At 41.4% G+C, this 144,179-nt stretch overlaps 1 protein-coding gene, 1 long non-coding RNA gene and 1 pseudogene across 6 annotated transcripts; 1 reads left to right on the top strand and 2 right to left on the bottom strand.

Annotated features, from left to right (window-relative positions):
- The first annotated feature begins 55,207 nt into the window (after positions 1-55,207).
- On the top strand, positions 55,208-92,996 carry LOC123281608 (uncharacterized). Of its 5 annotated transcripts, none has more exons than XR_011495086.1 (7): positions 55,222-55,559; positions 57,709-57,791; positions 62,078-62,287; positions 62,501-62,691; positions 65,924-65,976; positions 70,452-70,531; positions 92,222-92,996. It is a non-coding gene; the product is annotated as an uncharacterized lncRNA (long non-coding RNA). The 5 variants fall into 5 exon arrangements; XR_011495083.1 differs by lacking the exon at positions 92,222-92,996 and adding an exon at positions 70,742-71,154 and having other exon boundaries at positions 55,239-55,559; XR_011495084.1 differs by lacking the exons at positions 65,924-65,976; positions 92,222-92,996 and adding an exon at positions 70,742-71,159 and having other exon boundaries at positions 55,208-55,559.
- A 12,894-nt stretch (positions 92,997-105,890) lies between these two features.
- LOC106823593 (putative olfactory receptor 5AK3) lies at positions 105,891-121,672 on the bottom strand (annotated as a pseudogene).
- A 1,120-nt stretch (positions 121,673-122,792) lies between these two features.
- On the bottom strand, positions 122,793-123,668 carry LOC139040851 (putative olfactory receptor 5AK3). Its single transcript, XM_070488580.1, has one exon. It carries the CDS (start codon positions 123,666-123,668, stop codon positions 122,793-122,795), a length of 876 nt encoding a protein of 291 aa, XP_070344681.1.
- Positions 123,669-144,179: the final 20,511 nt, after the last annotated feature.

Genomic DNA, 144,179 nt, shown 5'->3' with positions numbered 1-144,179 from the left:
TCAATTTGAAGCAGATTAAAGACTTGAATGTAAGATTTGAAACCATTAAACTTTTAGAATAAAACATAGCCCACACACTCTTTGACATCTGTCTTCGCAGCACTTTTTCAAATACCATGTCTGATTGGGTAAGGGAAACAATAGAAAAAAATAAACAAATGGGACTACATCAAACTAAAAAGCTTCTGCAAAGCAAAGGAAACCATCAACAAAATGTAAAGACAACGTAGGGGCCAGCCAGGTGGCACAGTGGTTAAGTTTGCACGTTCTGCTTCTCGGAGGCCAGGGGTTCGCTGGTCCTGATCCTGGGTGTGAACATGGCACTGCTTGGCAAAAGCCATGCTGTGGTAGGCGTCCCACATATAAAGTAGAGGAAGATGGGTATGGATGTTAGCTCAGGGCCAGTCTTACTTAGCAAAAAGAGGAGGATTGGCAGTAGTGAGCTTAGGGCTAATCTTCCTAAAAAAGAAAAGAAAATAAAAGACAACCTAACAATCGGGAGAAGACATTTGCAAACCATATATCAGAGAAGGGGTGAATATAAAAAATATACAAAGAATTCACACATCTCAACAACAAAAAAAAATTTAAAAATGGGCAAAGGATCTGAACTGGGATTTCTTCAAAGCAGATATACAGCTGCCAACAGGCACATGAAAAGATGTTCAACGTCATTAGCTATCAGGGAAGTGCAAATCAGAACTACAATGAGATATCACCTCACTCCCATCAGAATGATGATAATTAACAAGACAAGAAACAATAAGTATTGGAGAGTATGTGGAGGGAAGGGAACACTTATACACTGCTGGTGGGAGTGCAAACTGGTGCAGCCACTATGGAAAACAGTGTGGCGATTCCTCAGAAAATTAGTAATATATCCACCATATGATCTAGCTATTCCACTGCTGGGTATTTATCCAAAGAACTTGAAAAGACACATGCATAAAGATACATGCTCCCTTATGTTCATTGCAGCATTATTCACAATAGCCAACAGTTGGAAACAAGATAGGTGCCCAAGAAGGGATGAATGGATAAAGAAGATGTGGTATACATACACAATGGAATACTACTCAGCCATAAAAAGATGAAATCCTGCCATTTGTGACAACGCGTATGGACTTTGAGGGTATTATGCTAAGTGAAAAAAGTCTGAGGGAGAAAGTCAAGTACTGTATGATCTCACTCAGAAGTAGAAGATACAAGACAAACAAACACATAGCAACAGAGATTGTATTGGTGGTTACCAGGGGGGAAGAGGAGAGGGAGGAGGGCAAAGTCAGTGATTAGGCACAAGTGTGGTGATGGATTGTAATCAGTCTTTAGGTTGTCAACATGATGTAAGGTACATGGATTTAAAAATATACTAAGATGTACACCTGAAATTTATTTAAGGCAATAAAAATAATATAGGAAAAAAGTCACTTATGAAGAGGATATTCAAGAGCCACAAGAAGGAGTTTTTACAAACTGTGTAACCTCTTTGAATGAAAGTTATAAATAATCCATCCCAGAGGTAGGGAAAACTTTTAAATGTCTCCTTGGAAGCAGTCTGTTCACAGATATGGGCAGCTGAGTTTAACAACCACCTGTTTTCATGACATGAGCGAGAGAGTCTGACGGAAGGCCATGAAGTGCTATGTATCTAAAGGAACGTAGCAAGACGATCCAAAAGAGCTACAGGCCATAGATATTCTGCAGCATTTACTTTCCTTGACTGTAGGTTATAGATAATCAGTCCAAGCTGTTGTTTCATGTTTGAATGCTCTCCAAGGAAAATGTCACTTCCAGCACCTGGTAGGCTAAGCTCAGCAATAGCCTTCCTTCATCACATATGAGACAGAGCCTGAGTGTGTACTGAACAGCAATTTAATAAGTCACTTATCAAGAAGACCCTGAAGAGGTACAAGAAGGAGGTTTTTTCCACTGTGATCCTTCATTGAATGGATCTTACAGATAATCCATCCCAGCTGAAGTGAAAACTTTTAACACTCTCCTTGGAGGAAATCCTTCACAGTTACAGGCAGCTGAGTTCAACAAGAAACTGCTTTCATGACACGGGAGTGAGAGGCTGAGTGAAGGCCATGAACTGCAATGTGTGTAAAGAAATTACCAAAACTACCCTAAAAAATAAGCCAGAGCTTTTCTGCACAGCGTAATTTCCTTGAATCTGTGTTGTATATATTCTATCCCATATATAGATATTCGTTCTATCTATACAATTATAGTTATAGATATTCATTCTATCTATGTAATGGAATATTTAAAACTCTCCAGGGACAATGTAACTTCTATCTTCTGGCACAGTGAAGCCATCAATAGTTTTCTTTCCTAACAGGGGTGTGAGAGCCCGTGTGTAGGCTGCTTGGCATTGAATTAAAAGTGACTTATGAAGACGATATGAAAGAGCAGGAGATTTTCTAAACCACATACCCCCATCCAACCAAACTTACTAATAATCTGTCCCATCTGTAGTGAAAATTTTTAACTCTCTCCTTTGATGTAGTTAGTCCCTTCACAGCTACAGGTAGCCTATTTCGGCAGGAACACATTTTCCTGACATAGGAGACCCCGAGGGGAGATCATCAACCACAAAGTGTAAGGCACTTACCTAGATGATCTGAAACAGCTAGAAACTAGGGGTTATTTGCAGAGTGTACTCTCACTGAAAGGAGAATATAGATATTCTCCCCGAGCTGTAGTGAAATGTTTAAAAGCTCTCCTAGATAAATGCCTCTTGCAGCTCCTGACAAGCTGAGCTAAGTCATAGTGTTCCTAGAACCGAAGAGAGTTCTTTTCTGATGAGTTAAATCAGATACTACACCAGAAGTAGTTGTCTCACAAAGTAATGTGTATTTGGGGGAAATTGGGGAAAATGAGGAATACTTTCCAGAATCATGGCATCCCCAAACAAAGGGAAGCAGAGACATTCATTTGGTATAGGGAATTAATATTGCAAAGGTAAAGGTGGGTATGCTCTTGTGCAGGCTCCGTTGGAAAACATGCTTCCACATACACTTCAGGTGATGGTAATAAGAGGTAAGCTCCTACTGGAGAGATCTTACCATTAAAAAGAAGACAGAAGTTATAGGAATGGCTCTCATGCAGAGGACTAGTCCAGTGCATGGTGGTTGGTGATGGCATCCTCTTAACATAAAACAAGGAAAGAGAACAATTTGGAAAAAGTTAAAGTATCTAAACCCGCTCTTGAGACCCTCAGGGTATCTGGTAAGTGAGAAAAACCAACTATAGTTTTTATGCTGCTGTTGATTCCTAAAGACACAGTGCGAAGGTCCATCTTCATTAACTGCCTCCTGTTGCACATGGGCAAAGTCAGAGAGACGAGTAGAACTGCAGAATTTCAAGCTAAACTCAAATAGGGTTGGGGCAAAGAATTAAACTAAGGCATAAGCCTGCATTCTTTGTAACAAGGATCTCTAAAATTATAGCCTAAATCCGTTTACAATATGTTTAGGAGATGGGCATATTGTAGCCTCAACACAGATTCGATCAGCTCTTCACACTGGGTTGCCCATCCTTCTCTGATGGGCCTAGTCCTGCTGCCCAGGAACGTACAACCTCCTTGGACACCTGCCGTGCCTAAATGGCACGGGGTTGGCTCAGGTCTAGGTCAGAGCCTCGGGTGCATAGGCAGTCACTACTTATCTGGATAGGGCTGCTGAAACAAGAGGTTCAAATCAGAGAGTGGTTTGCAGGAAAACTTAGAGTCCTCAGTTGTCTGTGACGATCTCTCTGGATGTTCAGGGCTGGGCACCTTGCTTTCCTTTCATTATAACCTTGCATGGTGGATCCAAGAGGTGACTCCTTGTAATTTTAGGGAAGAGTGTGTGGTTAGTGACACCAAGTGAGGCTCTACCCAACTAGGATGTAGCGGATCTTGGGACAAACCGCTTTTCGAAGTTTTAAGACAGCAAAAGCACTCATAAGGAGACACCAGGCTGTTGGTTTGGGGACCCGAATCTTCCCTCGTTGGTTTATCACGCAGCCCTTGACTATTGGGGACCACTGATAACCCTGTGTAGTGGCCTCCCTCACTTCATCTTGGGTAAGTTCACGGAAGGTGTCAGTTCACACAAGGGTAGGATGGGAACAAATGGTAACTGGAGAAGCTCTCTTGATGGAGTGTCCCTTTTGGTAGCTACCGCTGCAGCTGCCAAGTTATTTCTTTTCATGGCTCCTGATTCCCCACTTGGATGGCCTTTACAATGGAGCCCAGCTACTTCCTTGGGGCCCTGTACTACTTCTGGCACTTTAAGGATCTCTGGCCCATGTTTAATGTCCATGGTTCGCTCTGGAGAGCTCTGTGGCCAGCAATCACTGCTGGGCAAGCATGGCTAATAGGCCCATTGGAATCAAGGAGAAGGGTAGCTGGGGTTAAGGTATCACAGGGTTTTAAAGAAATCTGAGGGGAATCTAGCAGCATGGCTTGACATTGTAGTATTCTATTCTGAGATAGCCAGAGATGCCCTTCAGTCTCTAGGAGGTGGGAGACTTGCTCCAGGAGAGGGGTAAGGGGGCTTGGTCCACACCATCTTAGGTTGGCCGGTAGTCCATTTTCCTGCTTTCTTGATTAACAGGCAGGTGGCAGCTACAGGTCTCAAGTATGGTGGCCATCCTTTCACCACTGTGTCTAGCTTACCCCATTCAAAGGGGTCCATTTCTGGCCCCTGTACTTTGTCAAAGAGGTATAGCCATGAATCCAACATTAGGGATCCAAAGATGGCAAAAACCAGTCATCCCCTTTGGACATCTTATGTCCCTTACTGGCTAAGAAGTTGAACATGCTTAACTCAATTCTGACCCTATCTATCTACTTGGGGATAGAATCAGATTGCACAGGATTACCCTTCTCCCCGCCTCCATTTTAGAAGCTAATTGCAAGTCCGGGTTGTCACCTGTGCTCCTGACCAACTGGCTGCAAGATCGCATGTTCCCACAACCCCCTCCTCAAATTTGAGTGCTTTGACAGAGTGGCTCACAGAACTCAGGAAAACCTTTCACTTAACAGCCAGAGGGAAGAGGTGCATAGAGCAAGACATGTGGGCAAGGACCCAGGAGCTCCCAGAGCCTCTCTGGGCATGCCACCCTCCCCGAACCTCCATGTGCTCACCAACGCGGCAGCTGTCTGAACACCATTCTTTTGGGGTTCAATGGAGACGTCATCACCTAGGCATAGTTGATTCGATCATTGGCTGTTGGCAATGGAACACGATCTTCAGCCCCTCTCCCCCATCCCCTTCCCCCTCCCACTCACCCACCAGGGGTGAGGAGGTGGCGGGGATGGGCCTGAAACTTCCAACCCCCAAATCACACAATTGGTTTCCCTGGCGACCAGCCCCCGCCCTTAGGGCCTCTCCAATACTCACCTTGTTAGCACCAATTCAGGTGGCGTTGAGAGGGGCTTGCTAGGAAAGACACAAGACAAACCATTTCACGTTTATTGCTCTGGACTTATTTCAGGAACTGAGGTCTAAAATAATTATTATAACAAAAGATGCCCCATATGGCTGTCATATGGGAAATTACAGGAGTTTTAGGAGCTCTGTGCCAGAAACAAAGTGACGCTATTTACTGTTATATAACTCCAGGAGTGCGCAGCATTGACAGCACTAAGCTCTTGAGCACATCTATATGCCCCTGCTCTGAAAACTTGCTGATTATGGGAAAGATTCCTCTTTATGGCTTCTGGCTTCAAGGGGTATATGTTTTACCTGGGGCCAGGGACCTACCTGTTTCTGTTTTACCTTTCCTGGTGTGGCACCGGCTGCTCACATCACCTGTCTTTTTGCTCATAATTCCGAGTCAGCTCAGCTTAAGATGTCTAGGGGAGTCTCTTCCTTCTCAGGTGCTGCTGTAGCCTGTAAGAGGGACATCAGCTCACCTCCTCCACGTTTTGGCGCTTCGATCTCGATTTTCTCTTGTTCCCAGCCTGTGGAGGACCCTAACTTAGGTAGCATGTCCTCCCCTAGAAATGGAGGGGAACTGGGCATTCTGGTACACACAGTGAGGAATTCTTCAGCAGTTTGGATCCTGTTTCATGGGTCCAGAACTCCAGAAGCCTTTGAGCCTCTCTGTTTCCCGAGACCTCTTTCAGTTCACACTTTCCTTCAGAAAGGTTTCCCTTTGAGACATTCAACACCGAGAACATGGCTCCACTATGGAGCAAAGATTAGACCAGCTCTCCTCCTCCTGCCAAGGTCACCCGGGCCTCCTGGGGCCAGCCGAGGAGCCCCACAGCCCCATCACATCTCATCTGTAGTCAAGGGAAGCTTCCCAGGCTCGGTCTTGTAAGATCCAGGCCCTCTCTGGGGATGGATGGGACAGTTCTGCCATGAATGCCCTTGCTGTTGGCGGTCCGCACACTGATTAGCTCTTGACATTGGTGGTGGCCTCCTGGCCCCCGGTGGGGGTGGGGGTTACTCACCCATGGCATTTTCCTTCTCTCCCTCAGGTTACCTTGAGGAGACTGGTGGGCCGCAGCGAGCAGGGCGGCCTGCCTTTTCATCTTCTTGTCTTCCTTTTCATCCTCAGCTTCAAGCTGGTCATGGAGCACCCTAAATGCAGCCTCTCATACCTGTGCAGGACTGGTATCAGGACTAATAGCCAACTTTTGGAGTTTCCCACTAGTGTCTGGAGCACTTCTGAGATTCAAAATATGGATTAAGGATCACTGTACTGCCCCAGGCCTCCAGGTCCCAATTTGTGTATCACCTGAGGCAGTCCTGAAGACTCTGTAACAAAGTGGGAGGGCTTTCCTCAGGACCGTGTGGACCTCTCTTAATTTAGGTCATTTACTGGGTGGCTGGCTTACTCTTTTCATGGCTTTCAAAAGCAGACCCTGGAAATAGCCTCGCTTTCCTTGATCTTCTGGATCATTGGGATTCCACCCTGGGGCAGTCTCTGGCACAGCCTGTCCACCTGGCCTGCGGATGTCTGATCCTGGGTCGTCTTCCTTACCTGCTTGTTCTCTGGCTTTGAATGGAACCGATGACTTTTCCTCAGGCGTGAGGTGTGTAGTCAGCAGGCTTTGAATATCTGCCCAGGTCAAATCATGAGTGCAGAAGATTCCCTTTGTCGGGTTTATGAACTCCTCTGGGTCAGCGCTCAGTCCTTCCATGTGTGCCCTCGAATTACACAGATCAGAGGTGGAAAGGGGGATGTGCGCATCAATAAGTGTCCCCTCACCATCAGGCACTTGTCTCAGGGGCTGTACCCCAGGTATGTCACTGGTTCCTAATCTGGCTGCCCACTCTGGAAGAGGAGGGGGAAGGGTCTTTGCCTGTGGCAGTGTCCAATTCCCTGTAGGGGGATGGCAGCGGGGAGAACAGCAAGGGGTTTGGCCCTGTTCCAGCCTCTGGCTCAAGCAGGGGTGAGGTAGGGGGATAAGGTGGAGGTCCCCCAGGACTCCCCAGCTGTTTTATCAATTGGCCAATGCTGTTGTGTTTTTTCATGGTGGACTCTGAGATATCTTTTCCTTAATTTCATATTTTGTATTTTGTACCATGAGTTCTGAGTCATCTGAAAAATGTTTATTCTACCCTTATCTTTATTTAAATATCGTGCCACGAACCACTCACCATAAGGGATTTCTTCCTCTTTCTTTGTTCTTTTGCATTTAGATCTAATTGGAGTATTGGTTAATGTTTAGGATCCATTTGTTTGAGATATTTTCCCATGTTTCAGTGAATATTGTGGCCATCTCATGTTATAAAAAGACCATCTGCTCTCTGGCCAGTTGGTGAGAACTTGATCCCCTTCAAGTTTTGAATTATGCAGCACACTCGACTCTTCTCCGGTATTGAGCTTGCTTCCCCTGTCATTCTAGCTTCTTTTCTTATGTTCTGTTTCTAACTTTCCAAGCACAGTTTGTAATTTCTAGTGCAGACTCAGATGTTACAAATCTGTGCCTGGAGTACGTTTAGCCCCCTAATAGCCTGGAATGAGGTCAAGGCTGGGTCATTAATTCCTTACAGGAAAAATAAAACTGTTGGATGCTTGCTTTCACCCAGGGATGTGTGATAAGTGATGACAAGTAACAGAAAAATGAGACCTAGGAGTCCAGAAAAGCTAGGCTGTGGAAAAATAAGATGGATGTCGAGCATCCTCAACAAAAACAAACAACCAAAAAAGACAGACTCAGCAACTCCAGAGGGGGCTTGACCCCATCTCAGGGGACCCCCTTCTCAGGTCACAGGCCCAACACAAAGACAGACTCAGTGACTTCAGTGGTGGTTTAACCCCATCAAAGGTGACCCCTTCTCCAGTCACAGGCCCAATGCAAAGACGGTCTCAGTGACTTCAGTGGCAGTTAAGCCCATCAAAGTGGACCCCTTCTCCAATCAGGCACAACACAAGGCAGACTCAATGTCTTCAGGGGCAGCCTCAAACCCCCACCTTATCCGTCAAGAGCAGACTCTATCCACAAGGGACTCAACCCCTGAGTAGTAAACAGGGGTTGCTCCCATTCACCAGAGTATCTGGGCCATGTCATTCAGAGGATAGTCAATCTCCGAAGGGTACTTGAACCCCTGACTAGTCAACAGGGATTGCTCCCATTTCACCAGAGCCAAATGTCGGCCCTTCCATAGTGGAAAAGTCCTGTGATCCTTCCAACCAGAGGGCACTCTAACTCCCTTCAGCCTGGCAAACCCCGGATGGGGACTCAAACCCCAAATCCAGGCCCCAATAGGCAGGCTTTTGTGAGACAACTTAAGAAAGATCTCTTATAGCCATGTAGTGGGTTTGGCACCCCTCTTCTCCGTTGAGAGAGCCACCAAGCAATGCACTCAGTGTGGCTCTTGGGTCTTCTGCGGGGGCAGTGACATCAAGCTGGTGGTACAGGCACCATGAAGGGGCCAGTCCCCCATTGGGAGCCCACTTGTTACTGAAACTGAAGTGGGTTCCCTCCTGGTGAGTTAAATCAGACTCTACACAAGAAGTAGTTGTCTCAAAAAGTAAAGTGTATTTGCAGCAAATAGGAGACCATGAGGGATCATTTCCATAGTAATGGCGTCCCCGAACAAAGGGAAGCAGGGACATTTATTTGGGATGGGGAATGAATATTGAAAAAGGAGTGGTGTGTATCCTCTTGCACAGTCTCTGTTGGAAAATATGATTCCACACACATTGCAGCTGATGGTAATAAGACCTAAGCTCTTCCAGGAGAGATCTTAGCACTAAAAATAATGCAAAGGTCACAGGCACAGCTTCCGTGGTGAGACCTGTTCTAGTTCATGATGGTTCATGATGGCATCCCTAAACATAACAAAAGGGAGAAGAACAATGTGGGAAAGTTGAAATAACCAAAATTACCATTTAGTTCCTTCCAGTAACTAATCTGTGGCAGTCATTTGCATTCATGACATGAGTATATTTGTGTAGACTGAGCAGCATTGAAATAGCAGTCACTTATGAAGATAATATTGAAGAACCAGAAGCAGAAGATTTTCTAAACCATGTACCAGCATTGCATGAAAGTTACCGATAATCTGTTGCAGTGATAGCGAAAGGTTTTCAATCTCTCCTTGGGAGAAGTTCCTTCACAGCTACGGGCAGTTCAGTTCAACAGAAATGTGCTTTCCTGATATTTGAGAGAGAACTTGAGTGAAGTCTGTGGACTTAAATGTGTGAGGCACTTACCTAGGTGATCTGAAACAAGTAGAAGTCAGGGCTTTTCAGTATAGAGTACTTTCCTTGAACATGTGTTATAGATATTCTTTCCCAGCTGCAGTGAAATTTTTAAAAGCTCTCCTAGGAAAATGTCTCTTGCAACTCCTGGCATGGTGAGGTCACCAATTGTTTTTCTTCATCACGTGTACAGGAGAACCTGTGTGTAGGCTGTTCAGCATTGAATTAATGGTCACTTATGAAGGTGATATTAAAGAGCCACAGGCAGGAATCTTTCTAAACTGCATACCCGCATTGTCTGAAAGTTACATCTGTCTCAGAGATAGTGAAGGGTTTTCAATCTCTTTAGATTGGGCAGCTGAGTTCACCAGGAACATTGTTTCACATCAAGGGAGAAAGAGCCTGACTGAAGACATAAACTGCAATGTGTGTAGTTGTTCTCACTAGCACGATCCTAAACAGCTAAATGCCAGAACTTTTCTCCACAGTGTACTTTGCTTGATTGTGTGTGAGATATATTCTTTCCCAGCTCTAGTGGAATGTTTAAAAACTCTCCTAGGAAAATGTCACTTGAAGCTTCTGGCAAGCTGATCTCAGTAATAATTTTCCTTCCACACCTGCGCTTGAGAGCCTGTGTCTAGACTGCTCGGCATTGAATTAAAACTCACTTATGAAGATGACATTAAAGAGCCACAAGCACTACTTTTTCTAAACATCTTATTATTGTGGTGCCATAAACATATTAGCCTAAGTTAAAAGTTTATTTTATATTATTTTGGCTTTGCCATCATTTTACTATTGCACTGAAGCAAACACATGTGTCTCCCCATCCCTTGTCACATTGGGCCACCTCTGACTTGGCCTACAGCCAAGCTACTGTTTCTGGCTTGCTGGCAGCTTCCCACTTTGAAAATTTCACTTCTTTTTCCTGAAGACAGACTGTCTTGACAGCTTGCTCAGACCATACGTAAGACAGTTTGGTATTGCCTGAGATTCATGTGTCAAGGAGCAGTACTCAACCAGTAAGGGACAGGAACCAATGGATAAATACCGAAGCTTTCCTAGTCTTCTTTCAAACAATTTCTAGAAGTGTAGGAGTGATCTGAAGGATACTCCAAAGCATCTCAAGCTATGGATCTTCAGTTGCTTACAGCAGTAATATATACTTTATTGCATACTTCAGTAAATTTCTTCTCGGTCTCACATTCCATATTTCCTCATATTTGCTTCCTGAAATCACCTACCAGATAAATATTGTATACTCAAATCCTTGCTTCAGGGTCTCCTCTTGGGGAAGTTTCCACTCTCACAATCCTAGTCTCTCATATGCCATTAGTAAAATGAAGCCACACTATCTGTAGCACAAATGACACTCTATGGAGGCATGATAATAAGAGATAGTGATAATATCACAAAACTGGATAACTGGAAGCCCTATCAGAAACCATTAATATCTGAGGCACAGACAGCATCAATATCCCTGACCTGAGCATCAGCATCTTTGCTTAGACAACATTCTAGGTGGAGCTTTCCAAAAATGCTTGTGTCTGGAGCTGATCTGATGGTGTTGCATCAGTTATCCTGTATCTTTTGTCTCCTACCACCACATCTAAAAAGTACTGCACTAGCATACACAGTATGAAAACTGACAGACAGGTTGTATGGTTCCTTGATCAGAAATAAACCCAGGCCACAGCAAGTTAAAACACCAAATCTTAAGCCGTAGACCACCAGGGCTGGCTCTATTTGCAAAAATCCTTACTTACTAAAATTCCCTCTTCTACTGCGATATACCTGATGGAAAATCTAGGGTTGCTTTTTATTTCAGTAAGTATATGTCACTGAAATAAAGATTCTGTTTTCTCCTGTTTCTTCAGAAGCTTGTTTGATTTTGCATTTGTTCCTGATAAGACTTGTTTTAATATTTTACATACAGTTTTTTTACGTTTGTTATGAAAAGAAATATGTTACAGGTCTACCAAAATAAATTCTCAGTAAATTGTAAAAATTACTTAATGTTAATAATTTTATGTTACAATTGTGGATGAGAAATAATATTGTAATTTAATTTGTAAATACCTTCTGAAATGATTTCAAGAGTATGTTCTGGGGCTGGCCTGGTGGCACAGTGGTTAAGTACACATGTTCTGCTTTGGCAGCCCAGGGTTCACTGGTTCAGATCCCAGGTGCAGACATGGCACCACTTGGCATGCCATGCTATGGTAGGTGTCCCACATATAAAGTAGAGGAAGCTGGGCACGGATGTTAGCTCAGGGCCAGTCTTCTTCAGCAAAAAGGGGAGGATTGGCAGCAGTTACCTCAGGGCTAATCTTCTTCTTCTTCCAAAAATGTATGTTCCATTGGTCTCTAACTATAGAATTTGTCTGAAAATTATTTAAACCTATGTTGTATTAGGGACAAACTGCATCTTGATATGCAGTCTCAGTGTCCACCAGCAACATAGAGACTGACTGTTGACACTAGGAATATTTCTATCTTATGATTTGTCACTGTGCAAAATGAAAACTTGTTTTTATTGATACATCATTTAGTAGGTCTTTCTTGGAGACATAGAATCTCATATTTTGAAGACACTTAAGAAGTTTCTTATCTGGTCTAAAACATCCATCAATCCTGCCAATTCAAAGGCAGATAACATTCCTCTTTATACTATGGTGAAATTGATAAAACTTTCAAGGGACTCGGTCTTCTCACCTAGAATTAGTAATAAGTAAATGAGTTGGTCTAACCTAACTACACACAGAGATCTGTTGCAACCCACTTCTGAGGTTGCTGCATGAAGCATGCAAAATAGTTTCAGAAGTGTCTGAAGTCCCTGAAGACCTTCACACTGAAATATGTTTATTTATGGCCCTATTCCCTGAATGAGAACCAGAATTCCCAAATAAAGGTCTCATTCCCCAGGGGAAGAAAGATAAATTGAATGTTCATTAGGCAAGTCTCCACTAGAGTGAAGAAGTGGAGATAGACACGGGACTCTCTTAGGTGATCATTTTGAAGAACAATCACATGCAATGATTCTACTTTTTGTTTGTGCATTTTGAATTGTACCCCTACATTTGCTGGGAAATATTGCTGCTGGCCCTAGGATGGAAGCAAATCTAGCAGTTAGAAAGCACAGGATTCTGGCTCCAACGTTCAATTTTAATGTGAATATTATGAATAATATCGAATGCCAGACCTTCATTCTTCTTTTTAATAATGTAAGATTATTTTCTTTATTCTTTTGTTTTTTTCTTGCTGGGAATTCACCCCAAGCAACAAATGTTGCCAATATTCCTCTTTTTTATTCCTCCCCGAAGCCTCAGCACGTAGTTGTATATTCTAGTTGTAAGTACTTTTAGTTCTTCTATATGAGCTACCAGCACAGAATGGCTACTGACACATGAGTGGTGTTCCATGCCTGGGAACTGAACCCAGGCCACCAAAGTTTAGCATGCTGAATTTGAACTGATAGACCATCAGGGCTGGCTTGCAAAACCTCAAATCTTGTGTCAACAATAAGCCTCCATGTATTTGCCATAAAAATCAGAGAATGTACAACATTAATTCAAAATATGAATAGTTGTAATGATACTGAATATCAATTTTTCACTGAAATTGATAAAGCACCTATCAAACACCTCATCCAATTCCTAGTTTTTAATAAAATTTATTTGGATAGAAAATATATTTTTTCATATAATCCTGTGATCTTTCTTCAGGCAAAAATAAATATTGTAATAAATACTGAAAACATTTTTTATTTTCTTTTTGTCTGGAATTTGCTAGCTTTTTCATTAAAAAGGGTATGTCTAAATAGTTCGCATTGACAGCTTCTAAAATAATATCCAGGAAAGAGTCAATGTTCAAAAGATATTCTTTGGCTGAGTCACTGATGGAGTGAATGATTAATAAGTGAATGAATGAATACACTATACACCTTAGAATTCTGAAATAGAATACGAGGTTTTCACTCCCAGTGCTGGAATTTAGCTTTAATGTGATTTTAACTTTGCTAAAGAAACAGAGACAACTTGCTGTTTAACTGCAACTTATATTTTTCATTGTATAGGTCTTTCACTTCCTTGGTTAAATTTATTTCTAGATACTTTATTCTTTTTGTTGTGATTGTAAATAGGGTTATATTCTTGAGTTCTCTTTCTGTTATTTCGCTATCAGCATATAGAAATGCAATTGATTTTGTATCTTGCAACTTTACTGTATTTGTGGATTATTTCTAATAGGTTTTTGGTGGATTCTTTAGGGTTTTCTATATTTAAAATCATGTCATCTGCAAATAGTGACAGTTTCACTTCTTCCTTTCTAATTTAGATCCCTTTTACTTCTTTTTCTTGACAAATTGCTTTCACCAAAACCTCCACTACTATGTTGGATAAGAAATGGTGAGAGTGGACAGCCTAGTCTTTTTCCTTTTCTCAGAGAGATGGTTTTCTGTTTTTCCCCATTGAGTATGATGTTGGCTGTGGGTGTGCCATATGTGGCCTTTATTATGTTGATGTACTTTCCTTCTATATCCAATTTTATTCAGTGTTTATCAGAAAAGGATACTGTGTCTCATCAAATACTTTCTCTGCATCTATTTTTGTTCTTCATTTTGGTAGTGTAGTGTATCACATTGATTTGTGGATGTTGAATCACCCCTGCACCCGTGGAATAAATCCCACATGAATGTAGTTTATAATGCTTATCATGTACTGTTTTGTTTGATTTGCTAGTATTATGTTGAGGATTTTTGCACTATGTTCATCAGTGATATTGGCCTGTAATATTCCTCGTTTGTGTTGACTTTGTCTGGTTTTGGTGTCAGTGTAATGTTGGCCTCATAAATTGAGTTAGGAAGTGTCGTGTCCTCTTCAATGTTTTGGAAGAGTTTGAGAAGAATAGGTATTAATCTTCTTTGAATACTTGGTAGAATTCAGTAGAGAAACCATCTGCCCCTAAACTTCTGTTTTTTGAGAAGTTTCTGATTACCATTTCAAGCTCTTTACTTGTGATTGGTCTGTTCAGATTCTAGTTGTTCTTAAATCAGTTTTGAGAGGTTCTATGATTCTAAGAATGCATCCATTTCTTGCAGTTTATCCAATTTGTTCGCATATAGCTCTTCATAGTATTCTCATATTCCTTTGTATTTGTGTGGTATCTATTGCAATTTCTCCTCTTTCATTTCTGACTTCTGTTAGTCATCTGTCTTTTTTCTTAGTGAGTTTGGCTAAGGGTTTGTCAAATTTCGTTATCTGCTCAAGGAACCAGCTCTTAGTTTCATTGATCCTTCCTATTATATTTTAGTCTATGTTTCATTTATTTCTGCTCTGGCTATATTTGCTTCCTTCTACTGATGTTGGGCTTTGTTTGTTCTTTGTTGTCTAGTAATTTTAGGTATAGTGTAAGACTGTTTGAGATATTCTTCATTTATGCCTAAAGGAACATTTTGTGTCAGAGTTATCAAACATTACTCTATAGCTGGGACACAAGAGTTATTACATCCAACCATAGAGATAAGAACAGCCAGAAACCATCTTCCTTCAAGGACTTTATGAAGATCTTAAAGAAATCTCTTACCAGAAGACTCTTTCTGGCATAAAGTCAACATTTGATTGACATGCCAGCATGAATGCAATGTCACCCCACGTTTTAACTCACAGCTTAGCATGTTCTGCTTCTTCAAGATTCGAATATCTTTGGTACCACCCAGAAAGAATGCATACATTTACACTGAAGGAACAGAGCAAAGAGCTGGATGCTCGTGCTTCTACACCCTTAAGAACATCTACAAAAAATGCTTTTATGAAAAAACACTCACTGACTTGCAGAGAGAATATCCCTCAACTACAAGAAGGTTCTCCTGGAAGACAGCAAATAAGCAACCCACAGGGAATGTGTCAAAGGTGGGATATTAAAGCAGTGAAGAGCCAAGACAAAATATCTATTGCTTCGTGGCCATGAGATCACAAGGAGGAGAAATACTCTCGGTTGCGGCTCTTTGGAAGGCCTTGAATAACTCAGGCAATAATGAAATGTGCACCCTCAGGACAAATACTCTCCCACAGACAGCAAGGGAATTCTCACAAGGCATTCAGAAAGAACCTATCTGCAAAGCCACATTTTTGTGTCAGATCTTTCATACATTAATCTAAATCTGGGATGCAGTAACTATTACATTCATCCCTCAAGGTAAGAGGAGCAACAAACCATCTTCCTTCCAGGTCTTTAGGAAGGACTTGAAGTGTCTTTACACAGTGCTCTTACAGCATAACAGCAATATCTGATTCACAAGCCAGCATGAACGCAATTTAGCACTAGCTTGGACCTCGAAGCTTAGGAAGTTATCCTTCTGCAAGATTTCAATCATTTTCACACCACCTAGAAATAAAGCATATTTCTTCAGCTCAAGGAATGGAGCAGAGGGAAGGAGGTTAGTGCTTCCACACACTTAGGAAGAGTGAAAGAAAATCCTTTCAACAAACAACACTTGATGACTTGCAGAGAGAAGCTCACTCACAAGGAGAATGCTTCCTCCCAACAGAGCAAATCATCAGCCAGAGGGGAATATTGTCACAGGTGACTTATCAAAGCAGTGTAGAGCCAAGACAGAAGACCACTTTATTGCATTCCATGAGATAACAAGGAGGAGAAACACACTTGCTGCAGGCTCTTGGGAAGGCCTTCAACAACTCCTGCAATATTGCACTTTGCTAGGTTCAGGGAATGGCTCCCTGACAGACAGCACTGGAATTCTCAGAAAGCTGTCATAGAGCACCATTCACAAAAGGCACCTTTGATGACAGGTTTTTCAAACATTACTCTAGAGCTGGAATGGAACACAATAGCTAACACATAAATCCCTCAAGATAAGAGAAGCAACAAACCATATTACTTGCAGGTCTTTAGGAAGCAGTGAAAGAATAGTGATTACACAGTGCTGTTACAGCATAAGAGCAACGTCTCATTCATATGAAAGCATAAAATCAATTTAATCCTAGCTTGGCATATGCACAATAGGAACATCTGCTTCTGCCAGATGTCAATCATTCTGAAACGGCTCAGAAAGAATATGTGTATCTTACCCTGAAGGAATGGAGTCAAAGCAAGGACGTTGGTAGTTTCACATGATTAAAGAGTGAAGCAACATGCTTTTAACAAACAGCCCTTGTGGACTGGCAGAGAGAATCTCATATACCAAGGAGAACACTCCCTCCCATAAGAGTAAGTCAGCAACAAGAGGGAAACCATGTCATAGAAGACCTGCCAAAAGAGACAGATTTTGTCTGGCTTACTCTCCATGAGATCACAAGGAGGAGAAACACTGTTGCTTCTGGCTCTTGGAAAAGCCAGAATGAACTGCTGCAGGATTGAAGTTTGTTTCCTTCAGGGAAGCCTTCCCCACAAAACAGCAACGGAATTCTCCAAAGGCAGTCAGAAAGCACCTATCTCGAAAGGCACATTTTCTGTCAGCCCTGGCATACATTGCTCTAGAGCTGGGATGCACAAAGCATTGCATACCCCCTGAAGATAAGACAAGCCACAAACTATCTTGCTTCCAGTGCTTTAGGAAGCTGAGAAATAACTCCCTATGCACAGTGCTCTTACAGCATACCGGCAACGTGTGATTCAAAAGGCAGCAGAAACGCGATTTCTTTCCATCTTCTAACTTGCGGCTATCGCACTTCTGCTTCTGCCACATTTCCATCATGCCAACCCTGCTCAAAGGAAATGCCTACATCTTCCCCTCAGTGAACGGGGCCCAGGCCACAACGTTGGTGCTGCCACATGCTTAGGAGGAGAGAAGCAATGTGCTTTTAGCAAACAGCCCTTCTGCACTGGCAGAGAGAATCTCCTTCACTTGGAAGAATGTTTCTTGCTAGCAGGGCAAAGCAGCAGCCAGAGGGAAACCGTGTCACAGGCCACCCAACAACACAGTGCAGAGCCAAGACACAATGTGTCTTGCTTGCTCTCCATGAGATCACAAGCAGGAGGAACACTCTTGCTTCTGGCTCTTGGCAAGCCCTAGAAGAACTCCTGTAGGATTGCAGTTTATTTCCTTCAGGGAAGTGCTCCCCAGCAAAATGCAATGGAATTCTCCCAAGGCATCAGAAAGCACCTATCTCGAAAGGCACATTTGCAGTCACCCTGGCCATACTTTGCTCTAGACCTGGCATATTCAAAGCATTGCATCGATCCCTGGAAATAAGACAAGTCACAAAGGGTCTTGCCTCCAGCTCTTTGGGAACCTGAGAAAGAACTCCCTTTCTACAGTGCTATTACAGCATACCGGCAACATTGGATTCAAAAGGTGGCAGGAATGCGGTTTCTTTCCAGCTTCTAATTTGCAGCTATCGTGCTTCTGCTTCAGGCACATTTCAATCTTTCTAAAGCAGCTCAGACACAATGCCTACCTCTTCCCCTCAAGGAACGGGGCCGAGGCCAGAACATGGGTGCTCCCACATGTTTAGGTGGAGTGAAACAGTATGCTTTTAATGAACAGCCCGTGTGCACTGGTAGAGAGAATCTCCATCACCTAGAAGAATGCTTCCTCCCAGCAGGGCAAATCAGCAGCCAGAGGGATACTGTTTCAGAGGTGACCTAAGAAAGCACTGTAGAGCCAAGACACAATGTGTCTTGCTTGCTCTCCATGAGATCACAAGCAGGAGAAACACTCTTGCTTCTGGATCTTGGCAAGGCCTGGACAAACTCCTGGCCCATTGCAGTTGGTTTCCATCAGGAAAGCATCCCCGGCAAAGAGCAATAGAATTGTCCACAGGCAGTCAGAAAGCACCTATCTGGAAAGGAACTTTTGCTGTCAGCTGTGCCAAACATTTGTCTAGAGCTGGGACACACAAAGCATTCTATCCATCCTCGAGATAAGACAAGCCAAAAACCATCTTGCTTTCAGCTCTTTAGGAAGCTAAGAACTCCCTTTCCACAGAGTTCTTACAGTGTACCGGCAACATCAGATTCAAAAGGCAGCAGAAATGTGGTTCCTTTCCAGCTTCTGAGTCACGGCTCTTGCACTGCTGCTTGTGCCACATTTCCATCTTGCTAACCCTGCTCTGAAGAAATGCCTGCATCTTCCCCTTAGGCAACAGGGCTGAAGCCAGAACGTTGGTGCTTCCACACACTTAGGAGGAGTGAGACAATATGCTTTTAACAAACAGCCCTTGTGCACTGGCAGAGAGAATCTCCCTCACCTAGAAGAACGCTTCCTTCCAGCAGGGCAAATCCACAGCCAGAGGGAAACCATGTCACAGGCCACCTAACAAAGCACTGTAGAGCCAAGACACAATGTGTCTTGCTTGCTCTCCATGAGATCACAAGCAGGAGAAACACTCTTGCTTCTGGATTTGGCAAGGCCTGGATGAACTCCTGGGCCCTTGCAGTCGGTTTCCTTAAGGGAAACAACCCCAGCAAAGAGCAACAGAATTGTCCACAGGCAGTCAGAAAGCACCCATCTGGGAAGGCACATTTGCTGTCAGCAGAGCCAAACATTGGTCTAGAGCTGGGATGCACAAAGCATTCCATCCATCCCTCAAGATAAGACAAACCACAGACTGTCTTGCTTCCAGGTCTTTAGGAAGCTGAGAAAGAACTTCCTTTCCACAGTGCTATTACAGTATACTGGCAGGGGTGGATTCAAAAGGCAGCAGAAATGCCGTTTCTTACCAGCTTCTGGCTCATGGCTATTGCGCTTCTGCTTCAGGCACATTTCAATCTTTCTAAACCTGCTCAGACACAATGCCTACCAATTTCCCTCAAGGAACGGGGCCAAGGCTAGAATGTTGGTGATTCCACATGCGTAGCAGGATCAAAATAATATGCTTTCAACAAACAGCCATTATGCACTGGCAAAGAGAACCCCCCCACACCTAGAAGAACACTTCATCCCAGCAGGACAAATCAGCAGCCAGAGTTAAGCCATGTCACAGGCCACTTAACAAAGCAGTGTAGAGCCAAGACACAATGTGTTTTGATGCTCTCCATGAGATCACAAGGAGGAGGAACGTTCTTGCTTCTGGCTCTGGGCAAGGCCTGGATGAACTCCAGGCCCACTGTAGATTGTTTCCTTCAGGGAAGCATCCCCAGCAAAGAGCAACAAACTCATCCACAGGCAGTGAGAAAGCACCAATCTGGAAGGGCACATTTGCTCCTAGCCATGTCAAATATTAGTCTAGAAATGGGAAGCACAAAGCATTCCATCCATCCCTCAAGATAAGACAAGCCACAAACTGAAATCCTTCCAGGTCTCTAGGAAGCTGAGAAATCAGTCCCTTTCCACAGTGCTCTTACAGCCTACCAGCGACCTCTCCTACAACAGGCTGCTGAAAGGCAGTTTCTTCTCAGCTTGCAAGTCCCGGCTTTTCACTCTTCTGCTTCTGCCACATTTCCATCTTGCCAACCCTGCTCAGGCCTAATGCCTACTTCTTCCCTTTAAGCATGAGGGACGAGGCCTAGATTCTTGTGCTGTCTCATGCCTAGGAGGGGAGAGAAAGTAGGCTTTTAAAAACAGCACTTGCGCACAGGCCATGGACAACATTGGTCTAGAACCGAAAGACACAAAGCAGTGCATCCATCCTTCAAGGTGGGACAAGCCACAAACAGTCTCCCTTCCAGCTCTTTAGAAAGCTGACAAAGACATCCACTGCCACAGTGTTCTGGCAGCCTACCGGCAACCCCTCCAACAACAGGCTGCTGAAAGGTGGTTAATTACCAGCGTGGAACTCACGGCTTTTTGCACTTATGCTTCTGCCACATTTCCATCTTGCAAACCCTGCTCGTATCAAAGGCCTGCATCTTCCCCTTAAGTCCCAGGGCCGAGGCCTGGACCCCTGTGCTTTCACAAGCTTAGGAGGAGAGAGAAAGTAGGCATTTAACAAACAGCGCTTGTGGCCTGGTGGAAAGCAAGAGAGAAAGTACCTATGTCGGAAAGGCACATTAGCTGTCTGCCGTGCCCTCCATTGCTCTAGAGCTGCAAGGCACAAAGCATTGCATCCATCCCACGAGATGAGACAAGCCACAAACCGTCTCGCTTCCAGCTCTTTCGGAAGCTGAGAAGGAACTAGCTTTCCATAGTGCTCTTATAGTGTAGTGGCAAACTCTCTTACAAATGAAGCTAGAAGACCGTTTCTTCCCACGCTGGAATTCCCGGCTTTTGGAGCTTCTGCATCTGCCACATTTCCATCTTGCCAACCCTGCTCGGACCAAAGGTCTACATCTTCCCTTTAAGTACCAGGGCCGAGGCCTGGACTCCTGTGCTTTCACAAGCTTAGGAGGACAGAGAAAGTAGGCATTTAACAAACAGCCCTGGTGCACTGGCGGAGAGCAAGACAGAAAGCACCTATGTCAGGAAGGCACATTTGCTCTGAGCCGTGCCCTACATTGCTCTAGAGCTGCAAGGCACAAAGCATTGCATCCGTCCCTAAAGATGGGACAAGCCACAAACAGTCTCGCTTCCAGCTCTTTTGGAAGCTGAGAAGGAACTAGCTTTCCATAGTGCTCTTATAGCGTATGGCCAAACTCTCCTACAAAGTGAAACTGGAAGGCCGTTTCTTCCCAGGTTGGAACTCCCAGCTTTTGGCACTTCTGCTTCTGCCACATTTCCATCATGCCAACACTGATCGGACCAAAGGCCCACATCTGCCCTTTAAGCAACATGGCCGAGGCCTAGATTCTTGTGCTTTCTCATGCTTAGGAGGGGAGAGACAATCGGTTTTACCAAACAGCGCTTGAGCACCGGCTGAGAGCAAGTCAGAAATCACCTATGTCAGAAAGGCACTTTTGCTGTCAGCCATGCCCTACATTGCTCTACAGCTGGAAGGCACAAAGCATTGCATCCGTCCCAGGAGCTGAGACAGGCCAGAAACCATCTTTCTATCAGCTCTTTGGGAATCTGAGAAACAACTAGCTTTCCACAGTGCTCTTACAGCCTACTGGGAACCTCCCATTCAGATGGCTGTGAAACGCAGTGTCTTTCCAGCTCTGATCTAGGTGCAAGAGAAATTCTGCTATCAGCCATGGCGTACATTGCTCTAGAGGTGGGAGACACAAAGCACTGCCTTTGTCCCTCCAGAGGAGACAAGGCACAAACCGTCTTTCTTCCAGCTCTTTGGCAAGCTGAGAAACAACTTGCTCTCCACAGTGCTCTTGCAGCCTACCAGTAAACTCTCACACAAAGGCCTATGAAACGCAGTTTCCTTCCTGCCCTGATCTCACCCCATGAGAACTTCTGCTCTCAGCTGTGTCCTACATTGCTCTAGAGGTGGGAGGCACAGAGCACTGCCTCAAACCTCAAAGAGAGCCAAGCCACAAACCGGCTTGCGTCCAGCTCCTAGGGAAGCTGAGAAACAACTCGATCTCCAAGTGCACTTACAGCCTACTGAGAACCTGCCATACAAATGCCAGTGAAATGAAGTTTCTTAGCAGCCCTGATCTCGCTGCAATAGAACATCTGATTTCAGCCACGTCCTACATTGCTCTAGTGATTGGAGGCACAAAACACTGCCTCTGACCCTCAAGGGGAGACAAGCCACAAAGCGTCTTGCTTCCAGCTCTTTGAAAAGCTGAGAAAAAACTCTCTCTCCACAGTGTTCTTACAGCCTACCGGCAACCTTGCACACAAAGGCATCTGAAACGCAGTTTCTTTCCAGCCCTGATCTCGTCACATTGGAACTTCTGCCATGAGTGGTGTAATACATTGCTCTAGAGGTGGGAGGGACAAAGCGCTGTCTCCGTCTCTGAAGGGGACACAAGCCACAAACCGTCCTGCTTCCACCTCTTTGGGAAGCTGAGAAACAATTTGCTCTCCAGAGTGCTCTTACAACCTACGAGGAACCTCCTACACAAGGCCTGTGAAACGCAGTACCTTTAAACCTCTGATCTCACCACATTGGAAATTCTGCTCCCAGCCGTGGATCAAATGGCTCTACAGGTGGAAGGCACAAAACACAGCCTCGTTTCCTCAAGGGGAGACAAGCCACAAACCTTCATACTTCCAGCTCTTTGGCAAGCTGAGAAAGAACTCGCTTTCCACAGTGCTCTTACAGCCTGCCGCGAACCTCTCATACAAAGGCCTGAAACGCAGTCTGTTTCCAGCCCTGATCTCCCAGCCTTAGAAATTCTGCTCTAAGCCATGTCCCACATTGCTCTAGAGGTGGTAGGCACAATGCACTGTGTCACTCCCTCATAGGGAGACAACCCACAAATGGTCTTCCTTCCAGCTCTTTGGAAAGCTAAGAAACAACTCGCTCTCCACAGTGCCCTAAGGCCTCTCGGGAACATCTCATCAAAGGCTTGGGAAACGCAGTTTCTCTCCAGTCCTGATCTCACTGAATTAGTAATTCTGCTCTGCTGTGTCCTACATTGCCCTAGAAGCAGGAGGCACAAAGCCCTGTCTCGTTTCCCCAAGGGGAGACAAGTCACAAATCGTCCTGCTTCCAGCTCTTTGGCAAGCTGAGAAACAACTCGCTTTCCACTGTGCTCTTACAGCCTGCCGCGAAACTCTCATACAAAGGCCTGAAACGCAGTTTGTTTCCAGCCCTGATCTCGCCGCCTTAGAACGTCTGCTCTAAGCCAGGTCCCACATTGCTCTAGAGGTACAAGGCACAATGCACTGCGTCAGTGCCTCGATGGAGAACACCCACAAACGGACTTGCTTCCAGCTCTTTGGGAAGCTAAGAAACAACTCGCTCTCCACAGTGCTCTTAAGGCCTACCCGGAACATCTCATGCGAAGGGCGGGGAAACGCAGTTTCTTTCCAGCCCTGGTCTCGCTGAATTAGAACTTCTGTTCTGCCGTGTCCTACATTGCCCTAGAGGTGGGAGACACAAAGCTCTGCCTCGTTTCCCCAAGGGGAGACGAGCCACAAATCCTCTTGCTTCCAGATCTTTGGAAAGCTGAGAAAGAACTCGCTTTCCACAGTGCTCTTACAGCCTGCCGCGAAACTCTCATACAAAGGCCTGAAAGGCAGTTTGTTTCCAGCCCTTATCGCGCCACTTGAGAACTTCTGATCTAACCCAGTTCCCACATTGCTCTAGAGGTGCAAGGCACAATGCACTGCGTCAGTACCTTCTGGGAGAAGACCCACAAACGGTCTTGCTTCCAGCTCTTTGGGATGCTAACAAACAACTCGCTCTGCACAGTGCTCGTAAGGTCTACCGGGAACATCTCATCCAAAGGCCTGGGAAACGCAGTTTCTTTCCAGCCCTGATGTCGCTGAATTAGAACTTCTGTTCTGCCGTGTCCTACATTGCCCTAGAGGTGGGAGGCACAAAGCCCTGCCTCGTTTCCAAGAGGGGAGACGAGCCACAAATCCTCTTGCTTCCAGCTCTGTGGCAAGCTGAGAAAGAACTCGCTTTCCAGAGTGTTCTTACAGCCTGCCGCGAACCTCTCATTCAAAGGCCTGAAAAGCAGTTTATTTCCAGCGCTGATCGCGCTACCTGAGAACTTCTGCTCTAAGCCAGGTCCCACATTGCTCTAGAGGTGCAAGGCACAATGCACTGCGTCAGTGCCTCGTAGGGAGAAATCCCCCAAACGGACTTGCTTCCAGCTCTTTGGGAAGCTAAGAAACAACTCGCTCTCCACAGTGCTCTTACATCCTACCGGGACCCTGTCTTACAAAGGCCTCTGAAACGCAGTTACTTCCCAGCCCTGATCTCGCTGAAGTAGAACTTCTGCTCTGCCGTGTCCTACATTGCCCTAGAGCTGCAAGGCACAGAGTCCTGCCTTGTCTCTTCAAGGGCAGACAGGCCCCAAAGCGTCTGGCTACCAGCTCTGTGGCAAGCTAAGAAACAGCTCCCTCTCCACAGTGCTCTTCCAGCTTCCTAGCAACATCTCCTACAAAGGCCTGTGAAACGCAGTTTCTTTCCAGCCCTTATCTCGTTGCATTAGAACTTTTGCTCTGAGCCGTGTCTTGGCAGATATTCGAAGAGTGTTATTTACTCTCCTTATGGCTGAGGAAAAGTCAGCTGTTCTATTAAATGCTAGAGAAGAAGCATATAATGAATATGACCCAGGATCAGCCATTGGCAGGCTTAGTGAACAGCCTGTGCCAGAGACCGATGCTGTGTGGAATCCCAGTGATCCTGATGATCACGAAGAGGAAGACAAGAAGATGAAAAAGCAAGCCACCCTGTTAGGTGTGGCCCTTCAAGTCTGTTCAAGGTAACCTGAGGAAGAGAAGGAGTGTTGACCTCAGCCCCCAACCAGTGACCAGAAAGCCACCAATAAATTTGGGTGTGTGTACTGCAAACTGGAAGGGCATTGGCAGCAGGACTGTCCCAACCATCACCAGAGAGGGAAGAGATTGAACAGGACCAAGCCACGGCATCTTCTCTTGACCACAGATGAGATGTGACAGGGCCATGTGGCTCCCCAGTTGGCTCTAGGGGTGACCTTGGCAGTAGGAGGAGAACATGTTAAAATTTTTGGTCAATACTGGAGCCACATTCTCGGTGCTGAATTCCAAAAAGAGAAACCTTTCAAAAAGTTAAAGATGTAGCCTCAAAGGTGTATCAGGCAAAGGGGAGACTAAAAGTTTTCTGGAGCCCCTTGACCTATGAAACAGGATAAAAAATACTTAAGCGTTTCTTTCTGTATGTACCAGAATGCCTTGTTCCCCCTCTAGGGAGGGACAGGCTATCTAAGTTAGGGGCCTCAATAAGCTGGGAAAAAGAGAAAGTAGAGATCCAAGATCCAAAACGTTTGGGAATTGGGCTTATGGCCTTATTACAGGATACACCAGCACCTGAGAAGGAAGAGATTCCACTAAATATTTTAATTTAAGCTAACTCAGAATTATAGGCACAAGGACAGGTGGAGTGAGCAGCCAGTGCCATGTCAGTAAAGGTAAAACTGAAGCAGGCAGTTTGCTGGCCCCGGGTAAAACAATACCCCCCGAAGCCAGAAGCCATAAAGATGAATCTTTCTTATAATCAATACGTTTTTAGAACTGGGGAATGTAGGTTTGTTCAAGACCGTAGTGCTGTCAATGCTGTACAGTACTGGATTTATAATAGTAAATATCTTCATTTTGTTTCTGGCACAGAGATCCAAAAATTCTTGTAATTTCCCATATAAGAGCCATAGAGGCATATATTGTTATAATAATTACTTTAGTCCTCAGTTCCTGAAATTACTCCAGAGCAATAAAGGGGAAAGAGGTGTCTTTTGTTATTCCTAACAAGACCCTTTCAACCACATTGAATTTATGTTAATAAGGTGACAATTGGAAAGCCCCTAAGGGTGGAGGCTGGTGTGTGGGGAAAATAGGGAAAGCTATTTTGTGATTCAGGGTTGGGATTTTCAGCCCCATCCCCCTCTCCACAGGTCCAGGATGAGGAGGGGGCTGAAGATTGAGTTCGATTGTCAAAGGCCAAAGACGTAATCAACTGTGCCTATGTAGGGGGGTCTCCATTAAAATCCAAAGGGATGGGCTTCAGAGAGCTTCTGGGTTGGTAAACACCCAGGGAGATTTGGGGAGAGTGGCATGCTCAGAGAGGGTCTGGGAGCTCCACGTCCTTGCCCCACGTATTTTACTCTATGCATCTCTTCCATCTGGCTGCTAAGTAAAATGTTTTCCTGAGTTCTGTGAGCCACTCTATCAAAATAATCAAACACAATGAGGGGGCTGTGGGAACATCTACTCTGTGGCTGGTTGCTCAGAAGCACAGGTGACAACCTGAACTTACAATTGGCATCTAAAATGGGAGGCAAAGGGTAATCTTGTGGGACTGAACTCTTAACCTGTGAGATCTGATTCTATCCCCAGGTAGTGTCAAAACTGAGTTAAAATGTTAAACTTCTTAGTCAGTAAGGGATATAAAGCGTCTAAAGGGAAGGCACAAATATCTAAAGAGACTGTAAAGTACTTGGGGTTCATCATTTCAAGGGGACAACACAGCCTTCCCCTAGAGAGGAAAATGGTAATACGTCAACTTGCTTCACCAAAAATTTGTAGGCAGCTCTGAGGATTCTTGGGGATGGCTGGCTTTTGCTGCATTTAGATCCCTAACTTTGGATTAATTGCTAAGCCTCTCTAGGATAAGCTGCAGGGGCCAGAAATAGACCCCTTTGAATGGGATAAGCTATGTCACCAAACTTTCAATAAGCTTAAAACTTGCTAATGGAAGCACCTACACTGGCCTTACCAGACCTGAGCAAAACATTTGACCTATGTGCCTGTGACAGACAGGGAGTAGCTACAGGAGTGCTAACCCAAATGCTGAGACCCCCTAAAAGCGTGGTAGCCTATTATTGTGGCAAAATGATGACTCCCATGCTTGAGAACTGTAGCTGCCACCTTCCTATTAATCAAGAATGCAGAAAAAGCGATGATGGGCCAAACTTTGACTGATGTGGAGCCCCCAGTAAGTCTCTAGCCTACTAGAGACTAAAGGACATCTCTGGCTATCCAAGAATAGAACATGCTGTTAGGGTCCCCTCAGATTTCTTTAAAACCTTGTCATACCTTAAACCAAGTTACCCTGCTCCTTGATTCCAAGGGGCCTATTACCCATGCTTGCCCAGAAGTGATTGATCAGGTTTACTCTACCCACAGAGATCTCCAGGGTGAACTATTGCCTAATGCAGAGGAGGTACGATTTGTAGATGGGAGCACCTTTGTGAGTAACAGACAAGGAAGAGCAGATTATGCAGTAGTGTCTCTGCATGAAACTATAGAAGCCAAGGGGCTGACACCAGTCACCTTGACCCAAAAGGCAGAAATAATTGCATCAATCAGAGCTTTGGAATTGGGACTAGAAAAAATACTATCAATATACACAGACCCTAAATATGCTTTCTCTGTAATTCATGCTCATGGAGCCATTTGTAAAGAAAGAGGACTTTGTAACAGCAGCAGTAAGAGAAATCAAACTTGAGCCAGAGATCCTCTGGTGCACGGCCCCAAGGAACTAGCTGTGGCCGTTGTAAAGGCCATCGAAGTGGAGAATCAGAGCATATAAAGGGGAATGATTTGGCAGCTGCAGCTGCAAAAAGGGCTGCTATATCAGGAGAGCTTCTCCAATTATCATTAATTCCCATTCTACCCTTCTATGAATTTACACCAGTGTAAATTCCCCTGATGAAGTCAGGGAAACCACTACACAGGGTTATCAGTGGTCTCCAGTAGTCAAGGGCTGGATGATAAACCCATGAGGGAAGATTTGGGTCCCCAAACAGCTTGGGGGCTCCTTAAGAGTGCTCATGATTCTACCCATCATGGAAAAGAAACCTTATATACCTATGGCTGACAAAGGTCATAAGCACCCCAGGTATAAAAGAACTTATTGAAAACAATAACTGGACAGTGCATTTATCACCAGAAGAATAATGCATAAACCAGGCCTCCTATACCGACCCTGGCCAAAGCAATGCAAATTTGGGGAACTTTAGTGGGGGAAGACTGGCAAGCTGATTTTACTGTTATGTCCATGGCCTCTGGAGGGTACAAATTCCTCTTGGTGTTTGTGGATAAATTTACTGGATGCATTGAAGCCCTTCCTTGTAGGTCAGAAAGGGAGAATGTGGTAACAAAGTGTTAAAAGAAATAATTGCCCATTTGGGGTTGCCAAGATCAATTCAGAGTGACAACAGGCCAACTTTTATATGAAAAATAACCTCCAAAGTAGCCAGAGTTTTAAAAATTAAACGGAGGGCTACATGCTGCAAAGAGACCACAACTTCAGGAAAAACTGAGTGGGCCAATCAAACTTTAAAGAAAACATTAGCAAAATTGTGCCAAGAGATGCAGGAAAATTGGCTAAATTACTGCTAATAGCCCTCACTCAGATAAGGGTAGTTTCAAAAGACAAACTGAAGCTTAGCCCCTTGGAAATCACCCACGGGAGGCTGTTCCCTAAGGACTCAGATTCGCTACAAACCCAGCAAAGAGGTTTCCATGGCAATCAAACACATAATCAATCTGAAGCAGGTGGTAGAAGAACTCAATAAATATGGAAACTTCTGACTTCCCTTGTCCATGGAGGTCAAACTCCACCCATATGAGCCAGGAGATTGGGTCTTCCTTAAAACTTGGAAAAGCGGTTTTTCCCAAGATCTACTATGTCCTATTTGGGTAGGGCCTCGCTTGGTGTTACTAATCACACACTCTTCCCTAAACTAAGGAGTCGCCCCTTGGATCCACCACACAGGAGTTAAAAAGACGCCCACGCCTGAACATCAAGAGAGGTCATCACAGACACTTGATGACTCGGAGTTTTCCTGCAAACCACTCTGTCTTGAAACTCTTGCTTTGGTGACACTATACAGATTAGTAATGACTCCCTACTCACCCCAGGCTCTTCCCTGGATCCTAGCCAACCCCACACCAATTAGGGATGGTATGCTTCTAAGGGGGTGGCATGTTCCTGGGCACCAAGACTAGGTCCATCAGAGAAGGATAGACAACTCAGTTTCTAGATTATAAAGAGCTGGTGGAATTGGGGGCAAGTACGCCCAGATCCTAAACATATACTAAACACATTGAGGGTATAAAATTACAGGTGGTTGTTATGAACAACTTGGGGCTATGCCTGTGGTGAGCCACAAACCTATCTGAGAGTAGCTGGAAATTCAGCTCCTCTTCTGGTCCCTATGACAATGCCCAAGCTCAGCAGTCACAGAACATGGACCTTCGACCTGTGCCCCTCAAGAACAAGGCGCAGGATAAAACCAGAGGAGGGATTTGTGACACTTACTAGTTACCCCGAGAAACTCAAGGGTGGGTATGGATATTTTAACTGTTTTTCCAAGTTGTTACTGTTCCTTATGTTAAGGAGATGCAATCACCAAGCTCTCTGGATCAGACAAAGCCTCATCACAAGAGCAATGCCTATGACCTTTGCCTTATTTTTAAGGCTGAGATCTCTCCAGGAGGAGTTTAGGCCTTATTACCATAACCTACAGTGTATGCGGAAGCATGTTTTCAAACTGAGCCTGTGCAAGGAAATACCCACCTTACCCTTTTGAATATTCATTTCTTATCTGAAATAAACGTCCCTTCTTCCCTTTGTTCAGGGAGGCCATGACTTGGGAGATGATTACTCATAGTCTCCTATTTGCTGCAAATATGCCTTACTTTGTGAGATGGCTACTTCTGATGGAGAGCCTGATTTAACTCACCAGGAGCAAACTCACATTGGTTTGGTAAAAAAGGTAATCCTGAGAATAAAATAACAAAGATGGAGGGACCACACTCCCTGATTTCAAAATATACTACAAAGCTATAGTAATCAAAACAGCACTGTAGTGGCACAAAAACAGACACACAGATCAATGGAACAGAATTGAGAGCAAGGTAAATAAACCCATATATCTATGGACAGCTAATTTTTGAGTAGGGAGCAAAGAACATACAATGGACAAACGAAAGTCTCTTCAATAAATGGTATGGGGAAAACTGGACAGCCACCTGCAAAAGGATGGAAGACCATTATCTTACATCATACACAAAAATTAACTCAAAGCGGATTAGAGGACTTGAATGTAAGACCTGAAACCATAACACTTCTAGAGGAAAACATAGGCACTATCCTCTTCAACATCGATCATAGCAGTGTACTTTCAAGTAGCATGTCTGGCAAGGAAAGGGAAAAAATAAACAAATGAGAGTACATCAAACGAAAAAGCTTCTGTACAGCAAAGGAAACCATCAACAAAATGAAAAGTCAACCTGAAAATTGGGAGAAGATATTTTCAAACTCGTGCTCATCACATATACGGTATGAGCTGTTAATATCCAAATTATATAAAGAACTCATACATCTCAACAACAAATAAACGAAAAACCCAACTCAAAAATGGGCAAAAGACGTTTCTCCAATGAAGATATACCGATGGCCAGCAAGCACAAGAAAAGATGTTCAACATCACTAATTATCAGGGAAATGCAAATGAAAACTATCATGAGATACCAACTTACACCCATCAGAATGGCTATAATTAACAAAAAAGGAAATAAGAAGTATGATTAAGTATAGTAGTTCAGTATGATCCAGCCAGTCCACTGCTGGGTATTTTTGCAAAGAACATGAAAACATGAGTAGGTAAAGACATATTCACCCTTATGTTCATGGCAGCTTCATTCAGAGTAGCCAAAACTTGGAAGCATTTAGGTGCCCGTTAAGAGATGAATGGGGGCCAGCAGTTAAGTTCACATGTTCTGCTTTGGTGGCCTGCGGTTCACCAGTTAGGATCCCAGGTGGGGACATGGCACTGCTTGGCAAGCCATGCTGTGGTAGGCATCCCACATATAAAGTAGAAGAAGATGGGCATGGACGTTAGCTTAGGGCCAGTCTTCCTCAGCAAAAAGAGGAAGATTGGTGGTAGATGTTAGCTCAGGGCTAATCTCCATCAAACAAAAAAAGAGATGAATGGATAAAGAAGATGTGGTATATATACACAATGGAATACTACTCCACAATGGAATACTACTCAGCCATGAAAGAGAATGAAATCTGGCCATTTGTGACAACATGGATGGAACTTGAGGGTATATGCTAAGTGAGAAAAGTCACAGTGAGAAAGTCAAATACCATATGATCTCATTCCTATATAGAAGATAAAAATGAGAACAAAGACATAGAGACAGAGATTGGATTGGTCGTTACCAGAGGTTAGGAGGGAGGCAGGAGGGTAAATAGGGTAATTACACACTTGGGTATGGTGATTCATTGTAATTAGCCTTTGGGTGGTGAATATGATGTAACTTACACCCAAATCGAAGGATAATCATGTACACTTGAAATTTATATAATGTTATAAACCAATGTTACTGCAACAAATAAATAAATAAATAAATAAGGAATGAATATGGTAAAGTTGCAGGATGAAAATCAACATGAAGACATATGTTGGGTTTCTATACAATAACAAGGAATTTGCTGAAAGAGAAATTGCAAATGCAATCCCATTTACAATTGCAGCAAAAGGAATAAGCCACCTGGGAAGAAACTTCTCCAATGAGGTGAAAGAACTTTGCACTCAAAAAGTTAAAACATTGTTGAAAGAAATGGAAGATGCAAAGAAATAGAATGATATTCCACGCTCTTGGATTGGAAGAATTAACATAGTTAAAATGTCCATACATCTTAAAGCAATCTTCAGGCTAAATGCAATCCCTACCAAAGTTCCAATGACATTTGTCACAGAAATAGAACAAAGAATCCTAAAATTTATATGGCACAACAAGAGACCAAAAAGACCCAAAGGAATCCTGAGAAAAAAGAACAAAGTTGGAGATATCACACTCCCTGATTACAAAATATACTACAGAGCTATAGTAATCAAAACAGCAGTGTACGGGCACAAAAACAGACACACAGATCAATGGAGCAGACTCACGAGGGCAGAACTAAACCCACACATCTATGGACATCTAGTTTTTGACAAGGGAGCAAACAACATACAATGGACAAAGGAAAGCCTCTTCAATAAATGGTGTTGGGAAAACTGGAGAGCCACTTGCAAAAGAATGAAAGTAGACCATTGTCTCACACCGTACACAAAAATTAACTCAAAATGGACTATAGATTTGAATCTAAGACCTGAAACCATGAAAATTCTAGAAGAAAATAAAAGTAGTACCATCTTTGACATCGGTCTTAGCAGTATATTTTCGAGTACTATGTCTGACCGGGCAAGGGAAACAATAGAAAAAATAAACAGATGGGACTACATCAAACTAAAAAGCTTCTGCACAGCAAAGGAAACCACCAACAAAACAGAAAGACAACCTAACAATCGCTAGAATATCTTGGCAAACCATATATCTGATAAGAGGTTAATATTCAAAATCTATAAAGAACTCATACATATCAGCTAGAAAAAATGGAAAAGCCCAATCAAAAAATGGGCAAAAGGCATTTCTCCAAAGAAGATATACACATGGCCAACAGGCACATGAAAAGATGTTCAACGTGACTAATTATCAGGGAAATGCAAATGAAAACTATGATGAGATATCACCTCATGCCCGTCAAAATGCCTATAATTAGCAAGACAGGAAATAAGTGTTGGAGAAGATGTGGAGAAAAGAGAATTCTCATACACAGCGGGTGGGAGTGCAAACTGGTGCAGCCACGATGGAAAACAGTTTGGAGATTCCTCAAAATAATTATGAGTAGAACTACCATACGATCCAGCTATTCCAATGAAGGGTATTTACCCAAAGAAGATGAAAACATGAACATGTAAATATGTATGCGCCCCTATGTTCATGGCAGCATCATTCACAATAGCCAAGACTTTGAAGCAAACAAGGTTTCCATCAAGGGCCAATTGGTAAAGAAGATGTGGTATACAACTAGACGGACACACAACTAAAAATGCACAACTATGTACCTGGGGGCTTTGGGGAGAAAAAGGAAAAATAAAATATTTAAAATAAAAAAAAGGAGATGTGGTAAATATACACAATGGAATATTGTTCACCATAAAAAAGGATGAAATCTGGCCATTTGTGACAACATGGATGGAACTTGAGGGTCCACTGTGCTAAGTGGAATAAGTCATAGTATGGAAGTCAAATGTTGCATGATCTCATTCATAAATAAAAAACAATAAACAAGGGGCTGGCCCCGTGGCCGAGTGGTTACGTTCACGCGCTCCGCTGCAGGCAGCCCAGTGTTTCGTTGGTTCGAATCCTGGGCGCGGACATGGCACTGCTCATCAAACCACGCTGAGGCAGCATCCCACATGCCACAACTAGAAGGACCTACAATGAAGAATATACAACTATGTACCAGTGGGCTTTGGGGAGAAAAACGGAAAATAAAATCTTTAAAAAAACAACAACAAACAAACACATAGAGACAGAGATTGGATTTGTGGTCACTAGAGGGTAAGGAGGGAGGAAGGATGGTGAAAGGAGTGATGAGGCACATGTGTATGGTGATGGATTGTGATTGGGCTTTGGGTGGTGAGCATGATATACTCTACACAGAAATCGAAATGTACTGATTTACACCTCAAATTTACGTAATGGTGTAAACCAACGTTACCACAATAATGAATGAATGAATGAATGAATGAAATAAGAAATGAATATGGTAAAGTTGTAGGATACAAAATTAACATGCAGAAATCAGTTGCTTTTTTATACACTAACAAGGAAGTAGCAGAAAGAGAAATTAAGAAATAAATCCCATTTACAATTGCAGCAGAAAGAATAAAATACCTGGGAAGAAACTGAACCAAAGAGGTAAAAGACTTTTATACTGAAAATGATAAAACATTGTTCAGAGAAATAGAAGGAGACACAAAGAAATGGAATGGTATTCCATGCTCTTGGATTGGGATAATTAACACAGCTAGAATGTCCATACTCCCTAAAGCAATCTACAGATTCAATGCCATCTCCATCATAGTTCCAATGACACTTGTCACAGAAATAGAACAAACAATCCTAAAATTTATATGGCACAACAAGATTCCAAACAGCCAAGGGAATCCTGAGTACAAAAAGCAAAGCTGGAAGTATCACACTCCCTGACTTGATGTAAGTTGAAGAGATTGGAAACATTGGCTGAGCCGCTGGCTGGTGTCTCTGATGAGCTCCTGTGGCTCATCCTTGATCTGGAAGTCACTGACATGCTTCCCATTCTCCCCTACATCCCTAATCCTGCCGTCTCCTTCCATAGGTCTCAGGGGTGGGAAAAGCATTAAGCCCCAACATTCACCTCCTTCAACTCTTCCTGGCACTTTTGGCAAATATCAGCCCAATAATGACATTGACCATGGCCAAGCTCCCTGCTGAGCACTTTCATTCATGATCACCTCATTTAAATCCCGTAGAAGCCTCCATGAGGTGGATAAAATGAACATTCCTGTTGTTCAGATGGGGCAACTGAGGCTCAGAGAAGTGAAGCAAACGGGCCAAGAAGTGCACATGGGTTTGAATCCAGGTCTCTGAGAGATGGGTGGAGAAACTAGGACATCCACACAGGGGAAGAGGGGCATCATGGGACACAGTGCTATCTTTGAATATTTCTAAACTTCAGTTCCTTTGTCTTTAACATGGGGATAATTATAATAATACTTTCCACCACAGTAATGGTGAGGGAATGTGTAAGTCACTTCTCAGAAGTGCTCAGTAGGTGTTCATTATTGTCACTGTTACTGCTTCTATTCCCAACTCCAGGAAGCCTTTTCTTTCTGGTCAGGGTCTCTTTCCCAGCCTGGGAGAAGAGACAGCCAGATAACCCTGCACTGCTTGTCCCTAGGTCTCTGGCTGTATAAAGCAGGACCTCAGGAGTTCCCTTGGTCTCTGTCTCTACTTTGGACTACATGTTGGCCACCATCCAGGCACTGTTCTCCTCCAATCTGGACCACCTCATGGTGAAGCAAGTGCTTTTAGACAACATCCTGAATGCCTCATCCCACTGCCTGGGTGCAACTTAACTGGTGGTTGATGAGCATGTGACAGGTGCAAGATGGGGTCTGGTTTCATGGCTCGAAGAGATGGAGCTGTGAGGAAGGATGGGTTTTCTCAGTAGCAATGTAATGGATGGAGGGTCTGGAGGTGAAAGGGGGTCTATCTAGATACCCATGGAATTGTGCCATCCAGCAGGAGGCAGGAAGATGACGTCAAGCAACTGCACCCAAGGGAATGGTTATTATTACACATCAATTTTTCCAACTCAAAACGTGAAGGATCCTGAGTTGACTTCTTAGGCCCCTTAGTTATGAGTCATGCATTGTTTCATTCGCATTCATTTATTCAACAAATACTTAAGGGGAGTAAATAGGCACTGATGGTACATTTTGATGGTTGCTATAATCAGAGAATTTCAAGAGCCTGTGGGAACCTCAAGGAGGGACACACAGCCATGTCTTGAAAAGTTTTCTGAGGAAGTGATGAGGAAACAGAGATGTGACGGGGAACAGGAGCTAGAAAGGGGGAAGAGATGGGGAGTGGTGCTGCATCTGTCTATAACCTAGAGAGAAAGATCAGGGCATATTTGGGGAAGCTGTTAGAAGTTTAGTGAGGCTGAACCGTACAGTTTGACACAGGAGAGGTGACACTTGAGGCTAAAGATGTGGGCAGGGTCTTTGGGCACTGGAATGGTTCATGGGGGGACACTACACATTCAGAGTCCTGCTTTAGAAAGCTCATCTTCTAGGTGATGTTTGGAGAATGGATTGGGAGGGGGAAGACGACCAGAGGCAGAAAGCCCCATTAGGAACCTAGGTCAGAAAAGGTATGTGACAGATGCCCACTGGGGTGACAAGCACCTTCACTTGCTGACTATGCCCCCCAAGAGGCCCAATCTCCTCTTCCCCCATCCTAGTGAACTCTCATAATTCTTGGTTGGGAGTTGGACAGGTAGACATACGAATGGATTTGATGTGGACAGGGAGGTGAAGGGCCTTCTGCAGCCCACCTTTAAAAACCCAGCTCAGGGGCCGGCCCGGTGGCAGAGTGGTTGGGTTCGCATGCTCTGATTTGGGGGCCAGGGATTTCACCACTTCGGGTCCTGGGCGCAGGCATGGCACTGCTCATCGGGCCATGCTGGGGAGGCATCCCACCTGCCACAGCTAGAAGAACCCACAACTAAAAATACACAACTATGTACTGGGGGGCTTTGGGAGAAAAAGGAAAAATAAAATCTTTTTTTAAAAAAAATAAACCCAGCTCAGGTCATGTTGCCAGAAATAAGTGGACCTGGCTGGAATGACGTCTTTGTTAAAATCTTCTCCTGATCCAGGAGTTTTATACTTTCTGTTTATTCTAGGAGTGGAGGCACCATTTCATCTACTGACAGACAAGCCAAGAAGCGATCCCAGTCCCCAGCATTTCCAGCTGAATTTCACTGTCACCAACCTACTCTATTCCCAGGACATAACCCAGCCAAGCACCAGCAAACACCAATAGAACAAGAGAAGTATGGAGGGTGCGGTGAGAATGGAGATGCTTGTCCACTCTGTTCTCATGTAAGGACTGACCTATGGACACTGGGTGGTCAGAGTTTGACTTTTCTTAACAATTCATGGAGACAGGTTCTTGTTCCTGTTTTACAAATTAAGAAATAGGCACTGAGAGTTTCAATAGCTGGCCCAGGGTCACATAGCTAAGTCATAACCTGGGACAAGACATCCTTTGGTACACATACCTGGTCTAGTGTTCATTGAGACAAGAAAAAATAAATGGGAAAGTTCATTCAGTAGCTGAAAACTCTCAGAGGCCACGGAGCCTGGGATTCTGACCTCGGAAATATTGCCGTGTCCTTCAGCTCAACCAGCTCTTCTGAAACAGCAGTGGCAGGAGTTATTTTTCTGACTGTCAAGTTTTAGCATTCAGTTGAGTTTCAACTCAGGACCAAATGACTCTGGAAAGTTCTCCTTCTGTAAAAGTATTCCCATTCCACAGTCTCTCAGTTCTAGCTGTTATGGAAGAGAATCCTTGGAATATAGAACTGTTACCTAAAATCCAGCTTCTTCCTAAACCAGTGAGCCCAACAGGTTTAGAACCTCAAGGAAGCCTGTGTAAACTCAGAAGTCATGGAGGTACCTAGTGCTGGGAGCCATGGAATATAGTGTGTAGGAATCATGCCTTAGTCAAGATTCATGGAAGATGGGGGCCTAGAACCAGTTGACTTAGGATCCAGCAGTCTCACTGTGCTGTTCAGTAGTGTGTCCACTAACCACATGAGGCAATTTAAGTTTTTATACACCTGTTGTGATAGGGTTCACATACCGTGTGTTCATCTGCTTATCTCTTAGGATTTTCTATATATGATATGTCATCTGCAAAAGGAAATAGTTTTACACCTTCCTTTCCAACCTGGATGCCTTTTATTTCTTTTTCTTACCTAACTGCCCTGATTAGAACCTCTAGTACAATGTGGTTGCCACATGAGATGAGGGCAGACATTGCTCTCTTGTCCCTGGTCTTAGGGGGAAATTTTCAGTCTTTCACCATTGAGTATGTTGTTAGCTGTGGGTTTTTCAAGGATGATATTTACCAGGTTGAGAAAATTTCTTTCTATTCCTAATGTGTTGAGTGATTTCTTTTTTAATCCTGAAGGATTTGTATTTTGTGAAACCTATATTCCATGTGTGTATTGAGATTATGTGGTATTTGTCCTTTACTCTGTTAATACAGCATATTACATTAATCAGCTTTTCAGATAAACCAAACTTTCAGCTAAAGGTGAGAGATTAAGACCTTCTCAAGTCTTTCCTGGTTATGCACAGAGCCCTGCACACTTACAGCCTTCTAGATAACCACAAATCCACTGGAGCTTTCCAAAGCCCCCTACGGACATTTCATTCCCACAATTTTTCTTTTATGCTTCTGCTCACCTCTTGCCTGCCTCAACTGGTATAGCTCACTCAGGCCTCTGAAATGTAAAACACTTACCACTGATGTTTTTTCTTCAAGTGCTCTGGGGAAAAGCTTTCCTCACTAAGCAAGCTCTGAGTCAACTACAGAAGAGCCCTGAGAGTGAGGCTTTCTCAAGGAGCTGCCAGAGTGGTCAAATAGTGACAATTCAATAGAGATGGGTCTTTTGGGAGCTCCAAATCCGTTATGGCTGCTAAGATCTTGGTTTTCAGAGCTACCATGATTCTGAGACTGATGATTTTCAAAGTTATTGAGAATATTGTGAGGGCAGGATGGGAATAGTGCACCTTATAATGCCACAGAGCTTACTCGCTTCACCAAGAATCAAGTTTTTCTTAACCAAACAGTCCTCAGATTGCTGTAAGCCTTTGGTTCATTTTTAGACTTCTGAAAATATTAATTTTGACCATTTTGACCAGTCTTCTCATTTTTTTGTATTTTCAGAAATCCTTTCTCCAACATTTCCCTGTGACTAATTATTTATAAATCAATTACATTAAATTAAAATATATGAGAAATTTAGCTCCTTGTTCACACCCAGTAGGCACATTTTAACTGCTCAATAACAACATAGGACTAATGATGACTGTATTGGGTAGGGCAGACAAATGTTCACATCCTTTCAGAAAGTTCTCTTGAACAGGACCTAGAATCAGGGTAGAATTCCAGAGACCCTTGTGCATCCCTTGCGCCCTTCTAGCTCTGTCCCCACAGTAACCACACTGGGGGACCGTCTGTGTAACTTCTCACCATTGATGTGGAGACTGGACAGAGTTGCCATCTGTGAGGAATTCCTGTGACTGACGCAGAATGGTACCCAGCTACAGAGCCTTACCCTGGACAAGATCAGCGTCTTTGTGGATGGGAAGGCTCCCTGGTCACTGGGGCAGGAGCAGGTTTCCAACTGCTACACCTGGGGTTGTTCCTGGGAATCGGGAGGACTGGAGCTGAGAGAGCATGGAACCTTCTCAGGCTAGTGGGAGGTGGCATAGTCCCCCAGGCTTTACCCACCATTGAGGGAGAGAAAAGGAGACCCAGTGGAATATAAGAGGCCTTCTCCTAGACAGCTCTGTGAGCTCAGGCTGGTCACCTCCCCTCTCTGGGCTCTGTTTCCTTATCTCTGCACTGAAAGCCACTTGGCCAGATGGTCAGTGAGGGCCTCTAGCTGTGTGTGAACCAGCATTGACAAGTGTGGCAGGGTGGACCTGTTTCCACATCCATAGGCTGTATAAAAATAGGAACGAGCCTGACTTGGCCCACAGGCTGTAGTTTGCCAAGTCCTGCTCTAGATCAGCACCATGCACTAGAGCTTTCTGCAAAGATGGAAATGTTCTATATCTGTGCTGTCCAGTGCATAACTCCCTGTGGCTATCGAGTACTTGAAGTTACATTATTGTGACTAGGATTTATGGTTACCGATTTCTAACGGTACTGAAGTACCAGATTTTTAATTTTACTTAATTAAAATTAATTTTAATTTAAAAAGGCACTTGTTGCAACTCCACATTGGACAACACATCTATAAGAATTTGGCTGGAGAGAGGTTGCACAAGTACAGGTACCTGAAACCCTCCCCCCATGCACAACAGGTGCTGTGTGTCCAAACTCTCCCGGAGTTTATGTTGTAGTTGGTAACAACAATGATAGGTGATTGAAAATTATAAATTATGTGACGTGAACCAATCCATGATTGGGAGTGGTAATCTGAGAAGACTACTTGAAGGAAATTACGTTATAAGAGAATCCTTAAAAATGAGTATAAAACAACTCAGTAAAGGAGAAGCGGATGAATATTTTTCTAGGCAGAGAAGAAAGCGTTTGAGTGAGAATTTACAAATTTAGAGAGATCCCATGGGCTTGCCAGGTATGATGATCCATTCTGCCCGCTACCGTCATAAGATGACTCAGCCCAATTTCAGTTCTCCGTGCCCAGAGGTATAAGTTTGATTTAATTTGTTACTCTCTTGTCGTGCGATAATGACCTTGAATATGTAGCAAAATTCCCTGATTTTTCAGAGGTGCAAAATGGGGTTGAAACATCACGATGTCTACTTGACTTTAATATTTCAATGAAAATATCCATTTTCACTGAAGCAAGGGTGGCAAGTTTTAATAATTTACACACTGGAAGAAATATTGTTTTACTTGGCTAAAATATACACTGTTAAATCTAGGTGATGGATGTTTCTGATATTGTTCTACTTTTCTGTGTTTGAAAAGTTTTATTTAAAAAAGTAAAACACACATGCATTCTCCATTCCATTCACTTCCAGGGTATTGTCCCAACAGAAATGGTGCCTTGACTGAGAATTCTGGTCAACCTCAAGGAAACCCCAGCCCAGGGTGGGGAGGCAATATCTTGATGCTCTGACCCATAAAAGATAACCATGCAAACAGGGTCTTGGGTGACGATGAAAGTTGGCCAACCCATGTCAAGGAGTGTTGCAACACAGTGAGGGGACAGCAGCAGCCCTGGGGGAATTACAAGAGGTGGCTCACAGGAACAATTGTCTGCCCATATCTCCCCTTCTAGACCATCGTTCTCATTTGCTTGGCAGGATTCATGGTGCTCAACACACGCCGGATCTGCTGTCTCCTGGCAAGCAGGGAAGTGTTGCTTGTCTTCTTACTATTGGGTTGTAAGAGCTCTTTGTATATTATAAATACATGTGCTTTGCTAGGGATATGTTTTGCAAATGTTTTCTCCCATTGACCACTTGGTATGCAGAGCTCCTTTAGAGCTTAAATTAATAGTGAAATTATCTACATGACTCAGTGACTCACTCCCACATCCCAGATATTTCCGTCAACCCAAATGGTCTTGTGCAAAAATAAATAACTCAGAAAACATATCCACCCACAACCAATTCCTGATTTCCAGTTTTTACTCAAATGCTCATACAATAGATACTCGTTCCTCAAGATTGGAAGTGATGCCAGATCACCACATCCTCACCTTCATTTCTCTTCTCCTCTTCATTCTCTTCTCCTATCATCCCAGGATTCCATGGGCTATGATCTCAATTCCCTTGGAATGATCCAAACTTTCTTACTGCTCATATCTGTCTTGTAAAACTTCAAACCCAGAAGATCCTGGTTATCTGCCATGCCTTACCTGCTGCTGGTCTTATGTTAACTGCTAAGAAAAGCACATAACATGTTGGTACCACTGTATATCCAATATCATCTACGTCAACTGGGAAGCATCCATTAAGCCTGGAAATTTTACTTTCTTTTTATGTGTCAGTAATTTACAGCCTGTTTTTAATATTCTCCACTTTCCTTATTCCTTCCAACATATTCAAAGTCACTTAACTTTCCTCACATTTCACAGAGAAATTGCTGTCTATAACTCCTTTTCTGTAGTGGTGAACCATTGCGAAAAGATCATCTATCTTATGTGTCTCTGTCCCACCACCTCCTCAGATCCCCCACACTCCATCTGCCCTCAGTATTCTATGAGTGATTCCCTTGGTAAGGCCGCACTGACTCCTTTATTACTAGACCCAAGAGAAACTTTTCATTATTCATCCTACGTGATCCTTAAATGGAAATCTTTTAAGCATGTTTCCAGCAACTTAGAGATGTGAATCTTATGTTACAACTATCAACGTTATAAGATAATGTATATACGAAAAAATTCAAGTTACGAATGGAGATTATGCTACAGCTGAAAGGTACAAACTGGATTTGTGAAACCAATAAAAACCCCCCAGAATGTAAACTCTCTCATTATTAATTTTTATATAGATTGCATCACGAATAATATCATGGTTATAATGGGTTAAAATATACTATTAAAAGTAGGTTCAGCTGTTTGTTTTTATTTTCTTAAATGTGCCACTAGAAAGTTTTGATTTCATGTTATAGAGTGTTAATGCTACTATTGGACAGCACCGGTCAAGGCAGGAGTGAAAATAAAGCACAGAGAAAGTGGTTAGGGGGGCCCGCTGGGTGGTGCAGTGGTTAAGTTCGCATGTTCCGCTTCTTGGCAGCCTGTGGTTCACCGGTTCGGAACCTGGGTGTGGACATGGCACCGATCTGCAAAAGCCATGCTGCGGTAGTCATCCCACCTATAAAGTAGAGGAAGATGGGCATGGATGTTAGCGCAGGGCCACTCTTCCTCAGTGAAAAGAGGAGGATTGGCAGTAGTTAGCTCAGGGCTAATCTTCCTCAAAAAAAAAAGTGGTTAGGGAACATTTTTCCCAAGAAAAGGAGTGTACTCTGCCCCACACTGCAAGAGGCAGTAAACACTCTCATTCACACACACAGACACACAAAATGAAACAAATGTCATCCTAGGGTCCCACCACTACTTCTCAAGTGGCATGAAGTTGCACTCCTACGTAGTCCTAAATGGACTAATCTCAAGAAAGTAATCAGAAATCAAGATAATTTACCAATTAGGAAGATCTAAAACCAGAGACTAAGGGTCAAAATATTTTTTGTGAATTTTCCATCAATGGCTTCTGTTATTAATTCAATATGCTAGGGAGACTCTTTGAAGGAGAGTTCTTTTAAAACTCACTTTTTCTTTACTATGTAAATGTATACAAGATATATAAAGAATAATTGAATTACACTAGCCAATCAATGAAAACGACATGATAGAATACAAACATCACTACTATAAATCACTACTGGATTAGCGAATTGGTCAGGGAACAGATGACATTGGATTAATTTGGACCTCATTAGGATGATTCTGACTTCATGAACCATCATATTGCAGGTATTATGCTAGGACCTATGAAACAGCCATCCCCGCCCCACACACAGTTTAACTTTCAAGGCCCACCAGCAGGACCGGTCCTTGCTGACAACTCCCCTGACTCCACCCCTCTGACAACACCTGGAGAGTTTTACACAAATCCCACCCTGTCACTGCATGCTTCTACCTGCCACAGGCCAGGAAACGTTTCTACAAGGCTCATGTTCTGTGCATGCCCAGATCTGGGGATGACACTTCTCCTTAGTGTGAAGAAAAGGATCAGAGTGCAGACCCTGTGAGCTGCAGCAATTAGGACAAGGACTGGGGTTTGTGACAGAGAACCTTTAGAGGGAATCTTCACTAGGGTCCAAGAAGCCCCAGTGATTCCTGGATAGAATCAAAGAAGACACTTAAGGATAGAACACATAGGTTTGGGTATGATTCTGCTTGGGAATGTCTTTAGTATGACATATGTGACAGTGGTAAAGCATTCAACAGTGTTGTTCATTCTTTTATTCATTGTATGTCATGGAGTGCTTTCTACATACATCCGGGCACTAGCCTCACCCTCTGGAGCTTATGAACAGGGTCAGAAGATTTTTTAAATTTTATTTATAATGCATAGATACAGTGCTTATGATATGCTAGGTGTTCCAAACATTTTACAGACATTAACGCCTTTAATACTCTCCATGACTTTACAAAGTGGGTACGCTTATCATTATTGCCAACTGACAGATGAAGAAACTGAGGCACCAACGACATAGTAATTTGCCCAATACACATATCTAGTAAGTGACTGTGCTAGAATTTGAGCATGAGATGTTTGCTCCATTTTCTATGCTCCTAATAATGATATTTGCTCTCTAAAGACTTCACACATTGAAAAAATTTGATCAACTTAGCCATTTTCTTGGTGTATTCAATAGCCTATCTTATCTGTTTGAAAAATATAATACCTGCATAGAAACTATTGCACATACACACCCAAAAACATTTACTATGTACCAGGGGACTTTTGGAGAATAAGCAAAAAAAAAAAAGATTGGCAACAGATGTTAGCTCAGGTGCCAATCTTAAAAAAACAAAAACTTAGACATGATCCCATCACCTTGGCTGTATTAAGTTGTTCAGAAGCCAGTAACGAACCACATCGTGGTTACATGAGGATATGCACACCAGGAGGCAGGGAGTATTGGGAGCCATTGTGAAGAACCCATAGGCCAACATGAGGCACTTGGGTCCATAAAACAGGAGACCCTGGAAGGTTTAATGCCAGTGGATGACATTAGATGAATATCTGAATTTCATTTAATTTCAACCCTTTAAAGATGCAGGCCTGAATATGAGGCCTGGCGGGGCAGTGAATTTCCCAAGATCACACAGCTGAAACCCAGACCAGCTTTGAGAGATAGTCCATGGTATATCCCACGCTTTCCTGTAATTATTTCATCTGTAAGTTTGTGCATCAGACACATGTGACGCTAGCCCACAGGTGTTGTAGATGTCATCTCACATACACCTGACCGTGTGCCTAGGTAGTAGTTTTGAGCATCATCACCATTGTGCAGGTTGGGAGAGTGGGGAAGCCCTGAGAGGCACAATGGCTTTTCCAGGACACAGGACTGGTAGAAAAAAAGAGGTCTGAATTCAGTTCTGCCTCCTCAAAGCTGGAGCCCTGGCTTCATCCCCAAGGATCTCTGGGCAGGGTTGTGATGGATATTTGTGTACAGTTATGGAGATGACATGAGCAAGGAGGATGAGCAGTCAAGAGCCCACAAGGCTCAATGCCTCAGCACAATGCCTTGGGAGCACAACACAATGTCTGCCTGTTTAGCACTCAGCAGAGTGCTGTCCATTTGAGCATTCAGCACAGTGGTTGGTGAGCACTCAGCATAACGCCTGCATGTTGAGCACTCAGCACTGTGCCTTCCTGTGACAAATAGAAATGGCAAGCTATAGGATATATTGGAGAATATGAGGAAGCCACTTGGTGTAAACCTAATTTGGCCTGACTTTGTTTTTTTCCAAAAGGGCCTGAGCGCAGCCATTGAGCACGCATTGTATATCTGCTTTAAAACATTTACTATGGCAAGAACAAATGGCCTTAATTAAGATAAAGGTGCAACTTCCCCCCACATTGGCATTTCCTTAGGGATAAGCATCTTTCCTTAGGCTAGGAACTGATTGCTGTGCTCACCTTTGACCACCCGGCTCACCTGTGACCACCCAGCTCGAGATAGCAGACCTGCCACCCTGCTGTGTTCACTGAGACAGCAGACCTACCTGCTGTTTCCATCAATCATCGTGCCGACAGAGCAGTCTCACGACTGTTGTAAAAGGACATTTTAATCCTGTGTGAAACATCCTGTTTGGGGGTATATAACCACTCTGTGCACCCCACTTCTTTGGTGCCCTTTCTTCCTTTGGGAAGAAAGGGCCCAGGCCATGGTCCTCACATTTTAGCTCAGAATAAGCTCACCCAAATTTTCACTTATAGATTGGTTATGGATTATTTTCATTGACACCTGTGAGAACTCAACACTGTGCATGGTGCTCACTCAGCCGAGTGCCTTCCTGGTGAGCACTCAGCACAATGCCTGCATGGTGAGCTCTCAGCACAGTGCCTGGTGAACATTCACAAAGCTCACGCCAGGTGAGTGATAAGCACAGTGTCTGCCTGGTGAGCATTCAGCACAGTGACAGCCAGGTGAGTACTCAGCATAGTACCTACACTGTGAGCATAGTGCAAAGAGGCTGGTGAGCAGTCAGCACAGTTCCTATCTAGTGAGGACTCAGGATATTGCCTGTCAGGTGAGCACTCAGCACAGTACCTGGTCAGCATTCAGCAGACTACTTGCCTGTGGAGCACTCAGCAAAGTGCTAGGGGAGCACTCAACACGGTGCTTCATGAACACACAGCAGTTCCCATATTTGCATTCTTAGCCCTGGCACCTCCATTCCCAGGTCTTTTTCTCTGAGGCCACCAACAGAGTTCTTCCTCACGCACCTCTGCTAGACATTTCCTATGAAGGGAAGAGGAAAAACCTGAAGACACTTTTTCCCTCTCTGACTCAGTACTCCACACTTCTCCACTCCTATCTCATCCCTCCTAGCCCCCAGCATCCAGAGAAAAAAAATGAAGCCTTTTGTCTGGGGCTCTCCAAACAGTGAGATGACCCCCATATCTGTGCTGATCCACATGACCCTCAACCAGTGAGCCATTCCATGGGAGAAAATTAAATAGGAGGAGACTAAAATTCCAGTTCTAGTTTCTTGCTTACACCATCACAGTAAGTGATTAAAGGCTTAACTCCTTCATTTTGGGTTTGTTTTTTAATCAGTCACTCTGACACCTGGCAGTTCAGCTGTCTCTCTCTCAGCCCAGCTGATCTCCTGACACTATCTTTATATAATTGTGTTACAAGATTCAGGAGGATAAAAGACAAGTTTAAATATTCTGTTGGAGGGGCTGGCCCCGTGGCCGAGTGGTTAAGTTCTCGTGCTCTGCTGCAGGTGGCCCAGTGTTTTGTTGGTTTGAATCCTGGGCCCGGACATGGCACTGGTCATCAAACCATGCTGAGGCAGCATCCCACATGCCACAACCAGAAGGCCTCACAACAAATAATATATAACTATGTACCAGGGGGCTTTGGGGAGAAAAAGGAAAAAAATAAAATCTTAAAAAAAAAATTCTGGTGGAGAAGTGGAACATAAACTTTAAAAAAGACAAAGTAAATTTGGAGAAAGGAAAATAAAAATTCTAAAACTGACAAGTAAAATAATATTAAGAACTCAACTGATGTGTTTGAAAGTACACATCTTAGAAACAGCTAAGGAAAAATTAATAAGCAGGATAAATGGTTGGAAAGAAATCCAGAATAAAGTCCAAAGAGGCAAAATTTTGAAGAAGAGAGAGAGAGACCATGAGAATGAAATAGAAATAATTCTAAAATGCATTCAGCTATTACCACAGGTTAAAGGGACACATGGGAAGCAGCAACATTGAATTGAAAATGACTAAGCATTTTTTAACTGGTGAGTGACTACTCCATAGAGACAATAAGCTCAGTGGATCACAAGCACAACACAAAAAACAAATTCCACATCTACAGTGAGTATAATAAAATCACAAAAAAGAGAGGAATGAAAAGACAAAGAGAAAACCTGAAAGCAGTCAGGAGGGGGCAAAAACAGGAAGGAGAGGAAGAAATAAGGAAAGAGAGAAAGAACAAATTCAACCGATATCTCATTTTTCAACAGCAAAAATGGAAGCTGGATCACAATGGGTAAAAAATAGCTTTAATGTGCTGAAACAATACAATGACAAACTCAAGAACTGTAAAGAAAACAAAAATATCTTTTGGAAAATAACAGAAAATGAAAACATTTCTAGAAAAACAAAAACTGAAATTTATCATTAATGTGTTGTCGCAGAGCAGAATTTGCTACCCCAAAATGTGTATTTTTGGCTTGATTATTTTTTTTAAAGATTTTTAAATTTCTTTCCTTTTTCTCCCCAAAGCCCCCAGTACATAGTTGTATATCCTTCATTGTGGGTCCTTCTAGTTGTGGCGTGTGGGATGCTGCCTCAGCGTGGTTTGATGACCAGTGCCATGTCCGTGCCCAGGATTCGAACCAATGAAACACTGGGCTGCCTGCAGCGGAGCGTGCAAACTTAACCACTTGGCCACGGGCCAGCCCCTTGGCTTGATTATTTTTAGGAACAAAAGACCAAGAAGATACTTTGACTTTCCTCCTAACTTCCTAAAGGAATTTAAGATAGAAGGCCTGTTCCAGGAAGGAGCTCTCACCATAGATAACTATAGTGTAATATGTATTAGGTGTGGTAGACAGGGAGGAGCCTAGCAAGGCCCATTTGATCAAAACTCTCCTCATGTCCCACACTCTCTGCCAAACATGACAAACATTTGTTGACCAAACACTTACTTTTCCTTCTCTTAGTGAATTGCCTCCCTCCTCTTTGAAGTCTCAAGCCACTACCCTCAAAACCCTCTTTTGTCTTCAGCTGAAGTATTTAAGGTATTTCAGGTGGTGGCTCCAGCCATTTGGGGGAATTACTGAGTTTTCCTGGGCTACTCCCATGTATACATGTTCTTAACTTTCTTTGATTTTCTCCTTTATTCTTTCTCATGTCAATTTAATTCTTAGACCAGCCAGAAGAACCAAGAGGAAAGAGGAAAATTTCTTGCTCCCCTAAAATATCAAAATGAAGGATAATAGTGAAGGATATTTTTTGAGAGAAAGGGAGGAAACCTCATGATGGAGAAGTAGGAACAACGTAAGAACAGCAAAATTAATAAATATGTGGGCAGCTCCAAATAAATAATCTATAAAACAAAGATAAAATGTGATAGGCTTCAAATATATATTTTCATATATTACATTTATAGTTTTATAGTTATATGATAATTTAAGCACACAACAATAATAATCTAGAAGTCAGAAAGAGGTAAATGGGATTCTTGCACTCTCTGGGAAGAAGGTATACATACTAATTAATGTTAGACCTTGATAAACTAGGGTAGCCACTAAGATAATAGGAAAAATATTTACTCCTCTGAGAAGAGAGAGCACACAGGAACGAGAAGGGAGTATTACTAGAGATGTGGTGGAGGAGCAGGAGGAGGGAGAGATTAGGGGAGGGAATCCAGGAGAGAAGGGGTGTCTGGAAATCCAGAGGAAAGTGTTTCAAGAAGGAGGAGTGTTCAATTGTATGATCTGTGTCAAATGCAGCTGAAAGGTTGAGTGAGATGAAATCAAAAACTTAACCTTGAATTTAGCAAAATGGAAATCATTGGTGACCTGGAAAAAGCCATTTCGGTGAAGTGATGTGGAGAAAACTCCTGAATTGGTTCAGGAGAGAACCTGAGGAGAGGCAGTTTGAATGGAGCAGAGAAACAGAATGGGAAATGGAGAGGAATCTGGGGTCAAAGGAGGTCTGCCTGTTTAACACACATTAGGGCATGTTTGCACATGGATGTTGGCAAGGAATCATCCCAGATACAGGACTACAGCACTCTGAGATGCAGCCTGAAAGGACTTCCCAGCCCAACTTTACTCAAAGTTACCACTTTAGGTCAAGATGGTGGTGTAGGCAGACTCTGAACTCACCTCCTCCCGTGGACACAACAAATCTACAACTACCGTTGGAAAAATTAACCCTAAGAGAGAACTGAAAACTGGATTAAAAGAACCCCCACAAAAAGGGACAGGGCTGACTGAGGTGGAAGAGGCAGAAACTCCTTTCTGGAGAGAAAAAGACCACCTTCTAGCAGAGATGCTTCACGGCCAGCATGGAGTAACCTTAAGCCTAGCCTCCCCAGGCACCTGCAGCAAGAGCAACATGAACAGAAGGGCACATATAGTGCACACAGGGCACACTCCTGGAACATTTGGAACTGGTGATGAGAGGGAAGCAAACTGCTGGACCTCATAAGGCATCTCTTATATAAGCCCACCTCTCCAAGATCAGGAGATGTAGCTGGCATACACGATACATAGATATAAGCACAGAGAAAGAGGTAAAATGAGGAGATAAAGGAATACATTCCAAGTAAGGAAACAGGATAAAACCCCAGAAAAAGAACTAAATGAAACAGAAATAAACTATCTACCTGACAAAGAGTTCAAACAAAGAGTCATAGGGATGCTTGTTGATCTTGGGAGAAGAACTCAGTGAGACCATCAACAAAGAATTAGAAAATATAAAAGAGAACCAATCGGGGGCTGGCCCCATGGCCGAATGGTTAAGTTCGCATGCTCCACTGCAGGCGGCCCAGTGTTTCGTTGGTTCAAATCCTGGGCGTGGACATGGCAGTGCTCATCAAACCACGCTGAGGCAGCGTCCCCCATGCCACAACTAGAAGGACCCACAATGAAGGATATACAACTATGTACCAGGGGGCTTTGGGGAGAAAAAGGGAAAAAAATCTTTAAAAAAAATAATAATTTAATTTAAAAAAGAATCAATCTGAAATGAAGAATATAATACTAGAAATGAAACCTTCACTAGAGGGACTCAATAGCAGAGTAGATACAGAAGAATGGATCAGCAAGCTGGATGAAAGACTAGAGGAAATCACACAAGCTGAACAGATAAAAGAAAAAAATTTAAAAAGAGTGAGGGCAGTCTAAGGGACCTCTGGGACAACATCTAGCATACTAATATCTGTGTTATAGGTGTCCCAGGAGGAGAAGAGAGAGACAAAGGTGCAGAGAGTCTATTTGAAGAAATCATAGCTGAAAACTTTCCTAACCTAAGGAAGGAAACAGACATCCAAGTACAGGAAGCACAGAGAGCACCAAATAAGAGAAACCCAAGGAGGCCCACACCAAGACACATTATAATTGAAAGGTCAAGAATTAAAGATGAGAGAGAATCCTAAAAGCCACAAGAGAAGGGCACCAAGTTACATACAGAGGAAACCCCATAATGCTATCTGCTGACTTCTCAGCAGAAACTTTACAGGCTAGAAGGGAGTGGCACAATATATTTAAAGTGCTGAAAGGAAAATCCTACAGCCATAATACTCTACCCAGCAAGCTTATCACTCAGAATGGAAGGAAAGATAGTTTCCCAGACAAGCAAAAACTAAAGGAGTTTATCACCAAGAAACTAGCTTTACAAGAAATGCTAAAGGGACTTGCTTGAGTGGAAAAGATAAGACCACAAATAGGAATAAGAAAATTACTTTTTAAAAACCAATAAAATCACTGGTAAAGGCAAATATACAATAAATGTAGCAGCTAATATGAAGGTCAAAAGACAAAAGTATTAAAATTATCTATTTCCATGATAAGAGGGTAATGGATACACATGCAGAAAAAAAGAGGTTAGATATGATATCAAAAACAGAGAATGTGGGATGAGGGGAGTAAAAGAGTAGAGCTTTTAGGGCCAGCCCAGTGGTGCAATGGTTAAGTTCACATGTTCTGCTTCAGTGGCCTGGGGTTTGCCAGTTCAGATCCCAAGTGTGGACCCATGCACCACTTGTCAAGCCATGTTGTGGCAGGTGTCCCACATATAAAGTAGAGGAAGATGGGCATGGATGTTAGCTCAGGGCCAGACTTCCTCAGAAAAAGAGAGGAGGATTGACAGCAGATGTTAGCTCAGGGCTAATCTTCCTCACAACCACACACAAAAGAGTAGAGCTTTCATTAAGAGGTCAAACTAAAGAGACCAGCAACTCAACATTGACCATGATACATGTAGACTATAATATATGAACCTCGTGCTAATGACAAACCAGAAACCTATAATACACGAATAATTAATAGAAAGGAACCCAAACATAATACTAAAGAAAGCCATCAAACTATAAGGGAAGAGAGCAAGAGAAGAAAGGAACTGAGAAGAATTACTAAAACACCCAGAAAAAAAAGCAACGAAATGGCAATAAGTACATTCTTATCAATGGCTACTTTAAATGTCAATGGACTAAATGCTCCAATCGAAAGGCATAGGGTGGCTGATTGGATAAAAGAAGTCAGTGGATACAGAGGAAATTATTAATAAATGCTATTTTGTATCAAGAAAGAAAAAGTACCAGCTCTAAGAGAGAACACGAACACCTTCCCCGTTGGCTCTTTCAAGAACGCGCTTAAGATAAAAGCAGTGCCCATGCCCACAAGTTCCTTTAGCTCATTATCAGAGCACTGCACACTATTTGTTGACCTTCACTGGAAGAATGGCTGCAGTGGACTTGCCGGGATGAGTTCTCTTACATATGAAGGGGGATCAGAATAAATAGTCTTAGTTGCAAAATGATATAGTCTCCTGGTAAGAAAATAGATTCTTCATCATAGTAAATGTGGTGGCCACAAGATCATACCAGCTACAGGCAGCAGAACTGACCAATGGCCCCAGCTGCTGCTCTGAAATCCATCACTTCTTTGTGCTGAGGCCACGCCTCCCACAAGCTCTTCCCAGCCCATTACTGAGCTCAGCAGGGATAGCTTGGCTGCCCACTCCCTGAAAGATGTGAGCTGCAGGATTCCTCTATTGGTTGACTTTGGTTCAAGGTTGTCCCCCCTTGCCAAACTTTCCTTTCCTCAAGTCAGACCTCCATCACAGTCTGACAGCCCTGCCAGCTTCTCTAACTTCCACCACAATTTCTCGCTGAAATATTTCCCCGCCAAAATGCTTGTCATTTCTTGGAGGATCCAGATTAACGTTGTAAGCAAACCAAGAAAATACTCAGTTTCCAAAAAATTTTCGCATCTATAATAACATCTATTCCTTATAAATATCCAATACATTACACAAAAGGGAAATTGTAACCCCCACAGTTTGGATGAGGAAACGAGTTAAGTGATTTAGCCAAGGTCAATTACCTTATTTTTTTTTCAGTAGCTTCTCCATTTCCTAGTCTTCCATGATCAGTGTTCAGAAAAGAACTTTGAGTCTGCTTTCCCTTTTGATTATTACTTCCCTACTATGGACAACAATAACACTTATAGTTTACTAAGCAGGCACTGTGTAAGCACTTTGCATATATTCAATTTTTCATTTAATCCTCACAACAACTCAGGGAGGTAGATACATCCCCCTTTATATATATGTGAGGAAATAGCTCGCAGGAATCAAGTGACCTGCTCAGGTCACTCACCTACTAAGCAGAAGGCCTAGGACCAGCCCCTGACTCTAAATCTAGTGCCATTAGCACTTATCATAACACGTCATATCTGTCAGCATTTTACTAAGCACACGTACATTCATTAGGAAGTGGGATGGGTACCCACCAGCAACTCCCCCTGCAGAGGTCTGGAGATGACAAGAGCCAGGGAAAGGAGGAGGTGGTGATAGGAGGTGACAAGGTACAGGCAAAGGTGAAGACCTTCTCCCAACCGCTCCATCTCAGGTTGCAGAAGAGTTGCTCACGGCCACCTGTACTCCAAGAGGTCTTATTTCAAAGAAAGTATGGGGGAAGTAAGCTTTTATTTAAGAGGTTGCAGCAATTATTTTCACAAATAATTCTCAGAAAAATGTTAGAAGGTGGGACCCAGCTCCCTCCCACCTGCCAGCCATGGAATGGCGAAGAAAGTATTCGACACTCAAGCTTCTCCATGATCCAATCTTTAGCCTCCTCTCCAGCTTCATCTCCCCTCATACTCTGTTTTACTTGATGCTTAAATACAGCAGCATCCTTACCGTGCTGTCACATATCTCTGTACATTCAGTCATGTAGCTCACTGTCTAGTTCACCCCTCCTTCCCTTCCCTTGGCGAACTCTTACTCATTTCTCCAATCTCAGCTCAGCCACCATATACTTCAGGAAGTCTTGCTCAACAACCAAATTGAGAACTCCCAGAGGACGCCTCCTCTGTGTTCCCCTATCCTACCCTCAGTGCTTACCTCGCCTCAACATTTCCCTTATTACGTGAGATTATCTCACACTAGAGATACAAGCAATATTATCTCCTTAAAACCTCACTCATACCACGTCACTCTGGCCCATAAAGTGCTTCCAGAGGCATCCTATGGAAGGTAAGAGAACATACAGGCCCCATGCTCTGGCCTTTAAGGCCCTAAATGGCCTGGTCCCTGACCTTCTCTCCAAACTCCTCCTTTGTCCTTGCTTACTGTCATGCCACTGTCTGTTTTCAGATCCATCACCCTGCCAAACCCTCTCATGCCTTAAGACTTATATCCCCAGCTCTTAGCACAGTTGTTCCTTTTTATTCACCACGGCTTTGCTTGAAAGTTGTCTCCACCTCAAGAACTGTCATCCTTTCCCACTGTTCCCTATTTCTTTTCTTCACTGCAACCACAGAATTTTATAAGTAAGATATTTATTTACTTATTCATTTATTGTTTTTCTTGTTATCTAAATCTCTAATTTAGTGGAAAACACACTCTCAACTCTTCATGCTCCTGGAAAGTGCAATCCAGACTTTTTAATCTGTATCCTTCCAGGGTGTTTGGTGCACTGTTACATCCTCAAATTTGCCAAGTAAATGAATGAGCAAGCAAAGTTCAGGAATGACATAAAAAGAGAGGGAATTACAAAATAGCAGAGATGTAAAGAAATTAAATATTAGTGTTAGTTTCCATAATGACTTGCATTGAGGGAACTCTGAGTGCTTTAAAAATATTAATTTACACTCTCTTCACAGGAAGAACTCATTATCTCTAACTTACGAGCAAAGAAAGTCAGCCAAATGAAGCGACTTTTCCAAAAGGAATATAATGCATTAAATAGGGAGCTTGGTCTAAACTCTGAATAGCTTTATTTTATACCCTGTCTTGTTCCCAAAGGATTTTAGATGGCTTTGAAAGACACAGACAGTTACACAATTTAGAGTGTTCACAAAAACAAAACAATCCAGTTGCTCAGGAGAAGCACGATTATTCCTGGTACAAGGTCTGAAAGAAACTTCTTTCTTGGGTCCACACAAAGGGCAGCAAAGGCACAACCTCAATCACATCCTCCAGGCAAGGAAGGAGTAGGGCTCACGGGGTTGTTTGCGGCACTCCTCAGTGTGGGCCGATGGCGCGGGGTCAAGGCTCAGATCCACAGAGCAATTCTCCAAGGAACCAGATCAAGACAGCCCAGGTGTACAATTCTCTGATGGCCTGTCTTAATCCTAAAAGAACATCTGGAGATTCTGGAGGAATCATTTAACAGCACACTCTTCATACGCTGGGCTTTGTGAATTTTACTTTTCACCCAAAAACTTCTAATAAGTACTACCTAACAGTGAAATTGAAAGTGGCAAGCATCTGGAACACGGTCAATGTTGTGTAACAATGAAGATTTCCATCTGATTTATCAGTCAGATGACCTGGGGAAGGGTATATTAGCTAAGGTGTAGGTTAAGCTGTTCTAACAAAGAGACCCCAAAATACAGTGACCTAGATAAAACCACACTAACATTTTGGGAAAAAACACTGGGAACCTCTTGTCCTGTTGCCTGTGTTAACTAGGCCAAGAGGCCCATGGTGGGTAAGGAGGTCCTGTGGACCCACTGAGTAGGACCTCAGAGAAGGGGCTTAGGGGTTCACTTACTGGGCTTCTGCGTTTCCTGTCTATAGCGCAGGAATTAGAGCTGTCCGCTGTGATGTTTCCTCCTTTTAATACTATGGCTGGGGCTGTTCTTCTATGAGGCATGACCAAAGTGTAGACCCCTCAGCCGGGAGTTCTCCACTGTGAGGGTTCCAGCACCCCGACCAGATGGAGGGGATGGAGGGAAAGGTGGCTTTGAAAATGCAAGTTCCACCTACCCGGGTCCCAGTATTTCCATTTTAGCCACTGAGCTTTTATCAGCCAGGGAGCTTTTGCTGGGTTTCAAGCTGCCTCAGGAGCTGGCCTCAGGCGCCATTAATTAAACCTGCTTTAGCCCGGCAGCATGGCTGCAGCGTCAGAGTGTGGAGGGCGCCAGGAGGAAGGGGAGGGTCATGAAGGAGGAAGGGGAGGGCCGTGAAGGAGGAAGGGGAGGGCCGTGAAGGAGCGCAGAGCGTGGTGGGCGTGGGGAGGGGCGTGAGGGGAGGGCTGTGAAGGAGCGCACAGCGTGATGTGCGTGGCAACTGGCATGATGGAGGAAAGGGTTGATACACCGGTGCTTTCCTAAGAGCTGTAAGCAGGAGTGACTGCGACTCCTTTCAGCCCTCAGGCCATGGAGCAGTGGGTCTGCTGCTGCAATTTGCGGTTGCCCTGAATCTTTGGGGTGGGGCCTTCAGCCTGGGTGAGGCGTGAAGGGGGCGTTCCTGACGCCACAGGCGTCCAAGTCCTATGGCAGGCACCACTGTCACGCTCAGACTTCTCAGACTTGGTCTCAGGCTCGCCTGCTGTCTCTATGGGGCGGCTGTGGACTCTTCAGGTGGGTCAGACTCACTTTGGGGGGGGTCAGAGCTGGGGAGGGGTGAGCACAGCTCAGCAGGCAGGGGATGAGGGGCAGGGTGGGGGATGGGGTGGAGGGTTCTGTGGCCATTTGGGGTCTCCTGGAGTGACCATATACAATTGAGAGGCTGCTGTTACCTGTTATCAGATGCATAGGACTAAACTAAATGATAATGGATGCTTGGAGGTCCCAGAGAAAATTGACAATGGAAGCCTCAGTGCAGGTGGGGCAGGCTAGGGCCATCCTTCTGTATAGAAGTATCAGGGAACCTTGGGTTGTGTTTCTGGACCATCTGTCCTTCTACCTTGTAGTGAACACAGGGAATGTGTACAGATAAGAGACAGAGGCTGTACCTGCCGATCCGGGTTCTCTAAGTCTGTTCCATTCTGCAGAATGGTTAGCATGGCTTCATTCAAATAACATACTTATTACTTATGTGTATTGAGTGTTTGATGCAAAAGAAGTGCTTTGCAAATTAGCTCATTGGATCGGTCAACATTTGTAAGAGGTTGTTAAACCATTTCACAAAGGAGAAAGGTAAGGTTCCTATAGGGGAAATGTTTACACATAATCACAGTTATATGTCACAGGCAATTGATATTGCCTGCTATGTGATGAGTCTTTGATTCACTTTAAATTGGTGAGGAGAATCTAGTTATGTATTCTTAAGTTGACAACCAATAAACTGTATTAAACGCGCCAGTCTGTAAATGAGATTTACCATATTTTTGGGAAATGTCCAGTTTATTTCACATTGCACATCATGTGATATTCCTTAATAATAAAGCTAGTATGTATTAAGGCTGTGTACAGACTGTATATACGTTTGCGGTTATGCAAGAATAACACATGCCAGATCAGCACAGGGAAGCATTTGGCTAGAACCCCAAAGAGGACTTGAGCTTTCTATACCTACAGCCTCATTTCCCCAACTCTATCATGTCAACTTTCTGCCCCTGGACTCTGGTAGAGATGTCCCTGTCTGAACCAGAATGTCCACAATGTTTTAGGAATCAGCGACCTTCATGGATGTGGTTCTGGGCTTCACCCAGGAAGAATAGGCCTTGGTGGGCGCATCCTGGCAAAAGCTATACAGAGATGTGATGCTGGAGAACATCATTCATCTTCTCTCTGTTGTTGAGTCTGTCTATAAGGATTTATTACTCAACAAGTATCCAGAGACGTTTCCACGTCCTGCTCAAGGACTTACAAGGTTTTCTTCAATGCTCACTTAGTTGTTCATTGAGATCCTGTCCTTTACTTGAGGAATATGTATGGTTCCTAAAAGACAGTTCAAAATTCAAGTGGCTTTTCCCCATGAACAGGGTGGCAGCTCTGCAAATAAGACACAATTTCCCATTGGAGCAAGGAGAGGAGTTGTGGAGGGAAGAAAGGGGATTCCCACAAGGCCTGAGGCTGGGTAAGCTCCAGGCATGTGTGTTCACTATGAGGAAAAGCCTAGTCAGTGAGGGATCAGGACCTTGGTAATGCCAACTGCAGATTTCCTTAAGTCCATGGTCTTTTCAGGAAAGTATGGGAATCCAGTGGGGAAAAATTCTCAATGTTGTCATTATTCCTAGCATTTATCAATGTCTTTTTTTTTTTTTAAAGATTTTATTTTTTCCTTTTTCTCCCCAAAGCCCCCAGTACATAGTTGTGTATTCTTCTTTGTGGGTTCCTCTAGTTGTGGCATGTGGGACGCTGCCTCAGCGTGGTCTGACGAGCAGTGCCATGTCCGCGCCCAGGATTCGAACCGACGAAACACTGGGCCACCTGCAGCAGAGCGCGCGAACTTAACCACTCGGCCACAGGGCCAGCCCCTATCAATGTCTTTTATTCATAGTTTATGTCCTCTTTGGATTGAAAGTTTCATATTGTGAACTTTGCCCTCATCCCTTCCCCTTGATGATTTCTTCTCTCATAACCTTACCAAAATCCGTCTTAGTTTTCTCTTCAATCTTGAAAACATTTTGTAATTGACAGTGCCCTAAAACATGTTTCTAGACACTAGTGCATTGCTCCATTTCACATTCTTGCCCTGTGTAAGGGTCAATATTTGCCTTGCATGCTGTACAACACTTTGGTTCCCTAATGCCTCTTGAGAAATTTATTTTTTAATTTACTTTAGGCAGGAGAAGTAACCTTTAAAGCCAAGAAATGGTACCTATACCAGATACCTGCAGGAAGGATCCATCTAACTGCACAGTGAGGGTAAGTTTCTTGGGTTGAACCCTGGTCCCCTACATTAGAGGCCTGGGAATGGGATGATTACTAGTAAAGCACAATAACGGGACTATAATTTGAGTTGGGAGTAAGTGCCATCCCAGCAGAAAGTTTTGCATAATTTTAATTTAGGAAAGATATTGACCTGAGCTCAGAGCTACAACCTGAATTCTTATAAAAGGACAATTGTATAAACACGGCTCAAATACCTAGTCTATGAAACACAATGAAGTTACAAAATTAACCAACTGTACAGTTGAGGTGTTATAAAGAAGAAATCTCTGGGCTGGTCCAGCGGCACAACAGTTAAGTTCACACGTTCCACTTCAGTGGCCCAGGCTTCACAAGTTTGGATCCCCAGTGCAGACATGGGACCACTTGGCAGGCCATTCTATGGCAGACGTCCCACATATAAAGTAGAGGAAGATGGACACAGATGTTAGCTCAAGGCCAGTCTTCCTTAGCAAAAAGAGGATTGGCAGCAGATGCTAGCTCAGGGCTAATCTTCCTCAAAAAAAAACAAAAGAAGAAGAAATCTCAATGCATGCAAGAGAGTAACACACCGTGCATATGTAACTTACATGAGGAAGGTTTTTAACCAGGAACTATGACTGACTGATTAGCCAGAATTCATACATAGAGAAAAGAACAAATGAACATCTGTGGGCAGTCTTTTAAGTGCCTCTTAGCTCCTCCAATAAGCAGAAATCTCACATTGGGGAAGAACCCATTGAACAGAACTAGTGTGAGATGTTTCACTCACAGGTTCACAGTGACTTAACATATGTGAAGTCACGTGGGCCCAGGAGGCCCACCTCTGTAAGCTCTTGGACCAACTGAGGCAGCAAAGCCATGAGGAAACACTGAAGTTTCACCTGGAAAATACCCAAGATATTCTCCAGAACATGAAATACTGGTAGGCAGACCAGATTCAAACAGACAGAAGGGGATGGCCTGAAATCCATAATTAAGGTCAGATGAAGCCTGCTTAGGAGCCCAGGGGTGTGTCCAGGAAGTTCAAGATGAAAATCTTGCCTCTAACTTCGGAGAATGTTGTGGACTTTGCTGAACTGTTCTCAGCCAACTCAGAAGGTTCCAGGGAGGATTTTGATCTGAATAGCTTATGGAGGGAGGTTTCAAGGTCATGTAATTTAAACAAGTGCAGTCAAAGAGATGGCTGTAAGTGAGGAAAGCAGGGCTCCTGGAGTGGTGAGAGTCACTAGGACAGATGGGAGAGATGGGGGGCTGGGGAGAGTGTGGGTACACCAATGATGCACTCCTCGGGTCCCCAAGATGCCAGATGTCTGGGAAGCAGCTGCCACCATGGCCTTTACCACTGCAGCCACCGCCAGTGCCATTTCCCAACCACCAAGAACACCACCACAGTAGGCTGGACAGGGAAGTAAGAAGTAGGTTCCAAGTTCACCACTGTGGTCTCAAATCTGGACCTGGGTATGTTGGGATTGGGTCTGATCGGAGTCGTTGGGCAAGAGGAATTACCCTGAGGCAGGGGCATGAAGATCCCTGACCTCCTCTCCAAGTGTCATTTGTTGTATTTGCCTCTGTTGAGCTGAGGTGGATCCCTGCCCCAGAGGTGACCAGAGTCAGCCCACTCCACATGCCACACTACAGGGGGAGCCACCCCACCCAATGCATCCCAGGAGGCTGTGGGACACCACCCCCGCTGCTGGTGCCCTTGCACCGGCTGCTGCCAAGTTCATCATCCTCCCTCGGGAGCCCGGCCTGGGCTGGGGGGTGCCAGAATGTGGAGGGGCTGAGACACAGTTTGGGCACACTAGCTGCCTGGCAGCCTCCTGCTCCAACCAGGCTGATGACAACTGCCAGGGTACTTTCAGGTCTCAGGGCCCTTTTCCCCATACTAGACCCCAGACAGAGACTCATCCCAGGAAGCTGGAATGGCTGGCCTCCTTCAGACAAAGCAGGCTCCTCCAGAGGATACACCTCTCTCTGTGCCCTGCCACAGTGCACCCAGGGAGATGGCCAGAGGAAGACCTACCTTGGACCTTAGTCATGGATTTCTCTCAAGAGTAGAGCTCTGGGCAGCAGGAGGGCATGGCTTTAGTGACTCCAGAGTGAAGGGAGGTGCCTGCCCCTGGAAGGGCAGGCCTGCCAATTTCCCCACTATTTCCGCAGGGGGCTTGGCATGCCTAGTGTGGCCAAACTCCTTTGGCTAGCATTCCTGAGCCCTGTTGACTTGTCAAACATTTACTGCTCCCTGTGTTGAAAAGTTCCTCCTGATGGGAGGCCTTGTTCTGTCAAACAATAAAGGAGGCCCCGGATGATCAGCATGCAGGAGGGATAGCCTTGCCCTGCCCGCTGGCTCCTGATGGGCAAAGAGGGGCAGAAAACTATTTTCAAAGGATGGGAGTGGGACATGAGCAGAAGGGGAGAAGGGGATGTGAGACACAGTTGTAGAAGTTGGGAATCCCATTTCACCAGCATCTGCACCCGGCCACCACCAGTGGGCTCCCCCACACTTTCAGTGCCACAAGGACCTGTCCCTCAGCAAGCCCAAGGGCCTTTCTGAGGCCAGTCACCTTTGCTGTGCATGCATAGATAGAAAGAAGGGTTTTCCCTCCATGGAGTGGGGCTTCCAGAGTGCTAACAGTCAATAAGACCCATGGGATTTGTCAGTCAGTTGGGGAGGGGCGGGTGCACCCACCATCCTCTCTTCATTTCCCTGAGGTCCTAGATCTGGTGAGAGTCACTTGAGGTTTCCATGAAATTAGTGGAGTTCTCACCGTGTTGTAGGGGATCTTGTTGAGGAAATGGTTGGCCTCTGTGATATCAGGTCTCGGTGAGGTCAGAGGGGGGTCTCTATAATGTCACTAGAGGTCTCTTGGAAATCATGGGAGTTCTTTGTGTGTTCAGGGAGTTCTCTGTGAAATCAGGAGACCTCACTTTGAGGGAAGAGGGGTTCACTATGAGGTCAGTGGAGGTCTCTGGGTGGTCAGACAAGTCTCTGTGTGGGCATGGGATGTCTCTGTGTGGTCAAGGGGAGTGTCTAAAGTGTCAGGGGATGTCTCTGTTAGGTCAGCTGAGATCTCTGTCTGTCAGTGAGGACAGAAGGGGCCTCTATGAGATCAGAGGTGGTCTCTGTGAGGTCACGGTGTTACCAAAATCAAAGTGGTTTGAATCCTTGCGAGTTAAGTTGGCATGAGCACACTAAAGCTATTTGGGGACATAAACCTTCCCTCGTTTGTTTGTCTTCCAGCCCTTGACTATTGGGGACCACTGATAATGCTGTGTAGTAGCTTCCCTCACTTCATCTGTAGTAAGTTCACAGAAGGTGTAAGTTCACATGAGGGCAGTGTGGAAATTAATGGTAGCTAGAGAAGCTCTCCTGATGGAGTGGCCATTTTTGCAGCTGCAGCTGCCACGTTATGTCCTTTGAAGGGCTTTACCATGGATCCCAGCTACTTTCTGGGGGACCTGTACCACTTCTAACACTTTAAGCATCTCTGGCCCATGTTTAACATCCATGATTCACTTTGGAGACCTCTGTGGCTGGAGGTAACTTCTGGGCAAGCATGGCTTAAAGACCCATTGGAATCAAGTAAAAGGGCAGCAGAGTTTAAGATATGACAGGATTTTAAAGAAGTCTGAAGGGAATCTAGCATCATAACTTGATAGTGCAGTATTCTATTTTGGGATAGCCAGAGGCCTCATCAGTCACTGGTAGACTAGAGAATTGATGTAAGAGTCCAAACCCTCATAGGTAGGTCTATAGCCAATTTTTTTGCTTTCTTGATTAACAAGCAGGTGGCAGCTACTGCTTTGAAGCATGGGGGCGAAATTTTCACCACGGTGTCCAGCTTGCCCCATTCAAAAGCGTCCGTTTCTTGTCGCCATAGTTTATCAGAGAGGCTGCTGGCCATGCATCCAATGTAAAGAATCCAAAGAAGAAAAAACAGCCATCCCTTTAGACACATCATATCATTTACTGGTCAAGAAGCTGAACATACTTAGCTCATCTGTGGTCAAGGGAAACTGCCACGGCTCGGTCTTCTTCGATCCCTTCCCTCCCTGGGGACGGTTCGGACAATCCTGCCTCCAACGCCCTTCCTCTTGGCAGTCCGCACACCGATTAGCCCCCGACATTGTGGGTGGCCTCCTGGCCCCTCGGTGGGGGCCGGGGTTACTCACCCATGGCATATGCCCCCTCTCCCTCAGGATACCTTGAGGAGACTGGCGGGCCACAGCGAGCAGGGCGGCCTGCCTTTTCATCTTCTTGTCTGCCTTTGCATCCTCAGCTTCAAGCCGGTTATGGAGCACCCTCCGTGAAGCCACTCGTAGCTGTGCAGGACTGGTAGCAGGACCGATCGCCAACTTTTGGAGTTTCCCACGGGTGTCTGGAGCACTTCTGAGATCTGAAACACGGATTCAGGATCACTGTACTGCCCCGGGCCTCCAGGTCCCAGTTTGTGTATCGCCTGAGGCAGTCCTGCGGCCTCTGGAACAAAGTGCGTGTTTGTGGCGGGGCGGTGGGCGGGGGGGGGGGGGGGGGGGGGGAGTTAGGGGGGGTCGTTGGGGTGGGCGGGGCGGGGCGGCGCGGTTTTCCCCAGGGCCTTATTGGACCTGTCTGAATTTAGGCCATTTAATGGGTGGCCGGCTTACTCTTTTCATGGCTTTCAGAAGCAGACCCCGAAAATATCCTCCCTTTCCTCCATCCCCAGGATCAGTGGGATTCCACCCTGCCTCGGTCTCTGGCACAGCCTGTCCACCAGGTCTGCGGATGTCCGATCCTGGGTCATGTTCCTTACCCGCTTGTTCCCTGGCTTCGAACGGAACGGATGACTTTGCCTCAGGCATGCTAACCTTCTCCTCCAGAAGCCCACAATTTGTATGGGGTGAGAATTCATATGGAGTAAGTATAATAATATTGCTAATAACGTTATTTTTATTATTAATAGCTAACAATTATATAGTGCTTCCTATATTCCAAGCAATCTTCTAAGTGCTTTCTAAATGTTAACTCTTTGAATCCTTGCAATTCCCCCATGAGGTAGGTATTATTTCTTTCAAATGAGGAAACTGAGGCACCAGAGAGAGGCTAAAACCAATATGCAACTGATAAATGAATTCATCGATAAGGCTGAGTAAAATGCAGGCTCTTTGTGTTCGGAGTCTTGGCTCTTGATACTCTATACCTGTGCTCCTGCAAGTCCTATGAAACTCAGAAGCTTGTACTACGGTGGTGAGGCACAGGGGCTTTAGGCACACTGCTGAGTTCCAGAGCTGACTCCACCCTTGGCTTGGTACTGAAAACAGTCCTGGATTTGAGAAGCTCAGTATCTACTGCCCTCTCCTCTAGGACCCAGTAGAGGTGGGGGATACAGATGCAAATATGGGGAGACTTTTAAGTTCTAGGGGCAGGTTGTATCCAAAGAAGCTCAGGGCCTGCAGGTAACTTCTCCTCGCCAGTTTAGCACCTCCCCTACCCCTTCAGCCCCCATCCATGCAGAAAGGCAGAATGAGCCTGGAATCACACAGGCCTAGATGGAAATCCTGGCTCTGAAATGCACTGGCTTTGGGTAACAACTTAGGCTTCATGATCAAGAAGGTAAAATCAGAGGAAGATGGTGCTGTTGAATGAGCATCCCAGCAGCTGAGTTAAACGGTAACCAAAATGACTGCCTGACTCAGGGGCATAAGGCTTTAATGCACACACACTTCACATGTCCCAGGCACAGGCTAGACAGTCTACACGGCTCATCCCTTTTCATACTCCCAATAGCCCCAGGAGTTGTGTTGTTCTATACCCACTTCACAGATGAATAAACTGAGGTTCAGAGACCTTAAGTAAGTTGTACCAAAAGTTGGGCTTCTTTGAATCCTTGTTACCATTATGGGCTTAATTGTATCCTCCCAAAATTCATATGTGGAAGACCTAACGCTTAGCACCTCGGAAGGTGATTGTATTTGGAGACAAGGACTTTAAAGTGGTGATTAAAGTTACATGAGGCCACTAAGGTGGAGCCCTAATCCTGTCTGACTGGGGTTCTTGTAAGAGGAGGAAAGTTGGAATCACAGGGAGGCATCAGGGATGCGCTCACACAGAGGGAAGAACATGTTAGCACAGTGAGACAGTGGCCATCCACAGGTCCCCTACTATCAGCACATAATCAGGAAGGGCAAAGAGGTTTTCTGGTGCCATTTTGTCCAGAGGCTTTATCTCATATTTGGTAACTCCTAGCAGCTCTGAAAAATAAATGTTATGAATGTGGAAATATCAATGGATCTGGGACTTTGTTGTTGCATTATTGTCATTTCTCAGAGGATCAGAAGATGTCATAGGCATAAGCCTGTCTCTCCTAAGAAGGCCTGGAAAGAAATTACAGAAAGTGTAGAAGGCAGGAGCTACTTCTACTATAGCTCATTTCCAGATTCGGGCTAATATCAGATCTTCATTGGATTATTAATGTTTCTTGAGAGTGCTGCTTCATCAAATTTCTCTTCCCTGCCTGGGCCTTCAGCAGCTGATACGGTCATCAGCTGTCTAGCTTGTGGCCCTGCATACCTATGCCTTACCTATTCATATGTCCAAAGTGACATGAAGCTCAGGACGCCATATTTTCTGATTTATGGTATCATTTTTGGAAAACTTTTATGAGGTATAAACAAAGCAAACTAGTTAAAAATCTAACAATCATTTTTATTTGAAGAGAATAAGATCATATGCCATTAGAACTCCTCTGCAAAACCCAGGACATATATCTCACAACTTGCTTGACTTTTTTTTTTTTAAAGATTTTATGTTTTCCTTTTTCTCCCCAAAGCCCCCCGGTACATAGTTGTATATTCTTAGTTGTGGGTCCTTCCAGTTGTGGCATGTGGAATGCCGCCTCAATGTGGCTGGATGAGCGGCGCCATGTCCGCGCCCAGGATCCAAACTGATGAAACACTGGGCCACTTGCAGCAGAACATGCTAACCTACCACTCAGCCACGGGGCTGGCCCCCTTGCTTGACTTTTGATAGGTAAGAAGGAGATAGAAATTCTTACCAGTGGCTATCTGGTTGCTAGAAACAGAAACTGCCTTTTGTTAACATAAGCAAAAGAAATATCTTTAAAGGCTATGGAATGACATATAAAATTGAGGGAAAATAGAACTTCAGGAAGCACCAGAACCAAAAAATAATGAGAGATACAGAGACAGAGACAGAGAGTGGGGGGGAAGGGAAGAAGGGAGGGAAGGATGGGTGGAGAAAGTGATAGAGTTAATTAAACAAGGTGGCCACAGCATAGGCTAAGGGAGGGGATGGGAGATTGACAGTAGTCCATGATCCCAGAGAAGAATGTATTTATATACAAACGGAGGAAGGATACTGGACAAGCAAGTATAAGTGATTTTCACTAACAAAGCATTCCTAAAGTACTCATAAGCATTACGTGACTCCCTGATTGTCACATGCACAAGTATTGCTCAATGAAATTCCTGCTTGGGGACTTCACCAAATGTCATCTATTTACACTCAACACCCATTTCCATCCCCTTGTACATTCTTTCTTGTGTTGCAGTACTTCCCATATTTGAGAGGGCTAAAAAGAACGTTTCCAAAACTCCCTTGATGCCACGGTTCTAGAATTGATTTAAGTTCCATCAATGTAATGCAGTTGCATGAGATTTGAAAGGCAGAAGGGGTAGTGAAGGGCAGCAGGGACATTTCGTATATTTATTTTCCTGCATTAGTAGCAACTCCAGGCCCTGGCAGGCATCAGTTTTTCCAGTGGCCAAAAGGCACTTTGCACTGCCTAGTCACCAACCTCATGGTCAGGGGCACGGAGACAGCCAGAATTTCCTGCAGTTCCCCCATCCCTGGACTACATCTGCTGAGGCCTGACCCTGAGCCTGAGTCTAGCAGCAGACACCAAACTCCATTCTACTAGCCCTTGCAATAATTCTGTGGACGTCTAATTTCCTATAGTAAAGCCCTTTCTAGTGGAGATGCTTAAAGTAGTTTCTGTTTCCTGCATGCACCCTGAATGATACAAGTATCAAAAAGCTCCTTCAGTATCAATTTAATTTCCAGCTTTATTGCACATTCTTTCAGTGCAATGATATGGTTCACCCATCTTATGGCTCCTTTCCTTGCACAGATGACAGAGTGTTCTTGAGTAATTGAGCAGAGCTTCCTCTGACTTGCCTACAGGTGAGTTCAGTTATTTTGTTCCTTGAGATCACTCCCATTTCCCAGAACTATTGTTGACTATGCTGCTTAGCTTCAGTGGTTTCTTTGTTGTGTTTCATCTCATTACTCCCAGAAATGTAGACGCCTCACCAGTGAAGAAACACTAGGAGTGATGATTGCCTTGATGGCTGTTCTTTTAGGTCAGTTGGATCATAAAAGGCATTATTCTCCAAATATTATTATATCATGAAGCATTCTCTGGTGATAGCCCTTTGATAGGTACACTTATAGAAGAAGTGAGAGTTGGTATTATGCATTAGAATTTCAGTCACATAGTCCCTTGGATCTAGGAATCCCAAAGCTAGGGACTTATGTTACTGATATCTCACAAAAAATCCTCTCAGATTTACATATAAGTTTAGTGCAGGAATTTTTTTTGGTAAGTTTTTAAAAATGAAAACAGCAAAACGATCATTCAGGGACCATTTAATTGAATTACACTATATTCAATTGATAAAAGTATTCAGCTGTAAAATAACATGGTTGGCCCAATACAGGAAGATTTCCAAGATGTAATATTAAGTGAAATGATAAGGATGAATTGCACAAAATATTTAGCATGTAGCAAGTTTTAAGTATGACAGGTGAAAAAATATGCATTGGTGTCAACTACACATGAACTGTTCACTAATTCCCCTTGGGATCAAAATACAAGGTTCTGAGAGTTTAGAGTGGGGGGGTGGTATATCATTTTGTGTTTCAGTGGAGAAAGAGAAACATTACCAGGTATTTCAAACAGAGGGAATTTACAACAGGGGATTCTGGGTTGGTTATGCCAGGATTGGACGACTGAGAATAAGGGTATTCATTTCCTAAGGCTGCTGTAGCAAATTACCACAAACTTGGAGACTTAAAATAATAAACATGAATGAAAAAAAGAGAATGAAATATACAAAAAGAAGTGTATATGAGACATATAGGAAATGCTGACAATACCCAGTACACATGTAGTCAATGTTTCAGAAGGACAGGAGGAAGAGAATGGAGCTAAAGCAATATCTGAAACAATTATGGCTGAGAAATTTCCAAAAGTGATAGAAGACTTCAAGCCACAGATCCAAGAAATGCTATGGATTCTCATGAAGACAAATGCAAAACATTTAGGGCCCACCAAACATGGTATGGTCTAAGGTCTAAAGTGGTATTTCACAATGAGGAAGTGTGGGCCCAACTTTGCATCTCTTCATTGTGGGGCCTGTGAGTGAGGGAGAGGAAGAAGCAGCAATCATGGAGCAGGGCTATAGCATGGCTGCTGATGGGGGATAATTAGGAGGGAATGAAGGTAGCCTCAGAGGCTCATTGATCCCCTCAAACATTGCTTGAAGACCTGTAACTCAAGATTTGGCAGAAAAATGGCTAAGAGTTTGCCTTCCCTTTTATCAAGGAAAAAAAGTAGCTATAGTAATTCTTACTTACAACTACTTATACAAAGGGACAGAAAACCCAACTCAGTGGGTATAGACAATGAAGAGATTTTGTTTTATGTAAGTGCAAAGTCTGGCAGCAGCAAGCCTTACAGGTGTGGGTTGATCTAACCATTCAGGTGTCAAAATCAAGGATCTGCTTTCATTCTGGCTCTCTGTTCTGCTTTACTTGGTGTTGGCATAATCTCTAGGCTCTACGTGGTAGTCCTCCAACTTCTCCAGGTGGGCACTCTTCTGCAATAGCAAAATAGCCATGGCAGATATGTCATCATATCTGTAGAGCTCCCTCTTTTGGTAGGTCCTTCTAGGAAGGAGAGAACATTACTAGCTAAGAAATTATAGCAGATATCTCCTCTCACCTCTGAGGCTCAGATTGAGTCTTATGCCCATCTTTGAACCAAGATCGTGATTGAGATACCACGTTAGTCTTCAACTAAGCAGAGACCAGGTTTAGAGTTGGAATTGGGGGTTAATACTACCAAACCACAGCACTGGGATGGGGGAGGAGTGGTCTCCACAAAGCAAAATATAGTTGCTAACAGTAGAAGTGGGTAATCACCAGAGGAGGAACAAATGCTGAAAGCCAAAAAAAAAAAAAAAATCAACTCAAATCACATGGCATGACACTTGACTCACTTCTCTTCCCTTTTCCTCCTGGGTTAGCTCGGCTCTCTTCTCAGCTGTTGCTTGAATGCACCAAACACCCCGCCCTTGAGGCCTTTGCTCTCCCCAGAGCTTTATCCTGGAATGCTCTTTCCTCAGACATTTGCTTGGCTTTCTCCCTTGTTTTTCTATTCAAGGCTCTATTTAAATGTCACTTCAGAGAGGCCTTTGGTGAGTTCCCTATCAAAAATAGCAACTGCATTTCTATCTACCCCCATAATTGGCTTTGGTTGTGTTTATAGCATTTATCACTATTTGACATTATTTTATGTCTCTCTTTGCCTTCACCACTGGAACGCACTCTCCCTGAGAAGATTCTCTCTTGCTCATTGTTGTATCGTGGTGCCTAAAACAGTGCCCAGCATGTAGTAAGCATTAAACAAATGTTTGTTGAATGAATGAATGAGTTAGAATCCAAGACCTAACCCCACTTCTGTAATCTTAAGCAGGGAACTGAAGCCTTTATTGCCTCTGTTACCTTATCTGTCAAATGGAGATGATTTCTACCACAGAGCATTATTCTTCAAGTAAGAAAATGTGTGGGAAATGTCTGGCATGTACAGATCTTTGATATATATTATTCTCACAAATATATATATATATATATTCTCACAAAGCTTCATTCAGTGGACCCAATGAGGCCAGAATCCTTTATTTAAATCAGTTGTTATCGATCCTGGTGTCACTTTAGGATTACCGAGGGAATTCTTCACAGGTGCTGAGCTTGGTTCTCACCCTGAGTCTCTTATTTAATTGGCCTGGTGTGACACCCAATCATTGGCAATTTTTAAAGCTCCCCAGCGGGGTCTAATATGCAGCCAGTGCTCAAGACCACTAGTTTCTAGTCATTGGTTGGCTGATGGCAGGGCTGGATGTGTAACCATCAGACTCATGGAAGCATTGTAAAACCTGGCCCTTCCAACACCTGGAAATCTCTAGAAGCCAGCTTGGCTTATTTTCTCCAGTACAGACCTTCAACTGGCAGACTACACAGATGATCCTTCCCACTGTGTTAGAAAGAAAAAACACCAGCTCTGCCTCAGATTTCTCAAATGATTTTTACATGTGCAAACCATGACCTGTTTCCACGCTTGTAGATGTTAGGGGGGAGAAAGGGAAGCTTAAAGGAGACCAGGGAGACTAGTGTGTATTTTCTTCTAAAGAAACTTTTAAAAGTGCAGAGAAACTGGCCTGGGACAGGGTCTAGGATCTAGATCTTATACTAACAGGGATGATGCATGTGAACAGTGCCCAGAACAATTCCTGGCCCATCGTAATTAGTGTTCAATTAAGCAAACTAGACTTGCCTAAGGTGTTATGATAATAATGACACAACAACAAACAATGAATCCTTTTTTTGAGCATCTTCCCTGTGTTAAGTATTTTAGGTAGGTAATTTTGTATCTCTACAACATTACGGTAAATCACTGATTTTCTCCCCTTTCACAACTGGCAAAATTAGGATCTGAAAGCTTGCAGCTGGGAGAGGGAAGACTCAAGATTAGCATTCAGGGCTGACACCAAAGTTCATCTTCCTGCCTGTATACTCTATACTGTTTCTAGAATCCCCTTAACTCTCAAATTCTATGACTCGGAGCAACTTGGACCTTTTTCACCTGCAGTAAACAGAAAGCTTTTCCTTCACTTAAAATAATGTAAATATTGATAAATGCTATGAATACAACCGAAGCCAATTGTGGGGGTACTGGGTTAGAGATGCTGTTCAAACCTCATCCCATTCAGACCCTCTGACTATTGATAGGAGAGGGAAAGTGGAAGAGAGAGGTTTTGCCTGATCTTTGAGGCATATACCTGTGTGGAGAGAGGGGGCAGAAATGCCTGGTTTTCTGTTAAGAGGTAGGGCCATGGGAGGAAGCTGCTGCCCACTCCTCAAACTGTGCAAGTCCTCCTGATTCAGGGCAGTTCTACAGGCTCTTGTCTCTGCTTATCTGGAACTCTCTGCTCCTTGTGAACACCCACCATCACCTTTGCCTAGAAATTCCTATTCACCCTTTGGATCCACAGTTTAAGTGTCACTTCCTCCAAGAAGCCTCCTCTGGTTCTCCACCACTCCCACCCCTACCTAAAACAAAATATTTTCACATCTTCTTTTGTTGTGTTTATGGTAGTTTGTAATTAACTAATAATTTTGAGTAATTGTTTAGCTCCTACCTCCCCTTTGTCAGCTCCATCAGGGCAGGAACCAGATCTTTCTGATCTACCTCCATATCCTCATCACCTAACACAGTGCCAAACACATAGAAGGGCCTCAACATTTTATTTGCCTGGCTGTAAGTGTTACAATGAAGAGACCAAACTTAACCCTTCCATTTTTTCTTTCTTTCTCAGGAAACAGAGGAAAGGGAACCTCTGCCACTCCAGTGCAGCCTGACATTCCTGAGATGCCTCAAGACACAACTAAACAAATGGTATGCACCTGGGTATGTGGAGCTTGAGGAAGAGCTTCACTCATCTTTCACCTTCTATTCTCTGATGCTGGGTAGGGTCCTCCTTTCTTTTTTTTTTTTTTTGGTGTTGTTCATTTATTTATTTAATGATTGGCCCTGAGCTAATATCTGTTGCCAATTTTTTGTTCTTCTTCTCCCAAAATTCCCCTAGTACATGGTTTTATATTCTAGTTGTAGGTCCTTCTGCTGCTGCTATGTGGATGCTGCTTCAGCATGGCTTGATGAGATCCATTCCCAGGATCTGAACAGGTGAAGCCCTGGGCTGCTGAAGCAGAGCATGTGAACTTAACCATTCGGCCACAGGGCTAAGCCCCCCTTCTTGGTTTTTGATTTCCACGCACCACCGTGATGTCAGACTCTCTTTGACTTTGAGAGTCTCCTCTGGCAGAGAAGGGAGGTAGAAACCTCTTCAAGTGTGGGGTGGTTCCTGCCTTAGCTGATATCGCTGCAGAAACCTCTCTCCACCACCTGGTGATGGGCTTGGCACCTGCCGCAAGAAATTGGACCTGTAGTATGTGCACTGGTTCTGAAGCCTGTGACCAATCCTCCCACTGCCATCAAAATAAAGGGTGGTTCTGAGACCTATTTCAACATTTTTTTTTAAGATTTTATTTTTTTCCTTTTTCTCCCCAAAGCCCCCGGTACATAGTTGTATTTAACTTGTGAGTCCTTCTAGATGTGGCATGTGGGATGCTGCCTCAGCAAGGTTTGATGAGCAGTGCCATGTCCGCACGCAGGATTTGAGCCAATGAAACACTGGGCCACCTGCAGCGGAGCGCATGAACTTAACCACTTGGCCACAGGGCCAGCCCCCTATTTCAACATCTTAAATTCAGCTTCCAGAGACTGAGGGCGACCTTTTCCCCAGACACCACATTTTAAAATGTAATGGGCTCTTTGATTTTGCAAACAAAATCTGGCAAGCAGTTAAATTACATTTTAATATTCCCAGCACTTAGCCAGGAAAAGATGCAGACAGAATTGAAAAGCATCCTGAGTTTTTCTGCCGTTGTTTTTATTTAAATGCCCAGATTAGACCATAATTCATCTCAAAATGGCAGGAGGCCTCTTCATGCACTTCACACTTGAAAATGTCTTAGAAAATCATGTCAATTTTGGTAAGCCTCTTGCCATGCCAGAAACAACAGCAAATGCTTTTCTCTTTGAGTATCATCTATTGTGAATCAGATTATAAAAAAATACACCTTGCTCTTTTATTTTGCCTCTGTTTTGAGGATTTTATGGCATCTCTGCAGTAATTGATTTGTGTCACATTCCTGCATAAGTAGCATTCATTGTCCCACTTTTTAGAAAGGGGAATTGAAGCAGAGGTGTGGTAAAGCAACTTTCTTATGATCCCAGAGAAACTCACTCATTCATTCACTTGTTCATTCAGTAAACATGTCTTGAGAACCAGCTATGCCCTGGTCACTAACCAGACCTTGAGGATACATAAATGACTATCTCACAGGCCAGTCTCCAGATCTCTGGTAGAAGAGAGAGTCGTTCTAATAAATGATTACAACATTCCACGATAAGTGCTGAGGTGGATAAAGGGGCCACAAAGAATCGCCCCTCAGCCAGCTTGTCTGTAAGAGAAGGCTTCCCACAAGAAATGAAATATGAGTCAAATCTTGAAGGATGAGAAGGACCCCAACCATCCAAGGCCTGAGTGGCAAGAAGGGCTTTTACAGCAGAGGGAGCAGCATGCACAAGGCACAAAACAGCATCGTGTTTTCTGGTTTTATGTGGTTGGAGAAAAAGATGTATATGTGGGATTGAAAGAAGATAGGCAAGAACGAGAACGAGAACAGTCTTACATGCCAATCACGGGACGTGGACTTCCTCCTGACACAGTGGGACGAAAACAGTATAGAGTGTGTTAGTTAGTACTCACTCACTTACTTAGTTCTTCCTAATTCAGGTTCATACAAATTCCCCCTTTCCCTGTCTTTAGTGGTCAAAGAGAGTGTTGATCTATCCGAAGAAATATAAAATTATTAAAATCACTTTTTCAGATCCAAGGACCTCTTTGAACTGTCTAAAGTCATCCTGCATGCAAATGTGCATTTGCCTGGGTAGATTATCTAAAGCCTTTGTTGGATTTCTCAAGTGATCTAAAGCTCTAAAAAGTATAAGAATCACTACTCTGTTTATTTTATGAAAACTTTCAGCCCTTCCCAAAGTTGATTTTATCCAAGTATAATTCTTTTATATTAATCTCTTAAAATTTACTGGTTGCTTGTTATCCATGTGGGTACCATATCATGTACCATTCTATTATTTCAAACAAAATAATTCTTCACATTTCCCAGCAGCAGGTTAATCCATGTTTGTTAACCAACTAAAACAGGACTTCTAATCTCAATTACTATTCTTTAGACCTATGGGATTTTCATACTTTCTATGTGAGAAGTTTGAGACAAAGGTACTATATTGGAGAAATACAGGTATTTGAATGTTGGGGGAAGCACAGATGATTTTCAAAAGTTAGAGTCATAATTCTATGGTGAGTTAGTTAAGATTATTTGGATTGAAATTAAGAGAAGAAACTCTACTAAATTTATTGGAAGGAGAGAGAAGCGTATTATGCTACCTAAGGTTAGAAATGTAACAAGTAACAGTGAAGTAAAATCAGGGACTTGAACTTCATCATGACTTCCTGTATCTTTTCTCTTCTCTCTGCTGTTAGCTTCATACTCTCTCTCTCTGTCCGTCTCTATCTTTCTGGACAGATCAGCCCTTTCTCATTTCCAGTACACAGTGTGTAAAACCTGTGAGAGTTCCTACCTCTCACACAGAATGATCTCTGTTTGTATATCCCTCTGTCTCCATCTCTCACAAATCGTTCCAAAATCACTGAACAATGAGTGCATTGGTCCCTTTGCATTAGATACCCAGTCCTGCACTGTACACTTAGATATGGCTGTTCTCTCCCTAATCATATGGCTCAGCAGGAGGGAAAATTCCTGGAAAAGTGAAGTTGTGAAGATCAAACAATGGATGCCACTCTGTACATGGTAGGTGACAGAATGCCTGTCATGGCTGCCGGGACTAGGTTGTCCATTATTCTAAAAACATCTCTATTTTGCAGTAGACATGAGATTAGGATACCAAGCTGAGCTAGACATAACCTCTACATCTCCTTATAGTTCTGTGTCTACCATTCACTGCCTGATCTCAGTAAGTCACTTCCACTCTCTGGGCCTTGTCTCCCTTAGTTAAATTAACAGGACAGACAGAACTAGAAGTTCTTTATGGTCCATTACAAGGAGCCCATGAGCCTAAGACAATGTCACTATTCTTCCAGTCATTCTTTGTCAAGAACCTCAGGCTCATTGTCCAGAGGTTTTTCCGTGAAGTTATAAGCAATTCCTGAAGATCCTCCTCCATGAATCCCACTAGTATAGAACATCAAGAAAAGTCTCAGCCAGTTACAAAAACATTTTCTCTGTGCAAATCAGAAATGCAAACTGATTAAAGTCATGATTTCACCCTTCTCTTAAAAAAATAGAAAGCGTTCCACACAGTAATTTACATCCTGGAAGGCTTCATAGATGTAGCCCTATAGCACTCAGGACTTGAAACCCATCCTCCAAGCTTTACAAAGCCAGACATTACAGTAAATCTCGCTAGCTGTGTGGCCTCATCTTTGGCCAAGAGACTGGAGAAGATCTAGGTGGTGAATGTGTTGCCAGTGAGATAGTTGTGTTGTTTTGGTAGAAAACTCTAGAAGAGGATCTGCAGCCAGAAAACCCTACTGCTGAGACTTCAGCCTCCAAAGATCCCCCAAGCTCTTTGAAAATCAGGCCAGTCTCACAGCCTTTCCTGAACCCAGTGATGAAGAACAAGTCTGAAGAATCGGAGACATGGATCAAAAGGTTCAGGAAGCTAGAAGATGCCCTATACTTGTGTGATCTGAATAATGCAGGTGAAGTGCAAAGCTTAAAGCTAATATACTTCTGTTTGTGTTTTAGTCTGAAAGTGGAGATCTCATTTTCTTTCACTTGTTAACAAATACAATTTGTATATAACCCACGTGCCTGGCACTGTGCTGGGCACAGTCAGGGAATACAAAGATGGATCAGATGTGTAACCTCCACCAGGTTGCTTAAAGTTTCTCTGTGTCTCTGGAGGAATCCACTTCACCACCTGGGTCTAACCCACAGTCCAATCTTGCAATTCCCTTGATTGACATTTTCAGCATGCTTGTTAACAGACTGAACTCCAACCTTCTTAGCAAAGCAAAACCTGATCCTTGTCTACCTGACCAGTGTCTTCTCCTTCAGTTGCTATTCTCTCAGCATACCCTATCCTGTCAGAGTCAACAACGTGCCTTCCTCAAATGTGATTTCTCCTGTGGCCATGCCCTCCATCTGAGCTGTCTGCCTCTCCTTTACCTACCTCACCCCCTCCCAACTCCCCGTCTTGTCCAACTGGCTAATTAGTGCCTAAACATATTTTACGTTGGAACTCCACTCCACTCCTCTGAGACTCCACAGACAGATCTAGGCCAACCTTTATCTGATCACTTAGAGTTCATTAACATCCAGTATCATATATAATATATTGTATTTTTTCAATCGAGGGCTTGTTACTATCTCACCAGTAGCCTATATTCCCTTTTTATCCCCAGCATCTTGTGCAATTCTGTTCAACACTTTTTTTGAGGCAATAAGTAAATAAATAAATGTACATAATGACAAATAAAAATGGCAAGCATTAGGATATATTGGAGTATATGAGGAAGCCATTTGGTATAAACCTAATTCGGCCTGACTTTTTTTTCTTTCAAAAGGGCCTGACTGTGGCTATTGAGCACGCATTGCATATCTACTTAGACATTTCCTATGGCCAGAACAAAGGCCCTTGAGATAAAGGTGCAACTTTCCCCCACATTAGCATTTCCTTAGGGATAAGCATTTTTCCTTAGGCTGGGAACTGATTGCTGCACTCACCTTTGACCACCCAGCTCACCTGTGACCACCCAGCTGGAGACAACAGACTGCCACCCTGCTGTGTTCACCAAGACAGCAGACCTACCTGCTATTTCCATCAATCGCTGTGCCGACAGAGCAGTCTCGCGACTATTGTAAAAGGGACATTTCAATCCTATGTGAAACATCCTCTTTGAGGGTATATAACCACACTTATACCCCGACTTCTTTGGAGTGCTCTGTTCCTTTGTGGAAAGACTCTCCCGGGTTATAATCCTCAGCTTTAAGCTCAGAATAAACTCACCCAAATTTTCATTTATAGATTGGTTATGGATTATTTTCGTCGACAATAAATAACTAAATCCAAGATGGGAGGTGATAAATGCCATTAGGGTGTGCTACGTGAGCATTCAGAGAAAGGAGGTTCCTTCCCATAAGGTGATCAGGAAGTCTCTGGTAATATGGGACTGATCATTAGAGATCAAGCGCAGTTTGTATACCAAGGGATGAAATAGAGCGCCCTCTCTGGCAAAGGTGCAGGTTAGCCAAGCAAAGTGTTATGTATGAAGCTCAAGGCAAGGAGTTTGCTTTGTATAAAATGTAAGGACTATTAAGAAGAATATCAAACGATAGAAGATGGGACCAGATCCAGGAGGATCTTAGATGCCAGACCTGGAGATGAAGATTTCATTCAAAGATAGTGAGTAGTAGTGAGGGTTTCTAAGCAGGGGAGTGGTATGATCAAGTTGTACTCCAGAAAGTTGGTGTTTCTGTGCAGAATGAAGGAGAAATTGAAAGCAGGAAAAGGAGGAAGGAGGCTATCGGAGTGTCCAACTGAGAAAGAATGTAATCCAGAACCAGGTCAGAGGCCTGCAGAAGGGAAGAGCACATACAAAAGCACATGGGCTGAAATTGTTGTACTTAATCACACGCTGTGGTTCGTGAAGACTCAGTGTCCCCTATGTGGCTCTGGAAACACGAAACTTGTAGAAACAGAAATAAGAGTGGTGGTTTTCAGGGGACAGGGGGAGATGTTTAAAGGGTACAAACTTTCAGTTTTCAGATGAATAAGTTCTGACGATCTAGTGTACAGCATGGTGAGGCTAGTTAATATAGGGGAGGAAGACATTTCCTCTTCCCAAATGGGGGTTCGTCTGGCCGGAGAACGAATTAAATTCACCTGAGACAGAATAGCAAGAGAAAATTAAACAAAGCTTTATGAGGAGCCATGGCCCGGGGCCTTTCTTCCCGAAGGAAGAAAGGGCACCGAAGAAGTGGGGTGCACAGAGTGGTTATATATCCCCAAACAGGGTGTTTCACGTATGATTGAAATGTCCCTTTTACAACAGTCACGAGCCTACTCTGTCAGCACAGCCCTTGATGGAGGCAGATATTTCTGCTGTCTCAGTGAACGCCACGGCGTGGCAGGTGTGTTGCCTCAGGCTGGGGGATCACAGATGAGCGCAGTAATCAGTTCCTTGCCTACAGAGAGGGAGGCACCTTTACAGATAGAGATTTACCTTACAGATATAAATGTGTCCTAACAAAGGTCAAATTCCATTCCTCAGAGCCTCCTTCCTTGTCCCACTTTATCAAAAGCAATCAGCCTCAAATAATCCTGATGCCAAAGAGATATATCTGGGGGTGATGCGGGGTCGGTGAGCCGAGGAGTCGAAAGAAAGATTTCTTAGACTCTCAAGATCTGGCAGTAGTGCTCTTTTATTTAGAGAATAGTGTGGAATAGCATGGGGACAGGACCCATGGGCAGTCGGAGCTTCTGCTGCTGCCGCTGCTTCTGCTCCCGCTGGCATGGGGACAGAGCCCATGGGCAGGCAGAGCCGCTGCTGCTGCCCCCGCTGGCATGGGGACAGGACCCATGGGCAGGCAGAGCTGGTGCGTGGGGACAGGACCCACGGGCAGTCAGAGCTCCTGCTGCTGCTGCCCCGAACTGAGGGTTAGGGCCAAATTTAAGGCATAGGTATGTGAGTTATCTCTTTATTAGTGCCCGTTTGGTCTGGCCATTTGGCGGTCCCACAACTTTTAGATAAGAATCAAACCGGATTGAGCAAATGGCAGAAGTCACCGCTCAAATATTATCCTCGGCTAAAGACAAAGGAGGATTTTGGGGTGGGGGGTCAGTTACATGAGGTTTCCAAACAGTCTTCAAAGATAAGGCCATCCCCCCTTCCTCCTGGCTCAGAGAGGGAGGCATCTTCACAGATAGAGGTTTCCCTGAGAAATGTAAATGTTTTCCCAACAAGGGGCAAACAAATTCCAGAGAGGGAGGCATGAAGATTTCCTTTACAAATGCAATTGTCTCTGATCAAAGGGCAAACAAATTCCACTCCTTGGAGCCTGCTTCTTATCTGTAGTTTGAAAAGTAACCAGCCTAAAAATCCTCATCATAAACTGTTTTAAAATTAAGCAGCCTAAAAATCCCCATCAGGGGTGGCCAATTTCAGGTCCCTACAGTCCCGCCTTTGAAACTAAAAGTTTCACAATCCAGAAGCTGAGTGGTAGATTGTTTCATCTCACTGAACACATTTCTTAGTCCTGGTAATAGATCAGTCCAGTTAAATTCATTTTAGAAGGTGGCAACGCAGGTGGGCTCCCAAAGTTAGGCCTTTATTTTGGAAGCAAGCAATCAGGTGTTTAAGAAGTATTTCTATGGAAATAAAAAGAAAAACAAGGTTAATGGTTGGAGCAAATTATAAACTAGTTCCTGAGTCCAGGAAGCAGCCACTCAAGAAGACTTCTAGATGTCAGAGTGAAGCATCTTTAGCAGCTTGAAATGTCTCTGATGATGTCATCAGGCATTCAGATATCTTTCTGAGTGGCTTACAGCTTACACAGCAGCAGACAGGAATCTCTCAAGTTTTTATCAAGTCGTTCAGCTTTAGTTTGCAAGGCTTCAGGAAAAAGAGTAGGTTCAATTCTCAATGATTCCAAATGAAAATGAGGAAAAGATTGAAAACATTAGTTTGGAGATTTGTAACCAGATATTTCAGCAGAAGAATTCAGGATCCAGTCCAGTTCACAGGTGGAAAAAAACCCTCAAAGACAGTTAACAAAACTAGGATCTAACATCCACAAATGAGTCTTAAATTTTTTCACTGAAACGTAGTTCTTCTCTGTAAAATCACCCTCATTTTACCAAAGATATCCAAATTAAGACTAATTGGTTTGCAAAATAAGTTTAGTTTAAAGAAACTTGGCCCAATTATTTACATAAGTGCAGCAAGAATAGCAGTTGATCACATAGGCTCTTAAATCTGGTTTGCTGAAATTTTTTCAGAGGAATCTCAGATTGAACTTTAAAGACCTCTCAAGGCCAGGAAAGCCACGCCAAGGATTTGTGCCATCAGGCCTTGCTTGTGTGGGGACCTGGAATTGGCCACCCCAAGATATGTCACTTTGGCATCAGGATTATTTGAGGCTGATTGCTTTTGATAAACTGGGACAGGGAAGGAGGCTCTGAGGAATGGAACTTGCCCTTCCTTAGGACACATTTACATTTGTAAGGTAAATCTCTATCTGTAAAAGCTGCCTCCCTCTCTGTACCAGGAAGAAGAAAGGAGATGACCTTCTCTCTAAAAACTCTTAATCAATACCAAAGGCAATGACTTAAAATCTGCATTTTATTGTGCTAGTCTGGTAACCTCCTGTAACTGACTTCCCTCCCCCTCCCAACTTTGGCATTCCTTAAGGATTAAGCATCTTTCCTTAGGCTAGGAACCAATTGCTGCTGCACTCACCTGTGACCGCCCAGCTCCAGACATAGACTTGCCTCCTGCTACGCCCACCGAGATAGCAGACCATTACCTGCTGTGTCCATCAAGCACTGTGCCAACAGGGCAATCTTGTGACTATTGTGGGAGGGACATTTCAATCACATGTGAAACACCCTGTTTGGGGCTATATAACCACTCTGTGCACCCCACTTCTTCGGTGCCCTTTCTTCCTTCGGGAAGAAAGGCCCCGGGCCATGGTTCCTCATAAAGCTTTGTTTAATTTTCTCTTGCTATTCTGTCTCATGTGAATTTAATTCGTTCTCCAGCTAGACGAACCCCCATTTGGGGAGAGGAAATGTCCTCCTCCCCTACACTTGCAAAACCTTAGATTTGGGTGGATTTCTCTCCTTTCTTGAGTTCCCCACCAAAAGATTCTGAGGTTCCTTGCACCTGCCAGATAAGCAAGCTTCCTTACTTACCAGGTAAGATTGCCAGAATCTCTGTAAACAAGGTACCAGGCCCATATTTCCAGGTGGCTTTATTTCCAGAAAGTCAACCCTCTTCCTCAAAGGCAGTATTGTCATATCTGAGTCTGTATGTTTCTCTCAAATATGACATTCCAGTCAAAGGTTTGGTAAGAGAACAAACGTGTCCTGTTATAAGGAGAACAGATTCTTATTGAACTTATGCAAATAACAATATTGCCATGAAACAACCATACTCACTCACTTACTAGGTTTCCAAATTCTGGAGGGATCAGGAAGGGAGAAAAAGATAAATGTTTCAGTTTTGCTCATAAAGGTCTACTATCACTAAATTGCTGTAAGTCATAGTCAGCATAAGAGAAAAGATTTCCTTAAATCTGAGGAAACAAAACAAAACAAAACATCAAAAGAATCAACAATATTTCAAATAAAAGTCATAAAGAGTCATAATCATCCTCATCAGTTCACACAGTCCTGTATAATTGATTACTGAGCTTAAGCTCCTGTTAGCAGACCTATGTGGTTATCCGTTTCTCCATTAGATTTCTGTAATTTCTTACCCAGTCCAGTTCTGTGATCCGAAAGTTTATCAGAAAACTGTAATCCAGAGTAAGTCTCAGAGTCTTTTCCATGAATGTCTCTGAAGATGAGAAGTGATGAGGATTTTTAGGCTGCTTAATTTTAAAATGGCTTATGATGAGGATTTTTAGGCTGGTTAGTTTTAAAACTACAGATGAGATTCAGGCTCCAAGGAGTGGAATTTGTTTGCCCCTTTGTTGGGATATTTACATTTCTAAGGGAAACCTCTATCTGTGAAGATGCCTCCCTCTCTGTGCCAGGAAGAAGGGGGGATGGTCTTATCTCTAGAGGCTCTTAATCAATGCCAGAGGCAAGAACTTAAGTTGGTTACTGTCTGGAAACCTCATGTAACTGATCCCCCCCCCCACACAAATCCTCCTTTGTCTTTAGCCGAGGATAAAATTCAAGCGGTGACTTCTGCCATTTACTCAATCCGGTTTGATTCTTATCTAAAAGTTGTGGGACCGCCAAATGGCCAGACCATGCGGCCACTGATACCATTTTAACTTTTTTACATATTCTTTGTCTTGTAAAGAGATAACTCACATACCTATGCCTTAAGTTTAGCCCTAACCCTCAACTCGGGGCAGCAGCAGGAGCTCTGACCGCCCGTGGGTCCTGTCCCCACACACCAGCTCTGCCTGCCCATGGGTCCTGTCCCCATGCCAGCGGGGGCAGCAGCAGCGGCTCTGCCTGCCCATGGGCTCTGTCCCCGTGCTGGGGGGGGGGTAGCAGAAGCGGCAGCAGCAGGAGCTCTGACTGCCCATGGGTCCTGTCCCCATGCTATTCCACACTATTCTCTAAATAAAAGAGCACTACTGCCAGACCTTGAGAGTCTAAGAAATCTTTCTTTCGACTCCTCGGCTCACCGACCCCGCATCAAGATGTATTTGCAAAAGCAAAAAGCATCAGAGTAAAACAACCGACTGTAGACAACAAAAGACTTAAAAATGACAATTGACAGAGAAACGTATTATTTCTGATATACAACACCTTAAAATAATAGTTAGAATTATGGCTGATAGCCAGGACAGATCAGAATTTTAGGAATGTCATCTAATTTTCAAAACACTTATATCAGTAATATTTACCCACATAATACCACTTAGGAAAGATTATCATCGCTTATCTGATAATGCTTCCAATGTAAATTAACCTACCAAGGAAGCCTAATTAGTTTAGAATCTTCCACCTTACAGGAAGGGCGAGCAAATGTCTCTCTGAAGTCCCAGGGGCCGTCTGAAAATCCCCAGAGAAATCCTCCCCCTTCTGCCAGGTTAAAAGACAGCCTTCATTCGGGACTTGAATATTCTTGAGGGAGAAGCTTGTCAAAAATATCAAAAGATTTGAAAACACTTGTTCAAACAACGCTCGCTGTCAGACAATGCTCAGGTATCCATTTAAAGTGACAACAGGAACAATCAAAAGTCTTAAGAGTGACCTCAGTCATTATACTAACAAAACGGATTTGTCTTTTAGGTAGACTTACTCAAAGGAACACCTTTTATAACCTCTTTATCAAGAGCAGACCAAAAGTTCAAGACAATTGTCCTTTGAGAGAAAACCAAATTTTAATTTCTGTACCACTTTACTTTTTCATATTAAAACCCATTTACTTAATTAGATTCATTTCAATCTTAGCCAACTTCACCAGGCATAAAACTCCTTTCAGAATTTCTCCTTCACAAACCTTCTACAACTTTCTATTTGCCTTCAGAATTTGTCCCAAAGTCTTTCTTTTTTTTTCCACCTAGTACTTTAGCACAAGTTTATCTTTTCTTAACCCATCAAACAAAAATATTCCATTCTTTATACCCTCTTGACTAAAAATTTACACCTTACTTTCCTCAACTACAGAGCTGTTTTTCTTATTAATTTCCAGCAGCTTTAATCACATATATTAGAACTCTTTCACCTTTAACAAACCGTAGGAAACACGAAAATGGTAAGCAATTATGAATTGTCTTTTATATCAGCATTCTAAACACTTTTCATAATTTCTAGAAACACGCCACACTTTCCATTTGATGCCTGCTACAATAGGCCACTTAAGACTCGAATCTCAGCACAGCTGTTCTCTCCATGCCTCATAGTGCTTTATTTTTTCCCCTAGATATCTGCGCATCTAGCAGGTGGGACAGTCGCCAGGGCAGGCTGCTCATGGTCAGGGGCAGGCCTGCACTCAGGGTCGGATCGAGTTAGGGTCAGAGTCAGGATCGAGTTGGGGTCAGGGTCAGGCTCGAGTTAGGGCTGGGGTAGTGAGGACGGCTGGGTCTAGGGCGCAGTTGGCGTTAGTGCGGCCAGGGAGGAACAGGGCTGCCACCTCTGCTTCCCATCTGCACGGAGCTCCTGTCCTCCTGCCCCCGGCCCGGGTGCTGGGCTGCTACCTATGGTGTAGACCCAGGGAGGGGACCCCGGGTCTGACTGAGCCGGCGCGCAGGGCCTCCTCCCAGCGAGACCCTGGGAGACACAGACCGCGCCGCGAAGAAGAGCGGCCCCAGCAGGACCAGAGGCCGCGCATCTGCAGAGCTGGCGCGAGGGCTGGAGGGGAGGGCCTGAGGGAGGCCGCCGCCGGGAGGGAGCGGGGACGGAGCGGGGACAGTCGGGCCCGGGCGGGGCCTACCGCGCCCCGAGGGACACAGGGAGGGGACGGCGCGGCTGCCCTCACGCGCCCCATCTCACGGCCCACCCGCTCAGGCTTTCCCCGTGGGCCTCCGCCTGCCCTGGCGACGGGCACTCAGGACCCGGGCCGCCCTCCCCCCCAGCGAGGGACTGTGGGGCCAGGGGCCTAGCCAGGGCCGGAAGTGCTTGGGCTCCGTCCCCACGCCCTGCGCGTCAGCGCGTGCTCCTGAGGGAAGCCGGTGGCGCCCTGGGGACAACCCGCGCCCGCCATCCCCCTGATGAGGATTTTTAGGCTGCTTAATTTTAAAATGGCTTATGATGAGGATTTTTAGGCTGGTTAGTTTTAAAACTACAGATGAGATTCAGGCTCCAAGGAATGGAATTTGTTTGCACCTTTGTTGGGAAACATTTACATTTCTAAGGGAAACCTCTATCTGTGAAGATGCCTCCCTCTCTGTGCCAGGAAGAAGGGGGGATGGTCTTATCTCTAGAGGCTCTTAATCAATGCCAGAGGCAAGAACTTAAGTTGGTTACTGCCTGGCAACGTGGTGTAACTGACCCCCACCCCACCCCCCCACCCCCCCACAAATCCTCCTTTGTCGTTAGCCGAGGATAAAATTCAAGCGGTGACTTCTGCCATTTACTCAATCCGGTTTGATTCTTATCTAAAAGTTGTGGGATCGCCAAGTGGCCAGACCATAAGGGCACTGATACCATTTTAACTTTTTTACATATTCTTTGTCTTGTAAAGAGATAACTCACATACCTATGCCTTAAATTTAGCCTTACTCTCCACCCAACTTTGCAGCAGCAGCAGCAGCAGAAGCTCTGACTGCCCATGGGTCCTGTCCCCACGCACCAGCTCTGCCTGCCCATGGGTCCTGTCCCCATGCCAGCGGGGGCAGCAGCAGCGGCTCTGCCTGCCCATGGGCTCTGTCCCCATGCCAGCGGGGGCAGCAGAAGCGGCAGCAGCAGAAGCTCTGACTGCCCATGGGTCCTGTCCCCATGCTACACTATTCTCTAAATAAAAGAGCACTACTGCCAGATCTTGAGAGTCTAAGAAATCTTTCTTTCGACTCCTCGGCTCACCCACCCCGCATCACCCCCACCCTGGGTGACAGCAGCGCCCCCTCGGGGGCCCACGACCCGCAGGAAGCATCGGCGTTTCCGGCGTTTCTGGAAGGAAAACCGTCTCCCCCTAAACTCAGCACTGAGTGCCGACCTGGCCGCCTGAGACCTCTGACCCGCTGTGTTCACTGACCTGCGATGTCAGCAAAGCCTCTGGTGACAAGTGAAGGGACATCCCTGTCATATGTGGCGGATGCCATTTGTTCCAAGACCCTATGTAGCCGCTCTGTGACCCCCTTCTTTGGTGCCCTTGCTACCTTGGGAAGAAAGGCCCCGGGCTGGTCCCCACAGCTGCCTTGTAGTAACTCACCCAGTTTTCAGTGGCAGATTAATTATGGAGTATGTGCAGCTAAAGGGTTAGGGTTAGGGCTGGCGTCAGGGATGTGGTTAGGGAAGGGGTTGAGGTCGGGGTCAGGGTCAGGGTTTAGGGTTTAGGCAAAGGTTTAGGGTTTAAGATGGGCTCTGGAATTAGAGGCAAGGGGTGAGAAGAGCGGGGTGAGGGTGAGAGTAAGGGTGAAGGCTGACAAATAAAAATGGCAAGCAATAGGATATATTGGAGTATATGAGGAAGCCATTTGGTAGAAACCTAATGAGGCCTGACTTTTTTTTTCAAACGGGCCTGACTGTGGCTATTGAGCACGCATTGCATATCTGCTTAGACACTTCCTAGGGCCAGAACAAAGGCCCTTGAGATAAAGGTGTAACTTCCCCCCACATTAGCATTTCCTTAGGGATAAGCATTTTTCCTTAGGCTAGGAACTGATTGCTGCACTCACCTTTGACCACCCAGCTCACCTGTCACCACTCAGCTGGAGACAACAGACTGCCACCCTGCTGCTTTCACTGAGACATAAGGCCTACCTGCTGTTTCCATCAATCGCTGTGCCCACAGAGCAGTCTTGTGACTATTGTGGGAGGGACAATTCAATCATATGTGAAACACCCTCTTTGAGGGTGTAGAACCACCCTTATACCCCCACTTCTTGGGACAGGCCCCAAAGCGTCTGGCTTCCAGCTCTCTGGGAAGCTAAGAAACAACTCGCTCTACACAGTGCTCTTACAGCCTACCGGGAACATGTCTTACAAAGGCCTGTGAAACGCAGTTTCTTCCCAGCCCTTATCTCGCTGAAGTAGAACTTCTGCTCTGCCGTGTCCTACATTGCCATAGAGCTGCAAGGCACAAAGTCCTGCCTTGTCTCCTCAAGGGCAGACAGGCCCCAAAGCGTCTGGCTTCCAGCTCTCTGGGAAGCTAAGAGACAACTTGCTCTCCACAGTGCTCTTCCACCCTACCGGGAACATGTCTTACAAAGGCCTGTGAAATGCAGTTTCACCCAGCCCCGATCTCGCAGAAATAGAACTTCAGCTCTTCCGTTTCCTACATTGCCCTAAAGCAGCTAAACACAAAGTCCTGCCTTGTCTCCTCACGGGCAGACAGGCCCCAAAGCTGTGTTGGTATGGTAGGTGCTCCTGCAGGCTAGGAAAGCATTTGTGCATGCATGCAGGACTACTGTCACCTTTTCTTATAGTTGTGCTAAGGTGTGTTTCCACTGGCAGGGCCACAGCATCATTGTGTGTGCTCCCATGGGCCAGGATAGCATTAGCCCACATTCTGGGCTCACCCTGCCTACTCTTAGAGTAGTATCAGTCACTGTGAGAGGACCCATGACCTGGATCACTGTTGCTGGGGAAGGATAGGGGAGCAGTCACATATCTCTACTCCTTCCTCGGGACCCAGTCCATCCATCGTTAGATGTATAACTGTGTGGGTCTCTCAGGTGTCCTGTTGTGCTGTGTGGGTATCCTGCTTTAATCAATGAATGTCTGTTTAATTCCACTTTGGAGGAGAAGGGACAAAGAGAATAGTTCACTCCGCCATGTTGCTGATGTTACTAGACCAAGCGTAGTGGGGTTTTTGTTTGTTTGTTTGTTTTAGATTCCACATATAAATGACATGACAGAGTATTTGCTGTTCTCTGTCTGGCTTATTTCACTTAGCATAATGTTCTCACAGTCCATCCCTGTTTTCACAAATGGGAAGATTTCATTCTTTTTTATGGCTGAATAATATTCCATTGTATATATATACTTTCTCTATCCATTCATCCATTGATTGACACTTAGGTTGTCTCCGTATCTTGGTTATTGTAAATAATGCTATAAAGAACACCAGAGTGCATATATATTTTTGTTAGTGTTTTTGTTTTCTTTGGATAAATACCCAGAAGTGGAATTGCTGGACCATATGGTAGTTCTATTTTTAAATTTTTGAGGAAACTGTATACTGTTTTCCATAGTGATTATATTATTTTAACATTCACTCCAACAATTTAGAAGAGTTCCAATTTCTCCACATCCTTACTGATACCTGGTATGTATTTTTTTCTTTTTTGATAATAGCCACTCTAACTAGTATGAGATGATATATTGCTCTGGTTTTGATTTGCATTTCCCTGATGATTAGTGATGTTGAGCACCTTTTCATATACCTGTTGGCCAATTGCATGTCTTCTTTGAAGAAATGCCTATTCAAGTCATTTGCCCATTTTTAATTTAGGTTATTTGGTTTCTTGCTATTGAGTTGTAGGTAGGCCTTATATATTTTGGATATTAACTGTTTATGAGATATATGATTTGTAAATATTTTCTCTCATCTCTTTTTGTTCTATTAATTGTTTTCTTTGCTATTCAGAAGGCTTTTAATTTGATTTAGTTTCACTTGTTTATCTTTGCTTTTGTTCCTTGTGCTTTTCGTGTCAAGCACCATAATTTGGTGTCATATCCAATAAGCCATTACCAAGAGCAATATCAAGTTTTTCCATTATGTTTCTTTCAGGAGTTTTATAGTTTCAGGTCTTACGTTTAAGTCTTTAATCCATTTTGAGTTTATTTTTATGTATGGTGTAAGATAGGGGCCCAGTTTTATTCTTTTGCCTGTGGATATCGAGTTATCCTAGCACCATTTGTTGGAAAGACTATCCTTTCCACACTGTGTATTTTTGGCATCCTTGTCAAAGATCAATTGACTGTATATGTGTGGGTAATTTTGGGATCTCTTTTCTTTTCCATTGGTCTATACATCTGTCTTTATGTGGGTATTATATTGTTTTAATTACTGTAGCTTTGTTATATATTTTGAAATCAGGAAGTATTATGTCTTCAGTTTGGTTCTTCTTTCTGAAGATTGCCTTGGCTATTTGAGGTCTTTTGTGGTTCCTTATAAGTTTAGGATTTTTTTTTTCTATTTAGGTGAAAAATGTCATTGAGGTTTTGATGGAGATAGAACCAAGTCTGTAGATCGCTTTGAGTAAAATAAACATTTTAACAGTACTTAGTCTTCCAATCCATGAACATGTACGTTTTTCCACTTATTTGTGTTCTTAATTAATCTCATCACTGTTTTGTAGCTATGCCTCCTTTTATGTTGTTATTGTCACATATTTCATCTTTATACATTGTGTATCCATTAAAATATGCTTATAATTATTGTTTTATGCATTTGTTTTTTAAATCATAAAAGAAAAAAAGAGGTGTTACAATCCAAAAATAGAACAATTCTGGCTTTTATATTTATCCACTTGATTCCCTTTACTTGTCATTTATTCCTTCACATGGCTTCAAGTACTGTCTGTTGTTCTTTCATTTTAGCCTGAAAGACTCTCTTTAGCATTTGTTGTCGGGCAGCTCTACTTGAGACAAACTCCTTCAGCTTATGTTTATCGGAAAATATTTTTCATTTCTGAAAAATAGTGTTGCTGAGTATAAACTATTTCTGTCAGAAGTTTTCTCCATCAACACTCCTATGGCCTCCACGCTTTCTGAAGAGAAATTGGTTATTAATCTTATTGAGAATCCCTTTTATGTGATGAGTCAGTTCTCTCTTGCTGCTTTCAAGATTCTCTCTTTGTCTTTGAATTTTGACTCATTATATATTGTCTAGGTGTGTATCTCTTTGCTCTTATTCTACATGGACTCGTTTGAATTTTTGGCTGTGTAGATAAATGGAAATTTTTATTAGATTTGGGAAGTTTTCAGCCAATATATTTTAAAATATTTTCTCTCTCTTCTCTCCTTCTGGGAATTCATATACTTGTATGTTTCTATCGTTGATGGTGTTCTTCCAGTATCTCAAGGTCTGTTTTTCTTCATCCTTTTCTCTCTCTATTCTTCAGCCTGGATAATCTCAATTAACATATGTTCAATGTAACTGACTCTTCTGCCTGCTCAAATCTGCTGGTGAGCCTTTTTAGTGAGTTTTTCATTTCAGTTATTTTACTTTTTAACTTTAGAATTTCTATTTTTTAAAAAATAATTTCTCTCATTTTGTTGGTATTCTCTTTTTGGTGAAACAGCATTCTCATGTTTTCCTTTAATTCTTTAAAAATGGCTTTCTTTAGTTCTTTGAACATATTAAAAATAGCCAAGTTAAAGTCTTTGTGTAGTGAGTCTAAATTATGAGCTTTCTCAGAGAAAGTTTCTATTGATTGAATTTTTTGTGTGTGTGTGAGGAAGATTGGCCCATCTGTTTCCAATCTTCCTCTTTTTGCTTGAGGGAGATTGTTGCTGAGTTAACATCTGTGCCAATCTTCTTCTATTTTGTATGTGGGACACCACCACAGCATGGTTTGATGAGTGGTGTGTAGGTCTATGCCTGGGATCTGAAATCGAGAACCATGATTCACGGCTGCTGAAGTAGAGCATGTGAACTTAACCACTATGCCACTGGACTGGCCCTTGATTGGATTTTTATCCTGTGTATGAGCCATGTTTTCTTCTTTCATTGCAAGTTTCACAATTTTTTTTGAAAACTGAACCTTTTAAAAAAATATAATTTGGCAACTCTGAAGATCAGATTTTCCGTCTCCCCTGCATTTGATATTGTTGCTGTTTGCTGTTCTTGATAATATTATTTTGTTTAGTGACTTTTCTAAATGAATCCTTAAAGGAGTGTATCCTTTTTCATGTGTCATCACTGAAGTCTCTGCTCAGTTAGTTCAGTGGTTAGCTAATAACTAGAGTAAAATTATTTAAATGTCTGGAATGAATAAGTTTCCCAGTCTTTGCCAAGAAACATTGGATTCATATTGGAGTATGCCTTCAATTCTCAATAAAGGTAGTTTATAACTCCAGCTCAGTCTTCAGATTTATTTTCCCAATGTGTAGTATATTTTTCATTTTCTTAATGGTGTGTTTAGAACTGGAAGTTTTAAATTTTGGTAAAGTAAATATATGTTTTTTTCCTTTTATGGTTTGTGTTTTTGGTTTCTTCTCTAAGACATTTTTGAAATGCTAAGGTGATGGAAATTTTCTTCTATCTTTTCCCTTAGAATTTTTAGTTTTAGCATTTACATTTTTATGTAATATACATAAAGTATGTCATTCTTTTCAAGTTAATTATTGTGTATGGTGTGAGATAAAGATTAAAATTTATTCATTTTTTTCTCTATGGCTATACAGTTGTACAACACCATTTTTTTGAAAATGCAATAATTTCTTCATGGAGTTGGCTTATTCCTTTTGTTGAAAATCAACTTGCCACATATTTGTTGATCTATTCCTTAATTCTAAGGTCAATATATCTATCCTTATGTTATTAAAAGACTGGTTTCTTTAGTATATCTTTAAGTTAATCTTGAAAACAGGTAGTATAGGTCCTCCAACTTTGGTCTTCGTTTTTAAAAATATTTGGATATCCTAGGATTTTTGCCTTTATGAATAAGTTTTCTAGTTAGCTTATCTATCTCTACAGAAAACTTGGCATTTTGAGTGAGATTTCATTGAAAGTATTGATCAATCCTGTGAGAATTGGCATTTTAACAATATTAGGTTTTCCAATTCTTCAACCTGATGAATTCCTGAAGTCCACTTATGTAGGACTTCTTAATTTTCTCAGGAATGTTTATTTTCATCTTACAGATATTATACATATTTTGTTAAATTTAATACTAAGTATTTCATACTATTGGATGTTATTGTAAGTGGTATTTTAAACAAATTTATTTCCACTTTTTGCTAGTGTATACAAATAAGACAGATTTTTCTTCTATTATATTTTAGTTTGCTGTTTTTCTATTTGGTTTAATGATTTAGGTATACTAATTTTTGTCTAGCTACACTATTGACTTCTGTTGTTTATAATGGTTAATTCTCCTGGGATACACAGAAAAAAATCATGTCCTCTTCAAATAATAATTATTACTCCTTTTTATTTCTTTTTATTGATTTCTATGGCCTAAGTGCTTTGATCAGTAGCTTCAGAGTAATTTTAAGAAGAATTTTGAGCAAGGCCATTTTAATTTGTTCTCAATTTTAAATGGAATGCCCTCAGGATTTTCCTGTAAATGTGATCAAGTCTGTGAGTTGGGATATTTTTAGCTCTCATTTAAATACTGGGATTAAGAATAAATGTTTAATCTTAGCAAATATTTTTCAGCATCTAAGGAGATGATTTCATGATTTAACTCAAAATCATTTAATAAACTGTATATATTAGTAGATTTTCTATTGTACTATTCCATGCTCCTATAATAAGACTAACTTATTTTGGTATATTATTCTTTAACATGCTGCTGAGGTCTTTTTTTTTTTTTTACTGGAAGTTTTATTATATATTTTTGTATTAAAAATTATATTTTTGGGCCTGGCCTCTTGGCTGAGTGGTTAAAGTTCCACACACTCTTCTTCAGTGGCCTGGGTTCACAGGTTCTAGTCCTGGGTGTGGAATGACTCCACTCACTAGCCATGCTGTAGAGGTGTCCTACATACAAAAAATAGAGGAAGATTGGCACAGATCTTGATTCAGGGCTAATCTTCCGCAAGGCAAAAAAAAAATATATTTTGTATTTGAGGGTGGTCTTGGAGTATAATGTTTGAGCTGTATTTGATAGTCTACTTCACAAACATTATTTTGAAACATTCCTTCTTTTCCTATGTTCTCAAACAGTTCCAGCACCATTGATACTCCCTAGTCCTTAATAATTATTTAGAACTCCAAGGCTTGATGCTTTGGAAAGGAGAAGTTTGAAGTTTTACTACTTTGTTCCTTCAACGTATATTGCTGTTTAATCTCTTCTGTATTAACTTTCGGCGATCAATATTCCCTTTGAAAAACCATCCATTCTATAAGGTTCTCGAATTCATTTGCATATATGAGAGTAAGTATTCTGCTCTCATTTTTAAATATTTTCTTTGTCCTCCAATACATTTTTTTTTTGAGGAAGATTAACCCTGAGCTAACATCTACTGCCAATCCTCCTCTTTTTGCTGAGGAAGGCTGGCCCTAAGCTAACATTCATGCCCATCTTCCTCTACTTTATATGTGGGACGTCTACCACAGCATGGCTTGCCAAGTGGTGCCATGTCTGCACCCAGGATCCAAAGAACCAGCGAGCCCCAGGGTGCCAAAGTGGAATGTGCAAACTTAATCACTGCACCACTGGGCTGGCCCCTCTCCAATACATTTTTATTGATAAATTAGCAAATGATTTGCCTATTTTGCTGTTATGTTTAACATCAGCAAATGTGTTCTTGGATTTACTATTTCTGTCATTTAAGAAGTTTTCTTTTTCTCTGCCTTATCTCCCCAAATGCCCCCAGAACATAGTTGTATATCTTAGTTGCAGGTCCTTCTAGTTGTGGCACATGGGAAACTGCCTCAATATGGCCTGACGAGCAGTGCCATGTCTGCCCCCAGGATCTGAACTGGCAAAACCCTTGGCCACCACAGTGGAGTGTGCAAACTTAACCACTCGGCCACAGGGCTGGCCCCTAAGAGGTTTTTAATATTAATTAAAAATTATTACTCTCTTCTCCTTTCCTTAATATTATTTTCTTGTGCCTTGAAATATTTGCTTACTTAATTTATTATTGTTATTTCTTATTTAACATTAGTATTTATAGCATGTAAATTTTATTCAAAAACCATTTGTAGTGGCTAGGTATTTATGTAAAAGTGATTTTATAGATATTTGGCAATTTTATTATTTCATCTTTAATCAAAAGTTTGTTTAAATGAGAATTTTCATTTTAATTGTTAGAATTTTAGTTGTTGTTACCTTCAAACTTTATTACTAATTTCTAATTCTAGTTCATTGCATCAGAGAATATTTTATAATTTTTCTAATTTATGGAATTTATTGTATTTTTTATAATTCTCCATGGGCACATAAACAGGAAGAAAGGAAGTAGGAAGGAAAGAAAGAAGAAAGAAACAAGAGAGAAACAATAGAGAAAGAGAGAGAGAAAGAAGTAGAAGGAAAAAAGAATATTTTCATGCTGTCAGGTTATTATGAAGATGAAAATCAGCTCTGCCAATAAATCAGACTGCAACGTATCTAACACAATGTCACTGGTCACAGAAAGCCAACAAGAAACAGTGTTTCTAACTGGACTACCCAAGTCCACAAGACAACTGTGCAAAGACAAACAACTCCATCTTCCAATGACTACTACGTTCTCACCAATGATGTGACTATTCCTACTTTCTTCCTTCCACCTCTTGAGCAATGCTTCCTGAGGCATCTAGTTGCTGATCTGCCCCAGCTTTTTGACACTATCCAAATCTAGAGAGAGTGCCCTCTTCCTTAATCCATAGTTGGATTCATTCAGCAAAACCCATATACTATAAAAATGCCTCCCTTATGCTCTTACTGAGATGCCCACTGCTTCTTTGGAGTGAGTGTTGCAGAAGCAAAATAAACTAAAATTTTGACTCCAGATGTGTTTGATTGGTAGGCTTTAACAACATAGAGAGTTTGTATATAAATTTGTTCTTATTAATTTTGTCAAATAGTTCTTCTTTAACTTTATTTTTAATTTTTTTTCTCAACTTGCTTTGTCATGGATTGGAAAAGCTAGATTAACCTTTATCATTACTTTTATGTTTCTTTTGTCTCTGTATTTCCTGTTTTATTCACTTTATGAATAAAAAGCAATATTATTTAATACACAGATTTTCCATGAATATTTCTGTATAGAATAATTTATCTGTCCCAGGCATTTACAGCCATTATGTTTAAGAATGTCTGTATAAGGAGACATATCAGGATAGTAAAACCTAGAGACATCTCCCTCTCCAGAGACATTCAGGGTAGTAAAGAAAAAGACCTCTCCTTTCCTTTCTGGGGAGAATTTGCTTGCATTCCAGTGCAAATAAATGAGTGAATAAATGAGTGAAAATAAAGTTTCTCTTTACAGAGAGAAATACAGGCAGATCACCAGCAACCCCAAGTAAGATCAAAGTTGCCTAATTTGGGGATTCCTTTCTTGTAATGCACCCTGCTGCTTGGGCTGGTATCATCTGTTTTGTCTTGGTATTGTTTGGGCTATTCTTGGCTCATATAGGGGCAGTAGCTTCCATGCCCTATCTCAACCATGTGTCCTTCTGGCCCTCTTCTAGACAGGACACCAACCATCCAGTATTGTAACTGTTTCTCTCAATGAACATGATGTTCTGAGGGAACATAGAGCCCTTCCATGTGAGCTACTGATCCTTGGAATATGGCCATGCACAGACAGTCCCTCTTGGCAAGTGGGTAGCCTTTTGTTCATGCCTCTAAAAACAACTCCCTCCCTCTTCATGGTAGCAGATACAGGCACATAACTCTGTCCAGCAAGTTGTCACTGGACACTCCGTATAAGTAAGACCCAAGAAACCCTTATGTCTTGTACACCATCTCTGGGTCTTTTCTTTGGTCTCTCCACCACCTATTCCTCACTGTTCATGTAACTGTGTGTGTGGCAAGACAATTGGTGAGCCACCCAGGAGGCCAAGGAAACCCCATGAGTACTGAGAATATGGGCAATGGGAAGGGGAAGACCATGGAGGAAATCCCAGATTGACTGGTGTCTTTGATATGGGGGCCGGTCACCACCAGGTTGGTGTCCTTGATATGGGGGCAGGCCACCAACATAGGGGAAGTCCTAGGTACAATAGATGTAGTAAAGAAGACATCAGAAGCCCAGGCAGTGGCTACTGCCATAGGGTGGCCCCTCCTCACTGCGGGACGGCTTGCAACAGAAGCTGAGATGGAAGCAACAGAAAAGTAAGGCAGTTGCAGGAGGAAGTACTCACACCTGGAGAAGCATAAGATGAGCTGCTGACACAGCATAGGACAGTACATCTCACATGCTCAGGGTCCAAGAGCACTGAATGACTGCCCTGATTGGTAAGCCTCCCATGGAGGCTTTTGCATCTCTGGCATACTGGGGTGGAAGTCATTTTGTCGTCAGTGGTGGGGATGAGCAAAGATCGAGTGGTCTCCTTCTTGAATTGGTACATGGCCACCTATAAGGGGTTGTGGCCTAATGAGGGAGGCATACCTATGCCTGCTCCCCCACCTCCCCAGTGACAGACCGTGGAAGACTTACAGGATTTGTTAAGGGAACTAGGCATGAAACATGTGGTTTATGCTGAACGTTACTGAGTGCCTGACAATGAACTAGTTACTGCAGAAATGAAGGATATAATTTTATAGACAGCAGTGAGCCAATGGTATGGGTTTTAGTCTCTATCCTAAGCTCCTTAGTAGGTCAACTGGTGTCCTGGGTGGCTCAAGTCCCCGCTGACCTGGGACAGATAAGGTCAGACGGAGGGAAGTAAAGCCTACCCAGCCTTGTGGAGAAAGAGGCAGAAAAGGAGCCAAAACCACCAGTGGCCCTGTCAGAGTAACAGGTAGACCGATGTAGCATGGCCTGGTGACACCCCTCTGGAAAAAAGTGAAAAGCAACAAAATACTGTTCTGTTGGCTTTGTGGCAGCAGCTGGGGCAAAAATAAAGATTCACAAGGCCATCCACAAACTACGCCAAACCAACAGTGCCCCTGGCTACAGCCTGAGAACACTCCGACCCCCTCAGTTAGGGGGAAGACCAAGGAACCCAAACCCACTCCTGTGATGCCATGCAGGTGGCTTGGGTATTGGGGGACTGAGGCCACATGTAGAACTAACAGTGTTTAGCATTAGTAGCTACAGAAGCAGAATGCACTCTGATGCATGGAAATCCATCCCATTTTCATGGCCCTATTTCTATCATAGACAATTACAGTGGGGGCACACTGAAGGTGAAACTGGTGTTGCTGGTGCTGCAGACATAGCATCTCTGAGCTGCCAATGTCTTGGGTTGGAGAGCACTGCAAGACTGGAGGAACATCTCCCACTTTCCCATTCCTACTCTGCTCCTGTTGAGTAACCTTGATTATGTCTTTCAGCTTTATGTGAGCAAGTAAACACAACCCAAAAGGCAGGACACTCTGTTTTTTATGGCATAGGGTAGATAACTGCTGTATCAATAGAATTAAGTTTCCCTTCCCTGGTGTGTTGCACATCACAATAACTCCACACCACCAAAGGAAAGAATTCCAAAAAATGTGGGGGGACACAACCTCCTAATGTTTTTTGTTTCATTACATCGATGAGGTCTTTCCCATACCTCCAGGAAGACTCCCACTCCCTGTCACCTACTTATGCCAATGAGGATGGGTAGTGATGACAACAAAGTACAAAGGCCTGCGTTATTGGTCAAATACTTGGGTGTTGTCTGTTTGGGTAAGACAAAAGTGGTTCTTGCTGCTATTATAGATAAGATACAGGCTTCTCATTTAGCCCAACTACTCAACACTCTTTATAAGTCAGTGCAAAAGTGTGTTATTTGGAATTGGGCGACCACCAAACAGGAGACCTTCACCCAAGCCAACATAGAAGTAAAACAAAGTCAGTCTTGGTTTTTTAACACAAGGACAACCATGTGAATTGGTCATTTCCAGTTACTCAGAGGGGTCTGGATAGGGTCTGTGGCAAAGGCAAGGCAATAAATGAGTGCCTCTTGGATTTTTCTGGAATAAAGTTGAAAGACAATATAGTCTCCTGGAGCAACAATTATATGCTGCTTACTTAGCCCTCCAACAAGTAGAGCCAATAGCCCATTGTCTGTGGGTCACAGTCTTTAATCACCTACCCATTGTGGGGTGGCTGTGGGACGCTTTCCAAAAACCCCACTTGGGAACAGCCCAAACAGACATTGGCACTATGGCATGCATACTTACAACAATGAAGGACTCTTACTAGTAGTCCTCTGAGTGCAGAATTCCATGCCATCCTAGGGCCAGTAACAGATAGTGCAGAACAAACAACCTCATTGCTTGAAGTGCCTATGCCTGAAACCCTGTCAAATGTATAGGAGGGAGAAGGCCTAATCCTGGCAGAGGCCTGGTACACAGATGGCTCTCCAAGGGGCAACACTTCCTAGTGGACAGTAGTGGCCATTCAGCCTTTGACTGAGAGCAAGTGGTTGGATTCTGGCTCTGGGTACAGTAGTCAACAAGCACAAGAAAAGTGGGTCACCAATGTTCAGCCACTGTGGGGGGCAGTGCTCTGGGATGACATCTGGAAGAAAGTCCGGGGGATAACAATAACAGTATATCATGTATCCACATCTCAGGTGATGCTGCTGCTAGGAAACCAAAAGCAGACAAATTAGCCTGGATTTGTCTCCTAGAGGAAGTACCAGCCAAGAGAGTGGCAGAATGGCTGCACAAGAAGACTGGATGTAAAAGACAGAACAAAGGACTCCAGCCTGCTTGACCGGATTCCTGACAACTGCCAAACATCAACTGAATGAACATGAAAGGTGTACTTGACTCAGTGCATATCAGAGGTTAATGCCAGGACCTGACACACAAGAGGCACTGTAGGTGGACTCTGAACTCTCCTCCTACCACGAACACAATCAGTTACATTATTCTTGGAACAATTACCTCTAAGAGAGAACTGAAAACTGGATAAAAAGAACCCCTGCAAAAAGGGACAGTCCTGATTGAGGCAGAAGAGGCAGAAATTCTTTTATGGAGAGAAAAAAGCCACCTTCACAAGCTGTGGTACTTCACAGTCAGCCAGGAGCAATCCAAAGGATTGCAGCATTCCCTGGAAGAGCAGGGGACCTGAGCAGGGGAAGGTTACCACTATAAGCATCCTTCAGACTCATAACAACTGAGATAAATGTCATATTATCAGGTTTTTCTGGCTATTAACTACAACAGGAAATACCCCTAGAAAACCTATCAGGCATAAGCACAAAAAAGCCACCTCTTAAAGGGCTGACACAAATTCACCCATTTCAGAAAGCAACCTAAAATCACCAGAAAGAAAGGTGCACAGTCCTTTGGGGAAAAGAGACTCACCTGATAGGCTATGAGTGCATCTTGGTGAGAGATCAGACCGCTACAGGGACTGAGACATTGGCAGCAGCCATTATTGTGACCCAGTACAGGTGTGCTGACACAGACACTGGCAGACACCATTGGAGCTCTTCCCCTGGCCTGTTAGCCCAGGGTCTGCCCCACCCACTAGAGCACTAATTTAATCCAGCTCAGCTAGCACAGGCAGCCTACTGTAGTGACTGGTCCTACCCAACAGCAAGCCCTTTGGCAACTTTTCTGTCTGCATAGACTGGGTGCCTATAACCTCTGCAGGCAGGCAAGTGGGTCTGCCTCTGCAGGGCAGGGTGTGCATGAGGAGTAGGTAGGGCATTGGTGGAGTGTATGGGGGCCTCTGCAGTGGGGCGACTGGGTACACTCCAGGGGGAAGGGACGTGTGCATGGGCCAGGACTGTGTTGACAATGTGTGTGGACCTGTGGGCAATGAGGCTTATCAGAAGGAGAAGACCTGTGTTTCTCAAACAGCCACATAGGGGATTGGCCCCACCTTCAAAGCCTGAAACATTTGGGTGCTCCCATGCCTGGGGCCAGCCCCACTCAGCTGCAAACCTAGAGAGCTAACAACAGCCTTGTAGGCAGGAGACCTACAGCAATTGTAAGCCCCCAAGCCTAGCAACCAGCCACACTTGGAGCTTACTCACCTAACAGAAAAACTGCAACAGGAATGTGCTATTAGACTTTGCATCCAAGTATATTGGGGCTCTCCACACCCAATGAGTGACTGAAAGTTCCATAGTAGCCACATGCAGCTGAATATTACAACCAGCTAGCCAGAGGGACAGCTTAGACTCCCTTGGCACATGCAGAATGAGAAACCCTGCCACAATAGAAGGACACATGTAACCCACACAGGGGTCACTCCTGAAATATTTGGAACTGGAGATGAGAGGGAAGCAAACTGCTGGGCCTCAAAAGGTGTCTCTTAAATAAGTCCAGTTATCTAAGATCAGGAGACATAGCTGACCCACCTAATACATAGATATAAGCACAGAGAAAGAGGCAAAAAGAGGAAGCAAAGGAATACATTCCAAGCAAGGGAACAGGACAAAACCCCATAAAAAGAACTAAATGAAATGGAAATAAACAATCTACCTGACAAAGAGTTCAAACAAAAAGTCATAAGGATGCTCACTGATCTTTGGAGAAAAATGGATGAACATAGTGAGAATGTCAACAAAGAATTGGAAAATATAAAAAAGAAAAATTCAAAAATGAAGACTATAATACTGGAAATGAAAAATTCACTAGAGGGACTCAGTAGCATAATAGATGATACGGAAGAATAGATCAGTGAGCTGGACAAAAGACTAGAGGAAATTACCCAAGCTGAACAGATAAAAGAAAAAAGAATTAAAAAGAACAAGAACAGTCTAAGGGAACTCTGGGACAACACAAAGTGCATTAACATTAGTATTATAGGTGTCCAAGAAGGAGAAGAGAAAGACAAAGGGGCAGAGAATCTATTTGAAAATAATAGCTGAAAACTTTTCTAACCTAAGGATGTAAACAGATATCCAAGTACAAGACGCATGGAGAGCACCAAGCACGATAAAACCAAAAAGGCCCACACCAAGACACATTATAATTAAAATGTCAAAAATTAAAGATAAAGAGAGAATCCTAAAAGCCACAAGAGAAAGGCAACAAGTTACATACAAAGGAAACCCCATAAGGCTATCAGCTGACATCTCAGCCAAAACCTTACAAGCTAGAAGGGAGTGGCACAATATATTTAAAGTGCTGAGAGGAAAAAACTTATGGCCAAGAATACTTTACCTGGCAAGGTTGTCATTCAGAATAGAAAGAGAGATAAAGAATTTTCTAGACAAGCAAAAATTAAAGGAATTTATCACCAAGAAACAAGTTTTACAAGAAATGCTAAAGGGACTTACTCACTTATTCAAGTGGGAAAGAGAAGACCACAAATAGGAATAAGACAATTTTCAAAAAGAAAGGCAAATATAATCACTGGTAAAGGCAAATATAGAGTAAAGGTAGCAGATCAACCACCTATGCAGATAATATGGAGGTCAAAAGACAAAAGTACTAAAGTTAGCGATTTCCATGATAAAAGGGTAATGGATACACACACAAAATAAGAGGTTAGATATGATATCTAAGACATAAAACGTGGGAAGAGGGAAACAAAAGAGTAGAGCTTTTAGCAAAAGGTCAAACTAAAAACACCCTCGACTCAATATCGATTTTTTTATATGTAGCTTATTATGTATTAACCTCATGGTAATCATAAACAAGAAACATATAATAAATGCACAAATAATTAAGAGAAAGGAGCCCAAACATAATGCTAAAGAAAGCCATCAAACCACAATGTAAGGGAGAAAGAAAAGGACAAAGGAAGAAAGAAGACTGCTGAAAGACCCAGAAAAATAGTAGCAAAACGACAATAAGTACATATTTATCAATAGCTACTTTAAATGTCAATAGACTAAATGCTCAAATCAAAAGGCACAGCGTGGCTGATTGGATAAAATACAAGATCCATATACATGCTGCATACAAGACACATACTTCAGACTTAAAGACACTTACAAACTGACAGTGAAAGGATGGAAAAAGATAGTCCATGCAAATGTCAAAGAAAAGAAAGCTGGGGTAGCAATATTTATATCAGACAAAATAGAATTTAAAACAAAAACCGTAACAAGAGACAAAGAAGGGCACTACATAATTGTAAAGTGAACAATCCAACAAGAGGATATAACGCTTGTAAACATCTATGCACCATACACAGGAGCAGCTAAACATATAAGCAACTATTAACAGATATAAAAGGAGAAATAGACAGCTACGCAATAATAGTAGGAGACTTTAACACTCCACTTACACCAATAGATTGACCATCCAAACAGAAGATCAATAAGGAAATATTGGCCTTAAATTACACATTAGACCAGATGGACTTAGTAGATATGCATAGAACATTCCCTCCAAAAACCACAGAATACACATTCTTTTAAAATATACATGGAACATTCTCTAGCATTGATCACATGTTAGGCCACAAAACAAGTCTCCATAAATTTAAGAAGATTGAAATAATACCAAGTATCTTTTCGGACCACAAAGGTGTGAAACTAGAAATCAACTGCAGGAAGAAAATAAGAAAAGCCACAAAAATGTGGAGATTAAACAAAGTGCTACTGATCTATGATTGAGTCAATGAAGAAATCAAAGTACATGGAGAAAAATTAAAATGGAAATACAATGTGGCAAAATCTATTCGATACAGCAAAAGCGGTTCTACAATGGAAGTTTATAGCAATTCAAATCTACTTCAAAAAACAAGAAAAATCCCAAATAAGCAACCTAACAGTGGACCTAAAAGAACTGGAAAAAGAAGAATGAACAAAGCCCAAAATAAGTAGAAGGGAGAAAATAATAAAAATCAGAGTAGAAATACATGAAATAGAGGGTAAAAAAATAGAAAAGATCAATGAAACCAAGAGGTGGTTCTTTGAAAAGATAAACAAAATTGACAAACCTTTAGCTAGACTCACCATAAAAAAAGAGAGAAGACTCAAATAAATAAAACCGGAAATGAAAGAGGAGAAATTACAATGCACACTTCAGAAATACAAAAAGACTATAAGAGAATACTATGAAAAGCTAAACACCAATCAATTGGATAATCTAGAAAAAAGTGGACAAATTCTTGTAATCATACAGCCATCCAAAGAAAAAAGAAAGAAGAAGAAATAGAGAATTTGAATAAACCAATCACCACTAAGGAGATTTAAAAGTAATTGAAAACATCCCCCAAAATAAAAGCCCAGGCCTAGATAGCTTACTTGGTGAAGTCTAGAAAACATTCAAAGAAGGCTTACTACTTATCCTTTTCAAATTCTCTCAAAAAATTGAAGGGGAGGGGAAGCTTCCTAACTCATTGTAGGAAGCCAATATTAACCTGATACCAAAACCAGACAAGGACAACACAAAAAAAAGAAAATTATAGGCCAACATCACTGATGAACCTCAATAAGAAAATCTTCAACAAAATACTAGCAAATCAAATATAATACATTAAAAAGATCATACAATGTGATCAAGTTGGATATATTCCAGGGATGCAGGGATGGTTCAATATCCTCAAATCAATCAATGTGATACACTACATTAACATAATGAAGAATAAAAATCATATGATCATCTCAATAGATGAAGAGAAATCATTTGACAAGATACAGTATCCATTTATGATAAAAACTCTGAATTAAATATAGAAGGAAAGTACCTCAACATAATAAAGACCATATATGACAAACCCACAGCTAATATCATTCTCAATAGAGAAAAATTGACAGCTATCCCTCTAAGAACAGGAACCTGAGAAGGATGCCCACTGTCACCACTCTTACTTAACATAGTATTGGAAGTCTTAGCCAGCACAGTCAGGCAAGAAAAAGAAATAAAAGGGATCCAAATTGGAAAGGAAGAAGCGAAACTGTCATTATTTACAGACGACATGATTTTATATTTAGAAAACCCTAAAGAATCCACTAGAAAACTTTTAGAAATAATAAACAAATACAGTAAAGGTGTAGAATACAAAATAAGAATACAAAAATCAGTTGCGTTTCTATATACTAACAATGAAGTAGCAGAAAGAGAATTTAAGAATACAATCCCGTTTACAATTGCAACAAAAAGAATAAATTATCTAAGAATAAGCTTAACCAAAAAAGGTGAAAGACCCATACACTGAAAACTATAAAACTTTATTGAAAGAAATGATGAAGACACAAGGAAATGGAAAGATATCCTGTGCACTTGGGTTGGAAGAATTAACATAGTTAACATGTCCATACTTTCTAAAGCTATCCGTAGATTCAACGCAATCCCTATCAAAGTTCCAATGACGTTTTTCACAGAAATAGAACAAAGAACCCTAAAATTCATATGGAACAACAAAAGACCCCAAAGAGCCACAGAAATTCTGAGAAAAAAGAACAAAGCTAGAGGAATCACACTCCCTGACTTCAAAATAAACTACAAAGCTATAGGAACCAAAAAAGCATGGTAGTGGCACAAACACAGACACAGAGATCAATGGAACAAAACTGAAAGCCCAGAAATACACCCCCATATCTATGGACAACTAATTTTCGATAAGGGAGCCAAGAACATACAATGGAAAAAGAAAAGTCTCTCCAATAAATGGTGTTGGGAAAACTGGACAGCCACATGCAAAAGAAAGAAAGTAGACCACTATCTTATACCATGCACAAAAATTAACCCCAAATTGGTTAAAGACTTGGATGTAAGACCGGGAATCATGAAAGTTCTAGAAGAAAGCATAGGCAGTATGCTCTTCGACATTGGTTTTAGCAGGATATTTTCAAGTACCATGTCTGACGAGGCAAGGGAAACAATAGAAAAAATAAGCAAATTGGAGTACATCAAACTAAAAAGCTTCTGCAGAGTAAGGGAAACCATCAACAAGATGAAAAGACAATCTAACAACTTGGAAAAGATATTTTCAAACGATGTGTCTGTTATGGGGTTAATATCCAAAATGTACAAAGAACTCATACATCTCAACCACAAAAAAACTAACTGAATTAAAAAATGGGCAAAAGATCTGAACAGACATTTCTCCAAAGAAGATACACAGATGGCCAACAGGCACATGAAAACATGTTCAACATCATTAACTATTGGGGAAACACAAATCAAAACTACAATGAGATACCACCTCATGCCCCTCAGAATGGCTATAATTAACAAGACAGGGAACAATAAGTGTTGGAGAGGATGTGGAGGAAGGAAAACCTCATACATAACTGTTGGGAGTGGAAACTGGTGCAGCCACCATGGAAAACTGTATGGAGATTCCTCAAGAAATTAAGAATAGATCTAACATATGATCCAGCTACTCAACTGCTGAGTATTTATCCAAATAACATGAATGCATAAATATACGTGCACCCTTATGTTCATTGCAGCAGTATTCACAATAGCCAATACTTGGAAGCAACGTAGGTGCACATCAAGGGACGAATGGATAAAATAGATGTGGTATATATACACAATGGAATGCTACTCAGCCATAAGAAATTATGAAATCCAGCCATTTGTGACAACATGGATGGACCTTAAGAACATTATGCTAAGTGAAATAAGTCAAAGGGAGAAGGTCAAATACCATATGATCTCATTGATAAGTAGAATATAAAAACAACAACAAACAAACACATAGAAAGAGAGATTGGATGGTGGATACAAGTTGGGAAGGAGGGAGGTGGTTGGATGAAAGCTGTGATTAGGCACATGTGTGTGGTGATGGATTATAATTAGTCTTTGGGTGGTGATCATGATTCAATCTACACAGACATCAAAATATATAACGATGTACAGCTGAGACTTCTATAATGTTATAAACTAATTTTACCACAATAGTAAAAAAGAAAAAAAAGACCTGATACAACATTATGCCTACCAATAAGAGCTAATCAAAGAGAGAAACTACAACCACAGTTGAGCACTCAGAACAACTTACTTTTGCCTCTGCTACAAGAGCTCCCCACTGGGACCCATGTGGTCACTTGGCTCTGAGACTGTCAGGTGGAGCCCTGCTTCCTGTGGTCTCTTAGCCCTGTGGAGGAAAGGCTCAGAACAAGATATCACAGAAACACCCTATATTGTGGGAAGACCACTCAAAATTTCCAAACTTACTAGTCCAGGGTCTCCAGTTCTTCAAGGTACTTTCATCGTTTCCCTCTGGTGTCTTGCCATCCTGGTCTAAAACCACAGGCTGGTACCATACTAACCCAAGACAGTGCAACTGTGTGTGTCTTGTTGGACTGTCATGATCTTCTTATTATGGGTCCCTCTAAACATCTTGCTTTCATCCTTAGGACCACAAATGCCAACCTTTGCCGATCAGGCACATAAAATCGGTGCCTTACAAAATTGCTCCAACTGCCGGGGATGCAGTGAACATGGGGTTACCATGGTGGAAAGTGTTCTTTGGCATTCTTTCCTTTTTGTTGTTGCTGTGATTGTCTTGCTGTGCTCTCTACTGCTATTGTGGTATATGGTTATAATGCTCCTCTATGTGTCTGGCCCAAGGGACTCCACAGAAGAATGGCGCGATAAGATTGTGAGGGTAATCCAGATGCATGGAGGGTGGAGTGTAAGGGCTAGCCTCCATGCCCTATCTCAACCATGTGCCCTTCTGGCTCTCTTCTGGCAGGATGCCAACCATCAGGTATTGTAACTTTTTCTGTCAATGAACATTAAGATCTGAAGGAACAGAGACCTTCCATGTGAGCTACTGATCCTTGGATATCAGCCATGCAAGGACAATCCCTCCTAGCAAGCACTTAACCTTTGGTTCCCCTGCTTAGATAAGCAACCCCTTCCCTGTTCATGGTAGTGGGTGCAGGTGCACAGCTCTGTCCTGCTGGTCACCACTGCACACTTCCCAACAGTGAGACATAATAAACTCTTATGTCTCACATGCCGTCTCTGGGTCTTTTCTTTGATCTCTCTGCAACCTATCCCACGCTGCTCATGCAACTGGATGTGTGGCCAGATGGCTCCATATCCCAGTGTTCCTGCCTCAGCCCATAGGGTAGCAACTTCTGGATGTGTTCAGAAAGGGAGTGAACTCCTATCCTGTCAATCCTTTCACTTGCAACTTCCAATGGTTTAACTGATTAATGTGATTGAGAAAAGAAATATAACATGTGACCTCAGCCTTTTCGTTAACACTGCCTGTCCATAGGATGGATGCGTGCTTGATTCTTTTTTTTCCAAGTGGATGCAACACTCATGTCCTGGCCCAGGTATTACTTCTAGTGTTTAATCTGGATTCCTCCATCTTTCCCCACTCTTGGAGGTTGAGGAAAATAAAGCATCAATTCTTGGCAAATGAGTTTGCTCTGTAATATCGAACTCAGCACTGGATTTTGTTTTCCTAATGTGTCCAGCTGCAAATGGGTATAGTTGGAGGTTCCAGTTATATTTAAAATACAAGTTTATCAAGAAAAAATTGATATGCTTTATATTTTCCATATTCCTGTGTCAACTTTCTAGTTGGTTAGAGACCCTATATGGAAAGGAAGGATATTTACCCATAATGTCTGAATATGTATGAGGATTAATTCAATTGTTCTTTCTTTTCTCTTTCTTTTCTGTATATTTTCTCCCAAGAAATTGCCCTTTTAATTATTCTTTACAATGCTAAAATAGCTTAGCTACAGAGTAAAAACAAGAGCAACAGTACCTTTCAAGGGAAGATCAGAAAAGATTTTTGTCTTGGTGAGTCTTTATATTATAGTTGTTGGGGTCAGTTAACAACATTGATTATATACTTCCCTTTTCTTTTCTCTTTTTTAAAGGCAGTTATTTGAAAAAAGGGCTCTTCAAAATGTACAGAAGCAATATAAAGATCTTCTTTTCAGATGCTTGCTCTTTCAGAAACATAGGAAGTAGAAGTTCATTTAATATTTAAGATGTTCTTCAATATCTTTCAGTGTTATTGACACAATTAAGGAATGCCTTTGTATTTCACAAACATTTGCTACATCTTCTGCTGTTGAAAAATATGAGAGAACTGTTAGTTTGCTTGTTGAACCATGTTGAGTTAGAAATCAAGGTTCAAACTAGAAATCCTTCTTTCCAAAACCTTTTAAGGCTTATTTCACATCTAGCTTTGTCAGGCTGTAGATGAGGAGGTTTAACATGGGAATAATAGTACCATAAAACACAGAAGTAATCTTTTCTTGCACTTGACACTCTGTGCTATGATGGTGCAGATACATATAACAGAGAGTCCCATAGAAAATGGTGACTGTTTTCTGATGGGAGGCATATGTGGAGAAAGCTTTTTTCCTCCCTGCAGCAGTAGACATCTTCAGGATGGCAACCAGGGTACATATATAGGAAAAGATGACAACCAACACAGTGAATGCCAAGCTAAACTCCACAAAGACTGTTAGTAGCAAGACATTGAAGTAAATATTGGAGCATGAGAGGGCAAGAATTGGGGGTTCATCACAGAAAAAGTGGTTAATTTTTTTGGATTTGAAAAGTTCAATGAGAAAGTAAAACTTGTGTTTGCAGAAGCATTTAGAAAACCCATGAAGTATGAACCAATTACGAGCTGCATACGGACTCTCTGAGTCATGAGTATTCGATAGTAGAGAGGGTTACAGATGGCCATATAATGGTCCACCGCCATAGCAGACAGGATATAGCAATCACTTGTTGCAAAAGCACCATAGACTAGTAATTGGATCATATATCTTATGAATGAAATGGATTGTTCTGTCCCAACAAAGTTTTGTGACATCTTGGGAGTGATAGCAGAGATCAACAAAAGCCATATGTTGGAGTAAAAAGTACACAGGGGTATGAAGGAAAGAATCAATCTTGATGAGTAAGATCATGCCAATATTTCCCATTAGGGTGGCCACATAGATCAGTAGAAATGCTATGAAGAGGATATGCCAAAACTTGTGTTGGCCAGCAAATCTCAGGAGAATGAATTCGGTCACTTCAGTGTCATTGTTTTGTTCTATGGCTAGGAAATATTAAACATCAGCTGAAAAAGGGCAAAGAAAAAACAGCAAAGAAGTATAATATATATATTTATAAAATATATATTATAAATTGTGTATTTATTATATATAGGAATTATATACAAGTATATTAGCATATATATATACACACATATATATATACAAATATAAAAAAATATATATATAAATTGCTGAGGAAGCTTTGCCTTGAGCTAACATCTGAGCTAACATTTGCCCTGAGCTAAGATCTGTGGATCTGTCCCAATCTTCCACTCTTTTGTATGTGGGTCACTGCCACAGCATGGTTGCTGCCAATGAGTGGTATAAGTCTGTGCCTGGGAACTGAACCTGGGCTGCTGAAGCAGAGCATGCCAAACTTAATCACTAGGCCAGGCGGCTGACCCTCTAATATTGTTTAGCCAGCAAAATTTGTAGAAAGTAATATCTCATTTTTATTTGTTTTTTTCCCCTTTAATTACAAGTAAATGTGATCATTGTCTCATGTTCTTCTTAGAATATTGTGATTCTATTATTTTATAAATTGCCTGTTTATATTTTTATCAATGAGTTGCTTTTAGATGTTCTTTGTTTATCCAAGACTTGAATCTCTTGTCAGTTGTTGACCTGACAAAGATTTTCTCACATATCATCCATTAAGTGTGTCTATGATGTCCTTCGTAGAGCAGAAATTCTTAAATGTGAAATAATAATTCATCATTTTTTTTGCCTTATGACTTGTTTTGAAAAAATAATTGGATAAAGTCCATTTTTTCCCCTAGTTCATTTTCCTAGGAGAGTAAAAACAATAATGATTTTTTTCCCCATTTACACTAGGTTGCCAACACATGGTATTTGTTGCACCATGACATTTAAAATTGTGCATATAATTTGATAAATGTTATTTGCATATTCTCAATATTTATTTTTGCAAAAAGAAATCAAGGCTGAGTATAGTGCATGATAGTGGTCAGTGTGTGTGTGTGTCTCTATGTGTGAGTGTGAATGTAAAATATTTAAATATTTTTAATCAATTAAGTGCTTTGACTTATTTAAAAATTTACTCCGACAGACACTAGACTCAATTATGTTACAGGAAAGTTCTACCAAACATTATGGAACAACTAATTCTAATATTATGCAATCTTTTCCTATAAGTCATGAAAGAAAACATTCTCCAACACATTTCATGAGACTAATGTAACCTTGACACCCAAGTAAGTACAGTTTGAGAAAAGAAAATTAGAACAAATCTCACTTACTGATGCAAACAGCTTTAAAAAACACACGTACATTAATCAAATCCATCCATATATTAAGCAAACAAATGCTGAGTTCTCAAAGGAGGATCCTGTGAATAGGTATGCTCTTCTTTTTCCAGGAGTTGAAAAAGTTGAGAAATAAAATATAGTGTATATATGGAAATCATAATATCACATTTAGACACTGGGGGAAGACTTTATTAGTCAAGTTACTTGTTTCAAATGAACATCATAAGCAGACAGGCATATCTACCCAGTCTTAGTGTCAGTGCCTGAGGCATGCCTATTGCATGTTGTGGGGAAGTAGCTCTCTAATGCAGGAGAACGAGGGCTTCAGGAGGCTGGCTGCTCCTGAGTATAAGGGCAGAGGATGGCATGCTGGTTGTTCTCAAGCTTAGCAATCAGAAATTCACTCTACCTTTCTAGGATGTGGGTGAATAAAATGGGGGAGAGAAAGGCCGTGATTAACAAACTAAGTTCTCTTTGCAGGAAAGAAACTTCAGAAGCAGGGAAAAAGTATTTTCCATCAGCAATCAAGACCAAGTTGTATAAACATTGTATTTTTTCTCCATATGAATGTATAAATTCAATGTAATTCCAATGTGGAGAGAACTTTATGTGCATATTTACAGACATATAACTTATATGGAAAAGAGCTAAAAATAGCTAAGAGAATTTTAAAGGATAACAAAGTGGGAACTTGTCCTACCAGATATCAGAACTTATTATAAAGTGATAATAATAAAGTGGTACTAGTGTAAGAGTAGACAAACAGATCAACGGAACTGAGAAAAGCATGTCAGAAACAGGCTCACAGGCAATGGAAGCTAGATGTATGAAAACAGTTCATGTACACCAATGAACAATGGCCCTATAAACTGTGGTCCTATAAATGCTTATACACACAAAAAAATTTGTCTTCTTACTTTATATTTTACAAACATTAATTCCAAAGGAATAAAGATTTAAATTGTAAAACTTTGAGAGAAAACATAACAGAATATCTACAATTTAGGTATGCAGAAAAAAATTTAAACAAGATATGAATGCACAAAATACGAAATAGTAAAAATCTAACTAAATATAAATTAAAAATATCAATATTATTAAAAAAAGAGTAGATACTGACTGGAAACTTACTCATATAAATTTGTTTGCAACACATATAAATGCCAAGGAATTAGTATCCAGTATAAACAAATAATTTCTATAAATTATCCCAAGGTAAAAATTCACAAAAGATATAATCAGGGTAATTATAGAAAGAAAAACAAATATGTCAATAGAAATATGGAAATATACACAACCCACTAGTAATCAGATAATTGTATATTAACACTGCATTGAAATATAATTTTACACTTATTAGTCTAACATGCACAGTTTAGGTGATAATGTGGAGACACATTTCTGGTGGGAAAACAAATTAGCACAGTCATGTTGGAGACAAACTTGGAATAATTAGTAAAATTAAACATATGCCTCTCTGTGTTCCAGGATTTCCATTGGCACATATTCTAGACAGCTTTTTGACCATACAAACAGGGATAAACACACACATACACATACGTGTAAGTATATGTATGAATATGTGTACATATACATATACTTATAAAAGCAAAAGAATGTATCTGCATTGCTGATCATAGAAAAAAATAAACTATTAAATCAGTGAAGAATTCAGTAAACTGGTGCTACAAAACTACTTGGATAAATTTCTGAACTGAAATGCTGAGTAAGAAAAAGCAAGTTGCAAAAGTTAGATGGTGGCTACATGAATGGTTGTTACAAAATTTAAACCTATTTTCAAACACCTTAAATATTGTGCATAATGGGAATTCCTCACAAAAGGAAAACCATTTCCCTAATACATCAGTAGAGGGTTCCTTTACGCTGATTATCAGTAATGCCAGGCACAGCCCGAGTTCCCTAGATGACACAGTCAGTTTTAGATAAGAATGTGCCTTTGATGATGGGGAATACAGCAATGAAACTTGTTGTTGATATTTCTTGGGCAATCTGGTTCTTTCAAATATCTTGAGAAATAAACAGAGTGGGATAATTCTGTAGTGATGCAACAAGAAACAATTCTCTTCAATGAAACATTTAGTGAGTGCTAAGGGACAATAAGTTTGTATCAGTTGCCTTCTTAGGTAAGTTTTCTGTAAAACAGATTAAATGCAGCACTTTCAAGGAGGTTTCCATTCAATGAGTAAAGGCATTTGTGAGAGGAAGTTAGAATTGGTCACTGTCCACTTAAACTAGAATTGTGATAGGGCAGTGGTATTTACCTTACCAATTTAATCATTTTGAATTCAAATAAAATGCATGACATATTAGAGAACATTTTTCAAGGGCTTTGGAAAACCAGTATAAGGGACACAATACACACACACACACACACCAAGTACCCAAATATTTTGAATATGCTTAATCTATTCTGAACCCTTCTGATTCTGAAGCTTCATTTATATTCAGCATTTTGTAGTAGAAAGAAGACAGGCTGACCTGGGTTTGTATTCCACTCCTATGAATTCATAGAAACAAGGGAGTAACTCCCTTCAACCTCCGTTCTATCTTTTACAAAAGAGGTATCACAGAATTACTTAGGAGATAATGGTGTTCATTGTAACACTGCTTATAATAGCAAAAATTTGGAAATAAAATTAATCAGAGTAGATTCATATTATGGACCAATGCTTAGTCTGAAAAGAATGAAATAAACATATACTCTACGGAAATGTGCTCATGTCATATTGTCAAATGAGCAAGCAAGTTTCAGAACAATACATAAAGTGTGGACACTAAAAAATAGAACTTTCTTTCACTCCCACTCTCTCTTTTTGTCATTTTCTCTATTTATCCTTGAAAAAACTCAGGAATGTTTCACACCAAATTTTTAACGGTTATCCTTGAACATGGGAGTGGGGAGAGAAACTCCTTAAACTCATAAACTTCTTCCTTTTTCTTTTAAAAATAGCTTTAATTGTTTTCAAAAGAAAGAGGAAGAGAAAGAAGTAAAGTCTCTTTTGTAATGATGTGACTTAAACTGAGGTGATTTATGTAGAATTCCAAGCAGAGGGCCAGGCATTGAATGGTCATAATAATACGGGCAAATAATACACTACTGGCAATAATTCCCATTCATATATTCATTTAACCTTTCAATCAGTGTTCATTCATGCCCTCCCAAGGCAATGCTCAGCCAAATTCAGTTCTTTCACCCATTTCCTTTGGGTCACCAGGGATGAAGTGATTATTCCTGGTCTTGGGGTGAAATATCTAAGAACTGTGATTCTGGTCCTTTTGATGTGGATTAAGGCTGCCCCAGCTAGAGAAGCCCAAGGTGACCTGGCCTACATGCCAAACTATATGACCCAGTGGACTTTTTTTATGGTATGAATTAGGACTGCCCCAGAGAGAGAAGCCCGGGGCATCCTCACCTGCATGCCGATCTATATGGCCAGATTCGTATCTAAAGTTATATGACCGCACAATAACCAGACCCCATCTGCACTGAAATCATTCAATGACTTTTTACATCATCTTTTTCTTTTTCTTTTTTTCCAGTAAAAATAAATCACGTACCCATGCCTTATAAAATTAGCCCTAACCCTCAACTCGGGGCAGCAGCAGGAGCTCTGACTGCCCGTGGGTCCTGTCCCCACGCACCAGCTCTGCCTGCCCATGGGTCCTGTCCCCATGCCAGTGGGGGCAGCAGCAGCTGCTCTGCCTGCCCATGGGCCCTGTCCCCATGCCAGCGGGGGCAGCAGAAGCGGCAGCAGCAGGAGCTCTGCCTGCCCATGGGTCCTGTCCCCATGCCAGCGGGGGCAGCAGCAGGAGCTCTGCCTGCCCATGGGTCCTGTCCCCATGCTATTCCACACTATTCTCTAAATAAAAGAGCACTACTGCCAGATCTTGAGAGTCTAAGAAATCTTTCTTTCGACTCCTCGGCTCACCGACCCCGCATCACTTTTGTTACACCATTTCCAGCACACCCTGGGATGACACATGACTGATGTTGAAAAGTGGGATTTGCTTTGTTTTACTCACACCAGAGCAGCCTCCAGATTCTCTTTCTGCAACTGGTGCAGGCTGATTGCCCACCAGGTCTCTCTGTGTGGTTCCTTCTAATTGGGGAGTTTATAGCTGGAGCCTAAGGGATCCATACTTACTCCCTTGAGAATCTGAGGTTTCAGGGGCTGAGATGGAATTTGAATAAACAATGTTCAGTAGTTGTTTTCTGCTGAAGAACATTTAAGTTTTCTAGAGAAGATACATTTAATTCATGTACTGTTATTAGGGAGTTTTTCCCCTGTGTGGGTTGCCTTGTTATAGAACGACACTTTTAAAAATATTTTCTTGTTATGAATCAGATTGGGCATCATTTCATTCATCTAAGAATCTGTGTTTAGGTCTAGAAAATTGACCTTGTCATTATAATCAGCAAAAAACATGGCTATCTGAAAAAAGAAACCCAAAGCTAATCTAAATTTCAGGGCACGTGGTCCCTAGTGTGACAAATAGAGTGACTATCATTTGGAGGTATTTTATATTATCACTTGACTATTGTTTATTTAAAGAAAAAATTTATCTTGATTCCTCTTTTTTTTTCTTTTTCTGAAAGTGTATACATTTTAAAAATCAGCTCTGCATAAAGTCACCTTTTCTTCCAGTTGCACTTTACACTATCAGAATATTTCAGATAATTTGTGGAGTAAGAGGCTTTGAGTTGTGTTGCTTATAAAGCTGCTAGGACTAGACCTTTAATTTAAACAGTGAAAGGAGAAGCTAGATTCAACAAGTCTGTAGCTTTTTGATTAAGATGCATACCTGTGAAGGGGAGTTATTGTGAAAAGGCTGGCAAATTGACATTCAACATTACGTAGTGCACAACCAGTGTCTCAGTTAGGAATGTGCTCAACTGCTAGTAGAAGAAAACCCAACTTCCTTTTGTTTAAAAATAGGGACTCATTTTTCCTTCCTAACAATAGTTTGGAAGCTAAGACTCGCACTTTTGTGATTTGCTTAGTCTTTCCCATATGCTGGTTGCCTAACAGTCTAACATGTCTCCTAGAGCTCTAGACATCACCTTCCCTTTCAAAGCAGGAAAAAGGATGCAGGAGGCAGTGGGACAAGCACATATATACTCTCGATCAGGAAACCAAAAGCTTTCCTCAAATCCAGCAGACTTCTACTTACATCTCTTTTGGCCGTGTGACTTGTTATGGCCAATGTGATATTAGCAAATGCAGGAGAGCACTCGCCACCTGGACACATCTGGCATTCTTTGTTAGTAATTTATGCCCAAGCAAGAAGGACTTAGTCCTTATTGATTGAAGAGCTTCTTTTACTTCTTTATTTCATAGGCACTAGATAAAGAGGTTTAACACGAGAATCATAATGCCATAAAATATGGATACTGCTTTTTCCTGCTCTTGAGACTTAGTAGATCCAGGCTGTAAGTACATGTAAGAGAGAACCCCAGAGAAAATGGTGAGAGCTGTCAAGTGGAAGACATCTGTGGCAGAAAGCCTTTTCCTTCCCCTATAGTATAGGGCAACCCAGGATGCTGGATAATATATGTGTATGAGAAGATGATGATTAACATAGTGCATATGAGGTTAAGCACAGAGTAGATTAACAAACATTTTCAATAAATGTATTTTCAATAGAATTTTCATTGAGGTTATTTTCAATTATTTTTATGAAATAATTGAAAGAGATCCCTTGTGCACTTTGCCTAGTTTCCTCCTGTGATAGCCAGAGTAACAATTTCCCAAGGATTTTGTTATCCTAATACCTGGATCTGTGAATATATTAGGTTACATGGCAAAGAGGAAGTAAGATTGCACATGGAATTAAAGCTGCTAATCAGCCGACCTTGGAAATCCTGGATTTTCCAAGAGTTCTTAAAATTGGAAGAAGGAGGTGGAAGAGTGAGAGTCAGAGAGAAATTTGAAGATACTCGGATGCTCTTTTCGAAGATGGGGAAAATAAGCTATAAACCAAGGAACAGAGGTGGCTTCTAGAGGATGAAGAAATCAAGGAAATTGATTCTGCCCTAGAATTCCCAAAAACAATACAGCCCTGCTGACTCCTTGATGTAGAGATACATTTTGGACTGCTTAACTAGAACATAAATTCGTACTGTTTTAAAGCATGAAATTTGTAGTAATTTGTTACAGCAGCAATAGAAAATGAATACACTCCCATTGGTAACTTTTTGTAAGATGAAAGTATAATACCACAACCAAGATATTGACACTGTTGCAATCCACTGATCTTATTCAGATTTCCCCAATTCTACTCATTGCTGTGTGTTTTTGTATTAAGTTCTATAAAATTTTATCACCTCTGAAGGTTCTTGTACTCACCACCACAGTCAGAATACTGAACAGGTCCCAAACCACAAGGATCCCTTATATTTTTCTTTTATAACCACCCCTACCCCATCCTTTCTCTCCTCCTCTCCCCATGTACCTCACTGCATCCCTAACCCCAGGCAATCACTGATCTCTTATGTAAATGGAACCATACAGTATATAACCTTTGGGACAGGCTTTTTTCACTCAGTATAATTCTCTGGTGATTCTTCTAAGTTGTGTGTATCAACAGCTCATTCATTTTTATTCTTAAGTGCTTTAACTTTTTAAGATGGTTTCTGCTTAACGGTTGAGCTTTGGGCTTCTGCTTCACGGATATTTGCTTAGTATTCATCTTATCTTGGCCTCTAGCTACCCTTCCAGTTGGTTCTCTCAGGCTTCTGGGGTGCTATTCTAGGCTGTGAATGAGTGCTACATTTCTATCCCTCCATTTCCTTGGGAAACAGGATCTTTTTGAAAACCTTTTTTTTTTCTTTTTATTAATGTTATGATAGATTACAATCTTGTGAGATTTCAGTTGTACATTTTTGTTAGTCATGTTGTGGGTACACCACTTCCCCCTCTGTGCCCTCCCCCCACCCCCCCTTTTCCCTGGTAACCACCGATCAGATCTCCTTATCAATATACTAATTACTAATTTCCACCTATGAGTGGAGTCATATAGAGTTCGTCTTTCTCTGACTGGCTTATTTCGCTTAACATAATACCCTCGAGGTCCATCCACGTTGTTGTGAATGGGCCAATTTTGTCTTTTTTTATGACTGAGTAGTATTCCATTGTGTATATATACCACATCTTCTTTATCCAATCATCAGTTTCTGGGCATGTAGGCTGGTTCCACGTCTTGGCTATTGTAAATAATGCTGCGATGTACATAGGGGTGCAATGGACTCTTGAGATTTCTGATATCAGGTTCTTAGGATAGATACCCAGTAATGGGATGGCTGGGTCATAGGGTATTTCTATTTTTAACTTTTTGAGAAATCTCCATACTGTTTTCCATAGTGGCTGTACCAGTTTGCATTCCCACCAACAGTGTATGAGGGTTCCTTTTTCTCCACAACCTCTCCAACATTTGTCGCTCTTGGTTTTGGATGTTTTTGCCAATCTAACGGGTGGAAGGTGATATCTTAGTGTAGTTTTGATTTGCATTTCCCTGATGATTAGCGATGATGAACATCTTTTCATGTGTCTATTGGCCATATTCATATCTTCTTTTGAGAAATGTCTGTTCATGTCCTCTGCCCATTTTTTGATTGGGTTGTTTGTTTTTTTGTTGTTAAGCAGTGTGAGTGCTTTGTATATTATGGAGATTAACCCTTTGTCAGATAAGTGGCTTGTAAATATTTTTTCCCAATTAGTGAGCTGTTTTTTTGTTTCAATCCTGTTTTCCCTTGCCTTGAAGAAGCTCTTTAGTCTGATGAAGTCCCATTTGTTTATTCTTTCTATTGTTTCCCTCAACTGAGGAGTTATAGTGTCCGAAAAGATTCTTTTGAAACTGATGTCAAAGAGTGTACTGCCTATATTCTCTTCCAAAAGACTTATTGTCTCAGGCCTAATCTTTAGGTCTTTGATCCATTTTGAGTTTTTTTGGTGTGTGGTGAAAAAGACTGGTCAATTTTCAATCTTTTGCATATGGCTGTCCAGTTTTCCCAGCACCATTTGTTGAAGAGACTTTCTTTTCTCCATTGTAGGCCCTCTGCTCCTTTGTCGAAGATTAGTTGTCCATAGATGTGTGGTTTTATCTCTGGGCTTTCAATTCTGTTCCATTGATCTGTGGACCTGTTTTTGTACCAGTACCATGCTGTTGTGATCACTGTAGCTTTGCAGTATGTTTTGAAATCGGGGATTGTGATTCTGCCGGCTTTGTTTTCCTTGCTCAGGATTGCTTTAGCAATTCGCGGTCTTTTGTTGCCCCATATGAATTTTAGGATTGTTTGTTCAATTTTTGTGAAGAATGTTCTTGGGATTCTGATTGGGATAGCATTGAATCTGTAGATTGCTTTAGGTAGTATGGACATTTTAACTATGTTTATTCTTCTAATCCATGTGCATGGAATGTCTTTCCATCTCTTTATGTCATCGTCAATTTCTTTCAAGAAAGTCTTGTAGTTTTCATTGTATAGATCCTTCACTTCCTTGGTTAAGTTTATCCCAAGGTATTTTATTCTTTTCGTTGCGATTGTGAATGGGATTGAGTTCTTGAGTTCTTTTTCTGTTAGTTCATTGTTAGTGTATAGAAATGCTACTGATTTATGCATGTTAATTTTATACCCTGCTACTTTGCTGTAGTTGTTGATTATTTCTAATAGTTTTTCTCTGGATTCTTTGGGGTTTTCTATATATAAGATCATGTCATCTGCAAACAGCGAGAGTTTTACTTCTTCGTTACCTATTTGGATTCCTTTTATTTCTTTTTCCTGCCGAATTGCTCTGGCCAGCACCTCCAGTACTATGTTGAATAGGAGTGGTGAAAGTGGGCACCCTTGTCTTGTTCCTGTCCTCAGAGGGATGGCTTTCAGTTTTTGTCCATTGAGTATGATGTTGGCTGTGGGTCTGTCATATATGGCCTTTATTATGTTGAGGTACTTTCCTTCTATACCCATTTTACTGAGGGTTTTCCTCATAAATGGGTGTTGGATCTTGTCGAATGCTTTCTCTGCATCTATTGAGATGATCATGTGGTTTTTGTTTTTCATTTTGTTGATGTAGTGTATCACGTTGATTGACTTGTGGATGTTGAACCATCCCTGTGTCCCTGGTATAAATCCCACTTGATCATGGTGTATAATCTTTTTGATGTATTGCTGTAATCGGTTTGTCAAAATTTTGTTGAGGATTTTTGCATCTATGTTCATCAGTGATATCGGCCTGTAGTTCTCCTTCTTTGTGTTGTCCTTGTCAGGTTTGGGGATCAGAGTGATGTTGGCTTCATAGAATGTGTTAGGGAGTTCTCCATCTTTCTCAATTTTCTGGAACAGTTTGAGGAGAATAGGTATTAAGTCTTCTTTGAATGTTTGGTAGAATTCTCCAGAGAAGCCGTCTGGTCCTGGACTCTTATTTTTGGGGAGGTTTTTGATTACCGTTTCTATTTCCTTACTTGTGATTGGCCTATTCAGATTCTCCATTTCTTCCTGATTCAGTTTGGGGAGATTGTAGGAGTCTAGGAATTTGTCCATTTCTTCCAGGTTGTTCAATTTGTTGGCATATAGTTTTTCATAGTATTCTCTTATGATCGCTTGTATTTCATTGGTATCTGTTGTGATTTCTCCTCTCTCATTCCTAATTTTATTAATTTGCGATTTCTCTCTTCTTTTCTTGGTGAGTCTGGCTAGGGGTTTGTCAATTTTGTTAATTCTTTTGAAGAACCAACTCTTTGTTTCATTGATCCTTTCTATTGTCTTTTTTGTTTCAATATCGTTTATTTCTGCCCTCATTTTTATTATTTCCCTCCTTCTACTGACTCTGGGCTTTGTTTGTTCTTCTTTTTCTAGTTCTGTTAGGTGTCGTTTGAGGTTGCTTATGTGAGCTTTTTCTTGTTTAGTCAGGTGAGCCTGTACTGTGATGAATTTCCCTCTTAGGACTGCTTTTGCTGCATCCCAAATGATTGGTATGTCGTGTTCTCATTTTCATTTGTCTCCAGATAATATTTGATTTCTTCTTTAATTTCTTCAATGATCCATTGTTTGTTGAGAAGCGTGTTGTTTAGTCTCCACATTTTTGTACCTTTCTCTGCTTTTTTCTTGTAGTTGATTTCTAACTTAATATCATTATGATCAGAAAAGATGCTTGATATTATTTCAACTCTCTTGTATTTATTGATGTTTGCTTTGGTTCCCAAAATATGGTCAATCCTTGAGAATGTTCCATGTGCACTTGAGAAGAATGTGTAACCGGCTGTTTTTGGATGAAGTGTTCTATATATATCTATTAAGTCCATCTGGTCTAATTTTTTATTTAATTCTATTTCCTTGTTGATTTTCTGTCTGGATGTTCTGTCCATTGGTGTTAATGGTGTGTTGAGGTCCCCTACTATTATTGTATTGTTGTTGATGTCTTCTTTTAGTTCTATTAAGAGTTGCTTTACAAATTTTGGTGCTCCTGTGTTGGGTGCATATATATTTATAAGTGTTATGTCTTCTTGGTGGAGAGCCCCTTTTATCATTATGTACTGTCCCTCTTTATCTTTCTTTATCTGTTTTGCTTTGAAATCTACCTTGTCTGATATTAGTATAGTGACACCTGCTTTCTTTTGTTCATTATTAGCTTGGAGTATTGTTCTCCGTCCCTTCGCTCTGAGTCTGTGTTTGTCTTTGGGGCTGAGGTGTGTTTCCTGGAGGCAGCATATTGTTGGCTCTTGTTCTTTGATCCATCCTGCCACTCTGTGTCTTTTGATTGGGGAGTTTAATCCATTTACATTTAGAGTGATTATTGAGATGTGGGGGACTACCACTACCATTTTGTGTCTCGTTTTCCGGTTTTCTTCAGTTTCCTTTGTTTCTCGTCCCATGGTTTAATCTGTTCTGATGAAGAGCTGCTACTCTCTGTTGTTGTCCTTCTACTTATCTCCTCTGCTCTTGGTTTTGTAGCCCCTTTCCTTTTTTGGATTTTTCAGGAATGATGGTTTTCCTGAGGATTTCCTGAAGAGGAGGTTTTGCGGCAATGAACTCCCTTAATTTTTGTCTATCTGCGAAAGTTTTTATTTCTCCATCATATTTGAAGGATATTTTCACTGGGTAGAGAATTCTCGGCTGTAGATTTTTGTCCTTCAGATTTTTGAATATATCATTCCACTCTCTTCTAGCCTGTAAAGTTTCTGCTGAGATATCTGCTGATAGCCTGATGGGGGTTCCTTTGTAGGTTAGTTTCTTTTGCCTGGCTGTCCTTAGTATTTTCTCCTTGTCGTTGACTTTTGCTAGCTTCACTACTATATGGCGTGGAGTTGGTCTTTTTGCATTGATAAAGTTTGGAGATCTATTGGCTTCTGTCACCTGAAGATCCATCTCCCTCACCAGATTTGGGAAGTTCTCAGCCATTATTTCTTTGAATAGGCTTTCTGCCCCTTTCTCCTTCTCTTCTCCCTGTGGTATATCTATAATCCTTACGTTGCACCTCCTAATTGTGTCTGATAATTCTCGGAGAGTTTCTTCATTTCTTTTTAGTCTTGCTTCTCTCTCCTCCTCTGCCTGCAGCAATTCTATATTGCCATCTTCCAAATTGCTAATTCTTTCCTCCGTATTATCGGCCCTACTGTTCAGAGCATCTAGATTTTTCTTAATCTCCTCTATTGTGTTCTTCATTTCCAATATTTCTGTTTGGTTCTTCTTTATCGTATCAAACTCTTTTGTGACATAGCTCCTGAACTCGTTGAGTTGTCAGTCAGAATTCTCTCTTAACTCATTGAGAATTTTAATGATGGCTGTTTTGAAGTCATCATCATTTAGGTTATATATCTCATTTTCTTTGGGATTGTTTTCTGTGTATTTGTTACTTTCTTTCTGTTCTGGAGATTTAATGTATTTTTTCATATTGCTTGATGTTGTTGATTTGTGCCTCCACATGGAGATAGAGTTTAGTTGCTCCTTTCACTTGTTTCAGCTGCTGCGGTGGGGGAGCAGCTGTTTATACTGCACCAACCAGGAACCCTGTCCACAGTTGCTAACTGGGCCTGGGCCCCTCCTTGTAGCCACAGTGGCCCTTTGGATTCCCTCCTCTGCCGTGGGGGCCGTCACAGGGGGGCTTTAGGCTGCTGGTGCCTACTGTTGCAGCCCACCTAGATGTGCTCTCTCCTTGGGGTCTGCAACGGTGTTATGGGCTTTTCCAGCGGCCAGGGGTGGGATCACTTATATTTGTCGCTCCGTTGCTGTCAGCACCCACAAAATCTCACTTGTTCTCTATGGCTCGCAGGAGAGCTATTGGCATCTTCTACAGTCTGTGGTTAGTTCACCTAGCTATGCTGCTTTTGCCCTGGGGTCTTCCAGCCTTGTGGCTGGCGGCTGGGTGCCTTCTACTGGTGCTGTGCAGAGGCTTTCCCTAAGGCTGCTGTGAGCCTGTAGGGTTTCCCCCTAGGCTACGAAGCTGGGTCTCTGGAACTCCTCCCAGCCCCAGTCCTCTCCAAGATCTCCGGCTATCCCTAGTCCCATGGGGTGGGCAACGGCAGCTGGGGGTCACCCCGCCCTCTGGGATTCTCTCCGGGCCTCTCCCAGAGCCGTGAATGCTCGGCGTGGCCCCTCTGCTAATGGCAGACAGAGAGTTTTGTCTGCTGCCCGGGCGGAACTCTCGAGCTTCCCCTCTGGGTCACAGAGCCGGCCTTTGAAACCTCCCCCAGCTCCAGTCCTCTCCGAGATCTCCGGCAATCCCTAGTCCCACAGGGCGGGCAACGGCAGCTGGGGGTCACCCCGCCCTCTGGGATTCTCTCCGGGCCTCTCCTGGAGCTGTGAATGCTCGGCATGGCCCCTCTGCTAATGGCAGACAGAGAGCTTTGTCTGCTGCCCGGGCGGAACTCCGAGGCTTCCCCTCCGGGTCACAGAGCCGGCCTTTGAAAGTTCCCCCAGCCCCGGTCCTCTCCGAGATCTCCGGCAATCCCTACTCCCACAGGATGGGCAACGGCAGCTGGGAGACCTCCATACCCTCAGCGACTCTCTCTGGGACCCTCCGGGCACCACGAACACCAGGCAGGGTCTCCCTGCCAATGGCGGGGAGAGACACTCCCTGCGGGCTCAGGTGTGCAACTCCAAAGTTTCCCTCTGCGTTTAGGAGTAATTGCGGGGGGTTTAGGTAGGGTTCTGGTCACCTGTTTCCACCGTCGCTCCTCTGTTGTGTGCTCGCTCCTGCCCTAGATGTGTGTAGATCCTCTGGGGGCGTCCGTTGGAAGAAAGCCGCTTGCGGGTACTAGGCTGCTTGTTGGGGTTGGAGAGTTTTCACCTATTTCCACATCCTCCCGGAGGAAAGTCCGTCCGCCTTCTGATGTATAGTCGTGTGGGTATCTCAGACGTCCTGAGATGCTGTCTGGATATCCTTTGTCAAGTGATAAGTGTCCAAATAATTGTAGACTCGAAGGGGGAGAGACAAAGAGGACTACTCACGGCGCCATCTTCCCACTAACTTCCTTAAGACTTTTTTCCAATGGTAAATTTATTTTTCAAAACCAACACTAAGATGGTAAGAAACAGACCTTAGCTTCGCGCTCTCGTTCCTCGGCGGTCGGAGTCCTCTTCATGCTGCCGCTTCAGCCACCTCCGCCCTTGAAAACATTTTTTGAGTGACTCAGGTGCTTCCTAAATCTGTTACTAGAGATGGAATTTGATTAAGTTATGGGTTCCCAGAGATTTTGTACTAGGTCCTGAGTAAATGTTTGAAATTTCAAATAAATAAATGGTTGCACAAAGTACTGATTCAGTCAAGATTGGCATCTGTATTTTCTGTTCTCCTCAGTCTAGGCTGAGCCCAAACAGTCCAAAGTGTAGCAGATGATTTATGAAATAATGTATGGTTATGCCACATCAGATCATCACTACTTTATCATGTCAGGTCGGAAGATTCCTCTTGCATAAGTGCCAACAATTACTAATCATCCCTGGGCCAGAACCCGAAACAATTCTTTCCTCCTTCACGTAAGCCTCAGGGATTTCACCGCTTTTGTTGATTTGTCACAGAGTTCATTTCCTTTTGAGATTTATTTCACACAAGTATTGAATGCAGGGTACTATGTGACTTTCCATTTTGTGCCCTATTTCTTATTTGGCCACTTAGGCTTTCCAACATGTATTAAGTTTTTCTTTTTTTATCATCTTTTCTCCCCTAGGTTTATTGAGGTACAACGACCTAATTTGTATATATTTAAGGTGTACAACTTGATATTTTGATATTGATATACATTGCAAAATGACTGCCACAACCAAGCTCATTAACATACCTATCACCTCACATAGTTACCATTTTCATTCTTTTTTTTGTGAGGACAATGCTTAAGGTATACTTGAAATCTCAGCAAATTTCAAGTACATGGTACAGTATTTTAACTATAGTCACCATGCTGTACATTAGTCTCCAACTTTCCCCTCCAGGGCCTCAGGACATCCTCTGTCTACATTGCTAATGACTCTCCAGCAACTGCTCCTGGTCCTGGTCTTTCAAGATACTGGAACTTTCCCTGGATAGAAGATCTCTTCCTTCATGATATAAGACAAAGTCTTTGCTGAGGAGATTCTGGTCATCCTACATTGACTTCCGGTTAATTTTTTCTCTTCTCTTAGAATTTATGCAAGACATCATATTTGAAAAGTATATCTCCTTCTCTTGCCCAAATTTCCTTGTAGCTTCTTTTACTTCTTTATTTCTCAAACTATAGATCGGGGGTTCAACATGGGAATCACAATGCCATAAAATATGGAGGCCACTTTCGTATTCTCCTGGGAATTATTAGAATGAGGCTGTAAGTACATATATGACAGGGTTCCATAGAAAATCATGACTGCTGTCAGGTGGGACGCACACATGGAGAAGGCTTTTTTCTTCCCTGTCGTAGAAGGCATCTTTAGGATGGCGACCGTGATATATACATAGGAAAATGTGACGATCAACACCGTGAACATCAGGTTAAATCCCACAAAGACAACAAGTAGCATGATGTTGATGTCAATGTTGGAGCATGAAAGGGTGAGAATTGGGGGAACATCACAGAAAAAGTGATTGATGGTATTGGACTTGCAGAAGGACAGTGAAAATGTAAAACCTGTGTGTACAGAAGCATTTATTGAGCCCATGACATATGAACCAGCTACCAAATGGATGCAGGCTCTTCGAGACATAAGTGTGGGATAGTGAAGTGGGTTACTGATGGCTACATACCGGTCCACTGCCATGGCAGCCAGGAGGTAACAGTCACTGGTTGCAAATGTTGCATAAACCAATAATTGTATGACACAACCCCTGAATGACATTGATTTATTTTCTTCTATGAAGTTTTGCAGCATCTTGGGAGCGATAGCAGAGGTATAACAGATATCAACAAAAGCCAAATGTTGTAGGAAAAAGTACATGGATGTTTGCAGTCTGGAATCTGTCTTGATGAGTAGGATCATTCCAACATTACCCACCATGGAGGTCATATAGATCACTAGAAATACAATGAAGAGGACGTACTGCAACTTGGATTGGGCACCAAATCCGAGAAGAAAGAATTCAGTCACTTCGGTGCTATTTCCTTGTGTCATGACCACCAAAGTCTAGAAAGGACCAGGAAAAGAAGGGAAATATTGATGTCTTGTTGAAAGGAAAAAGGCTCCAACATTTTCTTTTTTTTTTTTTTGTGGAAGATTAGCCCTGAGCTCACATCTGCTGCCAATCTTCCTCTTTTTGCTGAGGAAGCCTGACCCTGAGCTAACGGTCGTGCCCATCTTCCTCTACTTTATATGTGCTTGCCAAGCAGTGCCATGTCCGCACCCGGGATCCGAACCGGCAAACCCCGGGCTGCCGAAGCAGAACGTGTACACTTAACCATTGCATCACCAGGCCGGCCTGGCTCCGAAATTTTATGTCACTTTTTTTCAGTTGGATTTTCACAGCAAACATTCACAATAGGGTTTATCGCTTTCCAAATATTCCTTCCATTTTCTTGATAAATAATCACCACATGAAAAAGTGATATGTGGGGCCGGCTCCACGGCCGGGTGGTGAAGTTCGCATACTCTGCTTTGGCGGCCCAGGGTTTCGCCAGTTCAGATCCTGGGCGCAGACCTAGCACCACGCATCAATCAACGGCGAGCCGATGTCCCACATAGCACAACCAGAAGAACTGACAACCAGAATATACAACTATGTATTGGGGGGCTTTGGGAAGAAGAAGAAATAAAAAAGAAGATTGGTGACAGATGTTATCTCAGGTGCCAATCTTTTGAGGAAAAATAAAGTGATGTGTGAGCCATGGATTCATTTTTAAAATAAAGATGGTTACAAAGAAGACTCAATTCTAATAGATGTGATTCTAAGAAATATAGAGTAAATCATGCTTCCACTGTATTAAACAGGTATCCATATTTGCTTAAAGCAATATAGCAATATGATTTAGACCTGTTAAACAGCCTATAGTTTTTCTAAGCAATTTATCATTTTAATCCTGGTTAAAACTCCTGAAATCTGTAGCATTCGCTTGAGAAGTTTGCTGAGATATGTTCATGGTCCACATATGTTTGAAGACTTCAGAATGTCTTTGTGCTACTGTCCTTAGTGTGCAACTGCCATCTACATAACTTTCTTAGCAAGCCACATAATCCTCTCATTTTGTGTATACATGTATACATACATACGGATTTCTGTGATATAGGATTGCATTTCCCATTGCAAAATACAATTGAGCCTCTTGTATTTATATTTGCTAAGTCTGGCAACTTTATCTCTGTTCCTTATTGCAGCCTCCTCCAAGCTGTGTTCTCAACAGTCCATGTGCAGCAGAGCCCTCTGCCAGCATCTGCTTTCCTCCACTGCATTTTATATGATTGAGAACTTCTATTATGATAAGTCACTGAGATTTTGGGATTTATTTATTACAACATTTTTATTTTTACCAATGTCATTTCAGTTACATCTCACAATAAGGATTTTTCCAAAGGCACACACATATGAAGATATAAAAATAGTACAAGTTTTCAACCTGGAAAGTGGTTTGATGAGTGAAATAATTTATCAGACCCAAGAAGACCAAATCCTGAACCAGAAATGGGAGAGGCTGAGAATCACTCGATTTATACCTCAGAATCCTCAAAAGGCACAGGAAATGATAGCAGCATGTACACTGGAAGAGGGCTGAAAGATGTGTTGAAAGAATGAGTACTGGTTAAGAGCCTCTAAGAAGCAAGTTGTAGAGAAACACATCATTAGTAGCTCACATAAGATATCAAAGCCTCCTTCACTCATCAGTAACAAACAAACAAACATGGCTTACCCGATAACTGAAGAAAAAGAAAAAAAAAGAAAAAGGCCACTTTGAGAAAGCAGAAACTACAAATAGAGAAGGGACTTTTTTTTTTGAAACTCACAAGCAACCTTTCTTCTATTCACACATGCACACACACAGACATATATACATGAGATTAATACACATAAATTGTAGGATAATTGTAACTTTCATGGAAGATAATTGGGTATGTAATTATTGAAGGATACATAAGGGGACTAAAAAATGTTGGCCACTATTTGCATTCTGAATTGTATTGTGGCTAATAATGTGGTTGTTGTATTATTATTCATATAATTTTGTGCATTTATACATGTGAAATACTATGTAATAAAATAAATCGATCATTGTGGAAAAATCCACATCCCCACTGCGTCATTAGAGGGTTCCTTTACCCTGATGTCAGTAACTCTAAGCAGAGCTATGTACCTCTATAGATGAGATGGTCAGTAAGAGTGTGCCTTTAGGGGTAGGAATGTAGCAAACTAAGCCTGTTCTTGATAGGTGCTTCTCTGGTTATTCAAATGTTTTGAGAAATAAGCAGAGTGGGTTAACGTTATAGGTAACAGAAGAAGAAACGATTCTCTTCAATTCAACATTTAGTGAGGTCAGAGGAGAAATGAGTTACTGTAAGCTCCTTCCCCAGGTTAATTTGCTGTAAAATACCTGGAATTCAGCCCTTTCAAAGAGGCATGCATCCATTGAGTATAAGCACTTATCTGAGGAAGCCAGACGAGATCAGCGGTCCACTTAATCTAGAATCTCGAGAGGGTAATTATAATTACATTTACCATATCAATTTGAGTTTAATCATTCTGATTCAATAATACGTCATAATGATATGACATGGGGACTCTTTTTAAGAGCTAATGAAACCACAAGAAGCACCAATACCCACCTCCACAGACAAAAATCTGTACGTTAAAGATGAGTTGGCTCAGTACAAAATTCTTTTTCTCATCTGTGATGAAGGTATTTGCTAATCAATAGAGAGCTATGAAGGAAATCACCAACTACATGAGTATTTTGAATGTGCTTAACCCACACTGAGTCTCAGTGCTTCAGAAGCTTCATGCATATTCAGCACTGGGCAGTGGAAAGGAAACCAGCAGACCTGGGTTTGAATTCTTGTCGCACAAATTAAAAGAGACTAAGGATGTAACTAACTTCAGTCTCAGTTCCTTCCTCTGTAATAGAGATCCCAGAATTTACTTAGAAGTCAATGATGTCCTATGAAACACTGTTTATATTAACAAAAATTTGGAAATAGGGTTAAATAGATCACTGTAGATTCATAGTAAGGATCAATATACAGTCCAAAATGGATGAAATATACACTCCTACAAAAAGGTGTCCATGTCATCTTATCAAAGGAGAAAAGTAAGTTGTATAATAATAGGTAGAGTGGGTATCTTTTAAAAATTAAGCTCTTTCACTCTCACTCCCTCTTACTTTCGTTCTCTTTATTTCTACATGGAAAAAGGTCAGGTTGGATATATGCCGAACTCTTAAGTAATATCTATTTCTTAAGTAACCAAACTCTTAAATTATCCTTAGGTATGGAATTGAGTGAAAGAGAAGCTACTTTTTAAACTTATAAATTTCTGCATTTTTACTGTCATTTAGAAATGGGAATTCATGACTTTTATCATTTTAAAAATGAGGAAGACCATTTACATTTTATGAAATCATTGATATGTTAAGGCTTAAGTCTGCCATTTTATTTTTGTTTTAGTTTTTTTTCTTCTGTATTTCTTTTCCTTGCCCTTATGTGAGTCACTTGAACTTCTTTTAGAAAACATTTTGATTTGTCCATAGTGTTTTTTTTTACTGCATATCTTTGTATGGCTTTTATATATATACACGTGTGTGGGATGTGTGTGTGTAAATATATATGCTATATAATTTTATAATATAATGTTAATTCTCTTTAAATTGATCCATAGACTCAATGCGGTCCTTATCAAAATTCCTGGAAGATGTTTTTTAGATATGGACACAATTATTCTAAAATTCATATGGAAGGGCAAAGTGGTTAGAATAACTAAAACAACTTTGAAAAAGAAATACAGTGGGATGAATTACTTCACCTGATATGAATATTTATTACATAGTTATAGTAATTAACAATAAAATTTGCAGAGGGATAAACACAAAGATGGAGCAGAATAGAGAACACACAGGTACAGCCAACAGATTTTTGATAAAGGTGCAAAAGCAATTCAATAAAGGAAAGATAGTCTTTCAAATAAATAGTGCCAGAACAATTGGCAAAAAAATGAATGAATGAGTCTCAATGCAAATGTTACATCGTACACAATAATTAACTCAAATGATCAATAGATTTAAATTGAAAATATAAAGCTATAAGACCTTTAGAAGATAATATAGAAGAACCTTCATGACCCAGGGCTTACTGAAGAGTTTTTACACATGACACTGAAAACACAATCCATAAAAGAAAAACAGATCAATAAATTGGACTCCATGAACATGAAACATGAAAACTTTTGCTCTGTTAAAGATCTGGTCAGGAAGATGAGAAGGCATGCTACAGACTTGGAGAAAATATTTTCAAACCACCTTTTGACAAAGGACTCATACCTAGAATATATAAAGAACTTTCAAACTCAACATTAAAAAAACAATCCAATGAGAAAATGGATGAAAGTCACTAGCAGACAATTCACCAAAGAGGGCTATCTGGATGGTAAATAAACGCATGAAAAGATGTCCAACATAATTAGGCATTAGGCAAATGCAAATTAAGAACACGATGAGATATCAAAATCACTACACATCTATCAGAAGGGCTAAATAAAAAAACAGTGACAACACCAAATGCTGGTGAATATGTAAAGTAGCTGGATCTTTCATCCATTGCTGGTGAGAAAGTAAAATGGTGCAGTCACTCTGGAAAATATTTTGACAGTTCCTTAAAAACCTGAGTATACATTTAGCATACCACGAGTACTCACAGTCCTGGGCAATTTTGTTTGCCCAAAACTACATCCACACGAAAGCCTATAGACAAATTTTCATAACAGCTTCATTTGTGATAGCCGAAAACTGTAAACAATGAAAATGTCCTCTAATAGGTGACTGGTTAAGGAAACTTTGGCACATTCATACTGTGGAATATTACTGAGCAAAACAGAGGAAAATAGCTATTGATACACACAACAACTTGGATGAATCTCAAGGATTATTATGCTGGTGAAAAACTGTCAATCCCAAAAGGTCATATAGTGTATTATTCCTTTCATCTAACATCTCCAAATGACAATATTATGCAGTTGAGAACAGATAAGTGATTTGCAGGGGTCAGGGTGGTAGGAGGAGAGTGGTGTGACTATAAGGGGTAGCAAGAAGCAGCCCTGTATGGAATCTGACATCTGTGATAGCATGGGTCTGTAAATTCATTGTAGTGGTGGTTGCATGAATCTACACGTGTGATAAAATGAGGTAGAGCTACACGCACACATCGTCACACACACCATTATCAAAATTCTGGTTTGATAGTATAGTATAATTATATAAGATGTAACCATTAAGAGAAAACTGGGTGAAGGATACAAGGACCTCTGTACAATTTTTGCAACTTCCTGTGAATGTACAATTATTCAAAATAAGCAGTTAAAAAAATGAAGAAATAGAGGCGAAAGTAAAAACTGCTTGCAGTGGTGTGGTGAGTGGTTCAAGTGGGCAAATTTCTGTAGTGTTGCCACCACAAGGCCAGGTATTGAATCAGTGCTCATCAAATGGCCATAATACATACAAATAATACATTAAGGGCATACAATATTAATCGATTGATTGATTCATTCAATTATTTGTTCATTCCTATCCTTTCCCAAGCCACACTCAGCCCAAACTGATTTCCCTCGCTCCATTTCCATTGCATCACCAGTGATGAAGGGATGCTTCCTGGTCTTGGGGCAAAGTTGGTGGAACTATGGCTGTGACTCTTTCACTCTGCCGTTTCTTGCACACACTGTAATGATACATAGCTCATGTTAAAATATGAGATTTGCTTTGTTTTACTTACACAAATGTTGCCTCTAGATTCTCTTTCTGCAACTGGTGCAGTCTGATTGCCCTCTGAGGTCTCTCTGTGTGGTTCCTTTTAATTAGGGAGTTTATAGCTGGGGCCTAAGAGATTAACACCTGCTCCCTTAAGAAAATGAGGTTCTGGGCCGAGATGGAATTGGAAAAAACAACATTCATTAGCTGTTAGCTATTCTCTGCTGAATAAAACTTCCTATTTCCAGAGGGGATGAAATTTATTTTTGTATTCCTGCCTTTAGAGACTTCTGCTTTTGTTTGTGAGAACTGCCCTGCTATGGACAAATTATCTTCCTTCCCTCCTTTCCTTCTTTCTTGTCTCCCTTCCTTCCTGTCTCCTTGCTTTCCATTGTGTGTGTGTGTGTGTGTAACAAATAATCCACATGGCTAAAAATTCAGAAGTGTGAAAGTGTACAGAGTAAAAACCAATTCCCCCCTCTATACCTTGATTCCCAGTCTCTGCTTTCTCTCCTTGGAGATCACCACTGTTATAAGCTTCTGTCTTCTTCCAGATATAAGCCTTGCATCGTATTTGCAAACATACTAATACTTCTCTTCTTCCTTCCTCGCCCATACAAATGGCAGCGTATTATTGACAGTTTTCTGCAGGTTACATTTCACTTAATAATTCTGTGTGATCTGTCTATGTCAGTACAGAAAGAGAAGTCTCACTCTTTTTAATTACTTGCATTATATTTTGTTGACCAGCTGCATTGCTTAATATGTTTACTCAAATTCTCTTCCCTGTTGGTAGATACTTAGATGGTTTCCAATCTTTTACTATAATAAATAATGTTGCCATAAATATTAATGTGCATAAGTGTGAATATATCTCTAGGATTAAAAGATATTTATGGGAGGAGTCTCCAAGTCAAAGGGTGTGAACACTGTAAGTTTTTATATGTATTGCTCAACTGTTCTTCAGCACAAGGCTCTCTCAATTTAAACCACTTCTAGCAAATTTAGAGTGACTATTTCTGCAAAACCCCTCTAACACAATGCTAAGAATCTTTTATTAAATGTTGTCATTATGATAGGCAGAAAACAGCATATTTTTGCTTTATTTGTTTTTGTCTCCTAAAAATGAGATTGAGCATCTTTTAATATGTCCAAGAACCATTAGTATTTTCTTTTTCTGTGAATCGTCTGTTTAAATATATTGCTGTCTTTAAAAAAAAAGTATTTTTTTTGCTTTTATATTGATATTTTGAGTCAGAAATTCTTCCTTATAGAAATTGAAAATATTTATTCCTCAATATTAATGATTTTACATTGCTAATTGTCTATTTTGCCATGCAAAAACTTTATTTTTATGCCAGAAGTTTATTTTGTATTTTGTGTCATGTTTAAAAAGGCCTTCTTCACTTCAAAGATTTTAAAACATTTAACATTTATCTATTACCTGTAAGGTTTAGTTTTTACTTATTTATTTGTTTTACAATCTACAGTTATATTATTTTAGTCATTAGCCTTAAATATGTAACATGTGTATTTTAACCAAAACTGAATTTATTCGTCTCTTTAGTCTAGTCCTGAATAAGACAACTTTCTGACAGATTTTTAATTCTATCTGAAAAGCTCATTCATAAATTCCAAGGTATTTTGCCTAGAATTTTAATTATAACTGCATTTAAATATACATACAATTACTGTTATCTTATGACAATCATAGTTTTTAGGTTGGCCAAAATGTCCTATTGATTTTTTTTATTGAGGCATAGTGATATATAATATTATATTAGTTTCATGTATACAATATAATGGTTGGATACTAGTCTATATTGCAAAATGATCACCATAATATTAAGTCTAATCAACATCTGTCATCGTAATACTTACAAAATTTTTTTCATGTAATGAAAACTTTTCAGATTTATTCTCAAGAACTTTCAAATATGCAATCCCGCATTATTAATTATAGTCACCATTCTGTACATTATATTACCATTATTTATTTTATAACTGTAAATTTGTACCTTTTGACCCTTTTACCCATTTTGCCTACACTCCACACATCACCTCTGGCAACCAACAATCTTTGTCATCTGTGAGCTTAGTGTATTTTTATTTTTTATTTTTTTAGATTCCACATATAAGTGGATCATGCAGTATTTGTATTTCTCTGTCTGATGTAGTTCACTTAGCAGAGTCACCTTAAGGTCCATCCATGTTGTCACAAATGGAAAGATTTCATTATTTTTTATGGCTGAATAATATTCCATTATGTATATATATAATGGATTTTCTTTACCCACTCATCCATCAATAGACACTTAGGTGTTTTCCCTTCTTGGCTATTGTAAATAAGCTATGATGAACATGTGGCTGCATATATATTTTTTAGTTAGTGTTTTCATTTTCTTCAGATAAATACCAAGAAGTGATATTGCTGGATCATATGGTAATTCTATTTTTAATTTTTTGAGGAACTTCTATATTGTTTTCCATAGTTGATATACCATTTTTAAATTCCCACCAAAAATGCAGAAAGATTCCAATTTCTCCACATCCTAGCCAATATTTATCTTTTTTTTCTGATTATAGCCATCATAACAGGTATGAGGTAATATATTAATGTGATTTTGATTTGCATTTCCCTGATGATTACTGATGTTGAGTACCTTTTCACATACCTGTTGGCCAATTGTCTGTCCTCTTTGGAGAAATGCCTGTGTAAGTCATTTGTTCAACTTTAATTGGAGTTATTTTTGTTTTGTTTTGTTTTGCTGTGAGTTAGAGGAGTTCCTCATATATTTTGGATTTTAATCATTTATGAGATATATGCTTTGTAAACGTTTTCTCCCATTTCTTTTCATTTTGTTGATTGTTTTCTTTGCTGTGCAGAAGGCTTTTAGTTTGCTGTAGTACTACTGGTGTATCTTTGCTTTTGCTGCTTGTGGTTTTGGTGTCATATTCAATAAATCATTCCCAAGACCATTCTCAAGAAGGTTGCCCCTATGTGTCTTCAAGGAGTTTAATAGTTTCAGGTCTTATGTTTAAATCTTTAATCCATTTTGAGTTTATTTTTATCTATGGCATAAGATAGAGGCCCAGTTTTATTCTTTTGCCTGTGGATATCCAGTTGTCCCACCACCATTTGTTGGAAAGACTATCCTTTGACACTGTGTATTTTTGGCATCCTTGTCAAAGATCAATTGACTGTATTTGTATGGATTTAATTCTGGAATCTCTGTTCTGTTCCATTGGTCTATACATCTATATTTATGTGAGTACTATATTGTTTTAATTACTGTAGCTTTGTAATATATTTTGAAATCAGGAATTATGATGTCTCTAGCTTTGTTCGCCTTCTCAAGATTGCTTTGGCTATTTGGGATCTTTTGTGGTTCCTTACAAGTTTAAGATTGTTTTTCCTATTTATGTAAAAAACATCATTGAAGTTTTGATGGAGATAGTACCAAATCTGTAGATTGCCTTGGGTAGCCTGAACAGATTATAAGTATTTAGTCTTCCAAACCATGAACATGGATGTCTTTCCATTTATTTGTGTTTTTAATATCTCTCATCAATATCTTGTACCTCTGCCTTTTTTTATGTTGTTATTGTGATATATTACATCTTTACACATTGTGTGCCCATTAGTGTCTGTTTATAATTATTGTTTTATGTGTTTGTCTTTTAAATCTTTTAAGAAAAAATGAGGAGTTACAAACCAAATATAGAACAATACTGGCTTTTATATTTATCCACTTGATTACCTTGACTTGTCCTTTATTCCTTCATATGGCTTCAAGTACTGTCTGTTCTTTCATTTTAGCCCGGATGACTCTCTTTAGCATCTCTTGTAGGGCAGGTCTACTTGTGACAAACTCCTTCAGCTTTTGTTTATCTGAAAATATGTTCATTTCCCTTTCATTTCTGAAAAATAGTGTTGCTGTATATAGACTATTGCTGTTGGCAGTTTTTTTCTGTCAACAGTTAAAGTATGTCACCTCTATGGCCTCCACGCTTTCTGAAGAGAAACTGGCTGTTAATCTTATTGAGAATCCCTTTTGTGTGATGAGTCGGTTCTCTCGCTGCTTTCAAGATTCTCTCTTTGTCTTTGAATTTTGACACATTATATATTGTCTAGGTGTGTATCTCTTTGCTGTTGTTCTACATGGAGTCCTTTGAACTTCTCAGCTGTGTAGATAAATGTTTTTCTTCATATTTGAGAAGTCTCTAGCCAACATGTTTAAAAGTATTTTCTCTATATCTTTCTCTCTGTCCTCTCCTTCTGGGATTCTGTTTATGCATATGTTGTTATGCTTTTTGGTGTTCTTCCAGTGTCTCCATACTTTTTTCTTTCTATTCTTCAGCCTGGATAATCTCAATTAACCTATATTCAAGGTAACTGACTCTTTCTTCTGCCTCTTCAAATCTGCTGGTGAGCCTTTTTAGTGAGTTTTCCTTTTTTGTTTTTTGAGGAAGATTGGCCCTGATCTAACATCAGTGCCATCTTCCTCTGTTTTATATGTGGGACGCCTGCCACAGCATGGATTGATAAGCAGTGTGTAGGTCCACACCTGGGATCCGAACTGGCAAACCCTGGGCTGATAAAGTGGAACGTACAAACTTAACAGCTGCGCCACCAGGCTGACCCCTTTAGTGAGTTTTTCATTTCAGCTGTTTTACTTTTTAACTTCAGAATTTCTATTTTTAAAAAATAATTTCTACCATTTTACTGATAATCTCTTTTTGGTGAAACATCATTCTTATATTTTCCTTTAGTTCTTTGAAAATAGTTTCTTTAGTTCTTTGAACTTATTAAAAATAGTCAATTTAAAGTCTTTGTCTAGTAAGTTTAAAGTGTGCACTTTCTCAGGGAAAGCTTCTATTAATTAGCTTTTCCCCCTGTGCATGAGCCATATTTCTTTCTCTTTTTGCATGTCTCATGACTTTTTTGAAAATTGAACATTTTAAATAATATAAGGTGGCAACTCTGGAAATCAGATTACCCTTTGCCCCTGCATTTGTTATTGCTGCTGTTTGTTTTTCTTGTTAATGTTTTTTTAGTGACTTTTCTAATTGAATCCTGTAAAGAGTGTTTATTCTCATGTGTCATCACTGAATTCTCTGCTCTGTCAGTTTAGTGGTTAGCTAATAATTAGAATAAAGTTATTTAAATGCCTGCAACCAATATATCTCCCAGCCTTTGTCAAGGAGTTGAGTGCATGTTGGGAGTATGCCTTCAACCCTCAGTAATGCCAGTTTATAACTCCAGCTTAGCCTTTACTTCCTCCATAGATTCATTATTTTCCCAATCTGTGTTATATCTTTTCATTTCCTCAATGGTGTCTTTATAATCAAAAGCTTTAAATTTGGTAAAGTGAATATATATACTTTTTCTCCTGTGGTTTGTGCTTTTGGTTTCCTAAGACATTTTTGCTATCCTAAGGTCATGGAGATTTTCTTCTATCTTTTCTCTTAGAATTTTTAGTTTTAGCATTTCCATTTGTATGTAGTACACATTAGGTATATAATCCTTTTCAAATTAAATATTGTGTATAGTGTGAGAATAAAGTCAGAATTTATTCATTTTTTGCTCTATGGCTATATAGTTGTTCGAACATCATTTTCTTTGAAAAGACAATAATTTCATCATGGAATCGGCTTAGTACTTTTGTTGAAAATCAACTTACTATATATTTGTTGATCTATTTTTTCACTCTTTACTTTTTTCATTGGTTGCTGTATCTATCCTTATGTTATTACAAGACTGGCTTATTTACAATATCTTTAAGTTAGTCTTAAACACAGGTAGCATAGGGGCTGGCCCCATGGCTGAGTTCTGTGCCAGGCATTTACAACCATTACATGTAAGAATGTCTGTATAAGAATACATATCAGCATAGTAAAACTTAGAGATGTCTGCCTTTCTAGAGAAAGTTCACGAGTAGTAAAGATAAAGACCTCTCCTCTCTCTGTGAAGGATTTGACTACACTGCAGAGTGAAAGTAAAGTTGCTGGTCAGGTCACCGGCAACCCTAAATGAGATCAATGTTTCCTAATTTTGGAGTTCCTGTCCTGTAATGCACTCTGCTGCATGGGTTGGCACCATCTGGTTTCTCTTGGTATGGTTTGGGTTATGCTTGGCTGCACATTCCAGTGTTCCTGCTTCAACCCATAGATTTGGAACTTCTTGAAATGTTCAGAAAGGCAGTGAACTCCCATCCTGTCTCTCTTCCCACTCACGACTTCCTATAGTTTAACTGATTAATGAGATTGAAAGAAGAAATATAACATGTAATCTCAGTCTCTTTGTTAACAGTGCCTGTCCATAGGATGAATGTGTACTTAATTTCTTTTCCCCAAGAGTATAGAACACTCAGGTCCAAGCCCAGGTATGAATTCTATTGTTTAACTTGGATTCCTCCATTTCTCCTCACTTTTGGAGACTGAGGGAAATAGAACACAAATTCTGGGTAAATGAGTCTGCCCTCTAGTACCAAACTCTGCACTGAATTTTGTTTTCCTAATGGGTATCCTTGCAAGCAAGTGGATATAGCTAAAGGTTCAAGTTATATTTAAAATGCAACTTTACTGGGGTGGGCCAGTGGCTTAGTGGTTAAGTTCACGGGCTCTGCTTTGGTGGCCCAAGGTTCGCAGGTTTGAGTCCCAGGTGTGGACCTAGCATCTCTCATCAAGCCACCCCATGGTAGCATCCCACATCAAAAAGAGGAAGATTGACACAGATATTAGCTCAGGGCCAATCTCCCTCACCAAAATAATAATAATAATAATACGAGTTTACCAATAATAAATTGATCTGCTTTATATTTATCTGATTCCTTTGTCAATTTCCTAGTTGATTTGAGACCCTATATGGAAAGGATATTGATCCATAATGTCCATATATGTATGAGTATTCATTCAACTGTTCTTTCTTTCGTCTTTCTTTTCTTCTCATTTTCTCCAAAGAAATTCCCCTTTGAATTATTCTTTACAATACTAAAAGAGCTAAGTTACAGAGTAACAGCAAGAGTAACTGTACCTTTCAAGGGAAGACCAGAAAAGATTTTGTCCTGGTGAATCTTTATGTTATAGTTGTTCGTGTCACTTAACAACATTGATTATACACTTCCCTTTCCTTTTGTTTTTCAAATAGTTTTTTTAAATTATTAAAAAAGGAGGCTATTTGAAAAAAGGGCTCCTCAAAATGTACAAAAGCATTATCAAATATCTTCTTTTCAGATTCTTTCTCTTTCAGAAACACAGGAATTTGAAGCTTACTTATTTAACGTTTAGGATGTTTTCCAATATCCTTCAGATGTTATTGACATAATTAAGGAATGCCTTTGTATCTCATAAACGTTTGCTACATTTTTGTTGTTGAAAAATAGGAGAGAACTGTTGGTTTGCTTGTTGACCCATGTTGAGTTAGAAATCAAGGTTCAAACTAGAAATGCTTCTTTCCAAGACCTTTTAGGGCTTCTTTCACATCTTGGTTTCTCAGGCTGTAGATGAGGGGGTTTAACATGGGAAAATTAATGCCATAAAATACAGAAGCCACTTTTTCTTGCTCTTAAGATTCTGAGTTATGATGGTGTAGATATATGTAAGAGAGAATCCTTTAGAAAATGGTTACTGCTGTCAGATGGGAGGCACATAGAGAAGGCTTTCTTCCTCCCTGAAGCAGAAGATTTCTTTAGGATGACAGCCAGGACATATATATAGGAAAAGCTAACAACCAACAGAGTGAACATCAAGTTAAACCACACAAAATCAGTTAGTAATATAACACTGCAGTAAATATTGGAGCATGAGAGGACAAGACTTAGGGGTTCATCACAGAAAAAGTGGTTAATTTTATTGGATTTGCAAAAGTTCAAGAGAAGGTAAAATTTGTGTTTACAGAGGCATTTAGAAAACCCATGAGATATGAAGCAATTGCAAGCTGAGTGAAGATTCTCTGAGTCATGAGTATTCGATAGGAGATGGCCACATAACGGTCCACTGCCATAGCAGCCAGGATGTAGCAATCACTTGTTACAAAAGCACCATAGACTAGTAATTGCACCATACATTCTATGAATGGAATGGACTGCTTTGTCCCTATAAGGTTTTGCAACCTCTTGGGAGTGATAGCAGAGGTGTACCAGAGATCAACGAAAGCCAAGTGTTGGAGGTAAAGTACATAGGGAAGTGAAGGCAATAATCAGTCTTGATGAGTAGGGTCATGCCAATATTTCTCACTAGGGTGGCCACATGGATCACAAGAAATAGTATGAAGAGGATATGGCAAGACTTGTGCTGGCCAGAAAATCCCAGGAGAATGAATTCAGTCACTTCAATGCCATTGTCTTGTTCCATGCCTAAATATCAGCTGGAAAAGTGCAAAGAAAGAAGAGCAGAGAAAACTAAGACCGTTGTGATCCTTTAACTAACTCTGGAATTGGAAATTGTATAATATTTGATTTCATAGTGGAGTCAGAGCATGTTTTCTATGAGATTGTTGACTAGGCATTTAAAAGCCGAACGTTGATACCTGACTTAGATACTTTCATTTTAGTTTAGGGAAATTGTCATGGACCAATAGCTGTGTTCTCGGGGTGCAAAGTCATTTGCTTTTCATAAATATATCAATTAGGGAACATAGAAGAACATACTTTTATTTAATTATGCTTTCTTTTATGTTCTCTATGTTTTATTTAGAAACCCTGATTTTCTTAGATATTATTATATCTGAAATCATGACTTACCCATAGAGTACTATATGGTCTTGCTCCCACTTATCTCTGCATTTTCATTTTATTCTTTTCCCTTCCTTAGTCTCTTCTCTGGCATGATGGACTCATGGACATGGAGAGTCCTTTATAGAAGTGTTTAACAAAAATTATGCTATGGTAAAGGATATTTTTCTCTGTAAAATTGCAAATAAAGTGGCTCAATATTTTTGTAAAAAGCAATAAAAAATTCTCAATGTTATCCAAATTCTGTAATAGTTTAAATGCTCACTCTCACTTTCAGTAGCTGTTTCGTTGTAGAGTGGAAGCAGAGAGTTCAAGGAGTGGTGTATGCCTTGGACCACACATTGAGTGGCATGCTCTATGGTATCCATCCGTCAAAATTTACCTAAGTGCTTTCCCAGTGATTTCCTAACAGATTGCCTACAACTTGTCTTACTAGAAATAACTCAGTGCGAAATTTTTGTTTGGTATATTCCTAGGGACAAAATTTTTGAGTCTGAGGGTATGCACACATTTAACTTGACCAAGTTTTTCCAGATCATTTTCCATACTGGATGAACCAGTGTACAATTTCACTTTTTTAATTTAATTGTGGATGTGATAGTGAACCTCTTAATCTCAAATTCATGTGCCCGATATGCAGTTGGCCAAACACTGAGACATTGGTGCTTGTAGATGGAGAAAAGTTTATTCAAATTGGGCAAAACAAGAAGGAAAGAGCTTGGTTTCACTCAAATCTGCCTTAATAAGAGAAGAAAGCAGGCCATTTTATAGAGCTAGTGGGTGTGGCAGGACGAATTTTGGAGAAACAAAAGGGTAATTCCTGTTTGTTTCTTTCACTCCCAGCAAGTCCCTGGGCAATTTGACTTCTGCAAGTCAACAGTAGCTGGGGGCTGGTTATCTGACGATCCTTGAAGCATTCTCTTTCTTCCATAAAACAAGTTCATAAATTCTTGTGACTCTTGAGTTACCCCTCAGGTTAAACAGGAAAATAGCAAATTGACAAGATTAACTTCTTTTGATAACGAGGTCAACATATTTATTGAATATTTACAGGAACCTTCAGGTATCTGGATTCAATTCTCACTGTATTTTTTCCCTTCCTCAATCTTGTAGGAAGCAGGGTGTCAATGGTTCTAGATACTTCCTGCTGAAAGGGGGCAAAGATGGGGAAAGTGAGGAATGAAACTTTTCAAGCTGAGATTGAAAATACTCTTAGGTACTGGGTTATATTTTGCAATTTAAATTATTATAATTTTTGAGAAATTCTAATAATCCAAGTGTTCTTCCAGGCTTAGGGGTCATATCCTGTTTTTCTCAATTAAGTTTCCTCAAATATGACAATCCAGTCAAAGTCTTGGTAATATAACCAATGTTTCTAATCATGTAGAACAGACTGTTATTGAACTTATACAAATAATTATATTTCCATAAAAATAAGAATATTTACTCACTAAGAGTTTCCAAATTCTGGAGGGATTTAGGTAGGGAGAAAAGATAAATGTTTCGATTCTGTTTACAAAGGTATAATTTACCAAATTGCTATAGGTCATAGTTAGCTTAAGAGAAAAGAGAAAAAGTTCTCCTTAAATCTGGAAAAAGTAAAATATTAAAAATCAGCAATATCTCAAAAGTCATAAAAATTATAATCATCCTCATCAGTTCATTTAGTCCCATGTAATCAATTTTTTATCTTCGTTAGCAGTTTCATAAAGTTATCAGTTTGTCTTTTAAGAGTTCTGTAATTTCTTACCCAGTTCAATTTTATGATCTGAAAGTTTATTGGATATCTGTATTCTATAGTAAATGTCAGGGTCCTTTCCATGAATCTCTCTGAAGATGAAACATATTTGCAAAAGCAGAACTAGTACTATGACTGACAACCAGGACAGATAAAACACTCATATCAATAATATTTACCCATACAATATCATGGATCCCTACGAACTAATGCTTAGTTATCCATTTAGCCATGGTGGCAATTAAAGATTTCCAGGCAAATGCAGAAAATTAAATAGGCATCCTGTAATTAAAGACCTGATAAAGACAATACATGAAATTAATTTTGATAAGGCATAAAGTCCATACCATTCTGTTAGACTACTCAAAGAAAAATCTTTCAAAGAAAAATCTTTCAGAATCTGTTATCAAGAGCAGACTAGGGACTGACCCAGTGGTGTAGCAGTTAAGTTCGTGCACTCTGCTCCAGTGGCCCTGGTTTCACCAGTTCAGATTCTGGGTGTGGACCTAGTACCACTTATCAAGCCATGCTGTGTCAGGTGGCCCACATATGAAATAGAGGAAGATGGGCATGAAGGTTAGCTGAGGGCTTATCTTCCTCTGCAAAAAATGGGGAGGATTGGTCATGGATATTAGCTCATGGCTAATCTTCATCCAAAAAAAAGCAGACTAAAAGTTTAAGAAAATTATCCTTAAGTAAAAACCAAATTCTAATTTCGCACCATCTTACTTTTGATATAAAAATTCCTTCAGTTAATTGAATCCATTTTAATCTTAGCCAACTTGACCATGTACAAAACTTTTGTCTCTGCGCTTTTCTTCCATAAAACTTCTATAACCATTTTTTAACCAAAAAAATCTTTATTTCTTATACCTTCTTTACTGAAAACACACATCTTATTTTCCTAGAATACAAAGATGTTCCCCCTATTAATTTTAGTAGTTTTAATCACATATACAAATTATAATTTTTCACATTTAGGAACTTTAATTTTTGGTGAAAATTAAAAAGTAATCAATTATAAAATGTCCTTTATATTAGCATTCTGTGGCTTGGCAAATTTATAAATACTTTTTATAATTTCTAGAAACATGTGCTTCATAGTACAATCTTTTTAATAAAACACAAGACATGTTTGCTAATAGACCCAAATATCTTTTGGTTTCTCTGTAGTACACCAAAAATAGAGAAACTTATATTTAGTAAGTAATGTGTAATATTTTATTTGGAAATGATTTAGATATTCAATAAATTTTCAATCATTTAGTTTAACCTAGCAAAACTTCAAAGTTTCAAGTTACCAAAAGATTTTGAAGTTAAATTTGTATACCATAACACAGTTAATGTTAAAAAGTTCACCACAAAACTTTTATCTTACTTACATATTTGGTTTACTTGTGTCCAATAATTATGCTTAGACTCCACACAAAAATCTCATGAGACATTAAACAAAAATAGCTTGTCATTTTAAGTCATTATTTTGTTGACAAATTTATAACAGTGAAAACATGAGCTTACTTGACTAGTACACCCAGGCTGCATGTCTCCAACATATTCAGTGCTGATAACTTTGAGGACATGCCTATTTCAATCAAACTGACAAACAAACAAGCTTTCATTTACCAAACTTTGTTTCATATCATGTTAACTTGATAGACATTTGGGTTAATTTCCATTACATTACATTTAGAAATAATTTATATAAGCACTTACTTTAAGCCAATCAAATAGATCTTTTAATCTTGGCCATACCATCTGGAGGTAGAAAAATATCTCACACTGTATGGGCTCAGGCAACCCTATTGACTTCCTTTAGCATATTTAATTAACATTGTCTGAAGAGCAGATTTATATGCTGTTTTACAATATCGATACTAGGGGAACATTTCCCCAGTGAGACACAGTGTCTATCCCCACAATACAACTTATGGTGCAATCAAGCAAATGAGACGTAATCACTTAATTCCATCAACTCCTGTATGCCTAATCATAGCTTTCCTTAGGACTTCATCAAAAAGTCTTGGTCATTTAAAAGAATGGCTCTCAGGTCTTAGAGAAGATGGCCGCAGAAAATCTACATCAGAAAGACAGAGAGAATGCATTCAACTTTTCTCCAAAATGAGTTTCTGGGGCATATTTGCCTCATCAGTCCCAGTATCTATGAGCATTTTGAAAGGAACGGAGGAGGCTTTGGGATTGCCAAAATCCAAATGCTTCTTTATATCAGGGAGATTTTTAACAGAAGTGAATCAAAAGGTTTTCCTGTTCTAAAACTTCAGGACAATGTATTGTATCTTTGAAAATTCTTCACAAAGTGTTCAATAAAGGCTCTTTTTCCATGTACACAATTCAACCCCAGACTAATTTATCTTGGGTGTGGGGGAGCTTTCATTAGGATCTACAAGACCATGAGAAGAAGCTGAGACCCCAAATCTGATTACGTTCTTAAGATTAATCATTATAAGAGCTCTTTAAAAATTTTCCCCATTTAGAAGTTTTTCTAATGTAGGGATCCATAAAGAATATTGTGGCCATGTGGTGTTATAAAACAATATCTTTTTCCTTTTTCATGGGCTCGCAGTCACACAATTTTGGAGACTGTAGCCCAGGGGACTACAAGTGGGGATCAAATTAGTGTTCCCCATTGCTGACTCATACACAAGACAAACACATCCACAAAAAGACAAAATCTGACTCCTGCAGGACAAAAACAGAAGGTGAACTCCAACAATCTCCTGGATCTCTCCCAAACAAGGATCTTTCCTTTCCAATCACCCAAAATGCAAAAGGAGAGACACAGAACTGATGACTGTGTGTGTTATAGTGACTCACCTAGCAAACAAAAAACTGAAAGTATGCACATATAAGACGAATGTATCCACACAAGGACAAAAAGTAGACCAAGGTCCAATGAGTTTCTCCATTCCAAGTGAGCATTGTGCCAAGGGTAGCCAATACCAGCAGAAAGAGGGGAGTGGCAGGGGAAATCACCTAGGCAAAGACACCTGGGCAGCTACTGGGAAGCACGAGCTGCTTGAACACTCACAGGGACCATCCAGCCATGGGTACAAGACTCCTGGCTGGCTTGCCAAAACTGACACCAAACTTAATCTTAAGTTCATGTGCGCAATGCCCAGTAAGTCAAACACTGAGACATCAGTGCTTAGAGATGGAGAAAGGTTTGTTCAAATTAGCCAAAGTGAGAAGGCAGGAGCATGGGTTCATTCAAATCTATCTAAACAAGAGAAGAAAGAAGGTGGTTTTATAGATTTAAAGGATGTGGCTGAGGGAGTTTTGGAGAAACAAAGGAGTAATCTATGTTTCTTTCACTCCTGATAAGTCCTTGGGCAATCTGACTTCTGGGCATCAATGGCAGCAGGGGGCTGGCTATCTGGTGATGCTTGAAGGCACTGTTTTTATTCTGTAAAATAAGCTCATAAATCCTTGTGACCCTTGAGATAACTCTCAGGTTAAACAGGAAAACAAAACTAACAAGGATAACTTCTTTTCATAACAAGGTCGAAAGGTAGTCTTATTGAGTAGTTATAGAAATCCTCAGGTACCTAGCCTCAGATAAGGATTTGCATAGCCTCAGTTCCTTGTGAACAGTGGTATTCTCCTAATATTTTTTAGCCAGGAAAATAGTTGGAAAGCGATATTCATTTTTATTTGTTTTTTTTCCTTTAATTACAAGTAAATAGGATCATTGTCTCATGTTCTTCTTAGAATTTTGAGATTCTATTGTATTTATTTATTTATTTATATTAAGCTAACATTGGTTACATGAATTTCATGTGCACATTATTATATTTTGGTTTCTGTGTAGACTACATCATATTCACTTCCCAAAGACTAATTACCCTCCATCTCTGTACTCATGTGCCAATCACCCCTTTTACCCTCCCCACTCCCTGCTTCCCCTCGGATAACCACCAATCTAATCTCTTTATCTGTGTATTTGTTTGTTGTTGTTGTTTTTATCTTCTACTTTGAGTGAGCATACAGAATTTGACTTTCTCTTTCTGACACTTCACTGAACATAACACCCTCAAAGTCCATCCGTATTGTTGCAAATGGCAAGATTTCATTAATATTCCATTGTGTATATGTACCACATCTTATTTATACCTTTATCCCTTGATGGGAACTTATGTTGTTTCCAAGTCTTGGCTATTGTGAATAATGCTGCAATGAACATAGGGTGCGTGTATCTTTACACATTTGTGTTTTTGTGTTCTTGGATAAATACCCAGCAGTGGAACAGTTGGATCATATA

The sequence above is a fragment of the Equus asinus genome, chromosome 17 (assembly GCF_041296235.1).
Source record: "Equus asinus isolate D_3611 breed Donkey chromosome 17, EquAss-T2T_v2, whole genome shotgun sequence".
Lineage (NCBI taxonomy): Eukaryota > Metazoa > Chordata > Mammalia > Perissodactyla > Equidae > Equus > Equus asinus.
This window is presented reverse-complemented; position numbering and strand designations above follow the sequence as displayed.

Coding starts and splice junctions, on each gene's coding strand:
- LOC139040851 (XM_070488580.1), bottom strand. CDS start 123,668: ATGACACAAGGAAATAGCACCGAAGTGACTGAATTCTTTCTTCTCGGA.